Consider the following 144179-nt stretch of genomic DNA (forward strand, 5'->3'; position numbering starts at 1 on the left):
ATTCTAGCAAGACTGAGCTGCTACTCATCCCCTGAACTACAGGTCCTCATTATGATCTTGCTATTTCATTCAGGTACACAATGGTCATTCAATCTGAAGATGTAGGAAGACTTGTGTGACTCTGAATGACCAATTATTATTCTCAGTTCTGACTGAGTCATGCAAGTTCCTACTGTATGACATCTGGAGGATTTCTGCATTTCTCTTTAGGGAGTCCAACCAGGTGCTCGTTCAGTCTCTTGTCATCCCAAGGCTTGATACTGCAACATGATTCTGACTGGTCATCCTATGCAGGCCGTCAGGCCCTTCGAGCTTCAATTACAAATGTCAGGACTCTTCTCTGTCCCAACGTATTTGTAGCAGCTAGAATATATTCTCTGAGTGGTCAATAAAGCACTTTTGTAAGTCATTCTGGATAAGAGCATCTGCTAAATGCTGTAAATGTAAATGAAAAATGTATGTTTATTACATTAAGGTTTATACATCATCACATCAAACTTTGTTTTAATGTTTAGCCCCAGCTCAATATCTGACAGCTGTTACATTTTTTATAGACCTCCAATTCAGATAAATGGCAGTTTTAACCTTCACTTATTTCATGTACAAAGGTATGTAGACACCCCTCTTAATTACAGAATTCAAGTGTTTCAGCCAGACCCATTGCTAACAGGTGTACAAATCTAGCATATGGATGCAATCTCCAAACTCTCACTAGCAGTAGAATGGGGCATACTGGAGAGCTTGATGACTTTAAATGTGCCACTGTAATAGGATGTCACTTTGCTACAAGTCAGTTTGTGAAATTTCCATTCTTTTAGCTCAACCTTGGTCAAATGTGAGTGCTATTATTGTAAAAAGAATAGATCTTTGTGCAACACCAGCTCAGGTACAAAGCAGTACACCATGCAAACTCACAAAGTACGCTGAACTGCATATTGGGTAAAAAATAATCACAGAATGTCTCTTGTATCACTCACTACTCGAGTTCCAAATTGCCTCTGAAAGCAACATCAGCACAAGAACTGCACATCAGGAGCTTCATGAAATGGATTTCCATGGGCAGCAAGTAAAATAAGATTTGTCAAAATATCAGAATTTCTCTTTGATGAAACTACATCAAATAATTATTTGAAAAATAATTAAATGCATGAGGCACAAATATTACATTTTACTATACCATGCAGTCTAAATACACTTTCACTTGCTTCATTTCCTTAGTGGATTTGAACAGGTAGCTCTGCATGTTTATGGATATGTAAATCTATGACTCTATGACACTTTCATGACAAGAAACACTATCCGGGATGAATGACCAGTTTATAAGAAATGAGAAGTGGGTCCTTTACATAAAACTGCATACATTTGCACACACCTGTACACCCGTTTATTCATGCAATTATGTATCATTTGTCTGGCAGTTAAAAACTTGGTGAAACCTATAGCCTGGTCTGTCCTCAATTTCTGCTGAGGCACTTCTCATTTTTATATGTGTGGTACTAAGCTGTGCTTTTCTGAACACCATCCTCAATCATGCCTGCAGATAGAGCATCTGAATCAGGAACACATGCACACTCTTTATGAAAGGTGCCTAAACTGTTGTTCTTCACTTGAACATACAGTTCTACACCTCAATGATTCCATATAATACCATAAAAACATTATAGTGCTTGTAAAATGTATATTGCTTGTACTTTTTTGGTGTTACAAACAACATTTTAAAAGGTTCTTTACAGAACAAAATAATTGACACAACAAAGAATATAATAACTAACCATCATAATGTACGGACTCCTAAAACATGTATATATTGCCAAAAGTATTCACTCACCCCTCCAAATAATTGAATTCAGGTGTTCCAGTCACTTCCATGACCACATCTGTATGGAACCAAGCACCTAGGCCTGCAGACCCAGAGAGAGAGAGAGAGAGAGAGAGAGAGAGAGAGAGAGAGAGAGAGAGAGAGAGAGAGAGAGAGAGAGAGAGAGAGAGAGAGAGAGAGAGAGAGAGAGACATGCAGCTCATTTCCTTCTTTTTAAGTTATATTCCTTTCTTTCTGCCCCAAGTTGTCGTTGTGAGACTTAATATACCGAGTATATTATGTATATTTGCAACATACGCTGTCTCACAACCATAGAGTTGCTGCTAGGATAACGTTAACCAGAAGGCAAATTAGCAAAAGACTGTGTGTCCTAGCCCCCGAGCATACAAGCCTCAGTGTGAAGACGTCCAAGTAAGTGAAAAAGACTGGTAAAGAAAGCTCAAACCAATTGAAGGAGCTGTGACTGAACTGACGTTACGCACTTTACGTGCTTCCAAAACCTTCGTGAATCGCTTTGCCCCGCAAGTTCGGACTGTGTGGTTGCATACTGTGAGGATTAACTGTGAGGGCCGCTCCTCCAGCCAACGCACTTGTGCTTTGTGAATTTACTGGCTACGTACGTTCTCTCCGAGTGCGCTGCTGCTGGGGACGCTGCACCGTTGCTCTGTGTGCTTCGTGGAACTGTGAGTATCGATTCATTTGAATCAGTGTTCACTTAACGCCTGCGTCTGGGATCAAATGTGCACCAACGAGTAGTTAAATCACAGCGCTGGTGAACTAGTGCACACTCTAGAGTTACCATTGAGACAGAGTATTCCGTTTTGTTTGTGAAATACGTAACTGTTCCCTCTTTTACCCAGGTAAGTGTTTAAGAGTGAACTCATAGGTTTAATGAACACATTGGTATAGGCAAGCTCAGTAGGTTTCTATGTTTTCGGTTCCCTTTTTGTTTTACGTGTGCTAATTATTGATTAATTTTCCTTAAATGTGTCCACATAAATAGTTAAAGGTTAAGGTTAATTTAAAAGTTTTCCTTTCTTTGGTTTAATTCTTGATTCTACTTTATTTATTTTCATTTTTACTCAAAGAGCCTGGGTGTTCAAAATAAGTCAAGTCAGCTTTACTGTCAATACTATAATATGTACATAGTGTACTGAAATTGCATTACACTCAGACCCCATGGTGTAAAAATAACATTAAATAGACGGTAAACAGGAAAAGTGTGAATTCAAATAGACCCTAAAAAACACTAAACACTAATTGTAAAAAGAAACAATAATTGTAGAAAAATAAATAATAAAAATAATATAAATATAAGAAATGATCTCATTGTTGAGTTTTCCTAAAGTGTTGGTTTCACTGAGTACAACTCGGATAGGTTTTCAAGAGAGTAATTAATACTTAATTGACATTTTTGGAGGCACCCTGCTAATAACAATTGTGTATCTGCAAATTTGTTGTCATTACTGAGATGCACGCCCCTTAAATTTCATCAGGCGCCTTTAGGGAGGGGTTACAGTAACCTTATAGAGGCAACTGTAGCTTAATTTGTATAGAACCCACACACAGAACCATCATCTAAGCTACAAACAACCATTTAAGCATTCAAGTGGTAATTTTCACGGTCAGTTTAAAAGCAGGGTTGAAAATAATGTTATTCAATTACTGCATCCAGAGGATCAGGTCTGGCTATCTTTCATACTGACACATCCATATTTATAAAAAATGCTAGGTGCCCAGCTTATCTGCTATATTAATAATCACACTGCCCACCATCTCGAACATTCCTGAGTTTTACTGAATTTTTACTTTTTCTTATATCACTGAATTGTGTATCTGTTCTGTTTCTGATTTGTTTCAGGCTGTATTTTGGAATTTATCTTTCGCTTTCGTTAACTGTCTTTCTATTAAACTGCCTACACCAATGTCTGTTATTAGACTCCCTGAATTATTATTTGTTAATAATGATGTTACTGCACCATTGTAACCTTATGGTGCATTGAGGATCCTATTTTGTACTCAAAGAAATTAATAATACTATAAAAAAACCTTTCCACATAATGAGGTTACCTGAAGAACCTTAAAAAAATCTAGAAGTTCTTGCAGGAAATTCTAGCTGCTTCCCTGGGTTCCACGAAGCATCATGCTTCATCTGCAGGTTAGAATTAATCTTAGGTCCTTCAGAGAACCCTCAGAGTTTCAGTTAATCACTGTACACTGCAGTTTCATTTCATATTTTTGTTATAATATAAATATCATAATATAATTTTGTATAATGTTGAGATCTTCACCTTTTAGTGTCTATTCATTAAATTAACACCACTATGAGAATGCTTATTTCTGATAGTGCTCCTTTGGATTTCCTGCATTAAGCTACTCATTTTAAAAGGGTTCCTTGAAACTCCTCAAAGGTTTCCTCCAGTGTGACTAGCCTAGGAACCCTAAAGGGGGCCTCACATATCCAATATTATGAATTACAATAATGGAGTTGAAAGCTATGCTTGAATGGACATGCCTGTACATGCATATGCAGGTGGTGTGTGTGTGTGTGTGTGTGTGTGTGTGTGTTTGGATTATATGTAGTGGGGAAAAGGCACAGTCTGTCAGTAACATGCTCTCACAACTTATTTCCATAATTATGTTAATATCACAGATGGTGTGTTTCTCTGATGGTAAACTACTCTTTTTACATTGCGTTTGTATTTTGCATCTTTTCCTCTATCCAGCAAACCCAGTTCCAAAAAAGGGACAATATGTGAAATTAGAATAAAAAAGAATGAAGAATAGTAGGAGTTTGAGCTGTATTAAATAAAAAAATATGTTTAACCTATTTGTTTATATTTTATATATTTTATATATATATATATATATATATATATATATATATATATATATATATATATATGTGTGTGTGTGTGTGTGTGTGTGTGTGTGTGTGTGTGTGTGTGTGTGTGTGTGTGTGTGTGTGTGTTTTGGCACTTTTATACAAGTTATACATACACTATATTATTATACATACACTTTTGCCAAAAAATATTCGCTTGTCTGCCTTCACACACATATAAAATTAAGTGACATCCCATTCTTAATCCATGATGTTTAATGATGTTGGCCCACCCTCTGCAGCTATAAAAGTTTCAACTCTTCTGGAAAGGCTTTCCACAAGGGTTAGGAGTGTGTTTATGGGAATTTTTATCCATTCTTCCAGAAGCGCATTTGTGAGGTCAGACAGTGATTTTGGATGAGAAGACCTGGCTCGCAGTCTCCGCTCTAATTCATCCCAAAGGTGTTCTGTTGGGTTGAGGTCAGAACTCTGTGCAGGCCAGTCAAGTTCTTCCATACCAAACTCGCTCAGCCATGTCTTTATGGACTTTGCTTTGTGCACTGGTGGGCAGTCGTGTTGGAACAGGAAGGGGCCATCCCCAAACTGTTCCCACAAAGTTGGGATCATGAAATTGTCAAAAATCTCTTGGTCTGCTGAAGCATTAAGAGTTTCTTTCACTGGAACTTAGGGGCTGAGCCCAACTCCTGAAGAACAAACTTAATCCCCCTCCACCAAACTTTACATTTGAAACAATGCAGTCAGACAAGTACCGTCTCCTGGCAACCAGGCAAACCCAGATTGTCCCTCGAATTGCCAGATGGAGAAGTGTGATTCGTCACTCCAGAGATCACGTCTCTACTGCTCTACAGACCAGTGGCAGCGCTTTACACCACTGCATTTGACGCTTTGCATTGCGCTTGGTGATGTAAGGCTTGGATGCAGCTGCTCAGCCATGGAAACCCATTCCATTAAGCTCTCTATGCTATTCTTGATCTAATCTAATAAAAAGGCCACATGATGTTTGGAGGTCTGTAGCGATTGACTCTGCAGAAAGTTGGCGACCTCTGCGCTCTATGCCCCTCAGCATCTGCTGACCCTGCTCTGTCATTTTACGTGGCTTACCGCTTTGTGGCTGAGTTGCTGTCATTCCCAATCACTTCCACTTTGTTATAATACCACTGACAGTTGACTGGAATATTTAGTAGTGAGGAAGTTTCACGACTGGACTTGTTGAACAGGTGGCGTCCTATCATGGTACCATGCTGGAATTCACTCCTGCGCTGCTGAGAGCGACCCATTCTTTCACTAATGTTTGTAGAAACATTCTGGCCATGAAGGGATGCCCATGGTCAGCACCAATACTCATAAAGGCTGTGGCATTTGATCATTTATGAATGATTAGTATTAATGAGCCCAAAGTGTGGCAAGAAAATCCTCACACCATTACACCATCATCACCAGCCTGGACTAACCTTGACATAAGGCAGATTGGGTCCATGGATTCATCCTGTTGGTCCCAAATTCTGACCCTGCTATCTGTGTGCCTCAACAGAAATCAAGATTTATCAGACTAGCCTCAATTATCCAATGTTCAACTGTCCAGTTTTGATAATCCTGTTCCCAGTGCAGCCTCAGCTTGCCATTCTGGGTGGACAGAAGTGCAACTGATGTGGTCTATTGCTGTTTTAGTCCATCTGCATAGAAGTTCAACGTATAATGCATTCTGAGATTATTGTTCTGCTCACCACAACTGTACAAAGTGGTTATGTGATATGTGTATCGGACCCTTTCTGTCATCTTAAAACAGTCTGGCAATGTTCACCTGTCATCAACAAGGTAATTCTGTTCACAGAACTGCTGCTCATGGTATATTTTTTCTTTGTTGCACTGTTCTAAGTAAACTCTAGAGACTGTTGTATGTGAAAATACAGATCAGAAATTTTAGAAATACTCAAATGTGTGAACATTACCTGAAGTTGTTATCCCATATCTGCATTTTTTTTCGCACTGCACTGCAGTCATACAACTGGCTTATTTAGATAACTGCATAAATGAGTAGGTATGCAGGTGTTCCTAATAAAGTCCTTGGTGAATGTATTTTTTTGCATTTAATTATATTATACTGTTTTTATCGCTAAGGTAGACAACTTTAAAAATTACGTTTGTACAGTTGTCTATATTTAACTTACAAAAGTTTGGGCACCCCTAGTCTAATTACACATTTTGTAACCAAAGAGGACATAAGTTAACACATCCTCTACAGGGAACACAATGCCGAAATGTTTAGTGCACAATTACTATTTATTTAAATTTAGGGTATTGGCTGGAAATTCAGCAAAGAAATTGGAATTGTACCCTAAACTTTGCACAAATATGCCATAATTATGTACCATATACTGGATATTTGCTATTAGAAACAGAACATGTCCTTTGACCGAGGGTTCCACAGCCTTTGCTTAAGACTTCATGTGTATTTAGTATTTAACTGAATAAAATTAGGTTTTGATTTTGGTTGTTTAAATTCATACAGTGTTGACCTTAGGTATGGGCTTGTGTCTCGGTTTTATTATGATTTCTCATTACATCTCTGTGTTAATCTCAAAGCATGTGTCTCTCCTTTTCCACCTTATTGCTCTGTCTCACACACACACACACACACACACACACACACACACACACACACACACACACACACACACACACACACACACACTTTTACTTCCGTCACTTTTTCAGCCTCACAAAGATTCTGTTGATTCTTCTGAGCCAAATGCAAGACTAAATCAAAGCCTCCTTTCAGCTCTTTTCCCTATTCACAGTGTATCACTGTCTGTTACATCAGTGTGAGTCATTCACACTTCAGCCTGCCTGGACACGTTTAAAGAGTGTGTTAAAGCCCCCATACTGCTCTTTGCTTCTGAGGGGAGCTTGTAAACCTGCAGTGCAAATGTTCAACAGAACAAGCAGTAGAGTTTGTGTTCTCTCATAAGAACATGATAATATTGAGATAAATATACCTGGCATTTTGATATGACCAAAAAATTGCTGATTATACATTGAATCTTTGCATTAGCTGAATGTTCATATTAGCTGTGAATAATTAACAATTTAGCTTGAGATATTTCCTTGGTGGATGAAGTCCTATTACAGTTATTATTTTCTCATAAATACAGACCAGTGAGGTAGTTGCTGTTATAATTACAGTATAAATCCATTTCCCCTCAAAGGCAAACCAAATGTACAAAAGATGACAGATTAATTAAAGCAAGTTTTTAAAAATACACAAAAAAGTACTACTTTTGTATCGTTCATTATTTTTGTAATTTATTTGATCAATATTACAGTGTTCTTGAAGCAGGACATCAGCCATAAAGCTGCATTTCTTTAAATTCCATTTAAATATTCTGCCTTTTTGCGGTAGTAAAAAGGGTGTACCAATTTGCACTTAAAATGTACATGTGAAAATTACCACGGAAAAAGCATAGAAGCCTGAATTTCACCGTGGAGCATGAAGATGTTGAGGTTTATTAAGGTCTGTCAGTAATTGCTGAAACGGTCCCCCATGATGGTATGCTTTGTGAATCATGATTTTAATTGGACATCCTTCCCTGTGATATGAGAGAGCTGTTATTAGTGATAATCATGTTTAATAAGGCTCAGTAATGTAAGTTGCATTGTAGCCTTGTCCACAGCGCTGATAATGGCCAGATCAGTTTCGTGTAACAGTGATAAATGAGAATTTTGTCACTCCCTAAAACATATATAAAACCTAACGCACCCTGCAATACAGCATCTAGAGGTTTTAGTGTTTAATTAGTTTTCATGAATACAGTGTCAGTATGATGAAACAATGTGAATTATTTTCTTTCTACAATCAAAGAATAATGAAGCTCTACACTGACCAGACACATCTTTAAGCACATCTAACTTGTATTTATATTCATTGGCCATTTTTTCAGGTCCCCTTATCATACAGGTACACTCTATAGTTCTGCTATTACACACTTTAGTTAACTGTTTCTCTAAGAAAAAAAGTTGTATTGTTTGTATTTTATACAGATTTCAAAATATTCATGTCTACCAAACGGTTGATGGCACTTTGTGGCGTATATAGTGACTCAAAATGTGCTCTACCAAATGGTTGAGCAGGATATTAAAGTGATAATTTGTAAGACCCTCCTTCATCCTGTTCTGCAATGGTCAGGACCCCTACAGGACCACAAATTAAGTGTTATTTGAGTGGTAGATCATTGTCAGCACTGCAGTGACAGTGATGTTGTGGTGGTGTGTTAATGGCTGGATATTTTTGGTTGATGGATTGTCCTCGGTCCAGCATGACACTGAGCATAACATGACAACTTTAGCATAACATTCCAGCATTTTCAGCCTAATCTCCTTTTGCAACATCTGTAGTTTACAATTAATTGCAACAGGCGGTAATTCATCGTCATCGTCGTTAACTGCTTAGTCCAGATAGGGTCGCGGTAGCATTTGAGAGAGCAGAGAATCCCAGACGACTCTGTCCCCCCCAACTTCCTCCAGCTCATTCCCGGGACCCTTAGCTGCTCTTAGGCCAACTTGCAGATGTAATCCCTCCAGCGGGTCCTAGGATGACCCTGGGGTCTTGTTTCGGTAGGCCATGCCTGGTACACCCTCAACGGGAGGTGTCCAAGGGACATCCGTATCAGATGTCCGAACCTCCTCAGATGGCTCTTCTCAATACGGAGTAGAGCTCCTCCGGGCTCTACTCTGAGCTCCTCACCCTATCAAGTAGAGTGTAGCTTGCCACCCTGTGAAGAAAGCTAATTTCAGCCACTTGTATTTGTGATCACCTTATGGCTCAGCTCCCTCTTCCCCAATACAGTCCGACATGCAGTGACTGCATTTGATCTTCAAATGTAAGACTTTTGGGTACAAACAAAGACCAGAATTGTCTCGTCTTGGCTTATTTCTCTAGTTCTTTATTATGTAAAAGCAGGACAATAAAAAGGTGGGACAGCAAAAATACTGATGTGTTTGAAATTTGGTGTTAGTGAAGACTTTTGAGTGTACCTGAGACTGCAAACAAATGGAACCTTTCTGCAAATCTAGCTATCTATGGTCACTTTTGGCAAAATGGAACTATTTTCAGGCAGGTCCAAAGCTCAGCTGAGTAGCCTTCTCATGATTGTTCAAACATAATTTGCAAATGTGTGTGTCCTGCCTCCTTCAGTTCCTGTTTAAAAACAATTTAAAATAGATTCTGGCAACATTGTGTAGATTAATCAAATCAAGGAAATCAGGGGTAAGAAAGCCACCCCTTTAGATGAGCTAATGCTCAAGCTAATGTTGGAGTTAGCCAGAGCAACATAAGATGCTGAGGAGGTAGTCTGGGTAAGAAAGGCTTATCTTTCACATATCTAAACTTCTATGAAACAAAACTTATGACATACATACAAGGGCATACTATTCCCACAATGTTTTTCTTTCTATAATGTTATTTATTGTTTATTTTTTTAGATATCATATTAAAAAGCTAATTTAATATGATATATATGGAACAAGAATAATTAGCAAATACAGTAACTTAGAGCCAGCATATGTCTGTCTGTTAATAGTTTTAACATTGAATTGTAGGTTTCCTCTTCCATGAAATTTAATCTAAAACTTTTTCAGCTTCAGGAATTAAACAAAACAGCTCCAGCTTCTAGATCAGGCATGTTCAATCTAATCCGCAAATGGCCAGGGTGGCTGCAGGTTTTTATTCCAAAAGAGCACTGAGACCGACTGATTAAATGAGTGAAACCAGGTGTGCTCTTCTCATTTGGAATGAAAACCTGCACCCACACTGACCCTTTGCGAGTAAGATTGGACATCCCTGCTCTAGAGTATCAAGTATAAAGAGAGAAAGTGTATCTCAATCAAATGCCCTCTGTAAAACCTTGTCACATCTCTAAGCATAATTACTCTGACATAATTACTGCCACCAGCATCCTCACTGAAGGTTTGTTCTGAGCAGTTTTGCTGGAGATTTTCCCTCACTTGACAGTGGAAGGAATGCCAATTCATGTTCTTGCAGTCCTAATCTGAATTAGGACAGGAGGCATAGGATTAACCTCTTGAATTCTAAGGGCCTGTATAAAATCCACACTTCAGTTCCTCACTCTCAAAACCTTTCCAAGGTTACTTAAGTAACATACATTTTAGTAACATGGTTTACATAATTACATAATGTTCTCTGCAAAAACATTATGATAACCATTGTATTGTCTTAGTTTAATGTCGTTTAAATGTATTATGGTCGTTTTCATAACAAACATAAAAAAAATTAATGTCTCGGTACCTGGTTAACTAACTTTCCCATTCCACCTTAAATCCAACAGTATTGATGCCTGAAGCGCCAGAATGTAAGTGCAGCACTATTTATGGTGGAGTGGGAAAATCTGAACAAGAATCTGGCGAATAGCTGACTTCAGCTTCGTATCACCAAAGAATTAGCGGTGGGTGATAATAAATGTCTTATGCCCCTCTTTGAAAGCATATAATCCCCTAAATGTAACTAAAGTCCAGCAGTGAGGTTGCTGAACTTTTCCTTTCTCTGCTATCACCGAAGACGTGCCGGGTCACCTACAGAGCACTGCTAGTAGCCTGATAATGAAGTAATGTCTTTTTTATTTAAGTGATGGGTTGTCCCATTTTGTAGGGGGATTTCAACCACTACCCATTATAACTCCAAGGGGTTGGGGTGACACTCGAAAACAAGGGGTAGGAGTACAAAGAAGAAATGGGATTGGGCCTATGTCTGAGCTTTGCCAGTTTGGCCTAGGTTTGAGCAACAGCTCTTCATTTTTGAATAAGCTTCTTTGGGTTTTGTGTTTCAGTGGTTGATTTTGATCCTCTTCATTCATCCCTTTGCAACAGTTCTCTGACTCAGATTCAGACCAGTTCTCACCAGATTAGAGAGATAACTTCTATCATCCATGTTATTTGTCTGCTTGCACTAGATCCACTTTTTTATCCCTAAAAATGGGAATATTGCACACATTTCATGTCATTACTGAAAACTATTTACTAGTACACAACTTTTGCGTTGATCCTTTCATGGAAAACAGTGACTTGACCAGACAGAAGATGAATTGGCATGAAATGACCCTTTAAGCATATTTAGAGGAACAAACCTGAAACAAATTCGAGAATGACAGAAGTTCTGCACACAATCACTGCATCAAACAAACCAGATCAGTCATCTTCATTTTTGGTTTCTACCTTTGGACTCTCTTCACCACAGTCCAACATGAAGAGAGCCATATTAAAGGGAAAGATAAGCAAGTTCAATGGCTGGAAGAAAATAACTGCGTACTAATTAATGAATGAATAATTCTCTCTCTCTCTTATATTATCTAGCTCGGTTTCTCTTTCTCATTATCTCTCTTACTCTTTGTCTCTCGCTCTCTGATTCTTCTTCGCTCATCTCTCATCCGTCCTCCAATACACTCGTATTCTCACTCCTTTTTCTCATTTCGTCACACTTTCTCTCTCCATTTTCTCTCTTTCCATCCTCTCTGTTTAATTATTTCTCTCTTAATCAATCACCCCCCCCTCTCTCTTTCTCTGTCTCTCTCTCCCCCAAGTCTCATCGCCCTTTCCTCTTTGCGCGCGCGCTCACATTCACCTTGGCTCGACGTCAGTAGCGGTGCAGCAGTGCAGCAGTAACTGGCTCCACGTTTGAGCTCGGTTCGCGGATCTCTCGGCATCTTCTGTTACCGACGGTTCGTTCTCTCGCGCCCCCTCCTCCTGTTTTGCAGCACGCGTACCCGGATCTCCTCCGTCAGAGATGCATGGCCCGTGCAGCCCCTGAGCGGGAGAAGGACTCCTTGGCGCAGTGAAAACGCCGGAGACACGAAACAGCAGCGAGGAGAGGACGAGTGCTGATGTTTTCGCTGTGGAATAGAAGTTGACCATGCCGTGGATGCTTCCTCTTCATCCCTGACGAGCGCTAGTGGAGAAATCGCCGTCACACACGCGGGGCTCGCTTCAGGGAGGCGAGCAAGATGAGCAGCAGCCCTCCCCGGTTAACGGCACCGATGCCGGGCTTCTTGCCGTGGCTGCTGCTGCTGCCATTCGCGCTTCTTCTGGGCTGTTCACTCGGGATGCCTCACGTTCTACGATTCGGTAGGGAAGACAAGTTCTTCTTGCCTTTGCGATGGAAGGATTTGCTCTTGGTTGTCTTGGGTGTACGTTCTTTAGTAAGTTTTCGCTCAAGAACCTAAAGGCTAAAAGAGCCTAGAAGAACCTAAAGAACATGACATGGCTTTACAGAGAACGTGTTCTGTTCGAATAGGTGGTATCATCTAACTAAGCAACATTGCAAAGAATGTAGATTCCTTACTTTGGCCGTGTGTATGGGGGGTGGGGGGCGGTTGGGGGTGGGGGTGGGGGGCAAGATTGGATTAGACGGTTGCCTCAAAGGCTCATTAACAGCTTATTTTATTTAAAAGATGTTTTATCCCCGCAAGGAAGGATATTCTGATTCATATTAGAATATAAAACCCATGAGATCAGCAAGAGGCCCTACATGATCGAAGATCTATCAGAGACTAACGTGAAGATGAATTACTTCACCCCAGAGGCTTGTGACACAGATCTAACAAGCCTGGAAAGATTGCAATTCTCTCTCTCTCTCTCTCTCTCTCTCTCTCTCTCTCTCTCTCTCTCTCTCTCTCTGTCTGTGTCTCTCTCTCTCTCTCTCTCTCTCTCTCTCTCTCTCTCTCTGTGTGTATGGTTACTAGCTGTGTTTCTGAGTAAGATCTACAAAATTGAGAATATAGCGTATACTTAATGTTTCCCGTCTTGATGTGGTTTTAAATAGAAGCTCCAGCCGCCAACCAAAGAAATACTGTTATGCAAAGCTACTGGGCTACAACCTACTAGCTCCGGCGTGAGTTAATCCACTGCCCTGGTAATTGGAACGTGGCAGTTCAGTCAGTGTAAGATGGTTAGTGACCGCTGTCAACACAAAACTGGCCATATGAGGAGCTTGAATGCCCTGTTTGAGAGTCAGAGCGCGTGTGCATGTTGTCACTGTGGAAGTGGGGGGATGCATACATGCAGTCGGTCGCCCTTGCTTCCATGCTACACCAGTTTCTGTGCGCTCGGGAGACGACCAGACGTCCCGTGTACTACAAATCAGGCGGGATGCGATGATTTACAAGAGGTATTCCCCACTGGCTACAGAGCTAAACGTCCGTATGTCGTCCTCCGTTCGTTGTACGTTGATTTTGTCTGCAAGCAGAGGCCGTCCGTTTCAGCACCACGGACAACGGCTCAGTTCAGGTGACGCAAGAGGGAGGGCCTAGGCTCTTCAAAATAAACATTCCTAAATAGCTCCTTGGTTTAGACGCACGATTCTTTAATTGGTATTGAACCTTTACAATATGTGGTGGGTCCTTAAACTTTAGAGACGTTCTTCACACTCGCACGTCTCATTGTGAATCTCCCCCTTGTGGGACTAACAAAGGATTATATTACAGATCGTGATTAAATGGCTCTTCTCTATGAAGCTGCTTTATGTGATTCTTTAAACCACCTTTAAAGGGGTTCTGGTATAGTTACAAGTCACACAGAATGCTTTTTGAGTCTATAACGTCATGCCAAACAAGTATTTTTGGCATGATTATAGTGGAAATTTTAAGTTATTTTAACTACAGTCTTAGTTGCCTCCTGTACTTTACAGTTTTGCTTTGTTCTGCTCTAAAATATCTGATTTAGCTCAAGAAAGATGTCAATACATGACAATAATTTGATTAAATGACACATGGTGGTAAAACAAACTTTGCATTGCAGTCAGACCACAGGATTATATGGATAGTTAACACAGGATAGTTAACACTATCTGTAGAGCTTCTCTCCAGGTTAACTGGAGTTGATGTGCATTGCAGTTTCACATATTTCTGCTCTGTCACAGCCAACTCAACTCATCAGCCAATTAGCAAGCCTTCAAGGCATTGAATCAAACATGTATGTTCAGGGAAGTTTATAAAGGATATTTTCCAAAATGTACATAAGCACTAACATTAATGGGTTTAATTCATATAGTGCAGTTCTGAACCACAATAGCACTACAATAAAAAATAAAATAATACTACACAGTCCAACAACAATTAATTCATAGTAGGCAAAATATGCAGTGCATGATGACACAGGGGGAAGGATAAATAACAGAAAGCTGTTAAATACTAAAACAGATGATAAAACAGTGATAACTGATAATCTGGAAGATATGGCACTATGGGTCAGTTTTGCAAAAAAGATTAAGCCTAGTCCTGGACTACCCAGTTTTATAAACAGAAATTCTCCATTAAAAGGAAAATACAAACTGTGGCTAGCCTTAATCACTGCCCAATAATATCTGGTGGCTATTTAAGCTAATCTGAATAATGGGATCAAGCTTGATTGTTTTCATTTGAATGTCTCTATATACCTATTCAAACTGTATGCATCACAGCATTGCTACACAGGGAAATGTTTGTTCTTGTGTCAGCGAGCTGAGAGGAGAGCTAGGCATCACTGTCACTGTAAAGAAACAACTAAAAGCTTTTGCTTTCACTTGCATTTATTCACTTGTATACAGGAGACTTTTCCTTGTCAAAATTCTTCCCTGTGTGGTTTGATCTTTAGATGATTTGCCTGTTTGCAGATGCTGTGCAACTCCGTTACAGCACAAGACTCTTCAGATCCCTTCCTAGCTGATGTAAACTTCACTCATCCACAATCCTTCATGCACAGTGTTAAACAGCTTGAAAAATGCTAAAAGTTTAAAAAGTTTTTTCTAAGTTTAGATATGTGGCCTACTGTGTGGCACAACCGTCCAAGCATTGGTTGTATTACCAAGAGACTGTAAGTTTTAACAGTAACAAAGCCACAGCCACCTGTGGCCAGGAGTCCTAGAGAGATTGCTTGGCCTGTCTCTGGTTGGTTAGGATGGCCCTCCATCTGCATCCATTACTGAATGTAATGCTAGCCATTATGGGACATCATGGGTGTCTGATGTAGCTGATGAATCAGTGTTCGCAGTCCAAGAAGATGCGGTGGCACTATACATCTTAGTGAACGCGCATGCTAGCTTTCATCCTGTAAGCTTGGTAGTAATGTGTGAGACCTAGCAGGAGGAATTGGATATGATTAATAATAAATATGCCACGTTACTTACATCAGAAAGCCTCTTCATAATGCAAGAGCAAGCCTTTGGATGCTGAATTTGGATTGTAATTGCTAACAAAATCATGACTTTGAATGCATCCTTGACTTCAAAATACAACTAGTATGGCAGTAGATGGACCATGTAACTCATAGTGGGAATATTTAGTCCCAGAACAAACTGTCAAAGCCACACAAACTACTGTAGGATCTGGGCCATTCCTGTTAGGAATGTAACGGAGTGGACCAGAACAGGATTACTAGAAGGAAGCTCTGTATTCAGCAAATTAACTTCAGGAAAGTTATTGCTGTCGGGCTTGTAAAAACCAAGCAATATACACATTCATATTGGATTACTGGAAGGAATTCACATGGCACTGTAGTATTTTAAAGGAAAGCTGGGTAGAATCATTGATGTATTTCTTATCTCCTGTTACAATGTGCTTGCTCCCAGAATCTCTGTCAAGCCTCCTAAACTGTGTCAGATTGACAGATGTTCTGGGTTTGGAATTACATCCACAATGCAGAGAGCTGTATCTAAAGTAATAGAATAAAGACTTGCTTAATCTTTCATTCTTGTCATTGTTCAGCTGCCATGCACATGCATGAGGAGTGGTGCTCCATACCTTGCTGATCTGAATAATGCTTAGAGTGTCAGAATTGTGGTCATATTTCAGGAAGTTGCCATACACCATTAGAAAAGTATGAGGAGAATTACATGGAAAGAATTACAGTGCCCTGTTTTAATATTTTGTCTGTATTATCAGAATCCTACTGTAAGACATTTTTAATGACATCAATAACGGCTAATGATGCAGCTTAGTTAATATCTGAAACATCTAGCAAAACAGTAGCAGTGCTGTACATTTTCCTGAATAGGCTTTCATTAAATTCAATTCAAGTTTATTTGTATAGCTCTTTTTACAACAATGTTGTCACAAAGCAGCTTTACAGAAGTTTGAAAACATACAGTTATAACATATATCCCCCAGTGAGCAGGCCAGAGGCGACAGTGGCAAGTAAAAACTCCCTCAGTCTGGAGGAAGAAAACTTGGGAGGAACCAAGACTCACAAGAGGAGACCCATCAAAAAAAAAAAAAGTATCACTTATCCTCCTCTGGTCAACCAGTGTTTACAATATCATAAGCTAAATGCCAAATAAAAGCTAAGAGGATCTCTGTTTGAACACTGGATGGTAAAGCTTTAGAAACTGCACTGGTAGAGGCAGTTTCTTTGTGAAAAGTGGGCATGAGCTGAAACAGTCCCATCCTATCTCAATGCTGATACATCTGCATTACTGATACATACATTAAATGATTCCCTTTCATGCTCATGTAGTTGTGAAGCTCAACCAACACATTTATTTTACATTTCTGGTTGGTGCAGGTTTTCTTTCATTATCTGAATACTGCGGTCTTTGCTCTGGCTGCTCTGTGTGCTTTCTTAGGCTTCCCAGCGGGGTGTTCCTAAGATGAGCTGTTGCTGAGTGTGAAGAGTTATACAAAATGGCTTAGTTAGCCAGGAGTATTCCCAGTGGGCCAGTTTGCTTTCAACTGACTGTACTGATTCTCAATAAACGTGTATCTGTAAAAGCAACTTCAGCAGCATGCTTTAAGTGTTTTCTCTTTTCTTTTTGCAAACACACATGCGTAACCGACAGTGTTAAAAACATCCTATAAAAAACAGTAAAAGGAAGCAAAGGTCAACAAGTATAAATTATCAGAAGACTTTCTTAGGGCGTAAATGCAAACACTGTTATCCCAAAGATTGATTACTATCTTGGAGGTTTTGTGTATTACTTCAAAGTATAAGTTTGTTATATCTGCCATTCATCCAGTGAAAGGCGGTAACTCTGTGACCTTCCTTATGCAGATGCAAATACAGAAAAATAAAGTCATGGGCTGGAGGTTAGGGCAGTAGCCTTGTGGCTGGAATGTTGCTGGTTCAATCCCCAGAGCTGGCAGGACGTGACAGACATGCCCTTGAGCAAGGCACCCCAACTGCTCCCTGGACAAGTGTGTTCACAGCCCCCTAGCGTGTGTGCATTCAGTAGTGTGTATTTGGGTGTGTCATTGCATAGATGTGTTAAATATGGAGGTGAAGTTCCCTGTTATTGGATTAATAAAGCGCAACTTAACATGTGGTGATCTTCCTCTCTGAGGACGCTGGAAATGGCTGCCTATATTATTTGTATTAAATAAACTTGCTTTGCCTTGACTGAAAATGTGATTTGCTGGTATATAGTAGATCTGACTGAAAAGTTGCCATAAAATGATTAAATAATAGTGTTCTTCTGTATATTCAATTACAGTAAACATCCCTAACTTTTCTTATGCCATTTTTGTCATGACCAATTCCCACTCACTTGCTTGACCTCCCTAGATCAGCAAACTCTCAAACTTCTCAAAGGTTTTAGACTAAGGCCTCCATTGTACACAGTAACTGCTGCCAGTGCATCAGCTGTGAGTGTGAGTGCTAGCACATGCTCTCTTGGATACCCAGCCACAGATTGTTGTGGCATCTCTGGGAGCTGCTGATGATAGGGCACACTCTTATGTCAGAAATACACTCAGTGCAAGTATGCAAATACAAATGAAAATGCCTGGCCAGTGCATTAAGATACGCAGTCCTTCTGTACTAATTTAACATGTGTTCTTATGTTACTGTGATGGTCTAAACAGCCAGTACTTAAGGGAGGTCAAAGAGGACAAATCTGAGCATCTGTAGACAGGTTGACAGTAGAGGAGTGTGTATTGCATTACTTAATCCAGTGGCATAACTCCTGGGGGGCCAGAGGACAGGGGGCACTGGGCCCTTCCAGGCTCAGAGTGGAGAACATCAGGCGAACCAAATGATTTTCCAGCTTGTACCCTGAACTGTCAGATGGAACATCCTGGCCAGTTGCACTAAAGATGAACTAAACTAGAGCGCTATGCAGCCACATCCATTCAACAACTCCCTCCCTCACTCTGCTTCATGAATATCATAGTGAGATAGGCTGTTTGATATCACATGATACAAATATACAATTTAAAAGTTTGAAGTAATTTATACATACATATTATACTATTAATGTGGGCATTTTTATATTATAGTAAAAGTTGTTTTCGTATGGGGGCAATTATTAACTGGTATTGCACTGGGGCCTGTAAGATCCTAATTATGCCACTGATTTGGTCTATTGAAGTGAAGAGGTGGTGGTGTATTACGTATATGTTATAAAAGTGGTTGGTCTGCCATGATAATTGACTGGATGAAAGTCCACTGTTGTTACAAAACAGCTTGGCCAGTCTGCAGCGCCTAGATTGTGAGTTAGGAATTGTTGTGACACATTTTAGAATGCATTTACTGTTAAATACTAACACATTTATTGTTGATGTTTGAAAACACATGGAAAAAAGTAAAATAAATTGTTTTTATATTTTGTGTTTGTAATTGTAGAAGCCCAATTCCAGTGAAGTTGGGATGTTATGTGAAACATAAATAAAAACAGAAAAGATGATTTGCAAATCCTTTTCAACCTATATTCAATTGAATACACTACAAAGACAAGATATTTAAGGTTCAAACAGATATTTGCAAATATCCACTCATTTTTAATTTGATGCCTGCAACACGTTCAAAAGAAGTTGGGACAGGGGCAACAAAAGACTGGGAAAGTTGAGGAATGCTCAGAAAACACCTGTTTGGAACATTCCATAGGTGAACAGGTTTATTGGAAACAGGTGAGTGTCATGATTGGGTATAAAGGGAGCATCCCTGAAAGGCTAAGTCGTTCACAAGGAAGGATGGGGCGAGGTTCACCACTTTGCAAAGAACCGCATGAGCAAATAGTCCAACAGTTTAAGAACAACATTTCCCAACGTACAATTGCAAGTAATTTAGGGATTTCATCATCTACAGTCCATAATATCATCAAAACATTGAATGCCCGTGACCTTCTATCCCTCAGGCAGCACTGCATTAAAAACCCACATCATTCTGTAACTGATATTACCACATGGGCTCAGGAACACTTCAGAAAGCCACTGTCAGTGAACACAGTTTGTCGCTCCATCTACAAGTGCAAGTTAAAACTTTGCCATGCAAAGTGAAAGCCATATATCAACAACACCCAGAAACGCCGCTGACTTCTCTGGGCCCAAGCTCATCTGAGATGGACAGACACAGAGTGGAAAAGTGTCCTGTGGTCTGACGAGTCCACATTTCAAATTGGTTTTGGAAATCGTGGACGTCGTGTCCTCCGGGCCAAAGAGGAAAAGGACTGTCCGGATTGTTTTCAGCACAAGGTTCAAAAGCCAGCATATCTGATGATATGGGGGTGTGTTAGTGCCCATGGCATGGGTAACTTGCACATCTGTGAAGGGACCATTAATGCTGAAAGGTAAATACAGGTACATTTTGGAGCAACATATGCTGCCATCCAAACAACGTCTTTTTCAGGGACGTCCCTGCTTATTTCAGCAAGACAATGCCAAGCCACATTCTGCACATGTTACAACAGCGTGGCTTCATAGTAAAAGAGTGCAGGTACTAGACTGGACTGCCTGCAGTCCAGACCTGTCTCCCATTGAAAATGTGTGGTGCGTTATGAAGCGCAAAATATGACAACGGAGACCCTGGACTCTTGAGCAGCTGAAGTTGCACATCAAGCAAGAATGGGAAAGAATTCCACCTATAAAGCTTCAACAATTAGTGTCCTCAGTTCCCAAATGCTTATTGAGTGTTGTTAAAAGGAAAGGTGATGTAATACAGTGGTAAACACGCCCCAGTCCCAACTTCTTTGGAACGTGTTGCAGGCATCAAATTCAAAATGAGCGAATATTTGCAAAAAACAATAAAGTTTATCCGTAAGAACATTAAATATCTTGTCTTTGTAGTGTATTCAATTGAATGGGGGTTGAAAAGGATTTGCAAATCATCGTATTCTGTTTTTATTTATGTTTTACACAACGTCCCAACTTCATTGGAATTGGGGTTGTATGACATAATTATAGCAAAAGAAAAAATAGAAGAAATTGATAGACTTGGGTCTCTTTACAAATCAATAGTGTATGCACCTTTACAACATTAACTTTTACTACAACAGTTTTGATGCAAAATTCAATTATTTAGTTGAAAAACATGATTGAGATGTAATGCAAGTATTATGAATATGTATTCAGAATTCAAACATTGAGCATCTGTATTCAGTTTGTGTTACATGGACTGTAAAGGCAGTGTTCAGAATAGTTGCTTACATTTTTTTATTTTGTTGTTGGCAGTTTGTTGGCTTATTTCATCAGACAGATGATGGTCCTTTAATGGGAGATTATAATAACAGCAGTGGACAAAAGTGGTGAATTTCATTTACATGAAAAGTAAATCTTTGATAAGAAATATTAAAAAAAGAATTACAGCCTGTGAACCACTAACAGCAAGTAACAGGGTGAACCAAAATTTACAACACCTGAGAAAATCTCAGGTGTCTTATCATTCTTATATATTCCTAAATGTATTCTCAATATATCACTTTTTTGTGTTGTAACAGAATATCTTACATTTAGTACAGTTTATTCAGTATTCAGCCATGAACACTTGTCAATCTTGTCAAGAATTTTAGCTCATTCCTCCATACAGAACAGCTTCAACTCTGGGATGTTGGTGGGTTTCCTCACATTAATCCTTCAGGTATTCCACAATATTTCAATGGCATTAAGGTCAGGACTTTGACTTGGCCATTCCAAAACATTAACTTTATTCTTCTTTAACCTTCTTTGGTAGAATGACTTGTGTGCTCAGGGCTGTTGTCTTGCTGCATGACCCACCTTCTCTTGAGATTCAGTTCATGGACAGATGTCCTGACATTTTCCTTTAGAATTCTCTGATGTTATTCAGAATTCATTGTTCCATCTATGATGGCAAGCTGTCCTGGCCCAGATGCAGCAAAACAGGCCCAAATCATGATACTACCACCACCATGTTTCACAGATGGGATAAGGTTCTTATGCAGGAATGCAGTGTTTTCCTTTCTCCAAACATAACGCTTTTAATTTAAACAAAGAAGTTCTAGTGTGGTCTCCTTCATCCACAAATCATTCTTCCAATAGCCTTCTGGCTTGATCTTTAGCAAACTGCATACGAGCAGCAATGTTCTTTTTGGAGAGCAGTGGCTTTCTCCTTGCAATCCTGCCGTGCACACCATTGTTGTTCAGTGTTCTCCTGACGGTGGACTCATTACCATTAGCATTAACATTAGCCAATGTGAGAGAGGCCTTCAGTTGCTTAGAAGTTACCCTGGGGTCCTTCGTGACCTTGCCGACTATTACTTGCCTTGCTTTTGGAGTGATCTTTGTTGGTCGACCACTCCTGGGGAAGGAAACAATGTTCTTGTATTTCCTCCATTTGTACACAATCTGTCTGACTGTGGATTGGTGGAGTCCAAACACTTTAGAGATGGTTTTGTAACCTTTTCCAGCCTGATGAGCATCAACAACTCTTTTTCTGAGTTCCTCAAAATCTCCTTTGTTCGGGCCTTGATAGACTTCCATAAACATGTTGTGAAGAGCAGACCTTGATAGATCCCTGTTCTTTAAATAAAACAGGGTGCCCACTCACACCTGATTGTCATCCCATTGATTGAAAACACCTGACTCTAATTTCACCTTCAAATTAACTGCTAATCCTACACGTTCACATACTTTTGCCACTCACAAATATGTAATATTGGATCAATTTCGTCAATAAACAAATGACCAAGTATAATATTTTTGTGTCATTTGTTTAACTGGGTTCTCTTTATCTACTTTTAGGACTTGTGAAAATCTGATGTTTTAGGTCATATTTATGCAGAAATATAGAAAATGCTAAAGGGTTCACAAACTTTCAAGCACCACTGTTTTTTCAAAATAGAACTTCCTCTGTATAATGAGGAGATTGTGTAAAAGTAAAGTTGGGGTAAACTTGTGGAAGAATAGTTTACTTATTAAATAGTTTAAACATAATCTGCTTTACTTGCAGCAATATGAAGACTTAGGTGTACTTAGACTTTAGGTGTAATTTGTTTTCTGTTCTTATTTAAACAGGACACAGATGTAGGTTCTTTACCACTATCATGCAGAAACATGGAATTACAGTTGAGCCTTTCGATCCTAATAACAGTGAAATAACAAAGAGGCGTATTAGATATTAGCATGCATCAGTCACAATAGCTGGAGGGAAGGGTTGAGGGAGGGGGTAACAGAGAGAGAGAGATTCATGAATTCAGTAGGTCATGCTCAAAGGCCTCAGCTTGAAGGTCCATTCTTTCTGTGAGATTTATGATTCTGAGATATACGGATAACAGCATACTAAATGGAATTAGCTTGAATGCCCCACACTGCCCTGTAGAAGTGTATTAACTATCACTTTTAATCAATATTACAATAATGTGGCACAGTGGCTAAACCTCAGACGAAAATAGAGGATTGTACAGATAATACATTAGGATGAAAGAAATATTTGCATAATTTTACAAGAGTAATTCCCGGTGATGTTCTTCCAATCTCTGTACAAATAATAAGGTAACCGAAAACAGTCAGGAATAGTATGAAAGTTATATTTGATCAATGCTTTAATTCTAAAAAAAAAAAAAGAGTGTCTAGATTAGCTCAGTGTTCAGAGAATCCAGAAGGTGGATTTTGTGAAAATGAAAGATGGTGGATAGATACAAACAAACAAATGTGGTTTTGGTTAATGAATGTTAATAAGGGGTACATCTTCATGGCAGGCCTTCTCTTACATTGGAACCCCTCTTTTTATATTTTGTTGAATTATTTCCCACTCGTAGCTTATTTAAACAAGCAGCATGCTAATGGAAATGAGGTTTATAAACATTCATTGCATACCCCGGTTTTGTTCGAAATTCCCCTGTAGGGTTGCAAATAGTAGTTGTGGTTTGGTCTTACACAGCACATGACTGCAACTGTTTTTGCTTAAATAATTGAAATTTGATGAATAATCATTGTGTGTAGTCTTTTTTGCAGAAAAGAAAAAGTCCTTTACATTTTTGCCGTCATTATTTGAAATTTCAGCAAGCAGGAATGATCTAAAATGCAGACAAAAAACTTTGCAAAAAATGTTTACTGTTGTGTCATAATTACGTAAATAATGAGTAAGGAAATAATATAATAAAAGAGAAAAAATAGACAGACAAAAAACAGACAAAATGAATTCCATAATGACAACTTTAGATTCTAAGAATAAATGATATCAACAACACATTATGTACTATTTCTCTGTGCTTTTGTGTTTTTCCATATTTTCTTAATATTAGAACAACACGCAAAATCACACACATGCACACCTGTCAGTGTTTAGTAAAACATGGCTAATGTTCACCATGGCAACTCAGTATGATGGAATAGTGATGTTCAAAGGCTCATCATTGTCTCAAGAGCTTGAGACAACATACTTCATAGCCTTCATTCTCTCATATTACTGCTCTCTCCTCCTTCGTTTTTCCCTCCATCTCTGTCTTTATTCTCTCTCTCTCTCTCTCTCTCTCTCAGCTCATTCTCCTCACGCTCTCTATGCTGTCTCCCTCTGTGATCATTCCTGTATGCAGCTGGTTTGTGGTTGAATTTATAGAGTATTATAATCTTAAACATAATAGATTCTAAATGCCTCTTAGCTTGGCCATACAGTTTTAGAAGCGACCTTTAAGGCAAAACAGAAATTATGCACTTAGCCTCATCCTTCATTTGTCATTCTGGATAAGTTACATCTATAATGTGTCATTTCTTGAGCTCCAATCATAAAAAACTAAAAGTACAACTGAAATATGTTTATTCCAGTGTGTTTTGTCCTTTTCATAACTGAATTTTTTATGCTGTCACAAGCCTCCATGATGCAGTGCTGACAGTAGTGTTTGTTGCAGATTTTCTCAGCATGCACAATTTGTTTGAGATGATCCCAGAGATAATAAAATAAAAAATAAAATAAAATAAAACGGTGTCCTGTGACTTTTGACTCACCCCGTAGTTTGGAGGCTGACTTTTTACTCTATGAACAGAACCAAACATTTCAATTCGAAAGGATATTACAGAAGGATTTCTGGCTAGTGGTTGAGTTTATGCAAAATTTTCACTTTAACATTTTAATAACAGAGCATAGTGTATTCTTGCTTAACCAATAAAACAGTGAGATTTCAAAGATCTGTTCTGTAGATTCCTTTCTATAGAGTGTCTTCATGATAAATACTTTAATTCACTTTAATAATCATCCCTAGGTTATTTTTTTTTTTGTTTTGTAAAACAAATTATGCAGGATGCATAATTAATTAGACGAAGCCCGTGCTGTATCTACTGTACAAATGTAATCTTACAATATCAGTAATCAAGCAAGGGTTTGTGATATCCATTGGTAGAGAGTTTTTTACATCATGTGGGAGATCTCTGAAAAAGTTTTTCACACTCATTCATTTACACAGCAACCCATACACAGAACCTGTATTTGGTAGAACAGAAACAAAACTAGATTACTAGATTATTATTAGGTAGATTTATTCTTAAGAGAGAGAGGAGATTGTCTCAGCAACTGATACACTGGTGTATTTGTTGACTTATATATCAAAAACACATTTTTTGTTCACAGATAGCGTTTCCACCCAGTAGCAACAGGCCACAGTATCACAGTGTTTGCCTCTTCCTTCCTATGCTGTCCCTCACAGCATCTCTCTGTGTGTATCAGACTAAGTTGTGGAGATGCAACAGTCCCTTCTTAGAGAGTTATGTCCTTTCTGTAAATCATCTGAGCCTGCTGGAGAGATGGAGCCTGTTAATCTCTGATAGTTATCTACTCCTGCTCTATAAGCCGATCTTCTTTCTGACGGTGCTGTGGACACTCATCTCCAGATAGATGCAATCCTGTAACTCTCCAGAGGCTTGACCTTTAAGCTAAGAGCTAAATACGGCAGAAACGCAGAACAATTTTAACAGAAAAGAAAGAGGATTATCCTAAGACTTTTCTTACATTATGCAAAAAGGCATATATGTGTGTGTGTGTGTGTTTATTGCTGCTGTCTGAACAAAACCTTGTGTCTTCATTTTTGTATTTTTATTTTATTTTGTATAAAAATAATTTTAAAATACCTGTCACCCTTTAAATTGTTTATATATATATATATATATATATATATATATATATATATATATATACATATATATATATATATATAAACACACCACAACCCTAGTCCATTGTAGACACACAGATTAAGTTCTACACAACAAAACATGACACAGCACAAACAATATTGCACCTCTTAAACTTAACATCAGCAACTGATTTACACATTTAAGTCTCTCTCACTGCTGCTATAGTCGTACCTGGGCTGCTCCCAGATTGGACATAATTAGGCAGCAAAATTACAAATTTAACTTGTAGGTCCAATAAAGCACATAACAATTAACAATTAATATAATTCCCTTTTTGTCACACTTTCTTACACATTTTTTCATATCTGCTGATAGAATACTATATTTATGTATGTATGTATATATATATATATATATATATATATATATATATATATATATCATAGTACTATATTTGATTTTTTCTTTATTTTTTTCCTATTTATCTTAAATACTAGTCAAATACTAATAATTCATATTCATAAATTTGAAATGTATGTTTTATGTTTAAAATTCATATATTTTACCTGAATAACACACAGTGTGTGAGTTACCCTAAATGAAATAAATTTGTAATCTGTAATAAATTCTACTAAATTATTTTGCAAAATATATTGTCTGTAGGACCTGACCTCAACTAAGGGGTGGCGCCACACCTCCAAAAGTGGTGGGGCAAAACATACTGTTTCAAAAAAAAAAAAAAGGCTGGCTGAGTGCCAAAATGCAATCAGGCCACTGACTGAACTGCCTTTCGTGTCATGCTAATGGCAAGTCTTCATAACCTATTCAGATATGGATTGTAACTAGTTATATTTGATTAAGTACATGTTCTCCGAAAATCCATATTGATTGATTTTTACTCTCCTGAGTATTTTCAAATCATATTACTTTTCTTCCACTGAAGTGAGTAAAAATCCATTACATTTTAGTCATTCATATTTAAATAATAATTCTTTTTTTGTTGTTTAATTTCAATTTGATTTGATGGTGGCCATATTTGTACTGCTTTGTGATTGGTTACATCTCTGGCTTTGAAGCTTTGAATTTTAGAACAAAAAATCCCAGAAAGAGAAGAACAGAGCAATTTATTTCCTATGCTGATAAATGCTGGATGTAGTAAGAAGTTCCCCTGCAGTACTCAGTACAGTAAAGTAGATTGTTGACCTGCTACTTTTGTATTTCTATGAGTTTTGGGGAAGGTACTTTTACTTGTGTAATTATTTTAAGCAAGTATCAATTCTTTTACTTGAGTACTGATATGGGCTTCTCTAGCCACCCCTGAACCTGATCATGAACAGAGTCAATGTTTGATTTGATGCTTCTTCAGAAGGTACAGCCTCAGATAGCAGTATTTGTTAGCTAACATCTCTGAAGAACATCAGACTATTTTCATATCCATTTTATTCTCTTAAGAGTGTTGTTTTCTGCTTTATTTATTTATTATTTTTAATAAGTATCTCTTTCGTGTGGTTTGGATTGTGGACTTCAAGGGCTGAAGTGGACTAAATTACACATTTGGGTATATGTTTATTGATCAGAAGTTTTGCAGGGATGCCAGAACTCTGTCACTTTCACTTTCACCACCATGAAAACAGAAAAACAGAAAAAAAAAAAATATTTGTGAATACCAATTTAAATTTAAACTATCAGGTCACTGATACTTGGCCCGAAATATCCTCCACAGTCCATGTGCCAAAATCTAATGCATATCTTTATTTTATTGCTTTATATACCCCTATATACAGTTTGAAATCATCTCTCTTATCACACAGCAGCATTAGAGGTGTCAAGAGCACTAGTGGATCACAATGGAGCTAGGATCTTATGAACCACAGTGTGAAAAAATGTAAATGAAGTAAAAAGGCAATGTAATTTGCTTGTTTACTCGCTATTGTTATCTGTCAAACAATTTGATTCTCTCCAGGCACTTCACTCACCTACTAGCATCTAACGTTAACCTAAATGTTACGTTACACTACCAGTTTAAATTGTTAAAATACAGATTTTTATATATGATTTGAAGATGGGGCGGCATGGTGGCGTGGTCGGTAGCGCTGTCGCCTCACAGCGAGGAGGGCCTGGGTTCGATTCCCCTGCCGGGTGACCTCTCTGTGTGGAGTTTGTATGTTCTCCCCGTGTCTGTGTGGGTTTCCTCCGGGTTCTCCGGTTTCCTCCCACAGTCCAAAGACATTCAGTCAGGCCAACTGGATGTGCTAAATTGCCCCTGGGTGTGAGTGACTGTCTGTATCTGTCTGTCTGCCCTGCAATGGACTGGCGACCTGTCCAGGGTGTATCCTGCCTTTCGCCCAAAGACTTCTGGGATAGGCTCCAGCACCCCCCCCGCGACCCTGACGGAGAAGCGGCTTAGAAAATGGATGGATGGATGGATTTGAAGATGTTATTGATAACATCTTAAGATGTTATTTTAATCTTTTTTAAGATTCTAAAACTCTGAATAATACAAGTTGTGAAGAATTGGTTTAAATATAGCCACTATGGATTAGATTAATTAAGAATTAGAGGGGGATAAAGGTTAGAATGGTCTGTGTAGTGCTGATGGAAGCTAACTGGTGAGGTATGCTGTTTGTCTCTTTTTGTGAGTCATGGGTGTACAATTGTGTCAGTATCTATATGAGATTTAAAAAAAAAAAAAAAAAAAGTCTGGCCACTGTGGGCCCCTCCCTGGGCCATGGGCTGCAGGGTCATTTCACTCCTGTCACCCTACAGTAGTTACAGTACTGTATGTTGAAACCAATGTTGAAACCATTCTGAGATTGTAAAATAAGTAAAGGAGATTCCTTTTAGATTCCAGTTATTAATCTTAAACCTTTATTCTGATTATAAAATGATTCTGTGACTTTTGTTAAACTACTATGTTTATGGTGTAGGTTTAAGGAATTGATATGCAGAGTGACCTTGCAGCCTTATTAAAAGTTGCCCTATTTGAAGATTTGTACTTATTTTCAAATGCTAACATTTTGTGTTGTGTTATTAATTCTCTTTTTGGGATTAATTTCATTCAGTTCTGTTGGTTCAGCACCTGGGCTGCTGTGCTGTTGAGGTCTAGCACATTCAAAGTAACAGACAAAAATCAAAAGAATATTAATATCTAATATTCCTCAGCTATCAGCAATCTATACTAATAGATACTGAACAGAAAGTACTAAAGAATTCTACTGCATATTTCTGATTTTTTGTGTCATTTCACATGGGTACATTTTTTCTAGACTGCTTTTACTTCAGCCTCAGTCACAATTTAAATGAAGTGATAATACTTTTACTTGAGTTCTGGTTTATGCTTACCCACTTCTTTGATACAGTAAAGTCTTAGTATGAACTGTTTGCTAAGAAACATTTGAATGATGTGCTTAAAGGAGAATTCATTCAGCTTTTCAAAATGTCTGCTTAATGTAATTGTTACGATTTTAAACAAAGTCATTTAGAGTTTTTTGATGAGAAATGTGTTCCATTCTAGAGAAATTTACCAAGTCAAAACGGTTCACAGCATACTAATAGGAACCAGAAGTCTAGGAGTTTAATGCCTCTAAAATCTAAGCTTCTGAAATCTATTTCATGAAACAGTTACAAATGCTGCCTAATGGCTGAGTCATTATGCTATTTTTGGGATGCTTTTTTTCTAAAATGTAATATAAAAAGCTTATGGCAGAAATGTACTTGTAGAGCATTGTAAAGCAAAACAATCCCAAAAGAAAACAACTTTTTGCTGATTTACCTCTATTTCACCATTATCAACATTATAAATAAAAACCTGTGTGTGGACACATGTAGGTTCCCTGGTTATTTCAGATAAATAAAATGGCTTCATTTATTTTAACACCTAGTTCCCATCACCACTGTCTAAAGAAATTTGAGTTGGTGAGTTTCCCTACAATAAACATAAGTCACAAACCAGATTATATGATGTTATCATTTCACCCGTGGAATTATGCTTAAGTAAAAATTGTTTGTTTTTTTTTTAACTTTCATTTAAACATAACGCAGGAAGCTTTTGAATATAATGTCCTTTTTGTTATCCAGTTAACCATTCAGCTTTGTTGAAAAAATAGACAGCATGACCAAGCTGTAGAAGTGGACCAGATGACCAGAAAAGAAAATGAAAAAATGAACATAAAGACATTCATCTTTCTTCTCCCTCTAAACATGGGCACAGAGAGCTTTTCCTCCTACACCTAAGCAGAGAGACATAGAGAGGCAGAGAATGGGAAGTTCAGACAAAAGAAAGATGGGTTGAAATGAGTGTGACACTGAGGAAAAAAAGGGAGGGAGAGTCTCTTATTCACTCAGAAATGCAACTCAATTTGCTCTTTTTACAGCACATCATTAGCACTTTTACACTGTGCGAAGAGCACAGGCACATTAGCACATTTAATGCCAGCCTGCTGAACTCATTTGATCAGTCAGCTGCCCTTTCTGAGGCGCTGAGCAGTTTGTTTGCCAAATCTTGAACTGTCTAGCATGATTTGATTAAGAGAGTGGCAGTGTATTACTGGGTATTAAGGTGTGTGTGAAAGAGAGACAGACAGAGAGTGAGATCTGAGTATTACAGATAAGAAATATTACCATTTAATAGGGGTGTTCTTATTACATGATTACATATATTAATATGTGTAGGGTTGTCTTTGATTCTCTGTTTCATATTTACTTTCATTCATTCATTCATCTTCTTAGACAACTAATGTCTCAACTCCCTCTTCACTACTGCAGGCTGGTACAGTGATCACATTACTGCTGCCGTCTGTCCCAGCCTGCAGCTGATCTCATGATCCCTCTTCCCATCACTTGTTAACAAGATCACAAGATACTTAAAGTCCTCGACCTGGGGCAGGTCCTCTCCCCTTACTGGGAGTGGGCAAGCCATCCTTTTCCAGGCTAGGACCAGCTAGGACCATGTAATCATACTTGGAGGTGTTGATTCATATACCAACTTTTCATACCCAGCTACAAAGTGCTCCAGTGAGAGCTAGATGCATTCATGCAGTGGAGCCAAAAGGACAACATCATCCGAAAAAAAAACCCCAAAAAAACATATGCCACCTTCCAGCCTCCATTCGTAATGCCTTCCTGTTCTTAGGTACGTCTTGACACCCTGTCCATGAATATCCTGAACAGGAGTGGAGGCAAGGCACTAACTTGGTGGAGTCTAACAATCACATTGAACGAGATTGACTTAATGCTGAGTACACGGACACAGCTCCCACTCAAGATGTACAGAGACTGAATGGCCCAGAGTAGTGGCCCTGCACCCCATATTCTCAGTGGACCTCCCACAGAATATCTCAGGGAGACTTGGCAAAGTCCCATGCCCATACGATACCATTCATCCTGGAACAGAAAACAGCCTTCCCCAAACTGTTCCCACAAAGGTGGAAGCATACAGTTGTCCAACATATCTTCACAAGCTGAAATATTAAGATTTCCCTTCACTGAAACTAAGGGGCCTAGGCCAACTCCTGAGAAACAACCCCATAGCATTATCCCTTCTTCACAAGACTTTACACTTGGCATAATGCAGTGGGGCAGATAATGTTCTCCTTGCATTCACCAAACCCAGACTCATCCATCAGACTGCCAGATAGAGAAGCGTAATTAATCACTTCATACGATATATTTTTATTGCTTCAGAGTGCCGTGATGTAGTGCTTTTCACCACTACCCAAGATGCTTGGCATTGTGCATTTTGATCGTAGACCTTGGTGTAGCTGCTCAGCCATGAAAGTCCATTTCATGAAGCTCCTAATTCACAGTTCTTTTACTGATGTTGCTTTCAGAGGCAATTTGGAACTCTCTATCACCATGAACTGAACATAACATTACAACAGTTACATGTACTTAAACCAATCTTGACATCATGGAATAAATTAAACTGACACACAAAACACCATTGTGGTTAGTATACCAAAACATAAAATGCATGTAAAATGCTTCTGAATGTAAGCTGTGAAACTCCACCCATATCACTACAAATACTGATAACTTTCCTTAGCATGCTATGCTAAATAACAAACTATTGTAAAATGTTAACATTTCAACTTCTTTGACAAACTGCCATCTCCCAAAATTCAGTATGATTTACACAAATCTGCTGTATTTGACTAATGTAGTAAAATACTGCTTCCAAAATTTGCATCAGATTTTTACAGCATACTATGTATGTGCTCTGTCAACTGTGTTTGTATTCTGTATGTATACTTTTAATGTCTAAATGCCACATGAATTTCTCCAGATTTATTCAGAAATTACAGCATACAAAAACTTTAATAACAATGCTTTTTACTTCCACAGGAGGAATTTTTGAGTCCATTGAAAGTGGCCCTTCTGGAGCTGAGGAGCTAGCCTTCAAATTTGCACTGAACACCATCAACAGGAACAGAACACTGCTGCCGAACACCACACTCACCTATGACATCCAGAGGATTAATGTCTTTGACAGCTTTGAGGCCTCAAGGAAAGGTGAGTTATTGTAGAGAGAGGTAGCTTTTGTGGCTGTGGAGCTCATTTACATGTAAAACCACAAAGCTATTTTGCTCCTGGAGTGCACATAAATATATGACCTCATGCATGTTCTTAAAATGCCCTTGAGGGATGGGAAGCAGGGTTTTTTGGATTTTCCTATATATTTTTTTTTTCTTGAATGTCCTACACTCTTAAAAAATATTTTTTAGTAAAGAAAATGGTTCAATGTAGAACCATGAACACTCAAAAAACCCTTTGCTTGATAAAAGGGTTCTTTGCATCATTAAAGGTTCTTCAGACTGATGGAGACTGTGCATGAATGTGCTATAGATGGTTCTACATAGAACATAAAATATATCTTTTTCCCGCTCAGATTTTAAATTTTGACATTGTGGAGGTACACATTCATTCATTTTCTAAACCAGTTATCCTCTGGGGTCACAGGGAGTGTTACAGGCTATCCCAGTGGCTATTGTGTGGAAGGCAGGAAACACCCTGGACAGACTGATAGTCTGTTTAATGCCCCAGGTGACCTATGAAAATCCATGCAGAATCGCTGGTTATGCACCTTCAGCTAGCTCTTGTGAGAGATGGGAGTTGTGTTACTGTCTTTCTGTAGAGTGGGATGTACCCAGTGTACCATTTTGTTGCAGTGCTTAAAAGAAAAACTTTTTTATAGTGTTTAGACAGAGAAATGCTTTGGACTGGATTAAGGTCCCACTACGTTCAAAACTTGTGACGATATGAAAACAAAACAAAATAGTCTATGAATTGCAACGTTTTTTTTTTTAAGCAGTGCGATCACATGCTGATACAGATGCAAAGTATAGGGTTTTTTACATTTGGTAGTTCATCACTGTAATATGTGGATTATATAACATAAATAATTTAAAATACTTGGAAAGTAGTATAGTTTTTAACATGATTTGAACTGCCATGGTTGTTGAGCATGGTGAACTGAATTTCCCTACAAGGAAAAGGGTACCCAAGGGTCTTTCAAGGGTACCCAATGCTGGTCCTGGAGGTTTACCAACCTCCAGAGTTTAGCTCCAGCCCCTTATATAACACGCCTAATCCAATTAATGGATGCCTTAAAAAAAAATTAGTCACAAAGGTGTTTGATCTGAACTCTCTAGGGTGGTGGATCTCCAGGACTAGAATTGGTCCCCTCTGTTCTATAGCAATTACTTGTTTTCCTATGTGACTGCACCATAATGCTTCATTTTCATTCAAAGCAGCTAAAACTTTATGTTAATAATAAATGATAAATGTTTCAAGGTTCTTGAACCTGTAGTAGGGGTTGGTTAATGGACTTGACTGATTTTTCACTGCTTGTGAGCTGGCAAGTCTGTATTTAGTAGTTGTGAAATTATTAGTCTTCTCATAATTAAATGGTAAAATTCTTTTATAATCCCCTAAGTTCTAGACATTACCCGGGTAAGTATAAGGTACTCCAAAGTACTAGATAATTATTTTAGGTAACAAGATGGTAAGTACCAGGATAGTCAAAGTTAATTACACTGAAATGTCTCACAGGTTCTTGGTATTACCCAGGTAAGTGCAAAACACGTTGTATAATAAATGTGTATAATATGAATAAAATTAACAAATGTATTATATAGGTATTTTGAATAATTATGGAGCTCTTAGAATTTGAAGGAAATTATTTGGCCCCTGAACAGGAACTGTGTCTCCATTATGGTCCCACCTAAAAAAAAAAACTGGAATCTCCATGACATATAGCACATTCTATTATGTTCTTATGATACACATAGCATATGAAATTATTTTGTAGGTAGTATAGGTAGTTAGTGACAAGCTACAGTAATATCAAAGCATATAAGTAAAGTTAAATCAGGAACAAATGCAACTGATTAGCTAAATAGCTAACAGGATGCTAAGAAAAATTCAGTAAGTCGAAAACTGATAAATGATAAACTGTGATAAATTTGCTAGACCCAAGCCCTTATTAGTGGTAGTTAATACAGGTTTCATCCTCCATTTTAAAAGTTGAGCTGTGACACTATTTCCAGGGAGCAAAAAGTGTATGTGATCCATTGTGGACAGTTTCAGTGTATTGGAATGGTTTGTACAATCAGACACCCTAGAAAATGTTTTAGTCCATGGGCACTACCCTGACTACTAAACTAAGGAGACACATCCTAAAATTATGGGAGATGGCAATCCTCTGCTGTTTGGCATTGTGGAAAAAAGCATAACACCCAGCGTGGCCAATCAATCAGACCTTGTGTACCTGACCTTGATGCCAGTGACACACTTCTAAGTGTTACAACAGTTCTCTTTAGTAAAACAGGTCACAAATGCAGCACCAAATCATTAATGTTAGCACTTTACAAAAGTCAGTTTTGACAAAATAATTACTTTTAATCACTATTATAATACACTGAAATATTGATGGTTATAAATTACAACTGTTTAGCCCTGCGGATACTACAACTGAGTGTTTGTACTGCTGCTGTAGCTAGACTTGATGGCATTTAGAGACACTATTAGAGATTCTTTTCTAGGTTACTGCCTTTGAAACTGTCTGTTACAAGCTGTTGTGTAATGGGAACATACTCTTTATCATCTGAAGATTGTGAAATAATAAGTAAATTAATGAGAAAAAATAAAGTTTGGATATTTGCTGGCTTGCCAGTTAGTTGAATGTCTGCCACTTTGTCCTGTGTCAGCTTATTTTTCTGGTATAAAACAATGGAATGCGGTCATTTAATGGAGAAAATAACATTGACAAGCCTACTTTGATTAAGTTAAATCTTGGAGATTCATGAGTTGTTTAGATTGCCATTAAAGTATTTCTGATGGGCCAAAGAGAAACAACATATTTTCAGTTAATTTACTATGTATGATGCTTTAACCTACTTGTGGGCCCTGAGGCTACAAGTGCAAAATAACCTTTTTACACTGGCATTCAGAATCATTCCATTACTGCACTTTAAATTAACTTTAAATTAAGTTGAATTTAGCTTCTTATGTGCCAGGATATTAATCCAATTTCCCTTTCCACCTTAAAAGGTGCTGCAGTTGCATTCTGGTGCCTGTGAGTGCTGCACCATTTAAGGTGGAACAGAAAATTTGAATAAGAAGCTAGCAAATATGAAACCAGTTATAGTCTCACCAAACTTAAATACAGAACCAAATCACTAAAAGCTTTATAGCTTTACATGCTGTTACATGCTAAAGAATGACAAAACTTCCCTTTGCTTCACACATAAAAGGAACATCACGCCTTCTTCAACCTTCGTTTTGTTTCAGTAATGATATTTCCTTATATGTGTATATGTATGTATATATTTGTCCTTCGGAGCCACGTCAATAAGTAAAACAAAAGTTGGCCATATCAGGATCAACATAATTCTTATGGATTTAAATAAAAATCATTCTTTTGTAAGGTTCACTGTACTATGACTGCTAAGAAACCCGATGGCAAAGATACAATATAAGAACTGTTATATACATATATACATTTGAATTTTAACATCATAGTCTTATACATAAAACTATACTATATATAATAGCCATAAAAGTGTAATATCCACAAAAATACCAAAGAGAAAATATGTGATTGCAAAAAGTTGGTGGAAAATGGAGTGAAAGTTATTGGTTTGTGAGATGTAGTTCATTTCAACAATAAAGACATTCAGTGCATAGTCTTGTACTTTTGTGTTTTTAAAATCTTTTTTTGCTCTGATAAAGCCTATATATTGTCATGATTTATCTGGTAGTTGACCAGTTTGGTTGAGTGCCTAAAACTCTTTATTTAATGATTGTTCGATATGTCTGGAAAATTTTACTCCCAGAACCAAATAGCTGCTGAAAAAGTAGACAGTCTGTGTTAAGCTCTATACAACTGAAGAGGTTGTCTCATGAATTCTGTGGTCAATGATAGAAAACTTAAAACTGGTCTCTGTTGCATTCTGTAATAATCAAAAATGTTCCAAAGCTGTTATCTTTTGTCCTATGCACATTTTTCTCTTGAATATCACTGGATCCTCTGAGTTATGATGTAGTTGTGTTGTATGCTACTGCACATGACATTAATGAAGCTAATCAATATTTGGAAGCAGTTACTGGTCACAACAATAAGAAATTATGAAATTATGTAGATCTTTTGATATTTTAAGATAATGTAAGATCTGTTTGTTATTAAATCCCTTGGCTTTTAATTGCAGGTTCATTTTTTTGTTTTTATTTTTGTTTTTATTTCAGTGTTGGTGACACTTTGGTAGCCTATTAGGTATTATAGATTGTAAATAATAATTGGATACTTTGGTAGCCTATTAGGTATTGTGAGTAGAGCTTGTCAAAACAAACTATGAACAGAAGGGAAAGATCCATTATGGTTCAGTGAGTATTAGATGAAGAACAGGTAACTGTGTCATGACTGAGTAGAGAAACTTGTTTCTTTTGTTTTCTGTGTTTTTGTGCATAATTCTGAGGATCCAGTGTTGTTGTTTTTTTCTTTTTTATATTGAAAAATAACGTATTTATTAGCTGTTGTTATTCGAAATTAAATTAATGAAGAGTAATGTGTGAATTTTGCACAGTGCCAGTGTCAGTATTGTATGTCAGTATTAAATTAAGAAAAAACAGCCTGTTTCATTTTAAGGGCTAAGTAGAGTGTGGGAAAAAGTAGAAAAATTATGGCTTTAAGAGGTTAATGGCACTCTTTTGTTTCAGAACAGATAGACGAACTGAAGAACACCAGACACAATCACATGGGCCTTCACTTAAAGGCCTCACTCAGTTGTAATTAGACCATTGGTTTTCTTTTTCATAATTGACCATTCTTCCTTCCAATTTACAGCTTGCGAGCAGCTCTCTTTAGGCGTAGCAGCCATATTCGGACCCTCCCACAGCTCTTCAGCCAATGCTGTGCAGTCCATCTCCAACGCCTTGGGTGTACCACACATCCAGACCAGGTGGAAGCATCAGGTTTCAGATAACCGTGATTCATACTACGTCAGCCTATATCCGGACTTCTCCTCTCTCAGTCGTGCCATCCTAGACCTCGTTCACTTCTTCAAGTGGGAGACGGTCACTGTGGTGTATGATGACAGCACAGGTGAGTAGCACAGACAGATGAGCCAAAAACTCAATAGACTATGATGGTTCCCAAAATTTTCTGTACTCTCCTTAAACCTTAATCCTCCTTTTAGTGTGAACCCCTCTTTAAACTTGCACACACGTGTAAACTGCCAAAATTCCATATGTGTGACACTTTTAAAATCAACTCTAAATATATCAAACATGTTTACAACGTGTTCACGTTACACAACAGACATACAATAGACTTTTTAATGTTTACCTAAAATGTAATAGCACCAAGTAAAAGGGTTAGGTTTGCTTCTGAATCACATAGTGTTTCTCTCCAAAGTATTGGTAAGATCAAAGAGAGAAACATGGGAGAGAATTTTTGAAAATAATTCACAATGCCGTTTCTTGGTTAATAAGTAACTGATCAGGAACTAATCAGGAGTGAATGAGTAGTGCTTCATTAACACTTAAGTAACTACTACTAACTACCAGGGACTACTAGTTAACTACTCAGTAGATAGTAGTGAAGTAATGATTAGGGTAGTTCATTATTAACTAAACAATAACAACTGAGTCTCATAGAGAACTACTTAGTAACTGTGGTTTCTCAGAATAACTACTCATAAATGACCAATTACTTCAATTGCTCAGTAGCTGTTGCAATGTTCCTGGTGAACTGCTAATTGATGCACTGTATTCTAACACTTCTAACAGTCATGAAATACACTACACAGTGTGCAGTCTCTATAATATAATGGAATATATTCTCCATTTCTATTCACAAAAACAGGTATCCTCAAAGAAGGCTGGGGGCATCACACCCCACTGTACTGATTGGTGTCCTTCATGTGTTTGTTTTGTTCAGAAACCTTAAAAGGCTAATGTACATCTTCATAGTTGGAAGTGTGAACCAAGCAGATTACAAAAGGGAAAACTGCTAAAATACTACAGTATGCAGTAAACCAGTCTGCTTACCTCTCATCTTTAGAAAGAAAAACCCATTATTTTATTTCAGGAGCACATGTGCCAATGTTTTCCTTTAAAGTCCTCTTGAGGACAGGGTCATTTGAAAAGAGGGCTCATCGATATATCTGACTGTGTACACTGTAAAAAAACAAAACATGAAATTTACGGTAAAATATTGGCAGCTCTGATTGCCAGAATTTCATCATAAAAAATATAGTGGCAGTGTACAAGACATTATGTTATTAACTATTTTTGGTTTACAGTTAATTACTGTGGAAAAAATCAGTGAATTACATTAAAACAACAGATATATTAACATAATTGTCAGTGATAAACACAGTACAACCGTTTAAGCCTAACCGTTTTTACAGTAAAGTTCAACTTTACAGTGAATTACTGGCAGCTGTGGTTGTCAGAATTTCTTTGCAAAAATATGGTACAATTAATTGACACTTTTGAATCCCACAAACGGGGAAAATTCACCTCTGCATTTAACCCATCGTGAAGCGAAAAAACACCACATAGTGAGCACACTTGCCCAGAGCAGTGGACAGCCCTCTCCACAGCGCCTGGGGAACAATTGGGTGTTGAGTGTCTTGCTCAAGGACACCTCAGTCATGGACTGTCAGTGCTGGGGATTGAACAGGCAACCTTTGGGTCACAGGGCCAGTTCCCTAACCTCAAGCCCACAACTCCCCCAACACATAAAGAATTACAATTAGTGAGTATAGATTTAGAACAATCAACAACTGTGTATGGTAAATTACAAAGAAAACAACAAATAACACAAATAATACATAAATAAGATAAAGGTACAGACTATTTTGATCAACTTTAACCTTTTGTTGTATGAGCCAATAACTTGCCCAGGATACTCACAAAGAAGTGTTAAGATGCTGAAAAAAACAGCAGTCTAAAATATGTGTGATTAAAAACATATTATAGTTGTGTCAACAGAAAGAAAATTATAGAGGGGTCCTGTTTGTGGCACACCACCTTTCACAAGATGCACCTTTTCTTATATTTGGCCATTAAATGTAAGAACACTTCATCAAGTGAGTGGTCATTTCCCAAATACATAGATCATTTAATGGCCAAATATAAGAAAGGGTGCATGTCGTGAAAGGTGGTGTGCCACAAACAGTGTAAACAGTGTAACAGTGTAAATCTCCCTGTAACTTTGTTCATAATTTATCACTGCATAGTTGATGTAAATTTACAAATGTATGAAAAACACCCATGCCCCAAAAATTAAACCCCATATTGAATTTCAAACGTAGATTATGGAATTTAATAAGAAAAATGTTTTTCAGGATAGCAAACATACCAAGGAAACATACAATAAAGAAAATATAAAAATAGAGAAAAATAATCTCAACAGATTATGTTCACTTAAACCACATGCACAAAGGCTTAACTAAGGCAAAACTTACAGAAAATCAGCAGACTAAAAGGCTCGAGAGAGAGAAAGGCAGATGGACAGAGACAGAAAGACAGAACACTTCTTCTAACACTTCTTCTAACACTTCATCGAGGCAGTTAGAGCATCATTACAAAACAAAACTATTATAATGTAGACTTAGACTTAGAAACAAAACTGAACAGAGCTATTGGTGAGATTCTGTCAACAAAGATATGGTTTCTCGTAATCTCATCAGCAAGAGTCTCAGGCCCAAGGCCTTGAAGATAGCAAAAAAGTCCGATTTCATCCAGTTATAACATTGACTAAAATATCCAGTTCTGTCTCCTCTATCATTTGTCTCTGGCATGTCTGTTGACATAGATTGGAGAAAAATATCCTTAAGCAAGAATTAAAATATTAAAATTTGATTATGGGAGATAATTTGCATCCCTCCAACATATTTGGGACCAATAAGCATTACCTGTATAAGCATCCTGGATGTAATAATAATGTAGCCAGATTTGAAAAGCAGCGCATTTCCCAGCAGGTTTGTTGATACTACTATAAAACATTTTCAGTAATATATATGTTGGTCCAGTATGTGACACTGCCTTAAAAGGCACCCATATATAACATTCTGTTGACACAACTATGATACATTTTTAATAATACATATTTGGGACCAATATGTGATAACCTGTATAAGTTTCATGGAAGTAATTATAATGGAGCGAGATTAAAGAGAAGGTGCACCAGCAGGTGGATTGCGGTAAAGGGAATCTAACTTAATTTTTTTTCTTTTGACACAACTGTGATATGTTTTTAATCAGACATATTTTAATATATGACACCTCTATACATTTCATGGATGCTATAGACTGCTATGTCGTAGAATAAGAAAGCAGTGGTGTATGTGGGCTACATTACTACTACTTTTGTATTATTATTAATGAGTCACTGTACTTCAGAAAAACATCTGGGGTATTTCCATTCTGTAAAACAATTTATTTTGTTGTTGATCAAAATGAAAGTGATGTTTTGCAAGTTCTTCAAATCGATACATGTAAAGTAAAAGTGAATTACCTCTGCTTTCAAGCAAAAGACTTTGTGCTTCCATGAGAGGGTGCATCTCGTGGCATTATTATAGACAAAAGCATATTGCCACGGCGGGCATAATTCAGTCTATTCACGATCTTACCTGTGATGACTTGATGCACTGAAGTATGGTTAGATATTTGCTTGGTATTTTCACAAAGCCAATGCCAACTTATGTACAACTCCATTTCCAAAAAACGTGGAAAACCCCATGTTTCTTTGAAAATAGTACAAAGACAGCATATCAAATGTTGATATGAGAATTTTTTTTTGTTTTTTTAAAAATATTTGTCCATTTTTAATTTAATGCCAACACTTTCCAAAAAAGTTGGGATGGGGTAACAAAAGGCTGGTAAAATTGTGTAATGCAAAAAAAATCACTTGGTGGTTGATTGGCAACAGGCCAGTAACATGATCTGTAAAAAAAGAGCATCCCAGAGAGGCTGAGTCTTTGAGAAGTAAAGATGAGGAGGGGTTCGCCACTCTGAAAGACTGAACTTGGGCCCTCAGGCGGCACTGAATTAAACACACACATGATTCTCTAGTGGAAATCATTGCATGGGCTTAGAAACACTTCTGAAAACCACTGTCTGTAAAAACAGTTCAACACTGCATCCAAAAATGCAAGTTAAAACTCAGAAACACAAAGAAGAGTCTGTACAAAAACACGATCCAAAAATGCTGCCACCTTCTCTGGGCCAGAGCTCATTTAAAATGGACTGAGAGGAAGTGGAAAAGTGTCCTGTGTTCTGATGAATCAATATTTGAAATTCTTTTTGGAAATCATGGACACTGTGTCTTCCAGGCTAAAGACCACTCAGCTTGTTATCAGTGCACAGTGCAAAAGCCAATATTCATGATGATATAGGAGTGCATTTGTGCACATGGCATGGGTGACCTGCACATCTACAAAGGCACCAATAATGCTGAACGATAAATAAAGGTTTTGGCAACATATGCTGCATCCAGACGACGTCTTTTTCAGGGAAGGCCTTGCATATTTCATCAAGACAATGTCAATTATGTTCTGCATGTATCACAACAGCATTGCTCTGCATTAAAAGAGTCAGAGTGCTAGTCAGAGGCCTGCCTGCAGACTTGTCACCCACTGATAGCATTTGGTGCATTATGAAATTAAAAATATGATAAAAGAGACCCTGAACTGTTGAGCAGCTGAAATCCTATATCAGCAAGAACAGGAAAACATTTAACCTTCAACATTACAGCAATTGCAAAATGCTTGCAGAGTGTTGTTAAAAGAAGAGGTGATGACACACAATGCTAAACATGCCCCTGTCCCAAATTTTTGGCATGTGTTTTTCAAAAAACAATAAAATTGCTCAGTTTCAACATTTGATATGTTGTCTTTGTAGTAGTCTTTTAAAAAATGTTGTTTTCATGATTTGCATATCATTGCATTCTATATTTATTTACATTCTGCAGAACATCCCAACTTTTTTGGAATTTTTTTAACATTTGTTTTCAGCTTTGGACAAGAATAAAAACAGTTAATCTTTTAGCAGTGTATCCTGCCTTTCGCCCGTAGACTGCTGGGATAGGCTCCAGCATCCCCCCGCGACCCTGACGGAGAAGCGGCTTAGAAAATGGATGGATGGATGGATGGAATCTTTTAGCAGAACTAGAGCTTAACATTCAAACATTTGCACATTCATAACAAACTAAGCAAGTATAATAAACCCAGTAGAGCTGCCTGTTGTGTCAGCCAGCAGCAGATTAGATAATATTGTGGCCAGTTTCACACAGTCATGTGCTAAACTCTCAAGGCTGAAATCAGCTTATTCAATTTTCCTTTGCACCTTAAAAATCCTGCAGCGGCATGCTGTCCTTCATCCAGGCATCTGAATGTAACTGCTACATCATTTAAGGTGTATCAGGAACTAAAGCTCTCTTCAGCTTCATCTAAGCTCCATCTTCTGTCTCAAATACAATCAGCAAATCAGAGCTGTATCACTTTAGGGGGCTAGTGGTTTAACCCCTGAATTACTACAGATACATTAAATGTAATAGTTCCTGTGCTTATATGATGCAGTTTTTTGCTACATTATTTGCCACATCTGCAAATACCTCCCATACTTTACAATGATAAAGTCTATTACTCCCATAAACGATCTGAAAGATTCACATGTCAGTTCACATTTTCACTGAGCATCAGACCATTTCATATGAGCTTGAGTCAGCAAAAGTTGGCAGCGTTCCTGGATGTTGTAGACATGTTTTACACTGTACAACTTGCTTTTGTGGATGCAGCAACAAATATGTTTGTTGACAACCTTTTGTCAAATGTCAGCAAGCATGCAGTGGTGTCACAGGACAATGTCTGTTTTTACTACAGTGCCATCTGAGGAATTCAAGGTTATGGGCATTCACTTGCAGTTTTCAAAGGAATACCCAGAATCCTTGCAAATGCTTGTTGAGGAACATTGTTCCTAAATTAATGGATTATTCTCTGATGCTCATCAAAGCCCCAAAGGCAACAAAGGGCTAGAACAGTAAGTGGTACTAATAAAAACAGCTGGAGGAACAATTTGCAAAAACTCACATGCCTGTATAAAAAGAGCATTTTAGAGAGGCATAGTCTCTCAGAAGCAAAGATTAGGAGAGCTTCACCAACCAAAATTGAATCAAAAATTTGGGGAACAGTTTAAAAAAAATGTTCAACAAATAATTGCAAAGACTTTGGATACCACACCATCTACAGTACATAATTTTAAAAGATTTAGAGAATCTGGAGAAATCCCTGAATGCAAGGCACAAGGCTGATTGTCAATATTGGATACTCGTGATCTTCGGGCCCTCTGCATTGGAAACAGGCATGATTCTATACTGGAAATGACTCCATGGGCTAAGGAACACTTCCAGAAATCATTGTCTGTGAACACATTTCACTGAGCAATCCACAAATGCAAGTTAAAGCTGTGTCATGCAAAGAAGAAGCTGTACGTCAACGCAATCCATAAACACTGCCATCTTCCATCTTCAAGCTCATACAGTGTTGACTAAGGCAACAAGGAAAACTGTTCTGTGGTCAGATGAATCAAAATTTTAAATTTCAAATAGGACTCTAGAGGAGAGGGATCACCCAGCTTATCAGTGCACAATTCAAAGGCCTGCACCTCTGATGGTATGGGGTTGCATTAGTGCCTATGGCGTAGGCAGCTTACACATCTGGACAGGCACTATAAAATGCTGAACAGTATATAGAGGTTTTAGAACAACATATCCAGTCAATGTCTCTTTCAGGGAAGGCCCTGCATATTTCAGCAATACAATGTTAAACCATATTTTCCATATATTCATATATTACAACAGCATGGCTTTGCTGAAGAAGAGTCTGGGTGTTGAACTGGCCTGCCTGCAGTCTAGACTTTTCACCAGTAGGAAACATAGAAACAATATAACATTTGGCAAAGAAGACCCAGGACTGTTGAGCAGCTAGAATCCCATATCAGACAAGAATGGGACAACATTGCTCTCTCAAAACTCCAGAAATTGTTCTCACATCCCAGTCATTTACAGATTGTTGTTAAAAGACGAGGGGGTGCTACACAATGGTAGACATTGCCCTGCCCCAACTTTTTTGAGATGCACTGCTGCTATCAAGCTCTAAATGAGTCAGTGTTTTACAGGAAATAGTAAAACACCTCACTTACAACATCATATATGTGTTCTTTGTTGCATTGTGAATAAAACATGGGGTAATGAGATTTACAAATCATTGCATTCTGTTTTTATTTACATTTATATACATTTTACACAGCATCACAACTTTTTTGGAAAATTATGTACGTACTGTCTTTGTCTTAATTGGGAGCGAGGAGGCGAATGCACGTGTTGAGATAAGCGAGATTTACTATGGGCAAATCCAGGGTCATAGTGGTAATGGTCCAGGGTCATAGAGCCAACACGGATTGAACGGGAGGCAGACACGACAGACAAACAATAAACAATAAGCAGGTTCAAACAACACACAGTAACCAGAACAACCAACAAAGACCAGCAAACACAAGGGGCAAACACAGGGCTTAAATACACATGGAAAACGGGGGACAGGTGGAAAACAGGTGGAGGCAATCAGGGGCGGAGTCATGAAACGAGGAGGCTAAACCAAAACAAACGCACATGGGCTAAACCAAACCACGAACACATGGACAGGACTGGGAGGGGCCAATCGTGACAATTTCACATGCTGTCATTTTTTAAATTGAGTTTTGCACTCAAAAAACCATATCATGATGTAATTAATTTATATAACTAACATTTTGTCTCATTGTCTGGCTTTACCAGGTTTTAGGATGATGGGTGTGAATCAAAATGTTGATGGTGATGACCATTCTGCCTTAAGAAAAAAAGGTTTGACTGATGTAACAGCAGTAAAAAAACAAAAAAAACAAAACACGTCTATCTGTGACTTCTGTATGAAATTTGTTCACAGGGATGCAAGTACATATTTTCTGCAAATTAAAGTAAGTGATTAAATAGCATTGCATTAATTAAAGATAAAAAATTGCTTTCTATTCTTTCTTAATTACTCTTCATTACCTCGTAAGACTGGGGGCAATTTACTGTGTTCCTCAATTTGCAACCATCCTTCTGTAATTATGCTAAATTAAATTTTTATCTGTTTATTTACTAATTACATAATACAGTCTTAATCTTGTTAGATATATTTTGGGGTTTTGTGTGTCTGAAACATATCAGGCATCACACTGTTTCCCCTCTAAATTAATTCATTATTCATCACACTCCCTGGGGCAGTGAAGTTGAACTCTGTACCAGGCATGGTTTTGTTATCATGATAAACAGCTGTAGTATCATATTATATTGTTGTAATTTACCATAACACTGTAGCTGTTCTGAGATGTTACCAGAGATAAGGTTTTCACTCCTATGTGTTTCTAAAGGAGTACTCTGATTATTTTTTTATCATTTTTTCTGCATATCAGTTTTTCTGGAGCAGCTCATGTAGAACCCAGTAATGTTATAATTTCCCAATAAAGTAATAACCAGCAAAAATATAATAACATTTTACACTTAACTTAATATTAATTATTAAAATGTAATATGTAAAAAACATGAGATTTGTGCAGATAATGCAACAACTTATTACATTATTGGTAACACCGTCTGCCCTGTTTGTGTTCTGGTCACATCTGACTAATTACTACTGTTTTTCTCTACCATAAAAATATTTTGTTCATCTGATTTTCATAGAAATGTATTACTTTGCCCAGACTAGGACAGTTACATTTGTAAACAAAGCCAGTCTTACAAGAAGCCTTAAAAGTGGAGGCTCTTTTTGAAAAAAGAATGAACTCTTCTGAGTATTTTGCTTCATTGATGCTCACCTTGTTTCAAGCTGGGTGGATTCCTGTTTACACTGCTTTTTACACAATTACTATGGGAAACCATATTTTTAAAAGAAAATAATACAAAGACAACATATCAAATGTTTTTTTTATTTTGAAAAATAAATGTGCATTTTGAAATTGATTCCAGCAACACTTTCCAAAAATGTTGGGACAGGGGCATGTTTACCACTGTATTTCATTACTTCTTTTAACAACACTCTGTAACCATTTGGGAACTGAGAACACCGACTGCTGTAGTTTTGAAAGTGGTGTTTTCCTGTTCTTCTTTGATATAGGATTTCAGTCTTTGTTGTATTTTACTTTATATTATATTATATTTTACATAATGCTCCAAACATTTTCAGTGGTGACAGGTCTGGACTGCACACAGGCCAGTTTAGCACCTGGACTCTTTTACTACGGAGCAATGCTGTTGTAATACAGGCAGAATGTGGTTTAGTATCATCTTGCTGAAACAAGCAAGGCTTTCCCTGAAGAAGATGTCATCTGGATGACAGCATATGTTGCCAAAACATGTATATATTGTTCAGCATTAATGGTGCCTTCACAGATGTGCAGGTCACCCATGCCATGTGCACTAATGCCCCCCTAAACCATTATGAAAACTGGCTTTTGAACTGTGCACTGATATCAAGCTGAGTGGCCTTTAGCCCGGAGGACATGATTTCCAAAAGAATTTCAAATGTTTATTTGTCGGACCACAGGACACTTTTCCTCTTCCCCTCAGTCCATTTAAATGAGCTCAGCCCCAGAAAAGGTGGCAGCATTCCTGGATCTGTTTATATATGGTTTCATCATTGTGTTTTAGAGCTTTAATTAGCATTTGTGGAAGTTGTCCAAACTGTATTCCTAAACAGTGGCTTTCAGAAGTGTTTCTGAGCCCATGCACTGATTTTCACTATAAAATCATGTCTGTTTTTTATGCAGTGCGGCCCAAAACTCACAGCCAGAAAATGTTTTTTCGCATTGTCCCTTGCATACAGAGATTCTACATACAGAGTCTCTTTTTTTAGCATTACATAACTTTGCCAGCCTTTTGTTGCCCCGTCCCAAATTTTGTGGAATGTGTTGTTCACATTAAATTCAAAATGGTCAAATATTTTAAAAAAAACAATAAAATTTCTCAGTTTCAATATTTATTATTTATTGGTTATTATGCTATTTTCATGGATATATATAGGGTTTAAATGGTTAACACATCATTGCATTTTTTTGCAATCCAAAAGCATCCCAACTTTTTTGGAAATGGAGTTGTATACAGAACTTATGGTTCTAAAACCTTTTTCTTGAGTAAATACACTTTGAATAACCATCTTTTTTGAGTGTGTATTACATAAATATTACATTATAATGTTGTTACATTATCTGTAAGGACATTGTATTACTTGATTGTGCAAGTTATTACATTATTGTGTCTTATTACATTTTTCAGCAAGTGGAAATTAGGTGCAAGATAAGCGCAAATTTCAGGGGTTATTACATTACTGGGGAATCTTTACAATATTGGGTTCTATGGCTTATGCGTACAGTTCTAATAGTATCATGACAGTTTTAAAGAAATGTTCTCCTAAAATTTGAGATCTTGCTAATTTAGTCACCTGACTTACCGTAACAGACCTTGTCAGTTTGTATAGTATCTCTTCTTACTTTAAAAAGAGAGCAGAGAGAGAGAACTTTTATTCTGTTTGTGCTCCTCCTTAGCATAATGGCACTGGCTGCCCTTCATGCATTGGTGTCTTTATCCTGAAGCAATTGAGACATACAGGCAAATATAGCTCTGTTGTATCCTGTGTATGCTTTCTTTGACTGAGCCAGTGTTTGGGCCATTCTTTGTAGTGGAACAGGAATTTTCTTGAGACTAGAAAAGAGTTTATCTTTTAAGATGTTATATATCAAAGATTGGCTGCCTATTATGTTACCTCACTGATCACAATTTATAAAGAGCAAAAAATAATGTACCCTGTGGTCAATTTTTAACATCAACATTACAGTATTAAACTTCATTTGTATAGCTTAATTTAGGTATTAGAAAAGTAAATAAATTAGTTAAGATAAAAAATGTTTGTGTAAATGATTAGCATTAAAAGTAGCTTTATTTAAGATTTACTAAAGTAACCTTTTATGCGCTTCAGAACACTTAAGAGTTATATCTGTATATCTAAACATGCACTTTATGGACGTTAGATTGTTTAACCTGTTGCTGATTCCAAAATCAAAATATAGGGAAAATAAAAGTACAAAAGTAAGTGTAATTGATGCTTTGAATGACAAGGAATCTTGTAATAAATGGAATTACTCGTTTGTTCTTTATGGATGCAAGGGCTGTGTCCAAAGCCACATACTTCTATGCTCTTACATAGAGGTGGGCAAAATGTGATATCTTGTTGTTAGTGTGCTAAATTTTGTTATTATGATAAACACTTTGCCTTTATGAGCATATCACAGACATTACGTATACATTGAGACCACTGACCTACTACATGTCAAATAGAGAGTATAGTTAATCCTGTTTAATTGGAATTCGTGCAGTACAGTATGTGAAAAGAGTTTCAGATGTCCAGAGTTGTAATCACAATTTTTAAACATGGCACTTTTATTGTACTGTGTATGTGGGTCACAATATAGTGACATAAACAGTGTATTGTAAAATATTTTAAAGTAACATGATATGATTTCTTTACCAATCTCTACTTCTATATTCACTTATACACTACTAATAGTAGTGCACTATTTTAACATGCTGTTTAGTGTTGGTATGCAGATGCCAGCAACATGTCAATTTAATGATATGACCTAGTTGCCCTTTGTGTGGAGAGATTAGGATGCTTTACACCCTCATCAACCATACTAACTACATACAGAAGAGGTTTACCCATCACATTCTGCATACACATTTCTCTATTACAGTGAAACATTTAGAAGCACTTCTAAATGCATATAAACGGCAGCAGTGGACCATCACATGATTTACAGATAATGGGTGGGAGGAAATTGCTGAATTACATTTAGCTGCGAGTGGCAGAAGTAAGAAAAATTGCAAAGGTTTATGGAAAATATGCCTGTAATTTGTCAATGCATTTCTTATTTTTTTAAAATCAAATTTACAGTGTAAAATAAACATGTTAAATAAAAATAAATTGACTGCTTTTGGGTGCACTCTAATTCCATGAAAGGAAATGTAACATTCCAGAAATTCTAATTCAGCTAATTTGGAATTGACCTAAACACAAAAGCATTCTTTCAGAACCAGTGTTTGTGGGAAAAGCTTTACTGAATGTAAAATACATATGTGCATAAATAGCACACTCTATTTTGACAAATTGATTTTGTCATGATTTGGCCAGTGTTCTGTAAAGTTTGTCCAGTCTAGCAGAAATTACTATGAACTGAATTTCTGTAGCATTCACTGATATTCTGCAGTATATAAATTATACTATAATAGTTGGTTTATTTTTGTATTTAGCATCCTTATTACATATTATTACATACTTATTATGTATCTCTCTAAATCTCTTTCTCTCTCTTCCCCTCTCTATTTCTGTCTTAAGGGTTGATTCGTCTACAGGAGCTGATTAAGGCTCCCTCCAGATACAACATCCGCCTAAAGATTCGCCAGCTGCCTGCAGAGACCAAGGACGCCAAACCACTTCTTAAGGATATGAAAAAAGCAAAAGAATTCCATGTCATCTTTGACTGTGGCCATGAGATGGCTGCCTGGATACTCAAACAGGTTTCTCCAGTCCTTCAGATTTACCACTCTGCTCTTTCTTTTTCTCTTTCAGTGTTCTCTTTCACTTACTCACTCTCCACTGTTTCTTGGTCTTTCTGAATTTTTCATCACCAATGTGTAGCTAGTTCTAATACTTCTGTGCAGACACAGGGAAAATACATTGGAACAATTCTGTTTTTGTAGCACAAAACAAACAAAAAATACCTGTGAAAGGGCTTAAATGATTTGCACATAATTGCATGTTGTTTTTATTTACATTTTGCGCAACATCCCAACTTTTTTTGAAATGGGGTTATATTTTCAAAAAACATTACTTCTTCCATTTTCATTTAGACTTTCAAAGTCCTCATTACAAATCTCAGGGGAGGCCACAATTATTTTCTCTTGACAGTGCTGCCTATTAGTCATCGCACCACACGCTGCCACATCACCACTAATAAAATTAAAGCATATTTCTAATTTTTTTGTTGATACATTTACTTTTGATTGTATGCACTTGAATATGTTTAAACGTGAATACTTTTGACTTTCACTCAAGAATATTTTTGCCTTTGTTCTTCCACTTTTTTCCACTATCATACTTTTTCCACTTTAGTAAAGGCTCCTGCTGTTACTAGAAAGTATTTCATTGTGTATTCAGACCATGATAAAAAAATACAATGACAACGCAATTATAGACTTCATGAAAAGAAAAAACAAATAAGACATTGGTTTGCAAATTGTATTCAGTATTTTACTTGGTGAAATATGTTAAAAAACCCTCAGTACAAAAAACAGCTGAAAAAGGCTGCAGAAAAGGCTTGGCATAACAGCTAAAATAGAAGACTAAACAGATTGTAATTTCAGCAGTATCACTGTGCTGTATCAAAGGCATATGCAAATACTTTTGTACTACTATAATTACTGTAATTTAAAATTTCATGATTATTTACTTATTTATTTACTTTTGGATTGGTGCCAGTGCTTATGTTCTACTAAATGATGGGCCTGGACACAAATAAGTCAATGATCCAAAACACAAGGAAGAAGACAGCCATTTTCATTCTTTCTGTGAGTAGTTACTCTTAAAGGAACACATCTGTAGCTTTTTCAATATCTTTTTCATTATGGAGAAGGATTATTACACTGAGAAAGATTCTTTGCAATCATTTTGCTATTTTAGGGAAACTTTTGTAACCTAGAATAAATATATTTGTGTATTCTTCAAAATGCGGCATTTTATATTTTTGACTTAAGTTTGTTGGGTTGTCCTTAATTCTAACTGTTTGAACAAAAAGCAAAATTAATAATTCTGACTTCACTGTTTCAGTACACTTGCCAAGTGCTCTAGCTGTCCAGTCATATTCCACTTGTTAGAACCTATTAACACTCGATCATGATGAGAGCAGCATCTCAAAAAGTGAATATATAAGCCCGTTTCCAAAGATGGGACCTATACAAAGACAATATTATAAAGACAACATATCAAATGTTCAGACAAAGAAATTTTATTTGATTTAACAAAAAAAATTCCCATTTTATATTTGATGCCAGCAGCACATCTCTGGACGTTTAGAAATGTTTTATAATATTCTGTACCACAGATAATGAAATCCTTTTGCTATTTTATGTTGTGAAACATTATTCTTGAATTGTTGCTTGCACATTTGTTGACAGAATAGTGAAGCCCTCCCCATCTTTACTTCTGAAAGACTGGCAGTTGACTGGTTAATTGGCAACTGACCTGTTGCCAATTAACCTAAATACTTGGGAGATGTTCCACCAGGTGTTTTTATTAGCATCACACAATTTTACCTTTGTCTTTTGTTGCCCCCTTTTTTAAACATGTTGTTGGCATCAAATTAAAAATCGCCATATCTTTTTTCAAACAATAATAAAAAATTATATTTTAACAAATATCCTATTTCTATGTATGTTTTGCTCAGCATGCCAACTTGTCTGGAAACAGGGATATAATTAAATCAGACACTTTGCCCAGAGGGCATAAGGAGGAGAGATTACACATTATACGATTAAATACAGTCATATTAATAAGAACAAAATCATTTTGTCAACCATAAAAATTATGCTTAGAGGGGTTATTTTCACTTTGCCCCAGCATAATTGTCTAGCAACAATGCACTGTGTAATTCCAATTCTAGGATTTTGTACATAAGTTGCTTTCAGGTAAAGTGTATTTACTCATTATATTCTGGTATTTTGTATTATGTTCTATAGGCTCTTTCTATGGGGATGATGACAGAGTATTATCACTACATCTTCACAACACTGGTAAGATACACAATACATATTTAACTGATATACTATTCTGTTTTGGTAAACTGTATTTATTAACCCTCTGTCTTCTTCAAACATTTTGTTTAACAACAGCAACAACAATAATAATAATAATAATAATGATAGTAGTAGTAGTAGTATTAAGAGATTGAATTGTGGATTCTAAACTTTTTTTGTGGTGGAAGGAATCTGATACCAGGTTTTAATACTGGGACATGCAAGAAGGTTTAAGAGACATGGTGGTGCACCATTGTACTCTGAAACAATGCAAACAATTGGACAATTAAGAATAGTTTGCTGCAGACTAGTTGCAGAATAGTTTACTTCTTTTCACTTCAAAAATCCAAAAATGATTTAATTTTGTTCAAACTTTTGTATACAGCTATATGTAGCCTGTGCATTTGATCCAGCTTTAATAACTCTACACTAAAGGTTAACATGTAATAAAAGTTAATTTGAGAAGATCGACATATATCGCTGTTGTCTAAGCAAAACCTCCAAAATGATAACTTTACAGCAGAAGGAAAAAACTATTAATACAATGGAACAAGACTTTTTTCCAAGTTTTTTTTCTGTAATTTCTGTTGGCCCATGTATCTTGAAATTTACAATATAAAGGGCAAAAGGTGTTTTTCAAAATGACAAAAATGGAGCTATGAGATTTTTTTTCCCGACAGCAGCGATATATAATCCCTGATCCTTTTGTGGTATTCTGTTTCCAGCACCCATAGAAAGGAATCAAACCATCAAGTACACTTGTGTATAACCAATAAAACATGTATAGAATAGACTGTGTGTGCATATCCATAATTGATGCACATGAAAGGAGACATATGACAGCCTTGTCTACTGTACAGTATTTAGTCTTTGGTTGTCACTGTATTTGCGATTGGATTTGGCTATATCTGTGTGTACTGGGCCCCTGGATGCTCTCTCAAACATTATTTCTGTCTGTGAGAAATGATGTGCGCATACATCTTGGAGGACATTCAACAGTCATGCCAGTTGTCTTAAGCCAATAGACTTCATGCATACTCTCTCTGTGTAGAGACACAGTCAGAGTTTTATGGAACACATAGCTCTGTGCTCAGAGTATAGAACAACTCTTTGCAGTTGCACATTTCACACTATAAGAGAAAAACAGGACAACCGCTATTGCTGAGATGAAGGCTACACCATGGCATATACATCCCATATACAACACATGGTTTTTCTAAAATGAAAGTGGTATGTTTTGTTTGTTTTGATATTTAACAAAGGAATTACTATGCTGCCTTGTTAGTTTCACATGTGAGATATAGTTCTGCAAAAAATAACATGAAAATTATTCTTTCTCAACATGATTTTCCCCTTTCACCAAATCTTAATTTGGGCCCAATTAGTTAAACACAATTAGTGTTTTATTGGATTAGTTGGCTTTATTGGATTTAACCACACATATTCGTGCAGCTCTGTATATGAAACATAAAAAAATACATACAAAAATATATGTTGTGACATATCATGCAGGAGTACGACAACAGCTATGAGAAGCATGCCTGAGTCCCAGATCCCACCTCCTGGGCCCCACCTCTTGTTCCCTAGCTTGGCTGGCGGGATCAAACATGAGGCATAGTCAAGCGGCCTCACTGCAGGACAGGAGCCGGGGCCTGGGAGGCAGGGTTCGGGACTTGTGCGCCACCTTCATGCTTCTCATGGCTGTTGACATACTCCTGCTGTCTCTTGCAGCAGACGTCCTTCTCCCACTTTCCCGCCCTTTCTTGCACCTGTTGTCAGTGCCTGTGGGTGACCGGCACTGTTACATTTCTTTGTAATGCTATTCTAAGCAGGTCTATCCCAGTTTCTACACCTTATAAATATTTATGCATTGCCGTAGGCTAATATGTACATGAAGAATAATAGGTATCAACATTCGCTGATAGTTCCCCTGTCTGTGCATCCCTGTTTATGCACACCAATTATTATTGTGCAAACTGCATGCTTAAATCACTCTTGCTTCAAACATTGTTATGTGTTCAGTAATCATTAGTAGTTATGTGGTTTCTGACACTCTAAGGTATATAGTGCATTCCATTCTAGAGGCAACTGCTAACTAGTCACTGCCTTCAAAAAGGCACCTCTCTTGTTGGGCAGCAATTTAACCAAAAAGGAACCTTAGCAGGCATTGCAGTGCTTCAGACATTGGGAGACAATGCTTCAGAGCCATCATGTGTCATAACTTTTACTGCACTGTACACATTTTACTTGTTTACTAGCAGTTGTTGGTTAACTTAAACTCTCCTCAGTGTATAATGATGGCTCCTGAACATGAAGCAGCTGTTTTCCTACATCGGCATAGTTGTGGAAATTTGTGCATGGTGAAGGAGACTGCTTTAAGGAGTCTGTTGTTATATACTAGACTCGGCGCCTCAGATAAATACAGAAAATCATGACCACTTGTCACGATTCGCCCCTCCCAGTCATGCATGTGCTCTTGTGTTTACTTCCTGGTCGTCCACGTGCTTCTTTGCTTTGATTTTCACTGTCCTGCCCCCTTGTTTTGTTTCCACCTGTTTTCCACCTGTGTCTTGTGATCCCTTGTGATATATAAGCTCCATGTTTGCCCTGGTCTGTGTTGGTCTTTGTATTGGATGTATTGTATTGTATGTACTGTTTGAAATTTGACATGTTTGTATTGTTTGGAATTCTGTGTTTGTTTCGTCATATCTGTCCATCCTGCAATCCGTATTGGCACAATGACCCAGGACTGTTCTGACACTGAGTTTGCATTTGCACTTAATAAATCTTGCCTTTCTCCGGAAATGCATCCGCCTCATCATTGCTCCACGTTACACCACTAGTTTGTGAATCATTTCATTCCATTCACTGTCCTCATCTACCTTAATGAACCTGCTTTATTTCTAACACACAAAGTATAAAAAAGTGTACAAAGTGCACTCAGTAAAAAAGGAACATTTTTATGCATTTTCATCTGATTTATGAGCTCCTAGTCTGAAATTTAGCCGTCAACATTTACCTAATGTGACTATGGTAAGCACAGCAGTACAATACAAGCAGAGCAGACAAAAAATAACATTTGTCATATTTATTTTAACTTCTACATCATCCAGTACATTAAAGTATTTTTCAACTTTCAGGGAGAACGTCAGTCTACAGCACTGGTTCCGCCATGTTTCCTCCCACATACACTCGGCAAATGAGCTGCTTTCAGCTGTTCAGCACATTTTTCTCCCCATATCTGCTCCTCTTCCTCAGCCCTCAGCAAATGCCTCTCTGAATCAAATTGATAATGATTTACATACAAAACGTGCTACTAAACAGAGAACAACCAATATTTTAAACTCTCTTAAATCCCTCTTGTTTTGAGGAGCCAATGTGTTTACACAGCTAGCCCACTAGCTAAGCTAACTAATGTTGGCTTCACCTACTGAATTGCAAATGCAGCCTGGTAGGTCACGTTAGACAACAAACTGCCTAGATTTCACCACAGGAGCTATTTCTAGAGATCTACAAGCACAAATATGTCCAATACTTTATATAAATACAACAATCTATCAAAATCGTGAAGACAGAAGTCAAAAAATAACTTGCCTCCTCAGTCGGTGCAAAATAGGGGCTTTGTTCACCATGTTTATCCAATTGGGGTGAACAGTATTGTAGGTGAACAGTATTGTAGGATTGCCTTTGCTGAGGATACACATGATGTTTTCTTCAGCTTCAGCCAAAATAAGGTACCTTAGAAGGCAGCTGCCTCATGCTACCTTTCAAATGGGACAGACTTTGTCTGGGGAATGCACAAATGCTGCCTCAAAATGCTGCCTACTTAGACAGCTGCCTCCTGATTGGAATATCTCAATTCTGTTTTCAATAAAAATTTCTGCATTTTATAGACACTTTTCTCCAATTTATAGATAACAGAATGTCATACAACTTCAGAACCCACATGAACAAGTCTATTTGAAATTACATAGCAACCTGATCCAGTTGATGATCATGTGATGATGTAGGCATGCAATTTGCATATTGCTATTACTTGTGAACTACATTAGTGTCATATTGGCAGTGTAAAGTCAAAGAAGCACACTTTGGACACAAAATATGTCTTGGCTGATCAGTTGTGCCAAACTATACTTTAATATTGCAAATGCTAATTGTGGTGATTTGTTTTCTGATAATGTATATTGTTATTATTATATTGTTTTTGTATGTTATCTCAGGACCTGTTTGCATTGGACATGGAGCCGTATCGCTACAGCGGTGTAAACATGACTGGTTTTCGAATCCTAAACACAGAGAGCACTCAGGTGTCCTCTATTGTAGAGAAATGGTCCATGGAGAGACTGCAGGCTCCTCCTAAGCCCGACTCAGGATTGCTCGACGGATTTATGACGGTAAGCAAAAAAGGGTTTGTGTGGTGTGTGTGGTTAAGCCTGTGTATTCTCTTACTTTTACTCTCTTATGGGGAAACCAGTTAAAAAGTTAAACCAGGGTTTATTAATGAATTTCCACAAAGCATTTACACATGTCTTCCAGTAATATTGTGATGGTCCCTCACACTAATGTGGACATAGTACAGAAAATGAAAAAGTGGTAGCATGCTATAGCTCATGCTTTTTGTCCAAGGCTATTTTGCCTAATGAAAATATATGAGAGCTGAGACATGACAGTGGTTTTCCTGAGACCATGAGTTGTTTCTTCTGTGTGGTGTTTGGTGTCACCAAAACATAGATGACTTATAGTACAGACATGATCTCTGCCTGCTACAGCGCGTTTCTAGAACAGTCTCATCTATTCTACACTCTTAAAACAAATGTGAAAAACAGCACATTCTGTCTATGATTAGACACGTCAGTGTGTTCAGTTGACACATTTTTAAATATTTTGGTACCCAAATATGGTTAAAGCCTTTACAGATAAAAGTGGTATTAATATAGGATATCACATCACAACATATTACAAGTTAAATTCTGTTCATATGTGAAAATACAAGTGGCTTGGTATGGTTTGCATGAAATAAATCAAATAAGTTAATGAATTTCTACTGTAACTGGGAGGTGTTAGCCAGCGCGACCCCACGACCCTGAGGGAGAAGCGGCTTTGAAAATGTGTGTGTGTGTGTGTGTGTGTGTGTGTGTGTTTGTGTGTGTGTGTGTGTGTGTGTGTGTAGGAGCGGTTATTGAGGTAACTCAGTGCAGTGCTGTTTTACATTAAGGCGTGTATATAGCTTCATCTATACTGGGTTATACAGTACTGTTTATAACATGGACCACAAAGATGTGAAAAGATTGCTCTCAGTAATTAAGAATGTACTCTGTTCATGGAGAGGAGGTTTGCCTCTGTACAGTGGCATGTGTGGTTAAACTGGCCCAGGAGAGGGGAGAGCAGCGGGCACCCAATCAAGGCACACAACAGTTAGTTCTGTTATTATTATTGTATTTTTATTGGTTTTTCAATAACACGCAAATACAGAACAAAAGACAGATACATCAACAAACACTCTTAAGCCCACCCCATCGCTGTTCTAGCTAGCATACTTTATAATTCTGACTGATGCAGAGAAGGGAAGGGAAAAAAAGGGGTAAAAAAAAATAAAAATAATAATAATACAAAAAGATTGCTGCTGAATTTAGTGGGACATGAAATGTGACATAAATGGTTGCCAGCATTTATAGTACCTCCCCCGCGACCCGAACCCCGGAGAAGCGGAAGATGATGGATGGATGGATGGATAGTTGACCCTCTAGTAGTGTGTTTCATATGCTCTAGTTTGAGATGTGCCATGACTTCTTTGACCCAATTTTTGTGAGATGGCGGCTCGGCCTTCTTCCACCTGCGAAGGATCATACGTCTAGCTAGTAGCGTGGAAAAGGCTACCACTTCTGATTGGTCTGAAGTTAGAAGTATGTCTACTGGGACTACCCCAAATAAAGCTGTTAGGGGGTTAGGTTTGAAATTTGTATTCCAAATATGTGAAACGGTTTTAAAAATTCCCATCCAAAAGTCTAATAGTTGTGGGCATGTCCAAAACATATGACTAAGGGTGCCTGGATCTTTTTTACATCTAAGGCATGTTGGATCAGTATTGGGATATAATTTTGCAAGTTTACTTCTAGAAAAGTGTAACCTATGAAGAACCTTGAACTGCAGTAATCCATGTCTTACACACACTGAAGATGAATGCACCCACTGCACAGCCCTCTGCCAGGCTTCCTCTGAGATTTCCTCTCCTAATTCCTCCTCCCACTGTGTCTTTATATGATTCAGAGTAGGGGAGGCGACTCTTTGAATATTTTCATATAGGATGGATACCACTCCCCTGTCTAAAGGATTAATACTTAAACAATCATCAATCCAGTTCCTCTCAGGTGTTGTCAAGGATGGTGAGAAATATTTTTTAATGAAGCTGCGTACTTGGAGGTATCTAAAAAAATTTGATTGTGGAATGTCAAAGTCTGATTTCAACTGTTCGAATGAGATCAAACTGTTGCTTCTGAACAGGTCTTTTACACGACTGACACCCTTCCTCACCCAAACTTGGAATGTAGAGTCAATAAGTGATGGAGGGAAGAGAGCATTTGCTGTAATAGGAGCAGAAGGGAGAGCCTGTCTCATGTTAAAATGAGTCCTAAACTGAGTCCAGATCTTCAGTGAACCACTCACCACTGGATTGTTGGTGGAAAGACATTTGCTAAGCGGTAATGGGGCACAGATAAGAGAGAGCAGTGATACTGAGTTACAGGAACGTTGTTCCATCAGAGCCCAGGCTGGAAGTTCTTCATCTAATGGGTCTAGGGCCCAAAAGCCTAGTTTGTGAATATTAGCTGCCCAATAGTAGTACATGTAATTTGGCAAGGCTAATCCCCCCTCTTCTTTCTGTCCTTCTAAGAATTCCCTCCTTATCCGGGGAAGAGACCTATTCCAGATGAAAGTGGATGTAATTTTGTTTAACTCTTTAAAGAAGGCCTTAGGAATAAATATCGGAATAGTTTGGAACAAAAATAAAATTCTTGGCATCACTGTCATTTTAACTGAGTTAATCCTACCCGCAAGAGAAAGAGGAAGGGATGACCATCGTTCAAAGTCCTGACAAGCCTTATCCTGCACCGGTTTATAATTATTATCAAACAAATCTTTATAAGCAGATGTCACCGTTACCCCTAGGTATGTGAACTTATCCTTAGTTACTAAAAATGGGAAGTGCTGAAATGACGTCTGATGAGCTTTCTCATTAATGGGAAATAGGAGACTTTTAGTCAAGTTAATTTTATATCCAGAGATTCGTCCGAAATCAGATATAATGTTCAGAGCTGCGGGTATAGATGTATTTGAATCTGATAGAAAGAGGAGGAGATCATCGGCATACAACGACAGTTTATGAATTTGCCCTTCCCTGTAAATTCCGGACATGCTGATGCTATTTCTCAATGCTAATGCCAGAGGCTCTATAGCTAGATTGAAGAGTAATGGAGACAGAGAACAGCCTTGTCTCGTGCCTCTGTAAATACGAAAAGATGTGGATAGAATATGGTTCGTTCGGACCATCGCTTTAGGTGATTTATACAATATCTTGACCCAGGAGATAAAAGTTGGACCATAGCCGAATGTCCTCAATGCTGCAAACAAATAATTATATTCGATCCTGTCAAATGCTTTATGCGCGTCTAATGAAAGGATAACTTCTGGACTAGTCTCATTATTAGGTAGATATAACACATTATATAGCCTACGAAGATTATTGGATAATTGTCTACCAGCAATGAATCCAGTCTGGTCTGGGTGGATTATTTTAGACATAACTGATTCAAGCCTGGTTGCCAGCACCTTACTTAAAATTTTGTAGTCGCAGCAGAGAAGACTGACTGGACGATACGATTCACATTTAAGTGGATCCTTGTTCTTTTTAAGAAGAACTGATATTACTGCTTCTGTCATTGTTGAGGGCAGGGCTTCCTTTTCTAATATCTCCTCAAAGACACGACAGAGGAGAGGCGTTATCTGAGTAGAGAATGTTCGGTAGAACTCAATATGGAACTCATTTGCACAGGCGGTATGTTTTCAGGAAAGCGGAGCTCGAGTGCCACTGGACTATGGTCTGATATAACTATACTTTCATATTCTACTGAACTCAGCAATGAGAGCAATTTTCTATCCATTAAAAAATAATCAATCCTGGAGTATGTATGATGTACTGAGGAAAAAAAGGAAAATTGTTTCTGAGTTGGATATTTAAATCTCCAAGGGTCAATCATTCCATATTCCAAAAGAAAAGAATTAATACACTGAGCTGATTTACTGCCTATGTTCGTTCTAGGGCTGGAGCGGTCGAGTGATTGGTGTAACACACAATTAAAGTCACCTCCTAGAATTAAGCTGTGAGTATCTAGTTGAGGGAGAAGAGAAAACACATCCTTAAAGAACTGAGCGTTATCCCAATTATGGGCGTATATGTTATATCTATATATCTACAGGCAAATTAAACAGCTTCCCCTGGATGATCAAGTATCTTCCATTTTTATCAGTGATGGCTTTTGACTCCACAAATTGAATGTTCCTATGTAACAGAATGGCCACTCCTCTGAACCTACCCCCACTCCCTGAGTGATACACCTGTGTGAACCCTCCCCTTTTCAGCTTTAAATATTCTTTATTTAACATATGGGTTTCTTGCATAAACACAATTTCACTCTTCATCTTCTCCAGATGTGTAAAGATTTTGTTGCGCTTTACCGGATTATTTAACCCCCGAACGTTCCAGGTTACCAGTTTTGTGATTGCCTTCTGTGTCTGGCTACTACTCATCATCCCAGAGTATAAAAACGTGTCTTGGGCTCCACTACTGCGGACATACAACGCATCTTAAAATCTAAGTATCCTTGAGGTCCTACCTTGCAACAAATATTCATCCAAAAATTAAAGAAAGAAAGAAAGAAATAAAAAGACAGAAAAACAGCAAAATTAGGGGGCTTGGGGAAAGAAAGAACTCACTAACATAACCATTACACACTACCAACTGCTGAACAGTCGAACACAAATCTCTTCCAGCAGATTTTCTTGTACTGAAAGCTTACCATGTAGGCCATCCTCCTCAGAACTACACTATCATCCCTAAATCAGTTGTTCACAGTATCGCTGTACTAAATTTTGCCTCTTGTCCATGTAAGGACTGACTTACTAGGTTTGATTCACGGCCCTTCTCCGTGATATGACGGTATGGTCCATCTCCACCTAAAATACGGTTGATGTCCATCAGTCCAGGACTGAGTTAGCCAGTCGAAAGACCTTCAGTGCTCCACCACAGACTGGATATCCCTGGAGCTACCTGGCACATCAGCTAGCGGCGTTTGGGTCGAACTTGCCATGTTGCTCCTGATGAACGCCCTCGCCTTTTCTGGGTCTTCAAAGCGGACCTCTGTACCCTCCGATGTGGTGATTCTCAGCGTTGCCGGATACATCAGCCCGTACCGGACCCCTTCGCAGCCCCGGAGCAGGCTCCAGATCTCATTAAATGCCGCACGCCGTCTACTCACGGTCAAAGTGAAGTCCGGGAGGACGCGGATCCTGCCGCCGTCAGCCGTTGTCATGAGCCTCTTTTCAACCGCCTTTCGCAAAATCGCCTCTTTTTCAGAGAAATAGTGACACTTTACCACTAATGCTCGTGGTGGCTGATTTTCCTCCGTCGGTTTACTTCGGAGAGAGCGATGTGCTCGGTCCAGGAGTGGGGGCGTCTCGAGGTTAAGAACGTCTTTTAGGAGATTTGCTACAAACTGAGTTAGCTTCTTGCCCCCTTCTCGGCCTTCTTTCACCCCCATAATTCTCAGATTGGAGCGACGTGATCTTGCCTCTAGGTCCTCACATCGGTCTTTTAGTGTAGCCAGCTCTTTTCTCAGGGTTAGCATGTCCTTTTCCACACTAACAATGAAGTCTGAGTGTCCACTCACCGAGGCCTCCAGCTCCACCATGCGAGTTTCAGTAGCCTCCACCCTGGTTTTCACTTGCTCCAGCACGTTGCCTAGCTCAGCTTGTAATTTTCCGATCTGGTCACGGAGCTCTGCGGCTTGTGCTGAGGCCTTCTCGTCAATCTTGGCCAGCAAGTCGACCTTCAGCGCGCTGATCGCTTGCAAGACCGCCTGTTGTTCGCTAGCGGCCGCCATGGCCTTCTTCGTAGTTGACCGAGGATCCGCGCTAGCTTCGGCTTCTGTGTCTTTTTTTCCGCGTGCTTGGGGCATCTTTTCTGTCTACCAAACCTTTCACTCTGCACAGAGACGCTTTTTAGTATATTTTACTAAGCATTATGCTGGTACTGAAGCTGAAAGTTTGAAAATTGTAGTTCCTCGGAGGAGCTCGCCTCGAACACGTCTTTACATGGCGCCGCTCAAGCCGGACTCACAACAGTTAGTTCTGTTGAGAGAGAATGATTACAGTATGGTGTTAACAGAGTGCAGCAAAGATTCTGGCAGGTATAGATTTTAAAGGCAAACTAAAAGGGAGAGCTAGAAGGTAAAATGACATGAGGGCTCCCTGAAATGTCTCTGGGCCTCCACTCCACTGTCAACAAATTTGAGCGAACTCGTGAGAGCAGCGGGACGACAGCACCAACAATCCTAGTTTACCACAATACTCTATGACCCCCAGATCTACACTCTTTATCTAACAGGAAAAGCATATTACCAAAGGCTTGACAAAATGGGTAGTCATAATTTACTTGAAACATCTGCTTCCACCACCATCATTTGCATTTCTCATTTACAGATGAACCAACTTTTCCAGCTCATCTAAACAGTAAAACATTTTTTGTGATGCATTTGAATAGACAGGCACACATAGTCTAACACACACAGAGACTCACTAGTTTATACATGCACAATTTGGCTGTGTTAACACACTCGACACCCAGCCTCTACAGGCAGCCGATCCTTTGGCCAAAATCTCCACATGGTGTTAGCGGTAATGACCGTTTATCATCATTGCCTCCTGCTCTCTCACTCTCGAAAAAAAAACCTCCCTGCCAAAAGCATGAGGACCTGTCGAGGAAGGGAGGGAGGGAGGGAGGGAGAATGGAGAGAGAGAAAGTAGAGAGAGAGAGAGAGAGAGAGAGAGAGAGAGAGAGAGAGAGAATTGGATATAAATAAAGGCTTTTCACAGTACCTTCCCAAGGAGAGTGTGATAAGGTGATTTTAGAGAGAAGCCAATAGAGTGAGGTGGCATTCCAGCAATGGTCAGATTCAAGGTCTTTATTTTCTAATTCAGTTAGTGTGCTTTCACTAGCCAGTTTCAGCAAACCATATAGACAGAGACAGGCTCTGTACCGACTTCAATATAAGCACTCAAAGGATTCAGATATTCATAACTGTTAGGAAAGAAAAAAAAAACTTCAAATGTCAGAATGTCTCTGCTGCCTTGCAAGAATTTTTATACCAAGGTGCTTTCAGAAAAGCCAGCTTGTCTGTTCAAATGAGGTAAATAAAGACATTATGGAGCATATTAGGATATCACCCTCAATTATAATAGTAATGGAGTAATCTACGGAAAAATGACAAGCATACATAGCCTTTCAAGAATATCAAAAAACTTAAAAACTTAAATATAGAACAGTAAAACACTTTGTGACTATAAATGCAAATGGGTGTGCAAAACAGACTTGGTTTATTACTATAAGAGAATCCAGTAGGAGGATCTAAAATATGCAATATAATCATGTAAATGGATTTCCCCCCCTTTTTTTAATTGAATAGTTCTGACAGCATTAGAGGATAATTTCTCCTGTGTTCTTTCCTTCTTTCTGAAAGGTTGTGGCATGTTGCTTGATTTGATTTAAGGCCCACTCAGAAGGGCACAGTATGTAGAGCAGCTCAGGTAGAATTGCATCTATCTGGGTACAGTCTAAACTATTGTTGAGCTTCTCTATCTCCAGGCTTGAGAATTAAATGTTTGTCAATCTTGGCTTATTCAGTAGGGGGGTTGGGTCACTCAGAAGCAAAGCAGTATACTCAAATACAGGTGTTAAGCTGTTTTTAATAGCGGTTTGATTTCAAATTCAAAGAACTGTTATTCTTCTTAACTATTCTTAGTATTACTATTTGTAATCCAAATGCAAACAACCAAAGAAGCAAAGCAAAGATGACAAACATGGCATTCTAAGAAACCAGTTTAGCTGTTTCATATCGCTAAGTGGATTTTATACTTTTGCACAGGTTGATTGTGTGTTTGTGACAAAACACAAAGCAAGAAAACAAATCAGAAAAGCACAATGACTGAAAGAAAATAGACAACAAATGGTAAAGAAGAAACAATCGAGGAAAGGTAGTATTTCAGGAAATCTTTGATTTGCAAGACATATCAATGAAAAAAGTGCTGACTTGTTTCAATAAATAAATAATGGAGAATTTGTCAAAAAAGAGACGGTCCTATATTTTTTAAAAACAGCAAGTTATTTGCCTAGTTAGGTAATGCAATTATTAAATCATAAACCACATGTTCCATAAGCTTAGTCCCATTATGCCCAATATTTCATAATGTCTGTCTTTGTTGGAAGAAATGAGAATGCTTGAATTGCCATCTGCATTTCTGAAAAAATACCAATCACATTCTGATTACTTGTATTATGATGTTTCTTGTAGAAATAAATATTTTCTGCTACATCTAAAATCCAAAGCACTTAACATGGATGCATTATTAAGAACAGTCATCTGTACCTTACAAATAATTTTCCTAATGACCCTGGTTTTGTGGCATTAATTAAATTTAATTTTATGTTTTAATTTGAATTTAATGCTTTTTTTCATGAATCTCTATATGTAACCAATGTTCTGTAACTGATGACCACTAGTGGTGTTGCAAGTACTGTGGACAGAACCTGAGGCATCCATACAATGCAGAAAATAGAGAAGGTACTGATTAAAAATGTAAGCAATGTGTTCATTTTCAGGGTGGCACAGTGGCGCTGTTGCCTCACAGTAAGAAGAGTCTGGGTTTGATTCCCTGGCAGGGCAACAAGGTTCCTTTCTGTGTGCATGTTTGCATGTTGTCTGTGGGTTTCCTTTGGGTGTTCTGCTTTTCTCTTACAAAACAAATGCTGAATGAATGAAATTACAAAATACTGTGTCATTGTCCTTGACTGAGAGTAAGTGGAGCATGTCAGTAATGGCAAAAAAGCATAATAAATAATGTGTATATGTGTATGTAATATATTAGATGTAGTGCTGGACCCCAGTTGGTCTTAGATGTGACTGTGTATGTCTGTGTGTTTGCCCTGTGATGGCCTAGTGACCTGTCCAGGATGTTTCCTGCCTTCTGCCCAAACTCCTGCAACCTAGCATCACTAATCAGCTCTCAAGATCAGCTTAGTTAGATGAATATCAGCTGATCATATGCAATCGCATATTGGTGCATAGACCGGCAAGCATGCCTAATGACAGCAGATAAACAACTGGTCTGACTGGGAAAGGGCTGCTGTGGCAGACAGAAAGTCGCACCACCTGAACTGGGCATAGTAATAGTAAAAGCAAGCAATATGATAGGCTGATTAACAAACTGAGAAGAAACTTTTGCAATAAATGTAGGGCTGGGCCATAAAGTCACACCCTTGTCCTCAGGATACCATCACATGCATGGAGGGCTGATGCAGAGAGAACGTAATTCACAGACTTTTAAGCTGTTGCGATTGCTAGAAGAACGGCTGTTTAAGCCACTTCAATTTTTCACGCAGGCCAGTGCAAATGGAACATTGTACAAAGAGGCTAACACCAGAGGCAGGTCCCAAGGTGGGCTAGTGGGTTGTTTCTGTGGGTATAGACATCTGGTTCTCTTGAGGAAAGATGTGACAACCTCATGTGAACCTAAGTTGCAACCATCCTCTTGTACATGATGTCCAGATATTGCTGTCATGTTTATTTTTACTGTTGTGAGAAAGACACTTATCCAGTGAGCTCTGTAAGTAATCCAGAACCATGAGTAATGGATCTTTAATTGGGTCTGTAGCTTGAATGCAATGCCACTGTGAAAATAATCTCCACCTATGCGAATACATGACACGAGTGGTAGGTGCACTGGCATTCAGCAGCGTGTCTCATGCTTGATGTACACTCCATAAACTGTGCTTTGGCCTCATCAGCTTTTGATGGCCTGGCCAGGGGTTTAGCAATGTGTCACCCCTGTGTGGCAGATGGTCTGGCCTGTTTGGGGAGAGATGAGGCTTCCCTGATGGCCATGATATTTGAAGGGTAAATCAGGGTCTCGCTGGCCAATGGGGGCAATCAACAGCACTCAATGTTGCTATTGTTGGAACCTGTATTGTTGGCCAGAGGAGTGAAAACGGAGGAATAGCATATAACAGATGATTGGGCCAACTGTGTGCCAAGGGCATTCTGGCCCAACGGGGCACTGCTGTCTGCTTGGCCAAACAAGAGAAGGTATTGGAAGGTGTTGAATGTGCATTTGTGAGCAGTTCCACCTCAGCTCTGCCTTACATATCCCATATCATCTGAACTATCTCTGGATATAATATCCAGTTTCCCTAAGAAATCTGCTCATAGCTTGAGCTTGCTGATGTGATACAATTGACCCACCTCTCCCTTATGCCTGTTTCAGACACCACCTCAACCAAGGCAGGTTTCTGGGCTCTTTTGGTGGTCAAAGCCATCTAGTATCCTTAAGGAAAGATTTGACGTGTTTGTGGAATGCAATGTGCAACCATCTGCTTGTACGTAGGAAGCATCTATGGCGTTTACCTCGCTGCGTAATGTGATCATGCCCAATGAGAAAATTTAAACAAGAAGCTGGCGAATAAGAAACAGACTTAAGTTTCCTGTAAGAAGATGCTAGTTGTGAATATCCTTATGGAATTAGTAACTGCTGTAATTTATCTACAATGCATTTTCCCATTAACAATCATTGTAAATAAGTGAATATAACTAGAACATCAAGTTAAATTCTCTGTTTAGGCTATTGAATAAAACTAAGCTTAATATAAAGGTAGAGAAATCACCAACCACATGGTCAAATCCACATTTAAATATCACATGAACATAAGCATGGATTGCTGCATTCTTACCATTATATAACCCTGTCCCACTTTCAGAGAGCAATATTCTTGAAACAGTATAATTTTGCACAGTACCTTTTTTGAACAGTCTCTCTCTAATTGTACTGAATGTGGTCCAGGAGCCATGTTGACTGCCACAAAATACCACCGTCACTGATGTGCCAAACTGGACCCAACACGGCTTCCATGTATGTATATCTATGGTTGATATTATATCTCGATCTGCCTGCATATGCAAAAGCAGATTTTATATTTTTTATTTATGTACTTTATTTTCGAGAATCGAGAGACTGTACTAATAGTTATTTTATGCTTAGTGTTTATTACAGTGTGAACCATACTAGACTAATACGTCAGGCTTTTTTTTGATGACCATTCCTCATTAATTTAAGCATTTTAATAGCAAATACATCAATATTTGATATGTATACATGTATACACCTGTGGGTATGATTGAAGGGAAGAGAGATTACATCCAAGCACATCCAAGGCGTTCACAGCAAGACAAATGTTCTCTCAGTGTTAGCCTGTTATCCATGTCAGCTCCAGTGTGTTTATCCCATGCTAAATGAGGGATGAGAGAGAGAGAGAGAGAGAAAATGAGAGAAGAGGGAGAAGGATCTGGCCATATTCTGCTCCTCCTGCTGAGTGTGAAATAACAGACTAGCCACCTTTACCACACACTCACAAACATTGTTTTTATATAATGTCAGGCATGTACCACTGAGCACCTGAGAATATTATGCTTTAAAGGGTATTTGTCTAGTCAGTAGATGCTTAGAAAAAATGGCATTATTGCAACAACCAAATCACATCAATAAAATATATAGTCATTTTACATATGTCAGTGCTATTGTTTAGCATGCCCAAACCATCATAGCAGCCCAATATTAATTTTAGAATGTACAGTTATAAAGTTAATTGTAGTTATTGGCTGATCAGTACCTTACCTTAAACGTATGTTTAATCAAGTGTGTTGGTGTTGAAATTTAAGAAATCCAGGTGCTTTCTGGAGGCTTTAAGGCGATGTCTAGAATTAATTCTTCAAACTAGCTCACAAGATATCAATTTTTACAAGCACATTTATTAGGAGGATAAATGGTTTAAAAAGATGTGCCATATACTATGAATATGTAAGTACATGTATACTAGTATAATAGTATGACCCTTATATAAATTACATATATGTAACTACTTATATGTAGTTTGACCCATCCATCCATCCATCCATCCATTAGCTTCCGCTTCTCCGGGGTTCGGGTCGCGGGGGCAGCATCCTAAGCAATGAGGCCCAGACCTCCCTTTCCCCAGCCACTTCCACTAGCTCTCCAAGGGGGATTCCGAGGCGCTCCCAGGCCAGCTGGGCGATATAGTCACGCCAGCGTGTCCTGGGTCTTCCCCGGGGTCTCCTCCCAGGTGGACTTGCCTGTGACACCTCCCGAGGGAGGCGTCCAGGAGGCATCCTAACCAGATGCCCGAACCACCTCAGCTGACTCCTCTCGATGCGAAGAAGCAGCGGCTCTACTCCTAGTCCCTCCCGGATGACCGAACTTCTCACCCTATCTCTAAGGGAGAGTCCAGACACCCTGCGGAGAAAACTCATTTCAGCCGCTTGTATTCGCGATCTTATTCTTTCGGTCATTACCCAAAGCTCATGACCATAGGTGAGGGTGGGAACGTAGATCGACTGGTAAATCGAGAGCCTTGCCTTATGGCTCAGCTCTTTCTTTACCACAACAGACTGGTAAAGAGCCCGCATCACTGCTGACCCAGCACCAATCCGCCTGTCAATCTCCCGCTCCCTTGTACCATCACTCGTGAACAAGACCCCAAGATACTTGAACTCCTCCACTTGAGGCAAGAGCCTATCCCTGACCCAGAGAGGGCTCTCCACCCTTTTCCGCCTGAGAACCATGGTCTCGGATTTGGAGGTACTGATTCTCATCCCGGCCATTCACACTCGGCTGCAAACCGATCCAGCGAAAGCTGAAGTTCGCGGCCTGATGTCCCCAATAGGACCACATCATCTGCAAACAGCAGCGATGTAACCCTGAGGTCACCAAACCGGACACCCTCCATCCCCTGACTGCGCCTAGAAATTCTATCCATAAAAATTATGAATAGAATCGGTGACAAAGGACAGCCCTGACGGAGTCCAACTCTCACTGGGAACAAGTCTGACTTACTGCCGGCCATGCGAACCAAACTCCTGCTTTGTTTGTACAGGGCCTGAATGGCTCGTAGCAAAGAGCCATGTACCCCGTACTCCCGAAGCACCTCCCACAGAATACCCCAGGGAACACAGTCGAATGCCTTCTCCAGATCCACAAAGCACATGTGAACTGGTTGGGCAAACTCCCATGAACCCTCCAGAATCCTGGAGAGGGTGAAGAGTTGGTCCAGTGTTCCACGACCAGGGCGGAACCCGCACTGCTCCTCCTGGATCCAAAGTTCAACTATAAGCCGGACTCTCTTCTCCAGTACCCCTGCATAGACCTTACCAGGGAGGCTGAGGAGTGTGATTCCCCTGTAGTTGGAACACACCCTCCGGTCCCCTTTTTTAAAAAAGTCTGCCAATCCAGTGGCACCGCCCCCGATGTCCACGCAATGTTGAAAATGCGTGTCAGCCAAGACAGCCCCACAACATCCAGAGCCTTGAGGAACTCAGGGCGGATCTCATCCACCCCTGGAGCCTTGCCACCAAGGAGCTTCTTAACTACCTTAGCGACTTCTGCCTCAGTAATGGACAAGCCTATTCCCATGTCCCCAGACTCTGCCTCCTCACTGGAGAACATGTCGGTGGGATTGAGAAGGTCCTCAAAGTATTCCTTCCACCGCCCAATGACGTCTTCAGTCGAAGTCAGCAGCACACCATCTCCACTATATACAGTGCTAGTGGCACACTGCTTTCCCCTTCTGAGTCGCCTGACGGTTTGCCAGAATCTTTTCGGAGCCGACTTAAAGTCACTTTCCAAGGCCTCACCAAACTCCTCCCATACACGGGTTTTTGCCTTGGCAACGACTGAAGCCGCAGATCGCTTGGCCTGTCGATACCTGCCAGCTGCCTCTGGTGTCCCACAGGCCAACCATACCCGGTAGGACTTCTTCTTCAGCTTGACGGCATCTCTCACCTGGGGTGTCCACCAACGGGTTCGAGGATTACCGCCCCGACAGGCACCAACTACCTTACGGCTACACAGCTACAGTCAGCCGCTTCAACAATGGAGGAACGGAACATGGACCATTCTGAGTCTATGTCCCCCACCTCCCCCGATATCTGGTCAAAGTTCTGATGGAGGTGTGAGTTGAAGATCAATCTGGCAGGTTCTTCTGCCAGACGTTCCCAGCAAACCCTCACTATACGTTTGGGCTTGCCTGGTCTGACCGGCATCTTCCCCCACCACCTGAACCAACTCACCACCAGGTGGTGATCAGTTGACAGCTCAGCTCCTCTCTTTACCCGAGTGTCCAAAACACATGACTGCAAGTCCGATGACACGACTACAAAGTCAATCATTGAACTGCGGCCTAGGGTGTCCTGGTGCCATGTGCACTTATGGACATCCTTGTGTTCAAACATGGTGTTCATGATGGACAAACTGTGGTTTGCACAGAAGTCCAAAAACTGAACACCACTCGGGTTCAGATCAGAGAGGCCATTCCTCCCAATCACACCCCTCCAGGTCTCACTGTCATTGCCCACGTGAGCGTTAAAGTCCCCCAGTAGGACAATAGAGTCTCCAGGAGGAGCACTTTCAAGCACCCTTCCCAAGGACTCTAAGAAGGCTGGGTACTCTGAACTGCTGTTCGGTGCATAAGCACAGACAGCAGTCAGGACCCGTTCCCCAACCCGAAGGCGTAGGGAAGCTACCCTCTCGTCCACCGGAGAAAACCCCAACATACAGGCACCGAGTCGAGGGGCTATGAGAAAGCCCACACCTGCCCGCCGCCTCTCACCATGGGCAACTCCAGAAAAGAATAAAGTCCAGCCCCTCTCAAGGAGATTGGACCCAGAGCCCAAGCTGTGTGTTGAGGTGAGCCCGACTATATCTAGCCGGTATCTCTCAACCTCGCGCACCAACTCAGGCTCCTTCCCCGCCAGTGAGGTAACGTTCCAAGTTCCAAAAGCCAGTTTCAGCAACCGAGGATCAGAACGCCAAGGCCCACGCCTTCGGACACTGCCCGATCCACAAAGCACCGAACCCCTACTACTGCCCCTCCCATTGGTGGTGGGTCGATGGGAGGGGGGACTCATGTAACTCCTTCGGGCTGGGCCCGGCCGGGCACCATGAGTAAATGCCCGGCCACCAGACGCTCGCTGGCGAGCCCCTCCCCCAGGCCTGGCTCCAGGGTGGGGCCCCGGTAACCCTGATCCGGGCAGGGTACACAAATCCTGTTCTTGTCTTCTCATAGGGGTTATTATGGATCACACTTTGTCTGACCTGTCACCTAGGACCAGTTTGCCATGGGAGACTCTACCAGGAGCTTTTGCTCCAGACAACATAGCTCCTAGGATCATTCAAGCACGCAAACCCCTCCACCACGATAAGGTTGTGATCCATGGAGAGGTGTAGTTTGATCCAAATATATTATATACAATAGTTCTAAAAGGTTTGTGAACCTCTTAGAGTGCTCTGAAATTCCATGTAAATCTGACCCGACTTTTGTTTAAAAAAAGTGGTCCAATATTAAAAGTCTTTGTTGGCATAAGTGTGAACATCTAGAATTATCACTTCAGTATAATGTATAAATAGGTTCAGGAAGTGTAATCATTCTGATAACAATCAAGCTTGACTTTAGAAGGCCCTGCCCCATTTTTAAAACATCAACCTGAGTCTTCACTATTAAAATATGGTCACATACTCAGAGGAGCAACATCTAAAGATCTGCAGACCTCTCTTGGACTGGCTTATGGCAATGTTCCTGAATCCACCACTCACCAAGAAGAAGATGTACTGAAGGAGTGTTTTATGGACTGACAATACAAAAATAGATCTTTTTGGCTTAAATGATAACTTTATGTTTGATGAAAGAGAAACATTGGACCTAGACAGCTTGCCATCATTTGATTTGCAATTTCTACAGAAGAATGTCAGGGTACCCTTCTGTGAAGTGAAGCTGTACAGGAAGTGGGTCTTGCCGTAAGACTGTGACTATCCAAGTGTATGTGTGGGACTGATCAACAGTTACACTAAACATTTGCTGAATCATTATTTGCTGAATCAAACATTGCAGGGAGTAAAACATAAAACATGGCCTATGCAAAGGTTATGTCACATTTTGTATTTTATTTATTGTCTTAATAATATTATTACGTATATGATATATACATATAAGTTCTGAAAATGTACAAACACAACACATACACACAAACAGACATAGACATTGACTCAGAACCTGATCTGCCTAGACACACACAAACACACACACACACACACACACACACACACACACTGGTCTGGCACAGTCATGGCTGCTGGCAGCTTGGCAGCCTCTCCTCTCGTTTGTTCCGCCCTAACCAATCGCCTCTTCAGGGCTTGCTACCGGAGAGGCAGGGTTGCCATGGAAACCGGTGCTGACATAGCAGTGCTAAGTTGCTGCCGTATGGCAGTAGGGCTTTGGCGGGATGAGGGTTGCCACGGCAATTTCAGCCCATTCGTCAGTGTCCTGTGATTTATTGCTGTCTGGGAGCGACTGAACAATAGAGACAGAGACTAATAGGGATGTCTGTAATTTCGTCATGGGAAACATTAGAAAAATGACTGAAATAATTGGGTTTGCAGATTTTATAATATGGAAAATACTTTGAGGAGAAGGATTTAACAACACTGTTGGTGTGTTGTGTTTGAAGTATCTGTGATATGAACTTCACATGATAAAATGTACAGAAATAAGAATTCTCAGAGGAAGAGAACAGGACTGACTAATAATGTACATAAATGTTTTTCTGTGAGAATACACATTAAAATACATTAAAACTAGTAAAATGGTGTCACAGAAGAGTAAACACCAACTCTGATCCTGCAGATCTACTTTCCTGCAGAATGTAGTTTCAACAACAATCTGCCACACCTGCTCCGGCTAATGAACCTCTTCAGTAGTCTTTGGCTGAATCAGAAATTTTTGATTGGCTGGATCAAATGTATAGACCTCTGAAGCAGTATCATCAATTTTAGTTGGCCAAATTAAGAACTCTGGATCTAAGCTGATTCCCTATGGGAAAGAAAATTACGCTCAGTGCTGCTATCTCTCCCTGTGGTAAGAAAAACATTTTTATAGCTGATATATTTTGTCCTGTGAACATTTTTCTCAGAATGTCACTAGATCCTTTGAATTACAAAGTCATTAAGGATTTAAAATATGACTATTGCTACATGCAAGCTTACACTCCTGAGCACGGAACAGAAGATAAGCATCTTCACCAGAGCAGCATCCTTTGTGAAATGTGGTACTTAGGTTCTTTGGCAGTATTAGCCTACAGTTTGAGTAATTGGTGTTGATAAACACTGTATTTCCAAAGTATTCACTCACCCATCCAAATCATCAAATTCAGGTGTTCCAATCACTTCCATGGCCACAGGTGTATAAAACCAAGCACCCAGGCCTGCAGACTGCTTCTACAAACATTAGTGAAAGAATGGGTCACTCTCAGGAGCTCAGGGAATTCCAGCATGGTACCATGATAGGATGCCACCTGTGCAACAAGTCCAGTCGTGAAATTTCCTCACTTCTAAATATTCCACAGTCAACTGTCTTGTATTATAACAAAGTGGAAGTGTTTGGGAATGACAGCAACTCAGCCACAAAGTGGTAGGCTATGTAACAGAGCAGGGTCAGCGGATGCTAAGGCGCATCATGTGCAGAGGTCGCCAACTTTCTGCAGAGTCAATCACCACAGACCTCCAAACTTCATGTGGCCTTCAAATTAGCTTAAGAACAGCATAGAGGGCTTCATGGAATGGGTTTCCATGGCTGAGCAGCTGCATCCAAGCCTTACATCACAAAGTGCAATGTAAAACGTTGAATGCAGTGGTGTAAAGCGCCGCCACTGGACTCTAGAGCAGTGGAGACGTGTTCTCCAGAGTGACGAATCACACTTCTCTGTGGCAATCCGATGGACGAGTCTGGCTTTGGTGGTTGCCAGGAGAACGGTACTTGTCTGACTGCACTGTACCAAGTGTAAAGTTTGGTGGAGGTGGGATTATGGTGTGAGGTTGTTTTTCAGGAGTTGGGCTAAGAACCTTAGTTCCAGTGAAAAGAACTCTTAATGCGTCAGCAGACCAAGAGATTTTGGAGGGCATACCAGTGCACAAAGCAAGGTCCGTAAAGACATGGATGAGCGAGTTTGGTGTGAAAGAACTTGACTGGTCTGCACTGGTCTGAGTCCTGACCTCAACCTGATAGAACACCTTTGGGATGAATTAAAGCAAAGACTGCGAGCCAGGTCTTCTCGTCCAACATCAGTGTCTGACCTCACAAATGCGCTTATGGAAAAATGGTCAAAAATTCCCATAAACACATTCCTAACCCTTGTGGAAAGCCTTCCCAGAAGAGGTGAAACTGTTCTATTTGCAAAGGGTAGGCTGACATTATATTAAACCCTATGGATTAAGAATGGGATGTCACTCAATTTCATATGAATGTGAAGGCGGACAAGTGAATACTTTTGGCAATATAGTGTATAATGGTGTTGAGGTATAGTATAGCATTAGTTGCATTTGGATCAGATGTAAGGTGGAACTAAACTATGCAGGAAAATAGAAGCGTGTAGTGTATAAAAATCACCTGTTGTCTGTTGCATCAAGCACTACAGAGTTTAAGATTGTCTCTGGAAGCACTATCAGCAAGGAACTTTGCGATCACAGTTTCATGAAATGGGTTACCTTGGCCAAGCAGCTGTACACAAGCCTAAGATTACTATGCACAAGTTTCGGCTGGAGTTGTGAAAAGTTCATCTTTTATATGCATTATCCCATATGGAAGGAAGAAATTCCATATTTCCTACTATGGCATCGTCCGAGACAAAACTATAGCTTCCTTTAACTGGTTTTGGACTGAAGTCTACACTTTCAATTTGCATTCAATCCATATATTACTTATTCATTTTTTTGGAAGATTGTTGATTTAAGAATGGAAGAGTAGATAATGGTATTCCTGATATGGAGTTTTGTTAAATAGAGACCCATCTGTTCTCTAAATCATTGACCATCCATGCCACTGCTGCTCAAAGCTGGGCAGCAGAATAGTAGAGTTTTAGGTTGGGCAAACTCAGACCTCCTTTCTCTTTTGAGGACATTAACACTTTCTTGGTCTCCTGTTTTGCTGAATAAATTTTGATATCCATTTTCCTAGCAATCTGAATGTAGACTGTGGTATTAAAACACATAGAGATTGAAATAAAATCAGTAGTCTTGGTAAAATATTCATTTTTATTTTCTCTGTCCTGCCAGCAAGTGATAGGGGTAGTGTATCCCATCCATTTAGATCTTTTTTATTTCTTTAATCAGTCATAGTTGGGAAGATTGTGTAGTTGGAAAGGCCATTCTACAGCTACCATTATGGCTTCAGGTTTATTTGTATTAACCTTACATCCTGACATTGCACTGTATTCACTAAGGCTACATTGAAGGGCAGATATAGAAGCAACAGGATTTTCTAAGAATAATAATATATAATTTGCAGAGCCAATTTGTGTTGATCATTGCCTTCATCAGTTATTCTTTGTATGAGTGGGTTGGCTCTTAGTAGTTCAGCCAATGGTTCAATACTAAGTGCAAATAGAGAGGGTGACAGTGCAGTGAACAATGCTCCAGGGGGGAAAATTCTGATCAATGTCCATTTACCCTAACTGTAGACCTAGGATTTTTATAAAATACTTTAATCCAATTAACAAACGTTTCATTAAAGCCCATATAGCTGAGGGCCTGTTCCAGGACAGTCCAGTTGACCCTATCAAATGCCTTCTCAGCATCCAAGCTGAGAAGCATAGACAAAGTGTCTCTCTCAGCTGATTATAGGTTCAAGGCTCTTCTAATATTGTCATTTTCATGTTGATTACAAATGAAACCCATTTAATCTGGCTTTATAAGTTTATTGATATGTTTTTAAATTTCATTTGCTATAATGGAAGTCACAATTAAGATCCACACAGATTAAGCTAACTGGGTGATAAGACATGCACTGAGTTGGGTCTTTGTTATCTTTTGGAATAATACTTATTATTGCTTCCACCCAGGATACAGGCGGATCTCGCTCTGTTAGGGCATAGTTATATACGCTATATAAATCTGGGGTTATCTCATTTACAAAAATTTTCTACGGAAGCCATCTACCCTTGGGACTTATTATTTTTAAGTTTAACGATAGCTTCTTTGATTTCTTCTTCTGTAATAGGTAGTGTGACCATATTGGCCTCATCTACTGTTAGTCTAGACAGGCTAATTGAGTCAAGGAATCATTTAATCTTTTCTTTTATATTGGGTGCATCTTCCTTCTTATACAGCATTCTGCGGTATGAATACTTCTGCCAATATATTGTATCAAAAACATGTCCAGACTACAATAGCTGCCGTGCACCTGTGACATAAAGGTAAAGTCCTTTTCTCTAGGGTGTAGATGATGGCAGATATCCACCAAGCCCAATTCATCCATCATTGTCAAGAAAGAGATATATTTTTTTGGACAAAGAACCTACTTCTACTGGAAGTCTATCCATATTTTGTCTCAAAACACAGTTGAAGTCCCCACCTATCAAAATTCCCTCTGCTTTATCTGCTAATAAAGTTGCTAAATTCTTAACGAAATGTGCACAATCATCATTTAAAGCATATAAATATTGTTGTTTTAGTTCCTCCTATACGTATCTATCCTCTTTATCTCCAATTGTTTTTTCAAGGTTAAAAGGTTAAAAAGACTGATTTCTTAATCAGAATGGCCCCCTTTCCCCCCTGTTTTCAAAAGAAGCCCTATATACCTGATCCACCCATTCTCATTGTTATTTTAAATGTTCACTCTCTGAGAGATGGGGTTCCTGACTCATAGCTACAGAACAATGTCATTTTTAAGTTGGCAAAATATTTTTTCCTCATAATTGGACTGCTTATCCCCTTTACATTATAGCTAATACAGTTTAACTGTTCATATATTACACTGTACTTTTCCTAGCTTGTATTAAGCCATGTAGAAGTACAAGATAATCCTAGCCCTTCAGTAGTCTCAAGGTAGAAAGAACTAAACAAAAGCATACAACAAAGTAACTAAGATAATGCAAACAAAACAAAGTGAACTTCTACATACCCAATTGGTTTTTAGCACCTAAACACACACACCAGTTCCCGTTGTGATCTGGGCAGGGGAGGGTGACTGCTCCTCTGGGGGAATTGCACATAGTGTCTGAGCCACCATTGTCCAGCTCGGAACGGTCGCTGCTCACTGCGCGGGTAAGTTACTCGTGTGACGTAATAGTTCCATCTGTTACAGTAAAACTTAAAGGTTATCCTCGTAATGCTCATTGTTTCAGCCTTCCTAGAATACTAGGCATACAATGAGGTCACTCAGCTCCATTGAAGAAGGCCCTAACATCCGTGCCAGTAAACACCGCTGGATATTTTCCTCGTCTCCCTGCTGTGTTGCTACATCTATACTGGGACAGCTCTTTCTCCATCTGCTTCAGCTTGTCCACTCAAACCTGCATGCCGAGTTCTTGAAGCTCCAGAAGGGCATCTATGAGGGTTGGGGAGGTCTGCTCACCAGATTCCATGACCATTTTTAGCTGTGCCGGGTAAATGCACTTGGCCTTGATGCTTTTCTGCTTTAGCTATTTAGGTACCTCCTGCACCTGTGCTCTCTTCTATGGAACCTCTGGGAAATTTTAGTTTGTTTGTGACTTTCTTGATTCTCTGTCCTCAATTTCTCCAACTCACCTAATATTTTCTGGCTCACATATGCTAGTGTTAGCCGCATCGTTCACAGGAGGTTGAGTTTGTTACTTCAAGTTTTCATTTATCTCTTTTACTTTCTCCTGTTTACTTGCGCCCTTAGTGCTGCACGATGATGCCTTTGTAGATTGTGTTGTTATGCTGCATTTTTAGTCTTTTTGTTAGGAGATTTTTTGTTAGTTGGACGGAGCTTAGATTTTAACCTACAGCCTTCAACATAACGTCACCAGAAGTCCGGGCTGTTTTAATCTTAATTTTAAAATTTAATTTTAATGCTACAGCATGGAAAGATGTTTTACACAATTACATGCTTCCAATTTTGTTGCAAAAGATTAGGGAACGCCATTTCCTGTTCTAGATTGACCAGACTGATGGAAGTTTCTGGAACGCAGCTTCTCCACTACAGATCACATCCAAATCTATATGAACTCTAATTGTTTCCACTGTTGATTATACACACCTGAATATATTAGAACTGCGTGGATGTAAAATTGACTTTTCAATGTTTAACTTATAAGTTGTCTGACCAGTGGTAGGATGGTCCCCCCTTTAGATGTGAGTCTTGGTCCTCCCGAGGTTTCTTCCTCCTCCAGCTCTGAGGGAGTTTTTCCTTGCCTCAGCGCTCACGGGGGTTCTGTATATTCTGTATATTATGTTCAGTGTTTTGTCTGATTCTCTGTGCTGTGATTCCCATTTTTGTAAAGCTGCTTTGTGACAACATCAGTTGTAAAAAGCGCTATATAAATAAATTTGATTTGATTTAGCATGCCTGTGCCCTTGTATACGAAGTGAGACCCATAAAGATTTTGTTTGATGAGTTTGCTGTGGAGAAGCTCTATTGGCCTGAACACCTTTGGGATGAATTAGACCATTGATTGTGAGCCAGGTCTTCATATCCAACATCAGTGCCTGTCTCAAATGCACTTTTGACTGAATGGTCACAGACTTTCACAGACACACTGCACAATTTTGTGAAAACCCTTCCCAGAAGAGTGCAGACTGTTATATCCATAAAGGAGGGGGCAACTCCACTTTGGTTTCGTCGTAGCATTACCACAGAGAAGAATTACTACAGTATAGCCACCAGCATCTGGCACAGATCATGAACTCTCTGAATCTCTCCTATGAAATGATAATGAACTTTACATTACTTTGTCCTGGATTAATCAGAACATTTCTGAAAGATGTTCAAGCACTAAGCTTTTTTGTTGAATCTTGACTTAAAATCTCATTAGCTATCCTTTCTTCATCCAGGGTCCACCAGAGGAGGATAGATTCCCCCACTGAGCCTGGGTTCCTCTCAAAGTTTCTTCCTCTTACTCCAAGGGAGTTTTTCCAAGCCTCTGGCTTGCTCATGAGGGGCTTGGACCCGGATTCGGTTCCTTACATCTATACATGAAACTCCTTTTTTATTTTCTATAATTTTCTTTAACTTTTTTTATTCTTTTGATCCTTCCATAAACAGCTTTTCTGTAAATCAGCATTAAGACAACTCTAGTTGTAAAAAGCGCTATACAAATAAATTTAGTTGTTGTTATAGATATGATGTTCAGGTGTCCACATACCTTTGGCTTTTGGTTAGAGTGACGCATTCACCTTTTACACAGACAACAGAGTCTCAAGTCCTATTCACAACATCACAATGTTCATTATGTTGTAACAATGGTTGATTACAGCTACAGTAAACTTTAGGTTGTTTTAGTGATTGCTAGGGTCTTGTGTCTATTTTGGATCTAAGGACACCTTTTCTGATGAGTGGATTTTAATGCAGACAGGAACTGTATCACATTTCACCCCTTTGACTTGAGTAGGCATGCAAAGGGATGGACTGGCAACAAAAAACATCCCAGGAATCTCCTGTTTCCTGTCTCCTGGCCCCAGTTTGATAGATCGAATTTGAACTAACAACTGTCTATCAACCAACTACTCATTAATTAAAAAAATATTGTTTGTGTTAAGCTAATATGTGAAACACACTGTATCACACACTGAGGGAGGAGTTATAGAGTTTGATGGCCACAGGTAAGAATGATTTCCTGTGGTGCTCTGTGATGCATTTTGGTAGAATGAGTTGCACTGAATGTGCTACTATGTCACTCTGTTGTAGAGTGGGTGGGAGCCATTGTCCATAATGGCTTGCAGCTTAGACAGCGTCCTCCTCTCCGACACTGCTGTCAGCAAGTCCAGCTCCACACCCACAACATCACCGGCCTTGCCGATCAGCCACCCTCAGCCACCGGTCTACCACCCTCAGCCTGCTTCCCCAACACGCAATAACATAGAGGATATCACTTGCCACCACAGACCTCATAGAACATCCTGAGCATAGTCCGGCAGATGTTGATCCTCAGGCACCTCAGAAAATAGAGACGACTTTGGCCCTTCCCGTAGAGGGCGTCAGTGTTATTCGCCCAGTCCAGTTTACTGTCAATATACCCTCCCAGATATTTTTTCTTCTACAGTGTCCACACTGATGTCCCTGATGGACACAGGGGTCACCGGTGCCTTGTTCCTCCTCAGGTCCACCACCAGTTCCTTTGTCTTTGTCACATTGAGCTGCAGATGGTTCAGCTCGCATCATGCGACAAAGTCCTTAACTGTCACCTTTACTCATTCTCATCACCTCTGCTGATACACCCAACTATTGCAGAGTCATCAGAAAACCTCTGAAGGTGGCAAGTCTCTGTGCAGTAACTGAAGTCCATGGTGTAGAGGGTGAAGAGGAAGGGAGAGAGGACAGTTCCTTGCGGGACTCCAATGTTGCTGACCACTCTGTCCGACACACACTCTGTGTCGGTCTGCCAGTCAGGTAGTCAACAATCCAGGGCACTAGGAGGGCATCTACATGCATCACTGTCATCTTATCTAGAAGAGCAGGCCAAATGGTGTTAAGTGCACTGGAGAAGTCAAAAAACATGACCCTCACAGTGCTGGCTGGCTTGTCCAGGCAAGCATAGTCTTGGTAAAGCAGGTAGATGATGGTGTCCTCAATACCAAGGTTGATACGTGAACTGGAGGGGGTCTAGAAATGCCTGGACTGTGGGCCAGAGCTGATCCAAGATGAGCCTCTCCATGGTCTTCATGATGTGGGATGGCACTGCCACTGGCCTTTAGTCCTTGATGTCACTGGGTTATGGCATCTTCAGAACAGTAGCAATGCAGGACTTCTTGCACATCATAGGGACCCTCTGGAGACTCAGGCTCATGTTGAAGACATGATGCAGTACTCCACAAAGCTGGGAGGCACAGTCTTTAAGCACCCTGGAGGGGACCCTATCGGGGCCTGCAGCCTTGTTTGTGTGGAATCTCTTCAGTTGTCTTCTCACCTGGTCAGCAGTTAGACTCACTGTAGAGGTGACAGGTGGGGGAGGAGTTGAGGTGTGAGGTGGAGTGTCGAAGGAAGGGAGCAGGCTATCAGGAGGGGAGAGAGAGTGAGTGGAGTGAGCTGCTGAGGACCGGCAACAGAGGAGACAGGACGGGGAAGGACATATCCAGCAGAGTCCATGCTGCCCTCTACTCCTCTGTTGTTACTGGATCTGAAGCTGGTGATGGTTCTCATTCCACTCCAAACCTCCCTCGTGTTGTTATGCTGGAGTTTCCACTCCAGCTTCCTCCTATATTTGTTCTTAGCCTCCCTGATAGTTGTCTTCAGTTCCCTCTGGATTGTTCTCACCTCCTCCCTGTCTCCAGCTCTGAAGGCCCTCTTCTTGTTGTTAATATCTTTTGTTACCGATAGCTTGTTGTTTGGGTAACATTTAACAGTCCTGGTTGGGACAGTGGAGTCTACACAGAAGTTAATGTAGTACATGATGCACTCTGTGAGCCACACAGAGAGGACATTGATGGGCCAATCAGTAGCCTCAAAGCAATCCTGCAGTGCCTCATAAGTCTCCTCAGACCATCTACTCTCTGTCTGCATGGTCACAGGCTGATTCTTCACCAGTGGCACATACTAGGGACTGAGGTTCACCAAGTTGTGGTCTGACCTACCCAGAGCGGAGCAGCTGTATGCATCCTTAACATTAGCATACAGCAGGTCCAGTGTTCTTTCCTCTCTGGTGGGACAGTCCACATACAGAGTGACGTTTGGTAGTGCCTTGGCCATAGTGACATGGCTAAAGTCACCCGATATGGCAATAAAGGCACTCGGTTTGGAGACGTGCTATGGTGGAATAAATGATGTCACACGCTAACATCGGGTTGGCGGGGGGGGTCATAAACAGCCACGATAATAACATGGGAGAACTCCTACAGTAGTCAACAGTCAACAGCTCAATGTCTTGGCAACAGGCACGTTCAACTAGCACAGTGAGCCCTCCTCCTTTACGCATACCGCTCTCGGTGTAGCCCTGGTCGGCCCGAATAGTCTGAAAGCCATCAATGGAAATGTTGTAATACGGAATGTCCTGGTGTAGCCATGTCTCCGAATAAGCAAATTAAGCTACACTCCTCATAGTCTCTCTGACTCCTGGCTAGTGCTGTTAGGTCATCCATTTTATTAGCCAACGATCTCACATTGCCCATGATGAGAGAAGGGAGACACAGTTTATATCCCCTCTTCTCCCTAAGCCTCCGTCATCTCACCCTCACTTTCCCTGTGCACTGTTTTGTTCCTCACACCTGCATTACCCAAGTGGCCACTTGCAGTGCAAGGGGAAGAAGGGACAGTGAGCAGTGGATCGGAATGCATTCGACTTTGCCTGTGTTAGCCTCAGTAAGGCAATTAGCTACCCATGCAAACTTTGCAATGTAGAGTGCTTTTTGAGAAGTCTGAACATAACACACAAAGTAGTTGTCCACAAAATGTGTATAATTATAACCTTTGTTTAGTGTATCTTATTGTCTGTTTTATTATATCGCACTACTGTAGTGTGTTGCCATTATATTTTTAGGCTAACTGTGAAGCTTTTAGCTTGCTAGCTAGCACAGTAAAGTAGTGAAACTGGCAGAATAAATTAAAGTGGAGAAGTTTGGTACCTAAAACGACCTAAAAGCTGATCATCACCACCGCTGACTGAGAACACAACATGACAGAAAAGATGAAAGAGAGTGGAGATGAAGCTGAAGAGAAATGCTTTTCACTTTTCCTTTTTTTGACAGAATGCACACACAATCCATCACACACATACACACGCACATGCACTGAAATGTCATCCCTACTTCTAGAGTAGTTGTCTGCAATTACTGTCTTTGGAACCAGAAGCCATTATTAACTTAATAATACATCCACACACACACACACACTGACAGCTGAATTACACACACACAGTTGGCACCCACCTGTGGGACCAGTGTTTGAAGCAGGCAGCTCTCATCATCGTCTACTTCATCATAGCTTTGTCAGTCTCTATGCACCATTGAATGAATGTGTGTTGTATGCCTGAGTAGCTGCACACATCAGTGAGCCTGACAAGGCATGTTCCCTTGTCAGAACTGTATCCATCTAGATACGCCATACGTCACTGGAACAGAGTGACCTTTGAGAAATTAGATTGCTTACTATAGTTACTATAGTTTTTGCTAAATCAAAATCAACCTTTTGCATATTTTTTTTTAATTCCTCGACTTGGCGTAGTCAAAAGTTCTTAGGTTAAGTCAGCAAAACAGTTTAAGAAAAAACAAGACTAACAAGCTTAGTTTTTGTGGGACTGCAATCAGCTAGCAGCATAACATTTGTCACCAAAATGTCAATGACATTTCAACAACTTTTTTTGTTTAATATATTTCCCTGTGCTGTTTGAAAGACCAATGTGATAAGTGTGGGGGAGAACACTTTAATTCAGCTTATGATAGTGTTTCAGCTTTTCTCACCTGTGAAAAAAGAGTTGTTTTCTTGTTGTTGATGCTATTTTCAAATGAGAAAACTCCATGTCGGGTGTGACAGGGCTAAACACATGGAGTAGGTAATGTAATTGGGCTGCTGTGTAAAGCTCAAAAATGGCCGGAGTCAAACATTATCTTCTCTGCTGCAGTGGAACACAGTATGAGTGGGCCACCACACACTGGACGCACTGCACAGCATTGTGTCACGTAGCAGAAGGCTGCCAAAGACCACATGCAGTGAGAGTGCCGATAAACAGATATTAAATTTATTTTGAAAATGTACTTATTTAAATTGAATGACAGTAATTTTCAATATAATTTTTGACACTTGCCATTAGTTTACTACCTCTTCACAAACTCACTGAAGCTGAAAGATATGAGGTGACAAATAAAAAAGACTAGTAATATTAGCTGTAGGTAACAGACCATTTTCTGCTTAATTAGCATTTGTCTGTCTCACTGCCTTTCTCTGTGTAAATTTCTCATGTGGTTGCCTCTTTCTCTCTGGTTGCTTCCTTAATTGTTTAATTTTGTTGGTGGACTTTTAATCTGATAATCCATATAGCTTTCTAGCAGTTACCCAGAATAATGTGTAGTCAAGCAAAACCTCTCCAGATCACTTTAAAATTTATGCAAGAACATTCTTTGTGTTAACAAATGTACACTACCATAATAAAAAATAATCTATAGCTCAAACTTTGAACTTTTGATGTTTTTGTAAGGCCCATGATGTGTTTCAGTAAATGCATTTTCTGCTTTCCTGTATTTATATTTTGCTTCTTGCAACAAATGACTCAATCAGTCCAAATAAATAATTGCGGTGATTATGTCATAATTGTGACATGCATAGTCATATCCTACTGATAACAGCTGAAGAGCTAAATAGTTGAGGCAGTATTTTGTTCACAGAGTCACTGTCACTCTCTAAGCAGTATATCTAGCTTAATTAGTACAATGGAAATAAAAATCCCCCTCAAGAAAGAGATGCTAACAAGTGTGCATTTACATTAGCAGGCACCTCCAGCAGTCCCCGCTAAGAGTACTACTTGTCCCTCGACTAGCTTTTGAAGGAGATGGTTTAGTACACACTCCATTATTCCATTTTCAAAGCAAGACGGAGTTTGACAGGAGTCTTGCCATGATGGCTTAGGATTAACAGGCCATTACTGGCCAGCTGGCAGGCATACTGTCAAGCCTCGTCACTTAGTTAGCCTGAATTTGTTTGTTTTTTTTTTGTGCTCTGTCAAATACATTCATGGCTAAACTGTTAACTGCAACAGCTCAATAATGCAATTCTTCTGTTTTTCTTGTATTCAATTTTTGTTTATAATTAGAACGACTAAAAATAATTGAGCTGTAACATTTCCATGTGTGTGTGTGTGTGTGTGTGTGTGTGGTGTATAAGTGTGAGTAATTAGCAGTGGAGCAACACTGTATGTGTACAGGGTGGTGTGATGAAAATTGGGCATCTCTCAATGGATGCCACCCCTGCCAATAAAAATTCCTAATCAAGTCTAGCAGAACATTATTGTTCCCTTTTTTTCATGTTCTCTCCCACTCTCACATCCTCTCTGTACCTCTGTTTTCCTCTCCTTCTGAATCTCTTTTGCTTAGGAACTGGTTATGAACCAAAACATTTGCAGAGTTCTTAAAAAAGTGTGAGTGTTGCTGTATCTTTTATATTTATCTTGTATTTTTTTTTAAATGCTCTTCAATGAAGAAAACACAAACGATAGCACATTCCACTGATCTTGATTCTTTAGTTGTCATGAGAGCCCCCACTCTACAGAACCAAACACAGTTTCAGAAGATACTAATGAATAAGCAGACCAGTCAATAGTCCAGAACATGAGATCTCACAAAACTTCTTGTGAATGTGACTTTATATCAAAACAAATATGGCAGATGGCAGCAATGCACAGATTACAGTATTAAATTTAACAGCATAAAAGTGAAAGAGCCACAGAACATGAATGAAAATATACATTAGGATAAAATTCTTTTTATCCTTCTGTTCAGCTCAACTTTCATTGTTTAACAGACGTTGGAGTATTAATTATATAATGGATTATAGACTCCCAGGGCCATAATTAGGAAAAAGTGACCTACATCACATTTGCTACCTTGCAGTGGCACATTTGCAATTGCTACTTATTCAGCTCTTCACTGACCATCTAAATAAGCTTCCACCCATCCTGTAGATAAGAATTAAAAATTAGTCGAAGGGGTAGAATGTTGCAGGGCAGAATTAAAACAAAATAGTTCAAATAGTCTTTTGTTCCTGCTGCTATAAATATATTCAACATCCAAGTTTTGGAGGTTTAGTTTAGGTGTTTTGTTACTTTTTGTGAAAGCTTTGTGGTTTTTGTATATTTTGTGTGTGTTTGGCGGGGGTTATTTTGTATATTGACATTATTTTATTTTTTGTATTGTTGTGTGGATATGATTTTGCACCATTAATCAACTGAATGCCCTACATGGATAGAAACCTGACTGGACTTGAACAGCCAAATATCTATATTACACCAACTGTCAATTACATCTTCATTGTAGTTTTTTCTACCCATCCATAATTTGGCATGGTGAATTTTACTTAATTATTTAATTATTTATTAACCATTCAATTTAAACTGAAAAAAACCCATGTTGAGAACTACATATACTAAATCAGTTCATACCTTTATTTTGATTTTATTTATTTACTTCTCTTTGCCGGCGGCACGGTGGCATGGTGGGTGGCGCTGTCGCCTCACAGCAAGGAGAGCTTAGGTTCGATTCCACGGCTGGGTGAGCAGGGTCCTCTCTGTGTGGAGTTTGCATGTTCTCCCTGTGTCTGCGTGGGTTTCCTCCGGGTTCTCCGGTTTCCTCCCACAGTCCAAAGACATGCAGTCAGGCCAATTGGACATGCTAAATTGCCCCTAGGGGTGAGTGTGTGAGTGTCTGTCTGTCTGCCCTGCGATGGACTGGCGACCTGTCCAGGGTGTATCCTGCCTTCCGCCCAAAGACTGCTGGGATAGGCTCCAGCACCCCACCGTGACCCTGATGAAGAAGCGGCTTAGAAAATGGATGGATGGATGGATGGATGGATGGATGGATGGATGGATGGATGGATGGATGGATGGATACTTCTTTTTGTCTCTGTGTCTGGTTGCTTCACAGTCCTTACTGATTACTGAAAAAATGTACATTAAAAATGTGTTAGAAAAGGTTGTCTAACCAAACACCAGCAAACAGGAACATAGGTCACTTATACTGTAAATGAGACATAATACTGCCTAATCTACATGCTTATTTCATAATCCTCTTGTTATCTTCAAATTTACTAACTTTTTTATCCTTTGGGTCAATTTGACCACAGCAATTTAAACCTCTAGGAAATATGATCTGTTAACTGCCCTCATAAACACTTACATTTATTTCACAATTATATTGTATGTTAACCTGTAGTATGTGTTCTGCATCAATCTGGATAGTGTAGCATCTCTTATAGAAACATAGCAGGCTGTGTATGGCCAAACCACAGATGTTCTGAGGTCTGCTGTTAACCAGTCACTGCTCATTGGGTAGTCTCATAACCTTTTCTACACTGAATCTCATGAAACCCTTTAAAATTACTGAGGTCGAAACTTCAGTTTTCATGCTAGTTACAGCCTAGTACACACCCCACACCACAAGCTAATCTAAGCAGGTTGTCGTTTAAGACCTGCCTGAAAAGGAACACCTTTTGTGGTTATCGAGGGGGCAAATCAGCCTCAAAAGACTCTGAATCAGCCTTATGATCCTATGGCTCGGACTTTCTTCAATGATTAAATGATACTTATCTCTCTGTGTCTTTGTGTGTTCACAGACAGATGCAGCGTTGATGTATGATGCGGTGCATGTTGTAGCAGTAGCAGTGCAGCAGTCCCAGCAGATCACTGTTAGCTCTCTTCAGTGCAACCGACACAAACCCTGGCGTTTTGGAGCAAGGTTCATGAGCCTTATTAAGGAGGTACACACAACAATACACGCACAGTATGTAAGTTCTATATGTGGTCTTGAGTGACCTTCCTTTGAGAGCTGTCACTGTGCCCTTTAGTGGCTTTGGGGGAGATGCAATGTAGGATCTTTATTTAAATCAGCCAGTCACTGCATTTAATGGATGTGTTTTTAAGTTACTTTTGGCTTGCTACGCCTCTCCAGTCATTCGTTTTCACTGACAAAGTGTGAGACCTGAGAATTCAACTATTGGTGCACGTTATCCAGACATTATCCTAAATGGATATTTATTTTATCTATTTTATTTAAAGTATGCTGCATTATAAATCATTAACTGTGAAAGCCAAGACAGTTTTACAAGTGAAATGAGGATGTAATTTTAAAGGAAAGCCTTTACAATTGCTGATAAGCCATCAACTGACCTTTTTTTCCCCACCAACTTGATTTAATATTTAGTTTTCTTCTTCTGCATCATGTATGAACTAAATGTCACATCTAGATGTGTAAGCCTGTGCTAATTTTATCTATATGTTCATACCTTTTCCTTGTACAGATATAGTAGACCTTATTTACACACAGCTGTTTATCTGTTCTTCTTTCTTTGTTGTGCCTCTACTTATCTTGAGGCAGCATCATTGTAGGTAATTGGTGAAAATGGCACAATCTACTTTTTCTTTGTTACTCTCTCTAGCCCATATACTTCAATTTCTCTCTCTCTCTCTCTCTCTCTCTCTCTCTCTCTCTCTCTCTCTCTCTCTCTCTCTCTGCTTTACTCTCTGAAAGCTTTGAAGTCAGACTTCAGAAACATCCAGCTTCAAGAACAATATAGCTGACAGCCTCTTTGTAGTGCTCCACTGTGTCCAGATGCCAGGAGCTTGTGCTTTTTGATCACCCTTCTCATTATCACAGAAAGAAAGCCTTGTTGAATGTGTGTTCATAGAATGTTAATATCTCTGTTATAACATATTTGCAATTGTGTAATAGAATATCTGTGGTCTTTTTTTTTAAAGGCTTCTTGGGATGGACTGACAGGGCGAGTTCTCTTCAACAAAACAAATGGCTTGAGAACAGATTTTGATCTAGATGTGATTAGTCTGAAGGAGGATGGACTGGAGAAGGTACTCTGTGGATATGTGTGTGTGTGTTTGTGTGTGTGTGTGTGAGAGATTGTGTGGATTTAATTCAGTTCAGTTTTCCATTATTGTCATAATAAAAGTACATCATAAAGAAAACCTTTCACTGTTCTGTACAATATAACATGAAACACAACAAATTACAAAAATACAATATGGATGATGGAACAGTAGACAGCTAAGCACCATGCCATGGACCAGTACCAGGCACTGGGTTGTTTAGCATTGTACTGTAGAACTTTTATTAGGCATGACATTTTGGTCTAAACCTGAATGTAACTTGAATAAGACCCTACAAACATTTTGTGTCCGAAAGCAACCCAAGCCCAGCTATATTCTGTCCTGACCCAAACCACATCATGTTTTGAGTCTGACACTATGCTAGAACATGCGTCCTCTGAGTCATGTAAAACCAGCCACCGCATCTTTTCAAACTGCCACAACACATCACTATTGGACAGCTGAATGCACTTGAAGTAGAATGCTAGCTGCCAATTCTCCAGCATGTTAGATATAAAAAGATTGTAGGTAGTGAGGGTTTGTCAGAATATTTCCACCAGGTTACTACAATGCATTAGTGAGCAGGGGCAATTAGCCTAATTGCTCATCCCTGTTTGGTCTTGCAATTTTGAAGTTTAAGTTGCTTCAAGGGAATGTTGCTTTCTGTCAGGTAATAGCTTTCTAGTGGCAAGTGAAGAACCTTTTCTGGTCTTCAGCCTTGACAGTCTCTAATGCAAGGCTCTGTAACAGCGTGTTTGCCAAAAATACTCCATTTGCCACACAGATATAACACCACACTACAACTGCCTTGTGCTTGTATGTTAAAGGTGCATTCAAAATTTTGATTTCCATACAATTTGTTAGTTTGAAATGTCATTTTGTTACAGATTGTATGGATTAACTATATACACCAGCAAAATATAGGCTATTAACATAACATGATAAAAAGGTTGGGAAATACAAAAAGTACAGGACAAAGGACAGACAGTTAAATCTTAGAACTCCACAGTTAGTTTTTAATTATGTGGTATTTATCAAAAGTAATTACGTAGTTACACATTTAACAATGAGTTACACACTGAAGTATCATTTCATTAAATTTACGTTCTGTACTGGCATGTTTGAATCAGCAACTTTTGTTTTGACATCAAGAAATGACAGACATATGGCAAAACGTACCTGAAGGCTGTACATAGAACTTATCTCTATGAGAAATAAGAAATAAGAAATATCTCTTCTTATGCTTTCTAACACAACTACAATATCAATTAAACATTTAAAATCCATACAGAATTGTTTTGCTTATTTCAGTTGACTACACTAAAAAATGAAGATTCAAACAGTTGCAAACATGTTACCTTTGCAGAATTTTGTCTTTATGAAGTAAAGATGATGACAATTGTGATGACAATTGTGTCATAACATGCATTTTTTATTTAATGTGATATATCATTAAAGCATTCATCATTTAAATTCACCATTTGAGAATGAATTAATATCGAAATACACACTGCTTTTGTCAGCAGCTTCTAAGATTTGAGGCAGTACACAGTTTAGTGCTGGACAGCCAGTACCATCATAAAAGTAACACAGATACATGTTTGTTTTTTATGTGTGCATGTGTAATATAGTCACATGTTTCATGTTTCATGTTTTTTTGTTATTTTCATCCCTAGATTGGCACATGGGAACCTGTGAATGGCCTTAATATGACCGAACATCACAAGAGTAAAATGACCAATGTTACAAACTCCTTGTCCAACAAATCACTAAGGGTGGCCACTATTCTGGTAAACACATACATCTACACAAAATAAAAAACAATCACATGCTCACCCAGCCCTCCCTCACCATGCACAGTTGGGAGTAATAGCTTAGTAGTAACTTATGGTATTACGTTCAGTTCTGTGCAAAAGTCAGAGACCACCTTACATTTATTTATTTTCCAGTCAAAACAGCAATTAAAATAAGTTACAGCATCCGGGAAAAAACAGAAAACTATACAGAAGCCTCAGCAACTAAACACAATTTCTAGTTATTTTGTTCACCCTTTACCTTTATGTCAGCCTTTTAAATTCTTTTCAGGAAGCTTGCTTTTAGCTTTTCAAAAAATCTGCAGGGATCATTTTTCAAACCTCTAAAGTTGAGTCTTAGAAGTTGGTAGCATCTTCTGCTTCTCATTTTCTAATTATTCCTAAACACACTTAATGATGTTGAGAACTGGACTCTGGGGTAGCCAGTCCTGTCTTTGTTTGGTTTGCAAATTGTCTTCCTTTTCTTAGTAATGGCTGCTTGACAGTTTTTCTGATGGTGATAGGTTTTTTGGCCTATCAGGTCTTGCACAGTTGTTATGAAATCTCATTTTCTCTACAACCCAATTAAAAAAATGGATGCTGTGGAAAATGTAAATAAAAACAGAATGCAATGATGTGTAAATGGTTTAAACCCTATATTTAATTGAAAATAGTACAAAAACAACATTTAAAATTTTGAAACTAAAATTTTTTTAACATATATGCCCATTAAATTTGATATAAACAACATGTTTTTAAAAAATGGCACAGGTACATGTTTACCACTCTGTTATGATCTCTTCTTTCAACAACACACTGTAAGCATTCTGGGACAATTTACTGTAGTTTTGAAAGTGAAATGTCATTCTATTCTTGCTTGATAAAGGATTTCAGCTGCTCAATAGTTTGGGGTCTACTTTGGTGTAATTTTAATTTTATAATGTGGCAAATGATTTCAATGGATTAGGCCAGTTCAGCACCCGGACTCTTTTACTACAGAACCCTGCTGTTGTAATATGTGCAGAATTTAGTTTGGCATTGTCTTGCTGAAAAAAGCTGAAGAAGACGTCATCTGGATGACAGCATATGTTGCTTAGGAATCTTTATATATTGCTCAGCATTGATGGTGCCTTTACAGAAGTCTTCCATGCCATGTGCACTAACCCCAAAACCATTACGAAACCTAGCTTTTGAATTGTTTGCTGATACAAGTAGGATGGTTCCTCTCTTCTTTAGCCTAGAGGACGTGGCCTTCATGATTTCCAAAAAAAAAAAAGCTAATTTTGATTTCTGTGACCACAGGAGCTAGGGCCCAGAGAAGGCAGCAAGGTTTCTGGAACGTGTTTCTTTTTTTGCATTGAGTTTGACCTTGCAATTCTGAATGCAGCAAGAACTGTGTTCACAGACGAAGGTTTTCAGAAGTGTTCCTGAGCCCATGCAGTGATTTCCACTACAAAATAATGCCACAAATATTGAGATTACAGCCATTCAATATTGGTTTTCTGCCATGGCCCTTGTATGCAAAGTTTCCTCTGGATTCTCTGAATCTTTAATGATACAATGCACTGTAGATGACGAAATTCCTCAGTTTTTTGTTATTCATATGTTGAGGAACATTATTTCACTTCTCACCCTCACAGTCTTTCACAGAGTGATGAATCCTAATTAGTTGTGAGGATGTTCTACCTGGTGGTTTTTAGCATTAAACAGCTTTACCAGTCTTTCATTGCCCCTTTCCCTGCTTTTTTTAAAACATGCTGCTGGCATCAGATGGAAAATATCTCAGTTTCAGCATTTGATATGTTGTCTTTCTACTATTTTTAATTAAATATAGGGTTTAAATTATATTCATGTTACATTTTGCACAGCATTTTGTCTCTGTACTGTGTGAAATCATGGGAAGAAAATATTTAAATTGTTTTGCTTTGACAAACTGTAGGTCCTTTGCCTTCACCCTTTTAAATTGGTCAATAGGATGTCTGAGAATTTCTTTTTAATTTCTCCCCTTTGATGTTTCATAGAGTTCAGGAATTACTTTACTGTTGAAATGTGTGCAGGAAGAGACATTTGTAAAGGCTCCTGCACACTGGACGTGCAGCATCACATAGCAGAGTGGCTATAGAATGCTGGTGAATTGTGCTCCTTTGTCAAAATGGCCTACATAGGGATATATATATACATGGCATACATATATACATGGCATATATAGGGAGAACTCTACATAAAATTCTAGGTAGGATTTTTTGAGAGCCTGAATCACTACATTTATGATGGAATGGGAAAACGCAAAGAAGCTGGCAAATAGGAAACTGAAGTCGACTTTTTATTCAACAGTTTTTTTTTTCCCATTACACCTTGGATGGTGTAGCAGTCTAGATGAGGTAACTTACCATTAGCATTTGTCTGTTTACCTAAAAGAATGGCTGCTGGATTCACAAGCACCGCAACATGACAAATTGATTTTGTGTACCTTCGTTATAAACAAAGGATTTGAATTTGTGGACATTGCGCGTCTGTTGTGCAGTGGACCTCTCTCTGTGATGCTAGTGCTCACCATTGTCACAGTGGAGCTAAGAAAATATTAGTTATTTAGTTTTCCCACTCTTCTTCAGCTCGTAGGCATTGATAGGCTCCAGGGATTGATAGGCTCCAGGCTCAGTTTTGGAATTTATAGGAAAATAACAGGCATATCATAATACTGCTTTTCATGTGTGAGTATTGAACCATTGTGGGCATACCAAATGATTCTGTAACATACTGTGTACTGTTACATCCCTACACTGTACATATTTGTAAAAGTAGTTTCAGTCTACTCTCTCATGTCTGCAGGAAGAACCATATTTGATGTTCAAGAAGTCAGACAAGCCTCTGTGTGGAAATGACCGTTTCGAGGGCTATTGTGTGGATTTGCTGCGAGAGCTGGCTGCCATTTTGGGATTCCGCTATGAGATCCAGCTGGTGGAGGATGGAAAGTATGGCGCGCTGGAGGAAAGCACAGGCCAGTGGAATGGAATGGTCCGAGAACTAATGGACCATGTGAGTGTTCATCTCAGGTTCATATGGGTTGTTGTAAGAGCCTTTATTTTTAATTATTTTAAAACAATATACATTTACTGTGAAAAATAAATCACATCTGTTCATGAGTTTAACAAAAAATCTAAATCCTATAAAGAGGCAGATGACAGTTGTTACAAGATGATCTACTGCCTGAGGCTTTAGATAGAGATCATGGTCAGAGAACTCATGGACCACTGAGTTAGTGGTAGTTTCATATGGGTTGTGTTGTGGGTGTTTTATTTTCTGTTTTGGTGTGGTGTATTTTCTGTACAACACAGTATCTCTGTTTGTGCACATTGAGCTCTTTCTGTCTCTCTTTATTAAAATAGCTTCTCTGTAACTAGCCCTAGCCTGTTGTGAAGACATCTGTTTCCTTCTTCATCTTGTGAAGGAACTGGAAATAATGATGATTTCTGAATATGTAACATTTATTCAGCAAAATCTGTCTGTTACAGTGGTCTCTTATCAGCATAACACAGACCCATTCTGACAGTATGTGCTATACTGGTAAGTGGCTCGTGAAAAATTGGGGGATATGCAAAATTAAGGAAGATTTTCCAGTTATTTTTGTAGGCAGCAGCTTCTACAGTCAAAGACTGGGGCAGATGCCTTGTAACATAGTTGATGTACATACATATAAGCCTACTGGCTGTTTCATGAAACATTATGCAAGAAGATCAGTGGTGACCAGGATCTGCTTTCCTGCAGAGTTTAGTTTCAAACTGCCCCAAACTTAGCTAACACTAATGCACCTGATAGAGCCCATCAGAAACTTCTGAAGATATTCATTAGCTGGTGTGGTAGTTGGTGGTTGGAACTAGTGTCCTTCGGGAAGGTGGATCTTCAGAACCAGATACGGTGTCAACTGGCCTAGAAATTAAGGGGTGGCAATTGCAACAGTCCCCATTATATGACATTGTCATGATACTGGAGCCACAATACAAGTATACTGCAACATATTAAGACTTATGAAATGCTTAGTTTGCTAATATAACATACTGTCATAAATTGACATTTATTACTTTTCACTGTTAATCTAAAAGTTAAAGTTTTATCCAGTGAAACTTCAAACTTTTTTTACTGACGTAAAAACTGAATTGTGAAGTATCAGAAGACAAATCAACATTCATAAAAACCTTGTCAATACATTTAGTAGGTGATTTTATTTGACATAGACAAAGCAAATTCCAAAACAGGCTTTGTTCTTACAAGTTTAACAAATCCAAAGTAAAGTATCCAAAGTTATTCAAAGTAATTTACAGTGGCAAGTGACTGAAATGTTAAGAATATCACCAGCTAATATTATTGAAGTATTTCTAATTCCTGTGTATGTGCAGCAAATGTGTTATTCATTATACAACCGAACCACCTCTAACGATAATTCCACTAACAGGAACCTTGGTCTCACCATGAAAGAGGTTAAGATTAGAAAATTAAGACAGAAAATTATTTTGGTTTAGTAAATTAGTTGGTTAATTGTTTGGTTAGTCAATAAGTAGATTTAATTATTGGGATTAGTACATGTTAAAAACGTAAACCTTAATACTTAGGCCTGCACGTATCAGTACTTTAACCCAGAATATTTCAGTATTATAAAATATAATTTCTTTTTCTCTTAAACCTACTATCAGTGTTGGGCAAAATAACTTTAAAGTAATGATGGCTGAATACTGAAAACACCATTCTAAATGTATTCAGTATTGTATTCCACAACAATAAATAACAAGGTAACATATTCAGAGTGCTCCTACAGTACCTTCCACAAATATTGGCACTCCTGCTAATCATGAGCAGAATTAGCTGTAAAAACATTCTCAAGTACTTGTCCTATTGACCTTTAAAAATAAAAAAATCTAAATCCTAAACTCTATGAATGACATATTGATTGAAGGATAAAACAGAATCTTGTCATGAAATAAATATTTTACATTTATATTTATATCTATGTGAGCAACAAGAATATACCTATTCATATTCATATTTTAAGTCCACCAGAGTGACTAGGAACACTTAAATGGTCAGCCATGCTTTCCTGTTTTATTAGGGAACATTAGAACGACCGGAGAATACAGCAGTTATGTACAAAAAAAGGTTATTGAAAATGTCCATTTCCACTTTCAGATCAATAATTAAGACATTTAAAACAACTGGAGATGTTAAAATCTCCAGGGAAAAGGACTTATGTCTATACTGACCCCATGCACGTTGAGAAGGATGGTTTGAGGGGATAAAGAATCTGCACAGATCACAGATATAAAATTACAAACTAAAACACTGACTATATAACCACACTTTATAAACACCAGAGGTGAGTTTGGCATGGACACAAATATAGCCATGCCGAAAGGTACATCATCCCCAATGTGAAGTGGATCTGTGATGCTGTGGGCCGGGTTTTCTTTCATAGGCTCTGGACAATTTTTTCAGATACGTGGTATCACAGACTCGAGCCACTTCTAGTACCACCAGACATTTGAGAAAAATGTTTATTTCCTGATATGATCAAATTTTTTTGTCAATTATTGAACTTAAAGGTTAGATTTTTGTTATTAATGTTTTGAATGAAAGATCAAAAGTATAAGCAATAAAGAATATTTTTTATAGCCTGTCACAGAATGTTTACTACAGGTGCCAATATTTATGGAAGACACTATACATTCTGATAAGGTACATGAGAAAAACTCTGCTGTTGCAGTTTTATTTAATTCATGCTTTTCTGTGTGTGACGGGGAGCGAGGAAGCGGACGCATACGCTGAGATAAGCAAGATTTATTAGGGGCAAATCCAGGGTCGTGGTCGAAACAGTCCAGGGTCAATGAGCCAATATGGACAGATCTTGGGTCAGACATGACAAACAAACTATAAACAGACTCAAGCAAACAAACATAGACCAATACAAAGACCGGCGAACACAAGGGGCAAACACAGGGCTTAAATAACAGGGAAAACGAGGGACAGGTGCAAACAATCATGGGAGGAGTTACAAAACCAAAACAAAGGCACATGGGCTAAACCAAAACACAAAGACATGGACAGGACTGGGAGAGGCCAATCGTGACACTGTGCTGCAAGCGGTCAGCACTTTGCTTCATGCAGTCCTTCTGTTACTGTTTCATGAACAATTCACTTATTTAAATAAAGTTCCAAAATCCTCAACATTATTTTAGATCTTATCACCTGTTTCAGTTCACTGCTGCTCCTATAATTCCACTGTCATCTCAATGAACATGTCCACTACTGGGGAAACAGCTCAGTTGGATAAATCACATTGATTTATCAGTCTACTCAGGTTTTAACAGGAACTTAAGTGTTTGCAAAGAAGTTGTCCTTTCTCCTTTACTTAAATTCTTCTTTAGAGTATGTCTTTACACACTGTTTGCTTTAGATGGTCTATATTTTTTCAATTTAGTGGGATAAGAAAGGAATCTTAATAAAGGTAACTGTTGTCTGAATACAAAATGTAACTTGGAAAGTGGTCTTTACAAAATATAACTTGAAACAGAGGCTTATTTTTTGTGTTCTGAATATGTATTCCAAACACTTGTATTCCATTCCATCCCAACCCTGTCTACTATATAGTATACTTTTGTTTAGCCTCTGTAAAATTGGTAAACTAATTGATAAAGTAATGATTACAGAGGAATACGCCAGCATTTTTCAACCTGTGCCACATTTGTAGCATACATAGTTGTGTAGTTAATCACCAGTGGCAAGGATTTTAATGCAGAACAGAAAAGAGCAGAAGCTAGAAAATTCTAAATCCAACTCCAAACACATTTATAATAGAAATAAATACAAGTTACATGTAAATTATAACTTCAGGGCATTAATATATGCATGAATTAATGAATTAAAAATATGTGCAAAATTCTGATATGTTCCATCCCTGCACAACCATAAAAAACTGATGTTCATTTCATTACCAACACATTGTCTTTGACCTGAGAGCTAATGTCAGTGAGGGATGGAGGAGGGCAGAGTGGGTTATAGGAACATGGTTTTCTCCAGAGATCTTATTAACAGACATTGCAGTCAGAGCATGTCCCTGTGTAAGAGCAGCTCTAACCCGACGCTAGGGAGGGCCACTACACGAATTAGTAATATAATCCTTAAATTAGCTGTATGTGATCACTTGAATGTTGATTAGTTGGAGCATCTGATTTCTTTTTGATCTCAATGGCTTGGTTAAGTACCTCATAATATAGCATCATTATTACTTACTCTTCATCTTAGTGTGGGATTTAGATCGCTTTAAACAAACCATTAGTTGTTTAATGCTGTGTAAATTTTGTTATTTTTATAAACACATTTTAACAATCCCAGCATTTAATCTGTGAATTTCAAGAATCAGTAAACTAATTGATAAAATACGCAATAAACTGATTTTATCATAAACGTGTTGCTGATATTAAAGGAAAAAAATCTTTTTCAGCGTCTAGCTGACACATTTGTAGTGTGCCATTACTGCAGTTACTAAAGTTTTGTTTCACACTTCTAGAGCCTAAGAGTAGCTAAACAGTTACAGTTTGCAGTTACTATAGTTACTGAATAATAAGCCTTAGTATGTAATAAGCCTAGGATTTAAAGGGGTTAACTTGTTAAGATGCAAACAAAGTCATTCAGAGTGGTTTGGGGTGAAATGCTCTGTTCTAGTGAAACGTATTGAGACAGAGTTGTTCACAGTGGTGGTGATAGGAACCAGACATCTGAAGTCTTTAAAAGTTCTCACAAAATGCAGTAGTTTTGACATTATGTTTTCGAGAGGGTTTTTGAGGTTTGAGCCTAAAAATATTTATTTTTTTATCTATTCACTGGTTGTGAAGATATCTTTACTCCTGGTTCTTGTCACCACAATTGTGAAGAAATCTGAGTTGGTAAAATTGCCTACATTATACTGTTTAACATCAGTCCTCTCTAAATGACTTCATTTACATATCAACAATTGAATTACACAGATTATTTTTATAAAATTGATATTTGGGCCATTGTTAAAAAGAACACTTATTGGGTTAATCTAACCCAGGAAGATTGGTTTATCAATTTGTCATGGCAAGATAGATTAACTGTTCAACCCTCATTTTATTTCATGTTGGGTTCAAATATAAAAAAGCAAATAATTAAGTAACTGGCCGTAATTCATTTGAATTATTGTGGCGGTATGGCACTGAAAGTCAGCTTCATTCATCATTGTACAATAAAAAATTATCATGAGATTAAAAAAACATACAAAGAATGCAGCCCAAAGACAATGCTAATGCAAGTAAGGCAAAAAAAAAGTGACTAACGTTACCTATAAAGTTACAGTTAGGTACAAAAGTGGTTACTGACCTTTTATATCTGCCCCTTTGTTGGATCAGCTTGAGGTCTGCTTTCTTGTGGTGAAGTGGAAAAGGCCAGTTTGATAACAAACTGAAGCAAACTTCAGCAGCTGGGTTAAAGTGACTCAGTGGCTGGGTAGCTACACCTGGCAGTACTGAAAGGTGGAAGGGCTGTGGTCATGTTTGTATTGTCTGTACTTTTGCTGAGATTGACCCTGCCACTAACCCTCAGCAGCTAGGCTACACAAACTATCCAGCTCAGTGCAAAAACCCAAAGCCCAAAATATAGAAAATGATGCCACAGCCAAATAAATAAATAAACAAACAAATAAATAAATAAAACATTTTTGTAGTGTATGGAGCGGATGAATCTATGTTTTGAGTAATGCTTTCCCTATGCTATTGTTTTGATATGTTTGACAGAAAGCAGACTTGGCAGTGGCTCCCTTGACCATAACATACGTGAGGGAGAAGGTGATTGATTTTTCGAAGCCCTTCATGACGTTGGGCATCAGCATCCTGTACCGCAAGCCCAATGGCACCAACCCTGGCGTGTTCTCATTCCTCAACCCACTCTCTCCTGATATCTGGATGTATATTCTGCTGGCTTACTTGGGTGTCAGTTGTGTGCTGTTTGTCATAGCCAGGTAACATGTCAAGTTTAGCAAAGCAAAAGGTATTGCATATACTGTCAAGATGAAACTCTGGAGTTGTGGAAATGTGTTACACTTTTCACTATAATTGCTAGAAAAATCACCTCTGATTACAGCATACTAACTGAATATAAAGCCATTCATTTCACTTCCTTCAGCACAGAACCTTATTTATTTAAAATGTATTTATTTATATTTTCTGCTTTTGTGTTTTCTTTGAGTCTTTCTTCCATAGTCCTCTAAAATTCTTCCAGTGTCATTTTCACTGAAATAACTGGAATGAGTCTGCTGTGATGCTTATCTATCTTCAAGTTATTCCATTTACTACTGTTACTATGACTACTACCACTATTACTACTCATAATAATAATAATCATAATAATGATAGGAAGAATAATAAAAGCATCATTATTTATATAGCACTTTTGATTTTAATTAGAAAATAGCCTCATGCCAGGTGGATAACCCAAATTTTGGACTCTAAGGCATGGTTCAAATAATAATAATAATAATAATAATAATAATAATAAATGAATTGCAGCATAGAATTTCTTTTTCATTTGCATCTCCAATTTTTTTGCCATCTATGTTTTGTTCTCCTTTAAATCTCTCTTGCTTTTTTAGCTTTGCACTTAACCTTTTCAAAAGGACATCAAGACCTTTTCTTTCTCAGTTATGTTCATGCAGATTTGCTATCCCATATTAGTCTATGTATATGTCTCTCATTACATAGTATCTGTAGAACCACACAAATGAAAGAATTGTAATCAAGACAGCACACATTAACCTCAAGACTTTTGAGTGGTGTGTTGTTTCTTAGACCCTCATAAGAATTGTGGTTAAAGCTGTTTGACTCTCAGTGTTACTGGCACTATGATCTTTAAACAAAAAAGCCACAATTGCCATCTAAGTTGGTTCAGAATATGCATAGAAAAGTACTTTATTCTGATGAGGAATGATGGGTAAGTTTGCTGTTCAATTCTTAGAGTAGAACCTTCTACAGTTTGCTGATTTAATTCATATTAAACAGATTATATTAATTAGAAAATATATAAACCCATACAACCATTTTTCTATTTCACAATTTTTCTGGGGATATCTGGAGTTGTTTTTCCAGACCACCCAACTAAATCAAACACTAACACTTTTTTCATTCACAGTAAGACTACATAAACAATATATTAAGTATATGATATTTTAGTTATATTTTACTTTTATTATGATGAATTATGTAAATTGATGCGTTTTATTTGCATTAAGCACTTCTAATTGAACATGAGGTTTTCATACAGTCTTTAACACTTTGACAGAAGGGGATCATTTGACCTGAAAAATGACCACACAGACAACACTTTTTACATATCTAGTAGAGGGCAGACAGGTGTGAAAACTGTGCTGCAACAAAAAACAGAAAAAAAGTGATATTAGCAAACACTCAATGATGTCTTTTTCAAGCTATTTGACACTGAAGACGTTGTAAACACAGGATACAGTGACATTTTTCAGTCATCTTGCACATAAAGTAATTGTTACCACAGTGTGCAATGCCATCATCTGTTTGAAAAAGTTTTCCATCATACTGATTAAACCCAGTTTTACATGCAGTTAGCCAATCAGAGTGCAACTGACAAAATTTGCACAGTTGTGGTCTTCGTGGCATACAGTAGTTATCAGACATTCTTTGTAGCTCTGTGTACTGAATCTATTAAAAAGGTAAGTAACTGAAGGACAAAACTGTGTTCTAAGTTATTTTGTGGTGTAATAAACAGTGCACTTACTGGCCGCCTTATAAGGCATACCTACCTTTTGTCAACTGTATCCACTTTGGTCCACCTTGTAGATGTAAAGTCAGAAACAATAGCTTATTTGTTGCATCACAGTTTGTGTTATTCTAAATATCTAGTGCTTTTATGTTTTGTGGCCCTCCAGTGGGCCATGGTGGTACTGTTATGGGGACATTGGTGATCTATTTTTATTTTAAAATATTTATTTAAAAAAAGCATCGCAGAGAGGCTTTCAGGAGTAAAGATGAGGAGGGGTTCACCACTCTGTAAAAGACAAATATAGGATCAAATAGCAACAATTCAAGAATAACATTTCCCATCAATTAACATAAATAGATTCAGAATACCAGGAGAAAACTCTGTATGCAAGGGACAAGGCCAAAGACCAGTATTTTCTGACCGTAACCTTTGGGTCCTCAGGTGACACTGCGTTAAAACCAGATATGATTATGCAGTGAAAATCACTGCATGGGCTGAGAAACACTTCTGAAAACCTCCTTCTTCTTCTTTCGGCTGCTCCCTTTAGGGGTCGCCACAGCGGATCATCTGCCTCCATCTTGCCCTATCCACTGCCTCCTCTACTTTTACACCAACCATCTCCATGTCCACCTTCACTACATCCATAAACCTTCTCTGAGGTCTACCTCTTCTCCTTCTACCCGGCAGCTCCATCTCCAACATTCTTTGCCCAATATATCCACTATTCCTCCTCAACACATGTCCAAACCATCTCAACCTGGCCTCTCTGGCTTTATCTCCAAACTGCTCCACCTTCACTGTCCCTCTGATCTGCTCATTTCTAATCTTGTCCATCCTTGTCACTCCCAACGAAAATCTCAGCATCTTCATCTCCGCCACCTCCAGCTCAGCCTCCTGTCTTTGAGACAGAGCCACAGTCTCCAAACCATACATCATAGCAGGACGCACTACTGTCTTGTAAACCTTCCCTTTCACTCTTGCTGCTATCCTTCTGTCACACATCAGCCCTGACACCCGTCTCCACCCACTCCATCCTGCCTGCACCCTCTTCTTCACCTCTTTTCTACACTGTCCAATACTCTGGATGGCTGACCCAAGATATTTGAAGTCATCCACCTTTACAACCTCTACTCCTTGCATCTTCACCTTTCCACCTGCCTCCCTCTCATTCACACACATGTATTCTGTCTTGTCTCTACTGACCTTCATTCCTCTCCTCTCCAGTGCAAACCTCCACCTCTCCAGATTCTCTTCCACCTGCTATCTACTCTCACCACAGATAAAACACTTAGAAGAAACACTTCTAAAAACCACTGTCTGTAAAAACAGTTCATCATTGCATCCACAAGTACAGGTTAAAACTCTAAAATGCAAAGAGGAAACTGTACATAAACAGGATCCAGGAATGCTACCAGCTTCTCTGCGCCTGACAAATCAACACTTTAAATTCTTTTGGAAATCATAGACACTGTGTTCCTGGCCAAAGTACACTCAGTCTGATATCAGTGCACAGTTCAAAAGCCAGCATCCATGATGGTATCCATGATTAGTGCACATGACATGGGTGACATGCACATCTGTGAACGCACCATTAATGCTGAACAATATATACATGTTTTGGCAACATATGCTACCATCCACACATCGTCTTTTTCAGGGAACGCCTTGGTTATTTCAGCAAGATGATGCATAACCATATTGTGCACAAATTTCAACAGCATGGCTCCGTATTAAAACAGTCCAGGCACTAAACTGACCTGCCTGCAGTCCACACCTGTCATCTGCTGACAACATTTGGTGCATTATGAAATGAAAAATATGACAAAGGAGACCCCAAAGGAGAACTGTTGAGCAGCTGAAATTCTTTATCAAACAAGAATGAGAACATTTCACTCTCAAAACCACACCAGTTGGTCTCCTCAGGTCCCAAACGCCTACAGAGATTTTTAAAAGAAGAAGTGATGAAACACAGTGGTAAATATGCTAACTTTTTTGAACGCATTGTTGGCTTCAAATTTAAAATGGGCATATATAATTTTTTTACAAAACACAATAAAATTTCTCAATTTCAACATTTGATATGTTGTCTGACATACAGAACATTTTCAGATTTTTTTGGTATTTATGTTTTGTGATTAAAAAGTTTGAGGAATTTGAAAGAAAGTCTGAAAAAAGTCTGAAATTTGATGAGCTGCATATATTATTCTGTTATTGTTGCATTTCCAACAATAGGGCTAGTTAAGTATTCTTGTCACAGAAGTTTTTGCAGTTGGTTTTGTGCTCACAAATTGCAAAAGGTTAGGAACTACTCTATTCCTTTATCAGTAGTCTTCAGTTTCTTGCCACAGGATGCCATTGGCTGGATGGTTTTTGGTTGTTGCAGAGTTACTGAGCAGTTTAGAAATGTCAGTAGCACTGCTACATAAATTGGATCACCCACAGCAAACACTAACATGTTTCCACCATTTCAGTGTCATTGAAGTGCAGAGAATGATTCACCCTTCAAAGAATACCTGCTCTGTAGTGGTACTATGGTGGTCCAGGCCACCAAATCACAAAAAATTATGCAGAGAAATGCGATGTGTAATTGTAGAATTACAAAACTCACCTAAAATGTAAGTGGACCTGAAGCGCAATGGCTGTAGATACAAGGGAAGTATACACAATGGTGCCCAGTCCATTTTTCCCACATTTTAGACATTGCCTTGCCATTTGTGACTGAACTGAGGTTTTTTACAGATATGGACTTGTGGTGTAGCAAGAAAAGCAGGATATGGGTGAGCTGATAACCTAGCTACCATAGTTAACATAGGAGTTAACATAGGCTTAAAGAAAAGTTGTTGAAAGCATATTTTCAGAACACATTGTTGTAAGAATATTGTCAGCGCATAGCTTGTACTGAACTTGGTAGCCTGAATGTTGGTCTGACATGTTTTGATTTTTGGAGATTATGATTTAGAAAACATACAGATGACAAGAAAGAGTCATGATAAACAAAAATCAGAAAAACAAAAAACCATGAATTAATGCATCAGGCTCAAAATTGTGCAATTATGCACATTAATTAATTATTCAAATATTTCTACTAATGAATAAATGTACATAAACATATTTGAATAAATGGGTGAATAAATATGTTGCATTGACTCCCCTCAAAAGAAATTTTATCTGAAGTAGTTAAATGACAATGTCAATGAATCATTGAATTTGTTGATTGTTATTCAGTTTATATCTCAGATTTTACCTAGATTATAATATTGAATATTATACATTGAATGTATGTTGGAACTTTACACAATTCATTTTTTCAAATACTTAATTGCAACAAGTGACTCGTTGGCTGTGCCATTTAAGGTATTTGTAAGGCTTAGACCATATGCTTCCTTGGGGATTTCCACTGAGCTCATGAATTTCAACGAGCCAAGAGACATCTTGAACATACAATATAGAATATTTATTCATTTATAACAAATCTGTTAAATTCTACAAAGCAGTATGGAAATTTGTAGATCTTTTCAGCATTATGACTGGAAGTGTAATGCCCTTTAGATGTGAAATCTTTGGTAAGATTTTAATTGGATGGGCCACTGTAGATGCTTTGTAAATGGTCAGTATATCTTTAAGTAACATTCAACTAAATATCTATTAACTGTAACTTGACGTGAAGTTGGATGTTATTTGGATGATGCACTGTATATGCTTTGTAAATGCTCAATCTGTCTTTGAGTAACATTCAACCAAATATCTATAACATGTAACTGAACTTGAAATTCAGTATGAAAGTTTTGATTAAATTTATCCCTAACCTTAAACCTAACCTTAACATCAAGGCAAAACTGCACCTACTTCTAACCCTAACCATAACCATACCATTGTTGACAATCAACTGAATATCACCAGAAAGTTTGACCATCCAAATCAAATGTGACCAAATCTTTTTTTAAGACCCTGACAACACCTTTCTCTTTAGATTTTGTGTAATGTAAGAATATTGTACAGTGTACACTTAGATGGTAGTTTATTAGGTCCTGTACCTTGTGCTTACACTCATTTGACATTTTATTAGAATTTATCATTATCAGTGTTTCTACTACAATCAGTAATTGTAAACATTCTATCAGTGACAGCCCAAGGACTGCAGTTTTTGGAGGACACAACAAATTCACGAGCAGGCAAAAAAACAAAAACAAAACGAAAATTGCGTATATATGCTTTATATATATTTTGCGGACAAGAGAAATTATGACCAACATAACTTTAATACAGTTATTTCTGACATGTAGTTTTCAGTCAAATGGATGATTATTGTATCACATTCAGAGTTGCATAACTGCAGTTCCTGTTTGTCTAATGCTATATGGTGTGATTTGAATATTTTTGTGCTTTGTGATTGTATGCTTGTAATCCTTAAAATTATGTAACAGTTCTTCCTAAATCCATCTCTAAAATGACTGACAGAATCCCAGCTAACAAAACACTCTATAAGCTCATACTTCTCATTATGCCATTGTGATGAGAAACTCATTGATCTATACTGTAGCTAAGTTTTATTAAGAGTGTGTTTGCTTAAGAGGGAGCAATGGTTACAGTTACAGGTATTACTTAAACTTTTTGATTGGTCCAATAGCCTAGAAGGAAGCTACATAGTAGGTGTATAAGTTGACAACAAAGTGTGTTTATGTGTCCACATGTATGTTTATATAATATGTGTAACTCCAAATGAGTATTTGCTATATATATGTGTGTGTATGTGTGTGTGTGTGTGTGTGTGTGTGTGTGGGTGTAGCAATTTTCTGCTTTCTCTAATCTTTAATCATGTATCTCTCTTTTTCTCTGTATCAGGTTCAGCCCGTATGAGTGGTATAATCCTCATCCCTGTAACCCAGATTCTGATATGGTGGAGAATAACTTCACTCTACTAAATAGTTTCTGGTTCGGAGTTGGAGCTCTCATGCAACAAGGTAGAGACTTCAGCCTGGCTGTCCTGCTTTAATGGCTCTCCACCACACACTAGGTCTTTTTGGGGCCCCCTTCTGTTTTATTGCTGGAACTACAGGCTACAAGGGACTATTTATGTATCACACAAGTTACTGAGACCAGTTTACTTTACTTTACTTTACTGATACCACAAATCTGACAACACTTGTGGCAGAGCAATACTCAGAATGAAATCCATAAATCCAGGCTGTCTAAAAAGTTAAAACAGCAGTGTATGCTTCAGCGTGAACAGAGTGAAGAATTGTTCACTTACTAGCACTATAGGCTTACATATAAATGCATGTTTCATTTTGTACTTATTTACTCCACAGAATTCATTACTTTCACCTCTGGAGCACTACTGCACAAAGGGTTTTCCATTCCTAAAGACAGCTGTTTTGGTTTAGAACTATTATTAATAAAATATAATAGTACATATACTAATAGTGTGTAATATAGTTTTATATTAAAATGTACCCAAAGTTGCCTTTGATCTTGAGGATAATTAATGAGGATAATTAATTTACCAAATACCTAAAAAACAAAGTTTACCCATTCATTTCAGAATTATAGTTGCACCTCTGTGGGCTTGTTTTCAGCTGACCCACATAAAAATAAATAACTGAGAAACAGTGAACATTCTGGAATGAATGAAAAATAAAATAAAAAACAGAAATTTTCTGATAAAGCAATGAATAAGATGTGATTACAAAGGTCTGTAATGTTGTCAGTAGACTTCAGTTAATACACCCTTCCTAAATGACATTACATTAAAAGTAAATTAGGTTTTTTTCCTTCTCCTGTAAAGTTATCATTTTGTAGATACAATGTTTTCTTCCAACAACAGCAATATGTTGCTTTACTACACACTGTACCATAGGGAGCAAATACTTCAGACTCTTCAGAGTCCCTTGCCTCTGTGGTTTGCCCCATAGAGGTCAGTGAGTGGTGGTGACAGGGTTTGAAGTTACCTTGGGTACATGATAGTAGAATCCAATTCTATTCTATTTTATTCTACTAAGCCTAATTTTGCTTTTGGAGAAAAATGTTGAGTGATGTGTAGGTATTTGAGTGACTAACTATTGACTGAATTGTACTGATATATATAGATATCAGACATTTTGGTAGTTATTATCACAGCCCTGCCTGGTTCTGTTCCATGTTTTCTTTTTTCCTGGATCAGTTTTGTGTTTCCTTTTTTTTCCCCTTTATTTTGTGTTTCCTTAGCAGGGTTGAGTTCGAATTAGGTGAGGTCTGCAATGTTTGTTGGAGGATAAAAGCTCTGTTTGCAGTGTGCACTGGGGCTCCCCATCTTCCTGCATCTTGCTACTTTATATATATATATATATATATATATATATATATATATATATATATATATATATAAGATATAGATATATATATACTATATGTCCAAAAGTACTCGCTTGTCTGCCTTCACATGCATATGAACTTGAATGACATCCCATTCTTAATCCATAGGGTTTAATATGATGTTGGCCCACCCTTTGCAGCTATACCAGCTTGAACTGTTCTGGGAAGGCTTTCCACAAGGGTTAGGAGTGAGTTTATGGGAATTTTTGACCATTCTTCCAGAAGCACGTTTGTGAGGTCAGACACTGATGTTGGACATGAAGGCCTGGCTTGCAGTCTCCACTCTAATTCATCCCAAAGGTGTTCTGTTGGGTTGAGGTCAGGACACTGTGCAGGCCAGTGAGGTTCTTCCACACCAAACTCACTCATCCATGTCATTATGGACCTTGCTTTGTGCACTGGTGCGCAGTTATGTTGGAACAGGAAGGGTACATCATCAAACTGTTCCCATAAAGTTGGGAGCATGAAATTGTCCAAAATCCCTTGGTCTGCTGACACATTAAGAGTTACTTTCACTGGAACTAAGGGGCCAAGCCCAACTCCTGAAAAACAACCCTTCACCATAGTCCCCCCTCCACCAAACTTTACACTTGGTGCAATGCAGTGAGACAAGTACCGTTCTTCTGCCATTGCCAGACGGAGAAGCATGATTCGTCAATCCAGAGAATACATCTCCACTGTTCTTGAGCTAATCTGAAGGCCACATGAAGTTTGGAAATCTGTAGTGATTGACTCTGCAGAAAGTTGGCGATCTCTGCACATTACACGCCTCAGCATCCACTGACCCCGCTCTGTCATTTTACTTGGGCTACCAATTTGCCAATGGCTGAGTTGCTGTCATTTCTAATTGCCTCCACTTTATAATAATACCACTGACAGTTGACTATGGAATATTTAATAGCTCTTTAGAGCAACCTATTCTTTCACAAAAGTTTGTAGAAGCAATCTGCATGCCTAGGTGCTTGGCTTTATACACCAGCGGCAATGGAAGTGATTGGAACACCTAAATTCAATGATTTGGATGGGTGAGTGAATACTTTTGGCAATATAGTGTTTGTGTGTGTGTGTGTGTGTGTGTTTTATTATATATAACATATTAACATATATTAACATATATATGTTTTATTATTAGTATTATTTTTATTTTCTAATGAATGTAATATCTTTGCTTAACTCTTCACATGTGGTCTCCCTTTCATGTTTCCCCTGCTGTGAGCCAGTCAAATGTAACATTATGGTTTTTCAAATTGTGTGCCACACCAATCATAGGTTGTGAAATGCCATATCAAGAATGGATGGCTAAAGGCTTGGAAAATAAAAGTCAAGTAGTTGATATGCTGACTGTGATTTTAAGCTTATGTTTTATTAGAAATGAAACAAACCAAAAAGAAAATGTCATTAGGATGGCACCTACTCTGCCTGTTGCCAGCCCTGCCTCATAACTTTCCTTTTTTTTTTTTTTAGTTTCCTTTTTACAACTGAACACCTTTCTCCAGAAGCATCAATTAGGCTTGAGTATTTGATCATGGGCAGTAAAATGTTCATGTAGAGCAGTAAAGGGTTTATGTACATCAGTGTTTCTCATTTATGTTCTGCACTGCTGCAGAACACAGTTTGGTGCTCAAAACACCTTACTGTGTTCATCAGCTACTTAAGGTGTGTTGAACTATGTAAAACACTAAAATGTGCACTGTGCTCTAGTTCTCAACTTGGGTGTTTGCGTGGTCAGTGGTGGGTAGAGTAGCCTAAATCCATAAAGTCAACACTACTTAAGTTTTCATATGTATGGAAGTATGAGAACTTCTAACTTACAGAACTGGTACTCACTTCATATTAAATCAAGCATCTTAGGAACTACAGTTTCTTAGGCTCTCCTCTTTTTGGTTCTCTTGGTCTAAAATAAACTGCTAATCATCCTAAGTCAGTCAATCACAAAACAGTACAAAGGTAACCAGCAAAAATGAAATTAAATGCAAAAATGAATTAGTAACTAAATATAAATGGCAAAAATTTAACTGAAAAAATAAACAGATTATTATACTAGCTTATTTATCAGTGTGGTCCAGGGTTCAGTCAAATACAGAGTAATCTGCAGTGAAATAGCAGAGCTAGCTACCACAATGTGGACAGAATATTGGCCTACCGACCTCTTTCACTTTGGAGAATGAGCATTATATGTTGCTGTTTCCCCACTCTCCCGTTATGTTCTTAGTCATTTCTATTCAATTATTTTTTCAGACAAAGCTTTGCCACTGTGATGCTTGTATGGCTCTTTCTCAGCAAAAAATAAGGCACATGCAAAATTTCATTTTCTTGCATCATAAAACTACTGCTAGAAAATCTTTATTTTATGATTTGATGTGCAGCATAACTACATTTGCAGCTCCTTACAGTCTGAGTTTGGCCAAGATTTTGTTTGTAGCATCTCATGTAATGTGACATGCACCAAACATGTAGATCACTGTATTCTCACCATGCAAATCATAGCTAGCAAAGTAGTTAGAGTTTACAACTGAAATACACTGCAGAGCTAATTGAAATTAGAATAATACAGGAAATGTCAAGAACCCCAACCTCCATGGTCGCTGTTTAGAAAAGCTGAGAACCACTGCTTTCATATAGCAATTAGGTAAGACTGATGTACAGTCTTAAGTGGTGTATGATGTGGGACCTGAGTGGAGCTCACCAGGTGAAATAATCCCCTTCCTGTCACTTTTCTTTATGTATAAATCTTCTGCTCTCCTCTGCACTCCACTCTTACTGACAGGGTCTGAGCTGATGCCCAAGGCTCTGTCCACCAGGATAGTTGGAGGTATCTGGTGGTTTTTCACTCTGATCATCATCTCATCTTACACGGCAAACCTGGCTGCCTTCCTCACTGTGGAGAGGATGGAGTCTCCCATTGACTCAGCTGATGACCTAGCCAAGCAGACCAAGATTCCTTATGGTGTAGTGGAGGCTGGATCTACTATGGCATTTTTCAAGGTGCTACAGCTAGAATTGATCTTTCCATAGTCTGCCTACCAATGCATTCTTTCGTATATTACAGTTTCAAGGTTAGGCAAGCTTGAAATGTTGGAAAAAATCCCATTCAATGAGAATTTGTGAAATATATCTTAGTCCTGTAAAAGTAACAAAATTTAGTGTTATTCATTTCAAATGAGATTTTTTTTTATTTTGTATACACGTGAAAGACAGTCGTAGGATGACTTGGGTGTATTTTTTTGCTATTCTTGGTATGTAATCAAAGTTGTCAAGAATTGATATCTGATTAATAGGATAAACAGAATGTTCACTGGCAGCTAAGTTAACGTTGTTACCCTACGCTAGGCATGTAAAACTGGTTGCCTTCTGGGCCAAAGTGCTGAAGAGATAAGCATTTACCCTCATCTAACACTCTGAGTGTTTCAGTTTGTTAGGGCTTTGCAAATTAGCTGATGAGCCAGGGAGTAATTATTGCAGTCCACTATCATGTGATCAAATATTTAGCATTTTATTTTCATATTATATTTTCTATAGCTTTATTTAATAAAAGCTGTTCATATTAATTCTGCCTCCATTACATTAAATGTCATTTGACTGAATGGTAGTGAAACCACAAACCCAGATCATGATTTGAAACCTGCCCAAAACACTGGCTGAAAAATTGTCCAGAAATGATTACGCAATAAACCTGTCTTCTTCCTTCTTCATGTAGAAGACAAAGATCTCCACTTATGATAAGATGTGGGAGTTCATGAACAGCAGGAGGCAATCAGTGATGGTAAAGAGCGTGGAGGAGGGAATCCAGAGAGTGCTCACGTCGGACTATGCATTCCTCATGGAGTCCACCACCATTGAGTTTGTCACCCAGCGCAACTGCAACCTCACTCAGATTGGAGGACTCATAGACTCTAAGGCTTATGGAGTGGGAACACCAATGGGTAAGTGCTCATTTAGCCTGAGTTTTTCCCATCTGACTAAAGCAAGTAAAACATTGTTTTATTTCAGTCAGGCTCATAACATCCTCCATTATATCTTAGAGTGCCAATTAATCAGCATAGGCCAGGGTTTCTCAACCTCTGGGCTGTGGTCCACCAGTGGGCTGTAAAACATCCTCTAATGGTCCCTGGGCCTGTACTCAGAGGGAGGCAGTAATTTGGGGCTGGTAACTTCACTAAGTCATAAAAATAATAATTAAGTAATAATAATAATAATAATAATAATAATAATAACAATAATAATAATAAAAAGAGGAGAAAGGAGCCAGCTGAGGTGGTTCGGGCATCTGGTTAGGATGCCCCCTGGACGCCTCCCTTGGGAGGTGTCACAGGCAAGTCCACCTGGGAGGAGACCCCACGGAAGACCCGTGACTATATTGCCCAGGCCTGGGAGCGCCTCAGAATCCCCCCTGGGGAGCTAGTGGAAGTGGCTGGGGAAAGGGAGGTCTGTGCCTCATTGCTTAGGATGCTGCCCCCACGACCCGAACCCCATAGAAGTGGAAGATAATGGATGGATGGATGGATGGATGGATGGATGGATGGATGGATGGATGGATGGATGGATGGAGGGATGGATATTGCATATTACGTGTATATATACTTTCTTAAGTTTACTACATTTTGACACATGTAAACCCTCCACTCGTATTTGGGTCTGCAGCAAACAGGTGAACTGGCACTGCAGAAACCACAGGTCTCAGTCCTACTGATGGAAACACATTCTGTGATCAAATGAGGGAATTAATAAAGTTCACTTTCCTTCTCTTCTAGAGACATTGGCGCGGTACTGTCTTAACGTCTGTTTTTAATCACTGACTCTTTAGACACTAAGGACAAGTAACTGTTAAAAACAATAGATGTGCCATAAAATAATAGAGAAGATAAGCATTTGATTTCAACTCGTGGATTGCGGAGCGTATATTTGGTTGACCATCAGCGACCTAAATGGTTAAACTCAGACTGATAAACCAATGACATAGAAGCAAATATCAGGTAAGATTTATCATTATTGTTCATTGTGATGATGCTAATTGAAAAGCCCAGTGAATAAAGTGTGGTTTATTTTTAATGAATTACAAAAACCCTCAAAACTAGAGATATCTTGAGACCAAACCATCACTCTTTTGGAAAAGCCAGTGTATTTTCAGTGAAAAAGCAATTGACTGCAGCTCCAAATCACAACTTCATGTACATTTCAGTAACACTTTCTATGACTGTCACGTTTGTAAGCATCTATCAACACATTCATTACATGTTATAATGCATTCATAAGGCATCATAAACATGGCTATAAATATTTATAAAAATGCATTAAATGTTATAGCCATGCTTATTATGCATTATGAATTGTTAACATAATGCATTATAAGTACTGTTCATAACAAATTATAAGAGCTGATAAGTTGTATTTGTCCACTCTAAGTAAAGTTAAACATACTGTGCTAAAACCTCCTGTTAAGAGTGGGGCTCCTGAGTGGCACAGCGCCTAAGCGTTGGCTTTATCATCAGGAGATTGCGAGTTCGATCCCTGGTGATGCTACAGATGTCCGTAGCTGGGAGTCCAAGAGAGCACAATTGGCCTTGATCTCTCTGGGCGGGTAGGATGGGTCCCCTTCTCCCCCCATCACTCAATGTGATACTAGTCAGCACAGGCATCTGTTAGCTGATGTAACAGATCTGGCGGTTGGCACTTTCTTCTGAGCGCGTTCGGCTGTCCCATGACGTTGTGTGAGCTGCAGTTCAAAAAGAAACGGTGGATGGTTTCACAGGTCTCGGAGGAAGCCTGTGTTAGCCTTCATCAAATCAAATCAGATTTATTTGTAACGCTTTTTACAACAGATGTTGTCACAAAGCAGCTTCACAGAATTCCAGAAAAGACAAAGTTTTAACAAGAATGTAAAAAACCCCTGGTGGGCAAGCAGTGGCGAGGAAAAACTCCCTCAGAACTGAGGAAGAAACCTTGGGAGGAACCAGGGGGAGACCCATCCTCCTCTGGTCAAACTACCTACAATGATTATACTACTAATAGTATTAAAAGCAGTAGTATTAAGTGATACTTTTTTGATTCCACAACTGGGGAAATTCCACCTCCACATTTAACCTATCCGTGAAGTGAAACACCACATACACACTAGGGGGCAGTGAGCACACTTGCCCAGAGCGGTGGGCAGCCCTATCCACAGCACCCGAGGAGCAGTTGGGGGTTAGGTGTCTTGCGCAAGGACACCTCAGCCATGGACTGTCAGCCCTGGGGATGGAACTGGCAACCTTCCGGTCACAGGGCCAGATCCCTAACCTCCAGCCCACGACCGCCCATAATAGTAGTAGCAATAGCTAGGAGTATAAGAAAACATAAGTGTTCAGCTGGTCTGAAGTGGGTAGCAGGATAATTGGGATAGTTGGTTGGGATAGTGTAGTGGTTAACACCTCTACCTTCTACACTGTAGACTGGGATTCAGTCCCCCACCAGGGCAAGCACCCTACACTATACCAATAAGAGTCCTTGGGCAAGACTCCTAACACCACTTTGGCCTACCTTTAAGTGATGGCTCTCTTCTGCCTAAACAGAGCAGCCCATGAATTCACATGCACACCGAGAAGTAATGCACATACACATTTATTTTTTTTATTTAGGAGCTTAAAAGGTCTTTAAAACCCTCCAAGAAGACATGCTAGATCAGCGATATCAGGAGTTATAACGTGAGCAGGCCTACACACATTGTATTCAAACTAATAACTTTGCGTGGGTTGACAGGACTTATGCTGTCTTCAATTTGCATTTAGGACACTAAATGACTAATTTGAATTTGTCGAGTTACTTGGAATCCACAAATATTCCAGACCAGAAAGAGTAAATACAGGAATCCAGAGTAGCAGTTGCAAGTTAAAATTGTTATTCTCATACAATTTTAACATTAGACAATATCTTCTGTGTGTCTTGGAGGAACGTTTTTTTTTTATATTCAATGCATCTTAATCAGTCATCAGTATCTTGGATTGTCATATATACAGTCTGCCTAAATGTTTACTAGCAAACCATACATTCACTGCTGCTGCCACTGCAGTACAACAGCTATTTACTATTTTCAGAAACTTTCACTCCTTCAGAAGTCATTTTTCTCCTAAAACATTCCTACAACAGAAACAGACCAATAAATGAAATAATGATTATAGGGAAGAAAGGAGTAAGATTACTATGTAAAAGTGATAAATAATTCTCTGTATGTCCTTGTAGGCTCTCCATACCGAGACAAGATCACCATAGCGATTCTGCAGTTGCAGGAGGAAGGGAAGCTGCATATGATGAAGGAGAAATGGTGGAGAGGAAATGGCTGTCCAGAGGAGGAGAGCAAAGAGGCAAGTGCTCTGGGAGTGCAAAACATCGGGGGCATCTTCATCGTGCTGGCTGCGGGCCTGGTCCTCTCCGTTTTTGTGGCTGTAGGGGAAGTGCTGTACAAGTCCAAACAGAACGCACAGATGGAGAAGGTAAGAGTGAATGCTTGAAGAAGATAAGTGCATTAACTCTGCACTGACTGGGTTTTGGATTTGGTTTAATAGAATGTATTCTTCTTAAATGAAGAGAGACCACTCAGAAACAGATCACATCAGCAAAAGCAGAAGAGACTAAAAAAGAGGAAAAGAAGTCCAACTTTATAGTAGTGCTACACAGTGCTGCACAGCAACTTTATATGCAGTCAGGGAACAGGAATACTTAATGCCTGAATATGAGCTGAATCTCCAAACTTTAACTGATGCCTCTTCAATTCCGCTCTGCAATCTGTAGCCTGTGAGTTGGAGATCAATCGATGTCCAGCATTTTTCAGTTCTTTAAACACACGGGGGGAAAATAAAAAGGAAGTTTAAGAGTGCTGATATTATAAAGGAATGTATGTTACCTAAAAAATATTATTATCCTGCCTTGAAAAGAAATTTTGAAATAACCTATAATGAGTGGTTTTGGCAACAATAGGGTCTCAGCATGTGTAGCTACTTGAGTTGCTCATCATGAAGCTGATTTACACAATGATTAAGAGTGTGTAAATCTATATCAAGACAAAGAGGGGCTAATGTCTAAAAGAATCTAAAAAAAAATACAGTTTTGATTTGTTTTACACATATTTTGGTCACTGATTCAATTTGTCTCCTTCCTCTCGGAAAATTTCAGTTCCCCAATGTTATGAGGGTCCCTCAAATGGACTTGCAGTTTCAAAATTCTGCATAATTTTTCAATGAGATTAAAGGTGATTCACTTTCCTTTTTTAGAAACCCATCTTCAGTTTTTTTGGCTGGATGTTTGGAATAGTTGTCTTTTAGAAACATTCATCTTCTCCCCAGATTCAGTTTCTAGGCTGATGAAACTAAATTCTTATCTAACATCGCCTAGTTCATTCACTCATGTTTCCATTCATGTTTCCTTCAGTAATGTGTAATGCACCTCCATTTTAAAGGGGCTACTACCCCAAACTGGAAACCAGGCATCCATACAATAAAATACTGGCTATGCCACTGGGACAAAACTGAAGTTTTTCTGTTTAATTTGTTTGCTTGTTTTTGCAACATTTCAATTATTTGATCAAATTAATTTGGACAGCTGGATGGAAATCTAGCTAGTGTCATCAAGAGAGGTAAGAGATCAAAAAATACAAGGGATGACATCTAACCAAAGATAGTTAGATGATAGCCACATAGAGGCTTAGCAATCATAATAATTATAGGTATTCAAATCACACTTTGTTAAAACCCCTTTTTTATAAGTATCAGTTTCTAATGAACCCACTTTCTTAGTATTAATTAATCAATATTTATCTCTGAACAGCTATTAACAGTCAACTGCCCCTTGGCATTTTAAAAATGGCTAAAGTTTGAAAATTGTGGAAAATTAAGTGGCTGGTTATTATTGTGGTAAATTGTTATTCACACACTTGCTCACCTCTTCTTTCCACTTCATCTTTTTCCCTCTCCTCCTCTGCAGCGGTCATTCTGCAGTGCCATGGTGGATGAGCTCACCGTGTCTCTGAAGTGTCAGCGACGCCTCAAACAAAAACCACAGCCTCCTGCCATCGTCAAAACAGAGGAGGTGATAAACATGCACACCTTCAATGACAGGAGACTGCCAGGGAAAGAGACAATGGCCTAAGGGTCATCAACTTCCCACCTCTCTTCCCCTCATGAATCCATTAGGGGTGCAAGAGAGTCTAGGACAGAAGCGCATCCCACAATGCCTTTTGGGTCCGCCCTGGAACGCTCCAGCTTTCGTCCCAGAGATGTTTCCTGTGGAAATCCAGATACCTGGGCATAATAGATCTGCAAGCCTTTACTGAAGTGCATAGGCTCTTTTGCCGATCAAGCTTCTTTAGCAATGTATGGAGTTTCTTTCACACAGAATGAGATTATACTACTCGTTTTTATCATGCATTTCTGCATTCCAGCGCATGGTCAACACATAACTGGAAAGAGAGCTTTACAGGGTGAAGATTAGTGCCATATCATTACTTGTTTAATTTTTCATAGTTGCTTTATTCAGTGTAACAGGAATATTTAGAAAGCAGCCTATAATGATCAAATTCATTAAGTTTCTATGTCAGTTTTTAACAACCACAATGAAAATGACAAAGTTAGGGGTGAAACAAAAACAAACAAAAAAAAGTGAAAAAACTGATTTGACTGCTTGGCTAAACTTAACCTAATGCCAGATTCATCCCCTGAACTGTGCAAAATGAAAATTTAAAAGGCAGTAGGCATGTTTTATTAACAATTTTATTAACATTAAACATCATGACAGTAAATATTGTGTTCTAGGTCAATTAAATTGATTTCTGTAAAGTTTGGCTAAATTTTATTGAATCGGATTGTTTGCTTCTGCAACGTAAAGAGAAACAACAGTTATGAGAGGCTACCTTTGAATCGAGTATATTTGGTGTACAGAGACCTCTGGTCCTAGACCTTCAATGCCATTTCAACATCATCACCAAGTCTAAACACTGATTTTAGTGATGTCTGTCTGGCAAACTGCATCTACAAACATCCATCCATCCATCCATCCATCCATCCATCCATCCATCCATCCATCCATCCATCCATCCATCCATCCTCTAAACCGCTTCTCCGTCAGGGTCACGGGGGGGTGCTGGAGCCTATCCCAGCAGTCTTCGGGCAGAAGGCAGGATACACCCTGGACAGGTCACCAGTCCATCACAGGGCAGACAGACACTCACACATTCACACCAAGGGGCAATTTAGCATGTCCAATTGGCCTGACTGCATGTCTTTGGAAGGAAACCGGAGAACCCGGAGGAAACCCACGCAGACACGGGGAGAACATGCAAACTCCACACAGAGAGGACCCCGGTCGCCCAGCCGGGGAATCGAACCCAGGCCCTCCTTGCTGTGAGGCGACAGCGCTACCCACCACACCACCGTGCCGCCCTCCATCTACAAACATTAGAAATCAAATTGAAATAATTTATGTCCCACATCATATTCAGCATTTTATTGTTCAAAACACAAATTCTTGTTTCCCTGTGATCTTTGATTGTAATGTGATGACGTTCAGCTTTCATCTGGCTCTAAAACATCTTGTGATTTTTTTAAACCCATGCACCAATGGACAGGGAAAAATAGTATTAGCCTACCCTAAGCCAACCTTTTTGGAAATACGTTAAAGTGTAGAAGTTGGTTGTGATTTCTGACTCATGTTGATTTTAAGTAACCTTTTTGGGTCTGAGTGTTAGTGAGAATGCTAGTAAGTGACTCTTATTGACTACTTGGTAAGATTTTAACAAAGAGCAGCCTGCATTTTGCTAGTTATATCTTCCCCAAGACATTTTAATTGGCAGAAAGAGTGTTCAGTATAATGCAAGCTCTACCATTTAAGAATCAGCCTAATGCTATGTCATTGGGCAATGAGACATAGTCCACCAGATTGCAATATAAAAACTTCATAATTTAATTTACACATTCTAAGTGAAGGTCTAAAGTGCCAGACTGTACATCACTTTTGAATGGCTTTGTCCTCTCCCATTAACTAAATTCATTCAACTTGTTCAATGTGTTTTTTTGTTTGTTTGTTTTCACCATGTAGCTTACCAATGCCTTTATCAGATTAAGTCATTGTAAGAACTCTTCAAGAAAGCATTTTGTAATAGCATCTACCTTATATGTTTGAGAAGGATAGCGGGTAACATCTTGATTTTTCTGGCTGTGTTCACAGAAATAATTTCTAACAAAATATAGCATTTTTTGTACAGAGACAATTTTGTAGTAATTTCTATTGGTGTGGATGACAGATGTAGCCTACTGTATGTGTAACGTATTCTTTTTAACGCCTCAGAATGATGCACGTCAAAGCCTGTGGTTTAAATGCCTAGTGAGAATGGTATTCTCTGTTTCTCAGTCGTTGATCATCATTTTTATCGTTTTACCAGTATATTTTGTGAATGTATGTGTCTTAGGCAGATGGAATCACTTTTTGAAGCGGCAACATAAAAAAAAACCTCAAGAACATAAAATTGTTGTCGGGTAACCATTAAATATCTTCAAAGTGGGTTTAAATCATCTGCCAGTGTGATTGCCATTTTGGGAAGGGACAAAATCCATCAGGGTAATTGATGTCAATGACCACATTTTTTTAAATGTAAAGCAAAGAATTTGGATCTGTTTAGTCTAGTTGGAGCATATTTTGTTTATTGTACTTAAATATCTTAAGACCTAGGATGACAAACACTGGCAAACCCCTACTGTTTTGAAGAAAGCAAATGTTTCTGTACATTCCTTATTTCTCATGGACTTTCTTTATGTCATTACCCTTTGAATATGATAGTTATAATGCATAATATCAAAAGAAACTTCGAAAGATTAATACACCCTAATGCACCCTAGTGTGTACTAAACACTCAGATGCCCAGATGCCCAGTTGGTGACATGCCAATGACTTAATCAATTGTCCCACCTCTCTTAGTTATTATTACCACATCTGTCAGACTTTCAGCTCAGAATATCTGGTAGCATATGTAACATTTTTATGAACATTTATAATAATCCTATGGTTTTTGTTTTATGTGTCACCATATTTTGCACTGTGCATAATGAGAAACACTTAATGTTAGCCATCAGTGCACATTGAGTTGTACTATCACCAAACAAAAATGGCAAAATCAAAATTTAAAAACCAAAAATTGTATTGATATTTTGCCTGATTTATCCTGTTGAAATAGTTACTCTATTCATCTTAGTATATCAGTACTGAATGCCATCATGCTTCCCAAGAAGCTGTCTGCAAACCCGAACATCCCAAAAGAGCTGGACCCAGATATGCTGACCTCTTATCTAAGAAACCAAAAGAATAGGGATGCTTCAAACCCCAAACTGAAACTCAAGGAATAGGCTGAGCAGACAGAAAACAGGAATGTCTGATCACTCTATACTATGAGCAGGAGCTGTCCCCAGAAGTGACCCCGTTTTAACTTTTTAATTATGAATTACACGCATTGAACAGCAACTTAAATTCAAAGGTGTACGGCCACGTGTCATTTTTGGCGCACAGCCTCACGCCATTTACAGTGAGTTTTTACTTTTACTTTTTTACTTAGTGGCTATATTTCTAAAAAAGAGACGAAGGGGGAAAAGCAAGAAATATTGTGATATACTCCCATGCATACTGCTCAGAGTAACATTAACATCCATCTCAGTCAGCAGCTCCTCTGGCAACAGTGTCTTTCTCTCTCTCTCCTCACACCATGTACACACAGGCAGAAGTGATTCAGTATGGTTTCTGGGAAACAGCAATGACTGTGTGGGATGCTGCTGAACTCTATCGAACCATTGTAGTTTGACTGTTTATGGAGTGTTCCATAGTTTATCATAGCTTCACTCAGCATAGTAGGCTACTACTTGATTTTATGACACATTTTACTGAAGTAGCCAATTTCATCAGTAAGACTTCATCATAGTTTCCTACAGTACAACTATTGGCAAAATGCATGAAACTGGAACTGCTTCCCCTTTTTTGTTTCAAAGATAATAATATTGCATATTTTAATTATTGTATGGACTATTATATTGACTGCCGAAGTAGAATTGTCCTCAGTTTCCATTTCAGAAATTTGGTCACCTCAGCAGAGAATATGTTGTGATGAAGGAGGATCTGGGTGTTGTGGCAAGAAACTCATCTTAGACCTGCCACACCTCCCTCCTCCTAAAACTCTCAGAATGACAGAGTCAAGTTTCCACAAGCCTGGAGTTACCCAGTCTGCCAATCCAAGAGCTGTAAGACCATTGTGTACCATTGTGTACATTGTGTCTGCTGGGATAAGCAACATGGAATTAGAAAATCACCACCTAAAATATGTTCAATAAAATATCTGCACAGTTATATTAATGGACATATAGGACCAGTATCGCTAATTTATCCTATGCCTAGACTAAATGAGATTGAAATACCATTAAAATTGCTGTTTAGTCCGAAATTAGGCTATATATCCGTAAAACAAGCTCATTAAATTTAATAACAGTGTATGTAATTATTAGAGTAGCATTATAAAGGATTGAGTGTAATTTTTTTGAAAGAAGAAAAAAGAAAAGAGAAAGAAAAAAACAGAGGACATCTGTCTGTCTGGCTCATTGACACACGAAGAGTGAAAAGAGACAGTAAATAGAATGTGTACTAGAACATGTTGCATAATCACAGAGGTCCAAGTTCTGGTGGTATTTGATAAAAGCTCCTTGTGCAGTAAGTGCTTTAAACAATAGACTGTATACAAGAGTGGACACCTGAAGTCAAAAGATGGCCAAAATTGAGGATGCCACGTAGTTTTGTGTGGGCGCAGTAAATAAAAAAATTCAGCCATGTGCAGCAGAGACACAAATCTGTATGCCTGTCTAATCTCTATGCCCATGTTTATTGGGAAACGCTGCCTCTTTCTTTTGAATGTGGATGGCACATACGGCCACAGTGACTGAACTGACTTCATAAACCAGCACAGGAGACTGTAACAACTCTGAGCCAAATTGGTAAGCATGTTATTAATAATACTATACTAGTTAGACATCCATAGGTTGAATAAAATATGCATTGTGTACTGCTTTCAGAAACACTCTGTTGAAAACTGTGCTACAATTAACATGCAATTTGTTCACCAACAGACCCCAAAATATTGGATCATAGGACACAGCTGCATCCACGTAGGGAAGTTGAAGTGAAGGAAACCATGGGATTGACCTTGACCTGAATGCAAAGGTCCGTAGATCACTGAGGTATTGTCATAATTCTGTAGATGGGGGAAAAGAGAGTAAAGCACAATTTAATGATTTCCCTGCTCTAAGGATGCTTTCAAGTGGTCTTGGTTTCAAGTGGTCTTGGTTAACATCCTTCAGTTGTTGGATAATAAAATTAGGTATATAAAATTAGATAATAAAATTTATCATTATAGCAGACTATAGACATGAACGCAACATAAAGAAATCAGACAAACTGTTCAAATATAACTAAAAGTAATGTTAAAATAAATGTTTAAATATGCAGTTAATCCATGTTTTATTTTTTTTCATATGAATTCAAAACAGTAAAACTGGGCAAAATTGATTGCTACTAGCTAACTAATAAATAACAACTATTTTATAGCCTCTATAGGGCTCTGTTTGTCTCTCACATAACCACATAATCACACACTGTATTAACACTAGAAAGAAAAGTACACTCAAATTGCACTTGAAAGCTGCAAACTACACAACTAAACCCTAAACTAAAAGAGTTGAATTAGGTGGTTTTGAGCAGGAAAATCGTCAGACTCTGCAGGGATACAGCCCTCCACAACTAGTGCTCCCCACCCCTGGTCTCTTGGTCTGGAATGGAGTGGAAATGTGTGCCAGGTCTTCATTCACTTCATTCGCTACAGCAGCAAGGACCTAAGACATCTGAGCAGTCTGGATCTGGATTGGATTGCAGAGGTGAAGAGGGATGCATATGACCTCCATCAGATGTAAATCATCCTGTTTGGCATCATCCAATGGAGACTTACCCATGGAGATTGGCAACAAATTTGTAAGGAGGAAGGCACATAAATAAATGCTGCATTAACTGCAGGATGATGTAAATGAGTAAAAGTAGGTAGGTCCTCATTAGAACTTCAAAATAATAGAACATCAAAGCAATATTATAGCAAAATAATTTTTTAATTACTTTTAATAAGTACACCCACAAGTAAGTACTTCTGTACTTTTACAAAAGTAGATATATAGACAGAATACTTTATATTTACTGTAGTACTGCACTTTGTTCATTCCTATTTCAATGTATTCATTGCATTTCTAATTATTTATTGCATTAATAGTCTCCCTGATTCTTTGTTTTCGCACATTATGTATGTGTGATGGCCGGGTGACCGGGGTCTTCTCTGTGTGGAGTTTGCATGTTCTCCCCGTGTCTGCGTGGGTTTCCTCCGGGTTCTCCGGTTTCCTCCTACAGTCCAAAGACATGCAGTCAGGCCAATTGGGTGTGCTAAATTGCCCCTAGGTGTGAGTGTGTGAGTGACTGTCTGTGTCTGTGTGTCTGCCCTGTGATGGACTGGCGACCTGTCCAGGGTGTATCCTGCCTTCCGCCCGAAGACTGCTGGGATAGGCTCCAGCTCCCCCCCGCGACCCTGACGGAGAAGCGGCTTAGAAAATGGATGGATGGATGGATGTATGTGTGATGCAAATGTGTATCTTGTTCAAGCATCTCTGCCTTAAAATGAAAATAATCTTGAATAAATAAAAGAATTTTGGACTTCAGTTTCAACACAGACTTTCTCCACACTTATTTTTCCAAAAGTAAACATATAAAGGAGATGTGGTGTAAAATATATGTATGAATATAAATGGGAATCTCTCAAAAGTCATCAGTGAGTTATATAAAATGATATGCATTACATAAAGCCATGATTCTGTTCTGTTCCATCACATTTTCTATTTTTTACCCTCTCAATAAATATCAAGATATGGACCTCATCTCTAAATAAACTTAACTCTCATAACAACTAACTTTAGCTCACTAACATTTAATGTCAATGAACAGAGTAACTTACATACAGGTACCAAAGCTAACACATTCACGTATACAAGATATAACACTAAATACTTGTGGTTATTTACAGTTTCAGATAGTTCAAGGAAACCGTTCACATAATGTGATTAATGTTAAACTAATGGATTAATGGAATTTGAATTACACAATGCTTACATAATCAAACTGAATTAACATGGTATTTTAGTGTCTCTTCAGTGGCCTAGTTAATGAATGAGCTAATGAAAGGTAGCAGCTAGATATGTGCAAAAATGAGCCATGTACCAAAAACATCTACAAAGACATTAAAGAACTTCCAACCAAGGATCTGCTAGAACAGTTTATTATCCAGTCAGACACAGCTTGTGGAGGACACAACACCACTGGCAAACCCCCCCCCCCCCCCCCCCCCCAAATAAAAAAACAGATGGGTTCCCTTTGCTTCAAAATTTACTCAACAAAGATGGTGGATGAATCAGATGACTGGAGTGGTAACTTTGTTAATGACATGTTAATGCCAAGTGTGAACAGGGCCAAATAGCACTCATAAAGTGATGATTTTTAGTACTCTTTCCTGTAATGGGGAGCAAGGAGGCAGACGCATGCGTGGAGACAAGTGAGATTTATTAAGGGCAAATCCAAAATCAGGGGCATAAGAGTTCAAAGTCAGATGGCCAACATGGAGAGATCGGGGGCAGACATGAAATACAAACCAGAATCCAACAAAACAAGCAGAGCAGAACAGAACAGAACAAACAGAACATCCAACACAGCAGATAACAGTTCAGACAAAGACCAGCACTAGACTAATGAAAACACAGGGTTTACATACAAGAAGGCTAACGAGGGTTCACAAGACACAGATGGAAACACAGGTGAGAATAATCAGGGGAGGAGTCACCAAAACAAGGGGCTGGACTAGGAAACCACAACACGAACACATGGACAGGACTGGGAGGGGCCAATCGTGACATTTCCACCCCTGCTCAAAGCATGTATTACAAACCAAACTCTTTTCAAATATATACTATTTTGTTAAGTAACCAGACACAATCTAGATAAAACAATGGAAAACAATCGGAAATGTATATGTCTTTGACACTTATTCCTATCCCATTTGAGCTGCACCAGACAGCAATAAGTACAGGTGTGAATGGAGTACAGTGCACCTTGGAGACTAATTGTGATCCGATCATTCAAACCACATTCGATTGTGGACACTTGTAACTGCCCTTTCATCTGCATCAGGGGTGTCCAATCTTATTCATAAAGGGCTGCTGTTGCTGCAGGTTTTCGTTACAACACAACAGGAGCTCACGTGACCAGTTAGTTAATGACTGAGACTTACTGAGTGAATGAATGGAATCTGGTGCGCTCTTCTTGTTCAGAACAAAAATCTGGAACAAAAACCACACCGGCCCTTGGTGGATAAGATTGGACACCCCTGATTTACATGAACTCAGACTTGTGCTACATATTTTTCTGACAACAAATGTGTCTTGTTGTCAGGGTCAGCTTTTGTTTTTATAAGTAGTTTCTTTTCTCACTAGATAAAATACATCTGTATTTTGCAAGGCAGCTCAGAAAGAAATGTGCCTTGATAAGCCCCACAAAACCTAGAAAAAGTGGAACAACCTCAAGGCCACATTCAAGAGAATTTACTGGGTGCATCTCATTTAGAGTTTTTCGGTTCTGGTCCTGGAGGAGTCCTCTGCACATTTACTGTTTCCCTGTTCCCAATATAACAGATCCAACTTATTACCTCATTAACAATGAGGTAATAACCTGTAAAGTGAGTGTATTAAAGCAGGGAAGGCTCTAAAATGCACAAGGCTATTTGCTTCTCCAAGAAGGGTTAGGAAACACTTCTCTAATGTTTCAGCTTGGGTTTAATATCCATTTTAGACCAGAGCATCTACACTTGCTGTTTTCAAATGTATCATCTGCATCCAGATATTGTTAGACTGTGAATGAAGCCAAGCAGTTAGCATCTTGTAATGGGGAGCGAGGAGGCGGACGCATATACGGAGATAAGCGATATTTATTATGGGCAAATCCAGGGTCATCATCTAAACAGTCCAGGTTCATGTAGCCAACATGGATTGATCAGGGGACAGACATGACAAACCAGAATCAAACAAGCCGAACAGTACAAAGACCAATACATCCAACAAAGACCAGCAAACACAAGGGGCAAACACAGGGCTTAAATACACAGGATAAACGAGGGACAGGCGGGAAGCAGGTGGAGACAATCAGGGCGGAGTCACAAAACAAGGGGCTGGGCTAGGATCAAAACATACATAATGGACCGGACTGGGAGGGGCCAATCATGACACATCTACATACACAATCAGATGTCTGTTTCACTACCTTGGATCTGACCCAAACACATTTCAATCATTATCACGGTTAGACCTTTCTTTTAAAAATGTACAGAAACAGCATCCAGATGCGGGATGCATTTTTATGGCAAGTGTAAAAGGGGTCATATTGATGCCTTCTTGACTCATTCTTGAAGTGCCCATTTAAGGTCTTGCCACAGTATCTATCCCCAAAATGATAGGCATCATTTATTTATTTTTTTTTTTTTTTACATGTGCCTGGAGAGAGAGGAAGCATTCAGAGCTATGACCATGATGCAGGTCATCAGCAAGTGGTCCCATAGTTTAACTACACAAGACACTCCGTTGACGACGCCACAATTACACATAAAAAAAGGTAATGAACATAGATATAAAGACATGAGGTGCTCGAGGAACACAAGAAAAGATGCACCTCTTGTCTTTGTATCTACCTTCACTGCCTTTGGCGTGCCCTTTGCCCCTCCACTTCCAGTTAGTAGTTGTCATGGGGCACTTGCTGATGACCCATCAAAACAGCAGACTTTCGTAGGTCTTTAAGTACTAGACTAATGACTATGTCTGTAGATATGCTCTTGCTGGTCACAATGGCCTACAGTGCTGTCAAAAGGTATTTACCCACCACCTGTTTATTTGTCACATTTTAATGTTCCAGATCACCCAACTAAGTTTAATATGAGACAACACAAGTTTACAAAATGTCGCTTTTATATAATCATTCCATCAACTGAAAATAAAGATTTATTCAAAACCTGTATCACCCATGTGAAAAAGTCATTGTCCCTAAACCTAATAACTATTTGTGCCATTCTTGAAGTGCCCATTTAAGGTCTTGCCACAGTATCTCAGTTGGATTCAAGTCAGGACTGTGACTTGGCCAGTCCAAAACCTTAATTTAGTTTCTTTTGAGCCACTCAGAGGTGGCGGATCATTGGCCCGCTAACCCAGCTGTTCTCCTTCAGGATTTTCTGATAGAGAGTAGAATTCATGTTACCATCAATTAGGACAAGCCATCCAGGTCATGCAGAAGCAAACAGCCCCAGACCACCACACTACCACCACCATGTTTGACTGTTGGTGTGATACTATTTAGGTGGACTGCAGTGTTAGCTTTTGCCCATATGTAATGGGACCCATGTCTTCCAAAAAGTTTCACCTTTGAGTCCACCTTTTATCCTAAATGCAAATGCAAGATGAGCGTTTGAGTTCTTTTTGGTTTCTGGATGCCATCTTTGCCCAGTGTCTTTCTTATTGTGGAATCATGTACATTGACCTTACCTGAGACAACTGAGGCAAGTGAGGCCTGCAGTTTTTTAAATGCTCATCTCGGTTGTTTTGTGGCCTCCTAGATCAATGTGCTCTTCCTGAAATTTTAGATCTCAATAACTTTGTTTTGCCTCTGTATTTGAATGTCTTTAGACTGTGGCATCATGTGCTGATTTTTAAGACCTTCTAATCTGCTTCACATTGCCAGACAAGTTCTATTTTAGTGATATTTACATTCAACCGGACTGGCAGTAATCATGCCTGCGTGTGGCTGGTGAAATTGAACCCAACAGTCAACTGTATTATGAAAATTTGAAATTGAATAGTTGATTTATAAGCTAAGGAGGCAATTACTTTTTCACATAGGGCCAAGTAGGGCTGAACAGCATTTTTCCTTCAATAAATAAAAACATCATTCAAAAAACAGCACTTTGATAGTAAAGGTAGTTTGATGATCTGAAACATTTAAGTGTGACAAATATGCAAAAATAAAAGAAACTGGGAAGTGGGTGAATACTTCACAGCAGTGTATGTCCATGTCATCTGCACAGCGAACTGTAGCTCAACCTCAAGAGCTTTAAATTAAAAAAGTTAATGCCACCTAGTCTTTATCATGCTGGAAGCTCTTTCAATGATGGACCATGCTTTGGCATGATGGAGGTTGTACCTGTATAACATTATGGGATCATCAGCAAGATGGTTGCACAGAGGCAAGGATAGCCTCCATGTCAAAGAAGATAAAATCCCTAAGGTGGCTAAAAATTTTGAGTTATGATGGTTATTTTCTTAAGCACACCTGAATCATCAACAGACACCGCGTAGCCCACAAAAATATCAGCAGAAATGAAATCTACAAGAGTGGCATAGTGGCTTATAACAGGTGCTTGATATTTGAGGTGGCAGTATGTTTGTGGTGCTTCTATCTGAAAACAAGTGAAAAAAAATCTAAATGTTTTTTATTATTGTGTAGGAGCTATATTGGTGTGTGGTTTATTATTGAAAATGTGATGCAATAATTTAGTTCCGACACTGGGTGGTGAGGGCAAGCACAGGTGCATACAGGGCGGTACCATAGCAGTATAGGCTAGCACCAGGGGTACAACACAGGTTTTTACCAGCAGTTAAGAAAAAATACAATGGAAACTTTGTTGCTTGCTCAAGCTGTGAAATAAACCTTGTAAATGACAATGAACATCTGGACATTTTTTCAGTTGCTCCGTAATCCTATGGTCTATGATGCTCCAAATGGTTTTGGTATGCAAGCTTACCACCACTAACATATTGTGATTTTTGTTTTTGAAACAGTCAGTGTACTAGTTTAATAATATAATGTAAATTCATGAGTAAATTATTTATTACATTTATTTGAAAAGCTAAATTAAGTGAAAAATGTATTAGCTAGATATCTATTGGATATTAAACTCACTCTTTGAAGATGCCAACGACCTAACAAAGCACTTCTTAGGTCCCTGGTCATTGCTGGAACATGCCTTCGTCTCTGTCTTAGGGCTAAAAGCTCTAACACAAACAGGATTGGCAGTATAATGGACATATTGAGTAACACAACTGAGTACATGACAAATAAGTGACAACGTTAATATATTGTCAGATAGAATAAATGAAGCTTGTGCTCATGAAATAAGACAATGCATAAAGGAGTACATTTGTTATCTGAATACAGAACAGCATAAAAAACTTAACACCGCGGTTACATTTTTAAGCACTTCTGAACTCGTTAAGTTTATAATGGTGCCTCAAGTATATTCATGACGTCATGGGCATGCACAACAAATGAACTGCTCCATTCGGCAACCAATCAGCACTGTGTGGCAGTGATGTTAACCAATCATCACTCAGTAGCAGTGATGCTAACCAATCAGCACTCAGTAGCAGTGATGCTAACCAATCAGCACTCAGTAGCAGTGATGCTAACCAATCAGCACTCAGTAGCAGTGATACTAACCAACCATCACTCAGTAGCAGTGATGCTAACCAATCAGCACTCAGTAGCAGTGATGCTAAACAATCAGCACTCAGTAGCAGTGATACTAACCAATCATCACTCAGTAGCAATGATGCTAACCAATCAGCACTCAGAAGAAGTGATGCTAACCAATCAGCACTCAGAAGCAGTGATGCTAACCAATCATCAATCAGTAGCAGTGATACTAACCAATCATCACTCAGTAGCAGTGATGCTAATCAATCAGCACTCAGTAGCAGTGATGCTAACCAATCAGCACTGTGTAGCAGTAATGCTAACCAATCAGCACTCAGTAGCAGTGATGCTAACCAATCAGCACACAGAAGCAGTGATGCTAACCAATCAGCACTCAGTAGCAGTGATGCTAACCAATCAGCACTCAGTAGCACTGATACTAACCAATCAGCTTTCAGTAGCAGTGATGCTAACCAATCAGCACTCAGTAGCAGTGATGCTAACCAATCATCACTCAGTAGCAATGATGCTAACCAATCAGCACTGTGTAGCAGTAATGCTAACCAATCAGCACTCAGTAGCAGTGATACTAACCAATCATCATTCAGTAGCAGTGATGCTAACCAATCAGCAGTCAGTAGCAGTGATGCTAACCAATCATCAATCATTAGCAGTGACGCTAACCAATCATCACTCAGCAGCAGTGACACTAACCAATCAGCTCTCAGTAGCAGTGATGCTAACCAATCAACTCCCAGTAGCAGTGATGCTAAACAATCATCACTCAGTAGCAGTGATGCTAACCAATCAGCACTGTGTAGCGGTAATGCTAACCAATCATCACTCAGTAGCAGTGATACTAACCAATCAGCTCTCAGTAGCAGTGATGCTAACCAATCAGCTCTCAGTAGCAGTGATGCTAACCAATCATCACTCAGTAGCAGTGATGCTAACCAATCAGCACTGTGTAGCGGTAATGCTAACAAATCAGCACTCAGTAGCAGTGATACTAACCAATCATCACTCAGTAGCAGTGATGCTACCCAATCAGCAGTCGGTAGCAGTGATGCTAACCAATCATGACTCATTAGCAGTGATGCTAACCAATCAGCACTCAGTAGCAGTGACACTAACCAATCAGCTCTCAGTAGCAGTGATGCTAACCAATCAACTGCCAGTAGCAGAGATGCTAACCAATCATCACTCAGTAGCAGTGATGCTAAACAATCTGCACTGTGTAGCGGTAATGCTAACCAATCAGCACTCAGTAGCAGTGATGCTAACCAATCATCACTCAGTAGCAGTGATGCTAACCAATCAGCAATGTGTAGCAGTAATACTAACCAATCAGCACTCAGTAGCAGTGATGCTAACCAATCAACTCCCAGTAGCAGTGATGCTAACCAATCATCACTCAGTAGCAGTGATGCTAACCAAACAGCTCTCACTAGCAGTAATGCTAACCAATCATCACTCAGTAGCAGTGATGCTAACCAATCAGCTCTCAGTAGCAGTGATGCTAACCAATCAGCACTCAGAAGAAGTGATGCTAACCAATCAGCACTCAGAAGCAGTGATGCTAACCAATCATCACTCAGTAGCAGTGATACTAACCAATCATCACTCAGTAGCAGTGATGCTAATCAATCAGCACTCAGTAGCAGTGATGCTAACCAATCAGCACTGTGTAGCAAAAATGCTAACCAATCAGCACTCAGTAGCAGTGATGCTAACCAATCATCACTCAGTAGCAGTGATGCTAACCAATCAGCACACAGAAGCAGTGATGCTAACCAATCAGCACTCAGTAGCAGTGATGCTAACCAATCAGCACTCAGTAGCAGTGATGCTAACCAATCATCACTCAGTAGCAATGATGCTAACCAATCAGCACTGTGTAGCAGTAATGCTAACCAATCAGCACTCAGTAGCAGTGATACTAACCAATCATCATTCAGTAGCAGTGATGCAAACCAATCAGCAGTCAGTAGCAGTGATGCTAACCAATCATCAATCATTAGCAGTGACGCTAACCAATCATCACTCAGTAGCAGTGACACTAACCAATCAACTCCCAGTAGCAGTGATGCTAACCAATCAGCACTGTGTAGCGGTAATGCTAACCAATCATCACTCAGTAGCAGTGATACTAACCAATCATCACTCAGTAGCAGTGATGCTACCCAATCAGCAGTCAGTAGCAGTGATGCTAACCAATCATCACTCAGTAGCAGTGACACTAACCAATCAGCTCTCAGTAGCAGTGATGCTAACCAATCAACTGCCAGTAGCAGTGATGCTAACCAATCATCACTCAGTAGCAGTGATGCTAACCAATCAGCGCTGTGTAGCGGTAATGCTAACCAATCAGCACTCAGTAGCAGTGATGCTAACCAATCATCACTCAGTAGCAGTGATGCTAACCAATCAGCACAGTGTAGCGGTAATACTAACCAATCAGCACTCAGTAGCAGTGATGCTAACCAATCAACTCCCAGTAGCAGTGATGCTAACCAATCAGCTCTCACTAGCAGTAATGCTAACCAATCATCACTCAGTAGCAGTGACGCTAACCAATCATCACTCAGAAGCAGTGATGCTAACCAATCATCACTCAGAAGCAGTGATGCTAACCAATCATCACTCAGTAGCAGTGATGCTAATCAATCAGCACTCAGTAGCAGTGATGCTAACCAATCATCACTCAGTAGTAGTGATGCTAACCAATCAGCATTGTGTAGCGGTAATGCTAACCAATCAGCACTCAGTAGCAGTGATGCTAACCAATCATCACTCAGTAGCAGTGATGCTAACCAATCAACACACATAGGCAGTCACGCTAACCAATCAGCTCTCAGTAGCAGTGATGCTAACCAATCATCACTCAGTAGCAGTGAGGCTAACCAATCATCACTCAGTAGCAGTGATAGTAACCAATCATCAATCAGTAGCAGTGATGCTAACCAATCAGCACTCAGTAGCAGTGATGCTAACCAATCAGCACTGTGTAGCGGTAATGCTAACCAATCAGAACTCAGTAGCAGTGATGCTAACCAATCAGCTCTCAGTAGCAGTGATGCTAACCAATCATCAATCATTAGCAGTGATGCTAACCAATCAGCACTCAGTAGCAGTGACACTAACCAATCAGCTCTCAGTAGCAGTGATGCTAACCATTCAGCACTGTGTAGCGGTGATGCTAACCAATCATCACTCAGTAGCAGTGATACTAACCAATCAGCTCTCAGTAGCAGTGATGCTAACCAATCAGCTCTCAGTAGCAGTGATGCTAACCAATCAACTCCCAGTAGCAGTGATGCTAACCAATCATGACTCATTAGCAGTGATGCTAACCAATCAGCACTCAGTAGCAGTGACACTAACCAATCAGCTCTCAGTAGCAGTGATGCTAACCAATCAACTGCCAGTAGCAGTGATGCTAACCAATCATCACTCAGTAGCAGTGATGCTAAACAATCAGCACTGTGTAGCGGTAATGCTAACCAATCAGCACTCAGTAGCAGTGATGCTAACCAATCATCACTCAGTAGCAGTGATGCTAACCAATCAGCACTGTGTAGTGGTAATACTAACCAATCAGCACTCAGTAGCAGTGATGCTAACCAATCAACTCCCAGTAGCAGTGATGCTAACCAATCATCACTCAGTAGCAGTGATGCTAACCAAACAGCTCTCACTAGCAGTAATGCTAACCAATCATCACTCAGTAGCAGTGATGCTAACCAATCAGCTCTCAGTAGCAGTGATGCTAACCAATCATCACTCAGTAGCAATGATGCTAACCAATCAGCACTCAGAAGAAGTGATGCTAACCAATCAGCACTCAGAAGCAGTGATGCTAACCAATCATCACCCAGTAGCAGTGATGCTAATCAATCAGCACTCAGTAGCAGTGATGCTAACCAATCAGCACTGTGTAGCAGTAATGCTAACCAATCAGCACTCAGTAGCAGTGATGCTAACCAATCAGCACACAGAAGCAGTGATGCTAACCAATCAGCACTCAGTAGCAGTGATGCTAACCAATCAGCACTCAGTAGCAGTGATGCTAACCAATCATCACTCAGTAGCAATGATGCTAACCAATCAGCACTGTGTAGCAGTAATGCTAACCAATCAGCACTGTGTAGTGGTAATACTAACCAATCAGCACTCAGTAGCAGTGATGCTAACCAATCAACTCCCAGTAGCAGTGATGCTAACCAATCATCACTCAGTAGCAGTGATGCTAACCAAACAGCTCTCACTAGCAGTAATGCTAACCAATCATCACTCAGAAGAAGTGATGCTAACCAATCAGCACTCAGAAGCAGTGATGCTAACCAATCATCACCCAGTAGCAGTGATGCTAATCAATCAGCACTCAGTAGCAGTGATGCTAACCAATCAGCACTGTGTAGCAGTAATGCTAACCAATCAGCACTCAGTAGCAGTGATGCTAACCAATCAGCACACAGAAGCAGTGATGCTAACCAATCAGCACTCAGTAGCAGTGATGCTAACCAATCAGCACTCAGTAGCAGTGATGCTAACCAATCATCACTCAGTAGCAATGATGCTAACCAATCAGCACTGTGTAGCAGTAATGCTAACCAATCAGCACTCAGTAGCAGTGATACTAACCAATCATCATTCAGTAGCAGTGATGCAAACCAATCAGCAGTCAGTAGCAGTGATGCTAACCAATCATCAATCATTAGCAGTGACGCTAACCAATCATCACTCAGTAGCAGTGACACTAACCAATCAGCTCTCAGTAGCAGTGATGCTAACCAATCAACTCCCAGTAGCAGTGATGCTAACCAATCAGCACTGTGTAGCGGTAATGCTAACAAATCAGCACTCAGTAGCAGTGATACTAACCAATCATGACTCAGTAGCAGTGATGCTACCCAATCAGCAGTCAGTAGCAGTGATGCTAACCAATCATGACTCATTAGCAGTGATGCTAACCAATCAGCACTCAGTAGCAGTGACACTAACCAATCAGCTCTCAGTAGCAGTGATGCTAACCAATCAACTGCCAGTAGCAGTGATGCTAACCAATCATCACTCAGTAGCAGTGATGCTAAACAATCAGCACTGTGTAGCGGTAATGCTAACCAATCAGCACTCAGTAGCAGTGATGCTAACCAATCATCACTCAGTAGCAGTGATGCTAACCAATCAGCACTGTGTAGTGGTAATACTAACCAATTAGCACTCAGTAGCAGTGATGCTAACCAATCAACTCCCAGTAGCAGTGATGCTAACCAATCATCACTCAGTAGCAGTGATGCTAACCAAACAGCTCTCACTAGCAGTAATGCTAACCAATCATCACTCAGTAGCAGTGATGCTAACCAATCAGCTCTCAGTAGCAGTGATGCTAACCAATCATCACTCAGTAGCAATGATGCTAACCAATCAGCACTCAGAAGAAGTGATGCTAACCAATCAGCACTCAGAAGCAGTGATGCTAACCAATCATCACCCAGTAGCAGTGATGCTAATCAATCAGCACTCAGTAGCAGTGATGCTAACCAATCAGCACTGTGTAGCAGTAATGCTAACCAATCAGCACTCAGTAGCAGTGATGCTAACCAATCAGCACACAGAAGCAGTGATGCTAACCAATCAGCACTCAGTAGCAGTGATGCTAACCAATCAGCACTCAGTAGCAGTGATGCTAACCAATCATCACTCAGTAGCAATGATGCTAACCAATCAGCACTGTGTAGCAGTAATGCTAACCAATCAGCACTCAGTAGCAGTGATACTAACCAATCATCATTCAGTAGCAGTGATGCAAACCAATCAGCAGTCAGTAGCAGTGATGCTAACCAATCATCAATCATTAGCAGTGACGCTAACCAATCATCACTCAGTAGCAGTGACACTAACCAATCAGCTCTCAGTAGCAGTGATGCTAACCAATCATCACCCAGTAGCAGTGATGCTAATCAATCAGCACTCAGTAGCAGTGATGCTAACCAATCAGCACTGTGTAGCAGTAATGCTAACCAATCAGCACTCAGTAGCAGTGATGCTAACCAATCAGCACACAGAAGCAGTGATGCTAACCAATCAGCACTCAGTAGCAGTGATGCTAACCAATCAGCACTCAGTAGCAGTGATGCTAACCAATCATCACTCAGTAGCAATGATGCTAACCAATCAGCACTGTGTAGCAGTAATGCTAACCAATCAGCACTCAGTAGCAGTGATACTAACCAATCATCATTCAGTAGCAGTGATGCAAACCAATCAGCAGTCAGTAGCAGTGATGCTAACCAATCATCAATCATTAGCAGTGACGCTAACCAATCATCACTCAGTAGCAGTGACACTAACCAATCAGCTCTCAGTAGCAGTGATGCTAACCAATCAACTCCCAGTAGCAGTGATGCTAACCAATCAGCACTGTGTAGCGGTAATGCTAACAAATCAGCACTCAGTAGCAGTGATACTAACCAATCATGACTCAGTAGCAGTGATGCTACCCAATCAGCAGTCAGTAGCAGTGATGCTAACCAATCATGACTCATTAGCAGTGATGCTAACCAATCAGCACTCAGTAGCAGTGACACTAACCAATCAGCTCTCAGTAGCAGTGATGCTAACCAATCAACTGCCAGTAGCAGTGATGCTAACCAATCATCACTCAGTAGCAGTGATGCTAAACAATCAGCACTGTGTAGCGGTAATGCTAACCAATCAGCACTCAGTAGCAGTGATGCTAACCAATCATCACTCAGTAGCAGTGATGCTAACCAATCAGCACTGTGTAGTGGTAATACTAACCAATTAGCACTCAGTAGCAGTGATGCTAACCAATCAACTCCCAGTAGCAGTGATGCTAACCAATCATCACTCAGTAGCAGTGATGCTAACCAAACAGCTCTCACTAGCAGTAATGCTAACCAATCATCACTCAGTAGCAGTGATGCTAACCAATCAGCTCTCAGTAGCAGTGATGCTAACCAATCATCACTCAGTAGCAGTGATGCTAACCAATCAGCTCTCAGTAGCAGTGATGCTAACCAATCAGCACTCAGAAGCAGTGATGCTAACCAATCATCACCCAGTAGCAGTGATGCTAATCAATCAGCACTCAGTAGCAGTGATGCTAACCAATCAGCACTGTGTAGCAGTAATGCTAACCAATCAGCACTCAGTAGCAGTGATGCTAACCAATCAGCACACAGAAGCAGTGATGCTAACCAATCAGCACTCAGTAGCAGTGATGCTAACCAATCAGCACTCAGTAGCAGTGATGCTAACCAATCATCACTCAGTAGCAATGATGCTAACCAATCAGCACTGTGTAGCAGTAATGCTAACCAATCAGCACTCAGTAGCAGTGATACTAACCAATCATCACTCAGTAGCAGTGATGCAAACCAATCAGCAGTCAGTAGCAGTGATGCTAACCAATCATCAATCATTAGCAGTGACGCTAACCAATCATCACTCAGTAGCAGTGACACTAACCAATCAGCTCTCAGTAGCAGTGATGCTAACCAATCAACTCCCAGTAGCAGTGATGCTAACCAATCAGCACTGTGTAGCGGTAATGCTAACCAATCATCACTCAGTAGCAGTGATACTAACCAATCAGCTCTCAGTAGCAGTGATGCTAACCAATAAGCTCTCAGTAGCAGTGATGCTAACCAATCATCACTCAGTAGCAGTGATGCTAACCAATCAGCACTGTGTAGCGGTAATGCTAACAAATCAGCACTCAGTAGCAGTGATACTAACCAATCATCACTCAGTAGCAGTGATGCTACCCAATCAGCACTCAGTAGCAGTGATGCTAACCAATCAGCACTGTGTAGCGGTACTGCTAACCAATCAGAACTCAGTAGCAGTGATGCTAACCAATCAGCTCTCAGTAGCAGTGATGCTAACCAATCATCAATCATTAGCAGTGATGCTAACCAATCAGCACTCAGTAGCAGTGACACTAACCAATCAGCTCTCAGTAGCAGTGATGCTAACCATTCAGCACTGTGTAGCGGTAATGCTAACCAATCATCACTCAGTAGCAGTGATACTAACCAATCAGCTCTCAGTAGCAGTGATGCTAACCAATCAGCTCTCAGTAGCAGTGATGCTAACCAATCAACTCCCAGTAGCAGTGATGCTAACCAATCATGACTCATTAGCAGTGATGCTAACCAATCAGCACTCAGTAGCAGTGACACTAACCAATCAGCTCTCAGTAGCAGTGATGCTAACCAATCAACTGCCAGTAGCAGTGATGCTAACCAATCATCACTCAGTAGCAGTGATGCTAAACAATCAGCACTGTGTAGCGGTAATGCTAACCAATCAGCACTCAGTAGCAGTGATGCTAACCAATCATCACTCAGTAGCAGTGATGCTAACCAATCAGCACTGTGTAGTGGTAATACTAACCAATCAGCACTCAGTAGCAGTGATGCTAACCAATCAACTCCCAGTAGCAGTGATGCTAACCAATCATCACTCAGTAGCAGTGATGCTAACCAAACAGCTCTCACTAGCAGTAATGCTAACCAATCATCACTCAGTAGCAGTGATGCTAACCAATCAGCTCTCAGTAGCAGTGATGCTAACCAATCATCACTCAGTAGCAATGATGCTAACCAATCAGCACTCAGAAGAAGTGATGCTAACCAATCAGCACTCAGAAGCAGTGATGCTAACCAATCATCACCCAGTAGCAGTGATGCTAATCAATCAGCACTCAGTAGCAGTGATGCTAACCAATCAGCACTGTGTAGCAGTAATGCTAACCAATCAGCACTCAGTAGCAGTGATGCTAACCAATCAGCACACAGAAGCAGTGATGCTAACCAATCAGCACTCAGTAGCAGTGATGCTAACCAATCAGCACTCAGTAGCAGTGATGCTAACCAATCATCACTCAGTAGCAATGATGCTAACCAATCAGCACTGTGTAGCAGTAATGCTAACCAATCAGCACTGTGTAGTGGTAATACTAACCAATCAGCACTCAGTAGCAGTGATGCTAACCAATCAACTCCCAGTAGCAGTGATGCTAACCAATCATCACTCAGTAGCAGTGATGCTAACCAAACAGCTCTCACTAGCAGTAATGCTAACCAATCATCACTCAGAAGAAGTGATGCTAACCAATCAGCACTCAGAAGCAGTGATGCTAACCAATCATCACCCAGTAGCAGTGATGCTAATCAATCAGCACTCAGTAGCAGTGATGCTAACCAATCAGCACTGTGTAGCAGTAATGCTAACCAATCAGCACTCAGTAGCAGTGATGCTAACCAATCAGCACACAGAAGCAGTGATGCTAACCAATCAGCACTCAGTAGCAGTGATGCTAACCAATCAGCACTCAGTAGCAGTGACGCTAACCAATCATCACTCAGTAGCAGTGACACTAACCAATCAGCTCTCAGTAGCAGTGATGCTAACCAATCAACTCCCAGTAGCAGTGATGCTAACCAATCAGCACTGTGTAGCGGTAATGCTAACAAATCAGCACTCAGTAGCAGTGATACTAACCAATCATGACTCAGTAGCAGTGATGCTACCCAATCAGCAGTCAGTAGCAGTGATGCTAACCAATCATGACTCATTAGCAGTGATGCTAACCAATCAGCACTCAGTAGCAGTGACACTAACCAATCAGCTCTCAGTAGCAGTGATGCTAACCAATCAACTGCCAGTAGCAGTGATGCTAACCAATCATCACTCAGTAGCAGTGATGCTAAACAATCAGCACTGTGTAGCGGTAATGCTAACCAATCAGCACTCAGTAGCAGTGATGCTAACCAATCATCACTCAGTAGCAGTGATGCTAACCAATCAGCACTGTGTAGTGGTAATACTAACCAATTAGCACTCAGTAGCAGTGATGCTAACCAATCAACTCCCAGTAGCAGTGATGCTAACCAATCATCACTCAGTAGCAGTGATGCTAACCAAACAGCTCTCACTAGCAGTAATGCTAACCAATCATCACTCAGTAGCAGTGATGCTAACCAATCAGCTCTCAGTAGCAGTGATGCTAACCAATCAGCACTCAGTAGCAGTGATGCTAACCAATCAGCACTCAGTAACCAATCAGCACTCAGAAGCAGTGATGCTAACCAATCATCACCCAGTAGCAGTGATGCTAATCAATCAGCACTCAGTAGCAGTGATGCTAACCAATCAGCACTGTGTAGCAGTAATGCTAACCAATCAGCACTCAGTAGCAGTGATGCTAACCAATCAGCACACAGAAGCAGTGATGCTAACCAATCAGCACTCAGTAGCAGTGATGCTAACCAATCAGCACTCAGTAGCAGTGATGCTAACCAATCATCACTCAGTAGCAATGATGCTAACCAATCAGCACTGTGTAGCAGTAATGCTAACCAATCAGCACTCAGTAGCAGTGATACTAACCAATCATCATTCAGTAGCAGTGATGCAAACCAATCAGCAGTCAGTAGCAGTGATGCTAACCAATCATCAATCATTAGCAGTGACGCTAACCAATCATCACTCAGTAGCAGTGACACTAACCAATCAGCTCTCAGTAGCAGTGATGCTAACCAATCAACTCCCAGTAGCAGTGATGCTAACCAATCAGCACTGTGTAGCGGTAATGCTAACCAATCATCACTCAGTAGCAGTGATACTAACCAATCAGCTCTCAGTAGCAGTGATGCTAACCAATAAGCTCTCAGTAGCAGTGATGCTAACCAATCATCACTCAGTAGCAGTGATGCTAACCAATCAGCACTGTGTAGCGGTAATGCTAACAAATCAGCACTCAGTAGCAGTGATACTAACCAATCATCACTCAGTAGCAGTGATGCTACCCAATCAGCAGTCAGTAGCAGTGATGCTAACCAATCATCACTCATTAGCAGTGATGCTAACCAATCAGCGCTCAGTAGCAGTGACACTAACCAATCAGCTCTCAGTAGCAGTGATGCTAACCAATCAACTCCCAGTAGCAGTGATGCTAACCAATCAGCACTGTGTAGCGGTAATGCTAACCAATCATCACTCAGTAGCAGTGATACTAACCAATCAGCTCTCAGTAGCAGTGATGCTAACCAATAAGCTCTCAGTAGCAGTGATGCTAACCAATCATCACTCAGTAGCAGTGATGCTAACCAATCAGCACTGTGTAGCGGTAATGCTAACAAATCAGCACTCAGTAGCAGTGATACTAACCAATCATCACTCAGTAGCAGTGATGCTACCCAATCAGCAGTCAGTAGCAGTGATGCTAACCAATCATCACTCATTAGCAGTGATGCTAACCAATCAGCGCTCAGTAGCAGTGACACTAACCAATCAGCTCTCAGTAGCAGTGATGCTAACCAATCAACTGCCAGTAGCAGTGATGCTAACCAATCATCACTCAGTAGCAGTGATGCTAATCAATCAGCACTCAGTAGCAGTGATGCTAACCAATCAGCACTGTGTAGCAGTAATGCTAACCAATCAGCACTCAGTAGCAGTGATGCTAACCAATCAGCACTCAGTAGCAGTGATGCTAACCAATCAGCACACAGAAGCAGTGATGCTAACCAATCAGCACTCAGTAGCAGTGATGCTAACCAATCAGCACTCAGTAGCAGTGATGCTAACCAATCAGCTCTCAGTAGCAGTGATGCTAACCAATCATCACTCAGTAGTAGTGACCAATCAGCATTACCGCTACACAATGCTGATTGGTTAGCATCACTACTACTGAGTGATGATTGGTTAGCATCACTGCTACTGAGTGCTGATTGGTTGCTAACCAATCAGCATTGTGTAGCGGTAATGCTAACCAATCATCACTCAGTAGCAGTGATGCTAATCAATCAGCACTCAGTAGCAGTGATGCTAACCAATCAGCACTCAGTAGCAGTGATGCTAAACAATCATCACTCAGTAGCAGTGATGCTAACCAATCAACACACATAGGCAGTCAAGCTAACCAATCAGCTCTCAGTAGCAGTGATGCTAACCAATCATCACTCAGTAGTAGTGATGCTAACCAATCAGCATTGTGTAGCGGTAATGCTGATTGGTCACTACTACTGAGTGATGATTGGTTAGCATCACTGCTACTGAGAGCTGATTGGTTAGCATCACTGCTACTGAGAGCTGATTGGTTAGCATCACTGCTACTGAGAGCTGATTGGTTAGCATCACTGCTACAGAGTGATGATTGGTTAGCATCACTGCTACTTGGAGTTGATTGGTTAGCATCACTGCTACTGAGAGCTGATTGGTTAGTGTCACTGCTACTGAGTGCTGATTGGTTAGCATCACTGCTAATGATTGATGATTGGTTAGCATCACTGCTACTGAGAGCTGATTGGTTAGCATCACTGCTACTGAGTTCTGATTGGTTAGCATTACCGCTACACAGTGCTGATTGGTTAGCATCACTGCTACTGAGTGCTGATTGGTTAGCATCACTGCTACTGATTGATGATTGGTTACTATCACTGCTACTGAGTGATGATTGGTTAGCATCACTGCTTCTGAGTGATGATTGGTTAGCCTCACTGCTACTGAGTGATGATTGGTTAGCATCACTGCTACTGAGAGCTGATTGGTTAGCGTGACTGCCTATGTGTGTTGATTGGTTAGCATCACTGCTACTGAGTGATGATTGGTTAGCATCACTGCTACTGAGTGCTGATTGGTTAGCATTACCGCTACACAATGCTGATTGGTTAGCAACCAATCAGCTCTCAGTAGCAGTGATGCTAACCAATCATCACTCAGTAGCAGTGATGCTAACCAATCAGCACTGTGTAGCGGTAATGCTAACAAATCAGCACTCAGTAGCAGTGATACTAACCAATCATCACTCAGTAGCAGTGATGCTACCCAATCAGCAGTCAGTAGCAGTGATGCTAACCAATCATGACTCATTAGCAGTGATGCTAACCAATCAGCACTCAGTAGCAGTGACACTAACCAATCAGCTCTCAGTAGCAGTGATGCTAACCAATCAACTGCCAGTAGCAGTGATGCTAACCAATCATCACTCAGTAGCAGTGATGCTAACCAATCAGCAATGTGTAGCAGTAATGCTAACCAATCAGCACTCAGTAGCAGTGATGCTAACCAATCATCACTCAGTAGCAGTGATGCTAACCAATCAGCACTGTGTAGTGGTAATACTAACCAATCAGGACACAGTAGCAGTGATGCTAACCAATCAGCTCTCTGTAGCAGTGATGCTAACCAATCATCAATCATTAGCAGTGATGCTAACCAATCAGCACACAGTAGCAGTGACACTAACCAATCAGCTCTCAGTAGCAGTGATGCTAACCAATCAACTCCAAGTAGCAGTGATGCTAACCAATCATCACTCTGTAGCAGTGATGCTAACCAATCAGCACTGTGTAGCGGTAATGCTAACCAATCAGCACTCAGTAGCAGTGATGCTAACCAATCATCACTCAGTAGCAGTGATGCTAACCAATCAGCACTGTGTAGCGGTAATGCTAACCAATCATCACTCAGTAGCAGTGATACTAACCAATCAGCTCTCAGTAGCAGTGATGCTAACCAATCAGCTCTCAGTAGCAGTGATGCTAACCAATCATCACTCAGTAGCAGTGATGCTAACCAATCAGCACTGTGTAGCGGTAATGCTAACCAATCAGCACTCAGTAGCAGTGATGCTAACCAATCATCACTCAGTAGCAGTGATGCTAACCAATCAGCACTGTGTAGCGGTAATGCTAACCAATCATCACTCAGTAGCAGTGATACTAACCAATCAGCTCTCAGTAGCAGTGATGCTAACCAATCAGCTCTCAGTAGCAGTGATGCTAACCAATCATCACTCAGTAGCAGTGATGCTAACCAATCAGCACTGTGTAGCGGTAATGCTAACAAATCAGCACTCATTAGCAGTGATACTAACCAATCATCACTCAGTAGCAGTGATGCTACCCAATCAGCAGTCAGTAGCAGTGATGCTAACCAATCATGACTCATTGGCAGTGATGCTAACCAATCAGCACTCAGTAGCAGTGACACTAACCAATCAGCTCTCAGTAGCAGTGATGCTAACCAATCATCACTCAGTAGCAGTGATGCTAACCAATCAGCACTGTGTAGCGGTAATGCTAACCAATCAGCACTCAGTAGCAGTGATGCTAACCAATCATCACTCAGTAGCAGTGATGCTAACCAATCAGCACTGTGTAGTGGTAATACTAACCAATCAGCACTCAGTAGCAGAGTAGCAGTGATGCTAACCAATCAACTCCCAGTAGCAGTGATGCTAACCAATCATCACTCAGTAGCAGTGATGCTAACCAATCAGCACTGTGTAGCAGTAATGCTAACCAATCAGCACTCAGTAGCAGTGATGCTAACCAATCAGCACTCAG

At 39.3% G+C, this 144179-nt stretch overlaps 1 protein-coding gene across 4 annotated transcripts; it reads left to right on the plus strand.

The window, feature by feature from the left end:
- The first annotated feature begins 12324 nt into the window (after positions 1-12324).
- On the plus strand, positions 12325-118333 carry LOC108435120 (glutamate receptor ionotropic, kainate 2-like). 4 transcript variants are annotated; one of them, XM_017710718.2, is made up of 16 exons: positions 12332-12794; positions 32276-32443; positions 37275-37532; positions 49906-50087; positions 52305-52358; positions 56582-56755; positions 88012-88155; positions 89153-89260; positions 90952-91065; positions 93898-94104; positions 99867-100036; positions 106702-106820; positions 110978-111195; positions 111908-112133; positions 115426-115676; positions 117163-118333. In XM_017710718.2, exons 1-16 carry the CDS (start codon positions 12674-12676, stop codon positions 117325-117327), a joined length of 2679 nt encoding a protein of 892 aa, XP_017566207.1. In that variant the 5' UTR covers positions 12332-12673; the 3' UTR covers positions 117328-118333. The 4 variants fall into 4 exon arrangements, with proteins under 4 accessions (XP_037397028.1, XP_037397035.1, XP_017566207.1 ...); XM_017710717.2 differs by having other exon boundaries at positions 12333-12794; positions 99867-100090; XM_037541131.1 differs by lacking the exons at positions 110978-111195; positions 111908-112133; positions 115426-115676; positions 117163-118333 and adding an exon at positions 104599-104636 and having other exon boundaries at positions 12325-12794; positions 99867-100090; positions 106702-106737.
- Positions 118334-144179: the final 25846 nt, after the last annotated feature.

Source organism: Pygocentrus nattereri, chromosome 1 (genome assembly GCF_015220715.1).
Source record: "Pygocentrus nattereri isolate fPygNat1 chromosome 1, fPygNat1.pri, whole genome shotgun sequence".
In the NCBI taxonomy this organism is placed as follows: Eukaryota; Metazoa; Chordata; class Actinopteri; order Characiformes; family Serrasalmidae; genus Pygocentrus; species Pygocentrus nattereri.

Excerpts from the sequence above, each read along its gene's own strand:
- LOC108435120 (XM_017710717.2), top strand. The coding sequence starts at position 12,674 with ATGAGCAGCAGCCCTCCCCGGTTAACGGCACCGATGCCGGGCTTCTTG. Across the intron at positions 91,066-93,897 it reads TAAGGGTGGCCACTATTCTG|GAAGAACCATATTTGATGTT; the intron begins GTAAACACATAC and ends TCATGTCTGCAG. Across the intron at positions 100,091-106,701 it reads GTGCTGTTTGTCATAGCCAG|GTTCAGCCCGTATGAGTGGT; the intron begins GTAACATGTCAA and ends TCTCTGTATCAG.